At 43.9% G+C, this 140,241-nt stretch overlaps 1 protein-coding gene across 1 annotated transcript; it reads left to right on the forward strand.

Moving 5' to 3' along the window:
* Positions 1 to 10,858: 10,858 nt before the first annotated feature.
* On the forward strand, positions 10,859 to 120,882 carry LOC146042446 (IgGFc-binding protein-like). The gene is made up of 34 exons (XM_083162437.1): positions 10,859 to 10,976; positions 49,088 to 50,311; positions 51,181 to 51,530; positions 52,766 to 53,035; positions 55,468 to 55,765; positions 59,244 to 59,842; positions 61,209 to 61,800; positions 63,107 to 63,714; positions 65,938 to 66,508; positions 66,943 to 67,142; positions 72,456 to 72,597; positions 76,187 to 76,515; positions 77,710 to 78,280; positions 78,626 to 79,221; positions 79,806 to 80,370; positions 81,834 to 82,414; positions 83,415 to 83,979; positions 86,221 to 86,549; positions 88,053 to 88,623; positions 89,025 to 89,620; positions 91,679 to 92,243; positions 92,802 to 93,382; positions 94,823 to 95,387; positions 99,554 to 99,882; positions 101,175 to 101,745; positions 102,172 to 102,767; positions 105,214 to 105,778; positions 106,304 to 106,884; positions 108,238 to 108,802; positions 113,600 to 113,928; positions 116,387 to 116,957; positions 118,901 to 119,490; positions 120,443 to 120,736; positions 120,862 to 120,882. Exons 1-34 carry the CDS (start codon positions 10,859 to 10,861, stop codon positions 120,880 to 120,882), a joined length of 16,398 nt encoding a protein of 5,465 aa, XP_083018563.1.
* The last annotated feature ends 19,359 nt before the right edge of the window (positions 120,883 to 140,241 follow it).

Consider the following 140,241-nt stretch of genomic DNA (forward strand, 5'->3'; position numbering starts at 1 on the left):
AGGCAAAACTAAAAGAACTTTAAAGATTCGAATACAGGAACACCTACGGAATATTAAAAATAAGTTCCTTCTACATAGTTTGTCAAGACACTTCTCCGCCAAACATGACAGCAGGGTGGAGAAGAACAACTTCTCATTAACAGTATTGGAGCATGTGAAGGCCAACCCCAGAGGAGGTGATAGAGAACTCCAGTTGGCTAAGAGGGAGAGTTACTGGATTTACACCCTCAACACCCTGATCCCTGAAGGGTTAAATGAGAACATCGATATTGTCTCCTTTCTGTAGTTATGCAAAAGTATTAGAGAAAAAATATATTTTTTTACTTTTCCATTTATCCCAGACCTTCATATTTCGGATACACCGTCTCTAGGTCATACCTAAAACTGGGTGTCTTTATACTCTAGGTACGATTTATAAGTGTTTATATGCGAGCTTATGGCCCCTATATATATTAATGATGAGCATACCTCTTCATTAAGTCTTATTTAATACGGGATTCTTGTTTGTGAATGCTACCTAAGATGTCCACTATTCACATAACCACCTTTAGATACATCTTGCTCATGATATACTTAATACTAGAGGTTGTTGTTCTATTGGTATCCGTATACACGTTTATGGTCTACATATATACTATTGATTCGAACTATGTATAGTTGTTTGTATACGTGTGTATGGCCTTCTCTTTATATTATTGACCCTAACACCCCTTATTATGTTACATCTAATACGGTAAAGTTTTTGTAAATGTACACCCTAGATGTTCACCTATTATGGTCAAGTATTTGTAAATGTACACTCAAGATGCTCACCATTCACTTCATCTTCTTTAGCCTATACCCTTCTTATATTAGTTTTTATTAGAGGCTTTTGCCCGATCTGGGCCTATACCCCTCCCATTTTTTCACTATACCCCTCCCATTTTTTCACTTGTTTCACTTCAGAGGTTTTCATACCCCTATGGGCCTATAATATATTGATCCCCTATTAATTAATAAATAATTTAACCCCTTAGGTTTAATCATTAAGGCTTATCCGACCCTTACACTGCTCACCCCAATTTCACCGCTGAGATATAGTATATTTATCTTATTCCCAATATACCAGCAGAATGTGCATGGTTTCTTAACCTTAATTAGCACCTGGTATTCACCTTTCTATTTATAGTTTATTAGGGATGTAGCGCGGACTATGCTGTCTGCGCTCCACCGATCTATATGGAAGACACTTCCGGGTTTGGTTGGAACGCAGACAGCGGTAGTCTGCGTCCCACCGTCACCGGATATGACGTTGCCGGCACTTCCGGGTATCGGTAAGAGGATGGAGCGCTGACTGCGAAGGTCTGCGTCCCACCTCCTGTCCGGCTGATATGCTGGCACCTCCTGTCTGGCTGTTATATTTGCACTCATATTGGAACGCAGACAGTTGTGGTCTGCGTTCCATCGTTCACGTGTAAACACTATTTTTATGACGACACTTCCGCATCCGGTAACGCTAGGTGGAACGCATACAGGATCATTATGCGTTCCATACACGTATTCTATTTAATTACATCTGTATTTTCACATTATGGCCCCTTTTTCCTTATATTTATATTTACTGTATTTCTCTAAAGCCCCCATATCGATGGTAGGCTTATAGTGCCTTTATTCTTGCTACTAAGTCCCATTAGGAGAATTTACAAACCGGAAGTAGGGTTCTAACCCTCTCCCTATAAAAGGGCTGCATATGTCCACTCATTCTATCCTGGTCTGCAGTGGAGTAAGCATCCATATTCGCCTGCTGCGGTGAGTGCTAGCATTTTTGGGTGTACATGTTGATTTTTGATTCTGTATCTGATGTTTAGTCTTTTGCACAAATTCCTTAAGCTTTTAACTGATAATATGGCTCATAATGATGCTCTCATTATAACATTATGAGTTTAATGGATATGTATTATTGTATATTCTAATAGTCTAAATAATCTGAAGCTCTATTATAGGAGCCTATTGCTATATTTTTTGCTCCCATTATACATGTCTAAAGACAATTAGATGTACATTTATTTATATGGAGAAACCCTATTGTATGGATTTTTTTATGCATTGTCCTTTTTTGGATGACGTTTTACGTCTATGAATTTGCATGCTATCCCCTCTTAATTTTTTATCTTCTGTATGAATTTGTGGTGTGCCCTAAAGGTTACTGATATATTATTTTTGGATTATACTTTCATAGGATTCTATCATATTTGATTTTATTTTGCTGATTGTGAGAAAGGAAGTCCTTTCCCTCTAGTCTGTGGGTTAAACCCACACCTTGGATCCCATCCCTTTGGTATGTACCTTTACGCTTCATTGTCTCCAAGAGCTCATGTATAAACTGGGTCATTCATTTTGGGACTTACCCACTAATATTTATCACCTGTAGGTTATATATTTCCTCTGAAGGAGTTATATTTGGATTTATTACCCTTGGCGTTAAGTTCCCATACCCACCAACACTGGTATGTGTGTTTTTTCAGTTCTATCTTTCATTGCTTGCTCCTCCATTTTATTTTTATATTTATTTTTATTCTTTTTAAAACTTATTATTTAACCCAATTTTAAATCGTTCATCAATCTGATGTTTAAATACATTATTGCAGATTTTAACTGTACGTGTAAAGGGACACTCCCATTTTTTGCCTTTGTCTGGATTTCTGGCCATACCAGGCCATGGTATGTACAAATTATGTAAAATGAAGTCTATGTATTTAAATTCCATTTTGTATTGAATGTTTGCCAACATTCCCTTTTTCTGTACCACTTTTTAGCCTTTGCCCCTGATGAAGTCGTGTAGACGAAACGCGTTGGGCTTCTAATAAAGAACCACTTTTTACATTCGAAGTCTTCGGTGTTATTTTGAAGTTTATGAACACTCCGTCTGAATATAAGTGACTGCAGGATCACATCAATTTGGGACTTTATACCCTTCTTGGCTAGGTGGTACCACTAGAGCGCACTCTGGACAACCCCCCTTCCTTGCATATATATATATATATATATATATATATATATATATATAATTCATAAGTGGTCTATAAAGAGGACAAAGAGCAAAGTCCATAGACATGCAGGACCTGCAGGACATATACAGGATATTCAATAAAAATAGATGCCAAAATAGCATGAAATGATGTATAACGCTGTACTTAAGATGTAATAGTTAAGGTATATAACAAACAAGTGTCATACATTAGCATGACATAATAAAGCTGTTAGCATTTTCCTTTCTAGCCACCTGAGGTCACTGTTGTACTAAAACGTTACCTTCTTTCAAACATCCAATATCGCGACTGTTTGCTCCATCTTTACTGTTTGGCCATATAAATAGACCCTTCCCAATTGATGCCTTTGCTTCAATATTTTGGTTGCTCTGCTCCTGTTATTTTAATCTGTTTCCCATAGATAAATGTATTCACGTTTACCAAGCCGACTTACTACTGACTATGTGCTTGTGTACCTATTACTGTAGGTATGTTTACTATTGACAATTCTCTTGTACGGTATATTGTCCATGCTTACTACTTATGTTCAAGGCACTCCCGAGTTGCTTTTTTAATATGATGACTCTTTTTGAAAATGGCCAACAGTTTTAAGCAGAGGTTGCTCCTTCCTGGGAGGAGTAGGGAGCCTGCTGCTGGTACCTGCCACCCTCTCTACCAGGTCCCCAATGAGGGTGGGGTCCCGGCATTTACACAATGTAACTGACAGGTGCCAGGACAGGTGCATGCGCAGTAGTGGAAATGGCACTGCACATGTGCAACCCCCTGGCTTCTATGGTCTGTCTCGGCTGCAGCCTAGAGCAGCTGGCTATAGCAGATGTTAAGGCACGGAGTGGCTTCCTATAGGAAGCCAACTCTCTGCTAATTGAAGTCCCCTCTGGCAGACCCGGGATGACTTGCAGATAGGACTTCATATAGGAAGTTACTGCCAGTCACAGTGAGCCATTGCTGTCTCACAGACTTCATCTGGCTCACGGACATGAGGCTATACTTGTTATACCAGGGCTGGGCAATTGCGGCCCTCCAGATGTTGATGAACTACACATCCCAGAATGCTTTGCATTAGTTTTGCTATGTGACAGATGCTGAAACTGATGCAAGGCATGCTGGGATGTGTAGTTCATCAACATCTGGAGGGCCGCAATTGCCCATCCCTGTGTTATACGGTATTCTTTCCAACCAACCAACTAGTTTATTCGCCAGGAAGATTTTGTGGTTGATCTTGTGAAAGCTTTCGGGATTTTAGTTTGATCCAAATAAGGGTTCCTGGGTTGTGGATGTGGTATAGAAGGGTCCATGAGGTCCATTTTGGGTCTTTAGGCCTTCAGTCTGAAAGCAGGCTAATTAGGAGGCTGAAATAAGCGGTGTCAGGGCTTGGCTCAAGGTCTAAACTACATGGAAAAATTGGCATCAGGTCTGGTATCAGACAATGGCCCTTATTCTGGTTGGTGCGGCCAGAGCCGCACACGGGGCTCCGGCCGCACAAACCAATCCCCGCCCACCCTACGGATCGCCACGGCCGTCCGTACACGGACGGCTGGCGATCCGCATTAAAATGGTGGAGGCTACGCCTCCACCATGGTGGGAGCTGCCCCCTGCATTCGATGGTCGTCGACCATCGAAGGCAGGTCCGCACGCCGCGGCAGCTCCCGCAAGCTAAGACCACACGGACAATCGTCCGTGTGGTAGCTTGTATGGGGGCTGAAAGCTGACATCCGGCGACGTCAGCTTTCCGCCCCCATGAGTGGCGTCATGCCCTCATTACCATGCATACGCCCCGCGTTTGCATGGGAACGCCCATGAAACGCGGGGCGTACACATAGGGAAATGAGGGCATGATGCCTCTCACGCCCCTATCCGCCCCCTTTGCGGCGGACGAAATCCGTCTGCGGCGAAGGGGGCTGCACATGCGCAGATTCACCTCTGCGCATGTGCAGACCAAAAACATCGGCGGTACGGCCGCACGCGGGCCGTACCGTTCCGATCTGAATAAGGGCCTATGTGATTTACTGACTGTAAGTACTGTGCATATCCCTATGTTTTTTGGTATTGCCATTAGGCCCTACCACCCTGAGAGTTTTTTTTTTTTTTAGTTAGAGCCTAAACGGGTTTGGATTTTTAGTTTTGTTTCATTTTATGTACTGCACAATTAAAGTAGCCTCATCTAGATTGCACGAAACCCTGGATTGGTGTTCTGTTTTCGTGGTTGCTGTCTGTTTGGAGATGCCCATCTTCCCTTTGAGAGCACCCCCATTCTGATCCCCTCAGACACAAACTCATTTCTGTTTTTGACGGCATCAGGCACACTGAGCCGAAACTACATGTCATTGTGGTTGCAGCCAGTCAGAGATTTACTAAACTCAGGAAAAAGTAAGTAAGATGTTAAATCTTGAAGACACTGCCACACACTGGTAGCCGTTGTAGAACAGCCATACTTACAGTTGCATACAGTGGTCATGAATGAGAGCTTCTGTGGAGCAGGGTGGTTTACAGATCACCAACGAGTCACTGTATCCAGATAGTGGGTATCAGTGTGGTTCTGTGGCCATCTTGGGTAGGGAATGAAGCCTCCCTCTAGGAATCAATATGGATAATGTGCACTATAGCTCTACTACTTTAGATAATGTACATACAGTATATGAAATGAGATTGGGGTCAAAGTTAGGGTAGGTGGCAACTCATCGGTGGCACTAGCGCCACCTATAATTATATATTCACGTGAGCGGTGGTGTGGGCTTCTCTGTTGGAATTACTATGCAGGACTGTGGTGGAGGTGGAACTAGTACCAAACCACCCATAATTTACATTTACTTGGGTCTACATTGTAGACACACGGGAAGTAGCTAATGCACAGCTGTCTCCCTTCCCTACTGTATTTTTCTTGGGCTGCCTCCACTGATTAACAACTATGGGTGCAGTTTCGTGGGGAAACAGTGACATGGCCTTGTCTCTCCTGCTAGGTCATGGAGCTTATGTGTTCCTATCTTTCCATTGTGTGATAAGGCATCTTGTTCTGAACTGGTTGAGTCATTTGCAAAGTCAATAGAACGCAGGTGGGTGTTAGAGGAACAGTTAAGCATCACTTCAGTTCATGGTAGAGATTAACCAAGGATCAGGAGACAAGAGCAATCATCCATGTAACAGACTGGAGTAACCAGTCAGCGTTAGCTGCAGGCATCAGGAACCGGCAATAACACCCATTATTTATTTGGGTATGGATCATTGGGTCACCAGCAAGTAGGTTGACAAGCATAAGTTCGACATGCAGAAAGGTCAACATGTTTGACGGTCAACATGGGTTAGGTCGATCGTGAAAAGGTTGACATTGGGTTTTTCACTTTTTTTCACAGTTTTTTACCCAAATGTCGAGACAGTCAACTTACTTACATGCTTTGGGCATGGTGCCTAGCTCCGCTCCGCACACTATTTTATTCACCCACCATGCCCTAGTGCAGAGATGGGGAACCTCCGGCCCTCCAGCTGTTGTTGAACTACACATCCCAGCATGCCCTTCAACAGTTTTAGCATGGCTAAATTACAAAACTGTATCAGGGCATCCTGGGATGTGTAGTTCAACAACAGCTGGAGGGCCGAAGGTTCCACATCCCTGCCCTAGTGGGTGGTACGGTATAAAATACCACCTGTCGGCACACGTCGGCTCAAAAAACTGTAAAAAAGACATGTCAACCAGGGCCGGCGCCACCACTAGGCAAATCTAGGCATTTGCCTAGGGCGCCGGCCACTGGAGGGCGGCATTTTGCCCCCGTGCCGCGGGGTACCTGTCCTGCGGCGCTGTGTATTTAAAGCTGGCGGCGGAGGCAGCGGGGGTCCCTGCAGTCAATAAGAAATAACGAGCGCTATCCGCCGGGCTATGCGGAAGCGCTTCTGTTGTGAAAACACTGTCCGCACGCTGATTGGCTGAGATTCAGCCAATCAGCGTGCGCCGTGCGGCCAGTGTTTTCACAACAGAAGCGCTTCCGCATTGCCTGGCGGATAGCGCTCGTTGACTGCAGGGACCCCTCTCTGCCGCACCCACCCCGACTCGCCTGGGGCGCTCCGGTGCCTTGCACCGGCCCTGATGTCAACCTTTTGACTGTCGACCTTCCCCATGTTGGCCTAATGACCCTGTCAACCTAATGACCCTGTCGGCCTAATCCATGTCGACCTTAAGTCATGTCGGTGTTCCTGCATGTCGACGTAGTGGTGTTGACCTAATGCTTGTCGACCTAGTTGCTGGTGAATCAATGACTCTGTCCCATTTATTTGTGTATTATGGTGAGTGCTGAGCCCCCTGGTTCTTTATTTATGTGAGCATGTGCTCACAGGCCACTGCACCCCAACCTGGGAATGGCAAGGGCAGGTGTGCACCCCATCCCTAAGAATGGTGAGTGTGATAAATTCAGGGGCGGATTGGGACTGCATTCCGGCCAGGGAAAAAAAGCTCAGCAGCCAGCGGGGGGGGGGGGGGGGGGGGGGGGGGGGGGTGTCGGCTAGAGCCATATGTAATGTGGGGATGCAGGGGGGAGGGCGCTGATGTAATGCCGAGGGGAGCGGGGCGGCGGCAGTGTTTGTAATGTGGGGCGGGGGCTCATCTGCTCCTTTCTGCTGCCTCCAGACGGGGGTACGGGAGCTGCGATCCAGCTGTCACCACACATGAAGGCCAATGGGAGGTGCTGTGCACTATCGCACATGCGCAGCATCCCTCCCATGGCCATTTTGGATGTGGGCAAAGTGCCAAGACGGTCCAAAAGGGAGCGCGGCCGGCCCGTATTTACAGAGTTTTGGGCCGGCCTACCAGGAAATGGCACAGTTTCCTGGTGGGCCAATCATCCCCTGGGTAGAATCCTGTATATGTATATTTGGGTTTCTTTTATAATGAACCATTTTGTGATCACAGCTTTCTCATGCACCCCAGGTAAGCTCATTCGTCCTAAACCTGTGACAGCTGCTCCCTTAGTGCTAATTCAGGAGCTGAGCTGTGTTTCTGAGCTATAGACCAGCAAGCACATATTCTGTGTGACTATGATGGCACAGCAGTTGCCATGTTCTTAAGAGTCCAGGTATTAAAGTAGCATCTGCAGTGAAATGTGTTCCTTGGCGATGGGCTGCAGCTTAAATGCATTGATCAATCCATTAACGAAAACCCCATTATTTATATAATTATTTGTATATTAAGGTGAGTTAGTTTACTATAGTGAATGCTGAGCCCTGTGTTTTTTTTATTTATTTAAGCAATTTGGTCACAGGCCACTACAGTCCAACCTGGAATTGGTGAGTCATACCCCTCTTCCACTTACAAGCTGGGTGGCACCTGGGGTTTTTGTACCCTGCTTGCAAAGCCATTGCCACTGGTGCCCCGACACGGCTTAAAGCTGGGAGAGTGACGTCATCTCCCAGCGGCGGCTTCTTTATTGTAGTGAACGGGACCCAGGTTGCATCTACCCACATTACACTTTTCCACTGCCCCTGGACACGGGAGCATGTCGGGTCCAACCAAGGTAACAATCTTTGTTGGAGTCATTTTGCATTTTTCGCTAGCAAAAAATCTGGGTCGATGAGCATCCCCGCGGATCGTATCAGGTATACAGTATACTGTATGAACTAGTTAAATACCCGTTCTCCGCTACAGAATTACAAGTATTTCAAGGCGTGTAACTTTACTTTTGAAGGACTTCCTGTTAAACGACATTTATAGTCTTTCCTTCAGGCTAAGCACCGAACAATCCTCCAATTTAACAAGGAAACAAAAATTGTCAGTAAATACTCAGTAAAAAAATGTTTTGTGATAAGTCAGCGAGTCAACGAGCCGGTCCCTGGCTTTTATAGATGTAAATATAGAAGCATCAACAAGATTTAACTTTCTCCCGTGTTTAGTAAATGAATAATTGTCTGTAACCGCTTTGAGGTTTCCTCTTGGCTCAGCGAACCTGATGCTCCCATCATTTTTTTTAAATAGAAAAACATATAGGGCGAAATGTAATAGGGTGCGTTTTTTTAGGACTGAGCTATGCGTCTCCATGGAGACGCATACTGTAGCTCAGCCAATCACGCTCTCAGCCTCTGTAGCACTCGGACAGCGCTACAGAGGCTGTTAGAAGCAACGGAGACAGCCGCTTCTCCCCGCTGCCTGTCAGTGCGGGGGGAGCCGGCTGTGAAGCAGCCAGACCAGCGCTGGATCCAGGAATGGTAAGTATGCTGGTGTAAAATTGAGGTGTGTGTGTGTAATAAACTTGTACTTCTCTGTGTGTGTGTTTTTTATAAACATTCTTTTTACAGGTGGACTACAAGTCCCAGCGGGCCCATTAATGCCCTGCATGCTGGGACTTGTGGTTCTCCAAGTCCCAGCATGCGGGGGAGGTCTGCTGGCACTTGTAGTTCGCCGGTAAAAAGCAATGTAATGATATGTATGATGGATTTAACCCTATCAGGCCGGCGTCCACTGGCCACGGACGCCGGTGACAGCCCCGGGCTTCAGCCCTGGACGGGTGAAGCCTGGGGGGGGGGGACCCCTTTATTGGGGGGGTCCCCACTCCTCCAGGTACCCCGTCCAAGGCTGACCAGCCACGGTGCTCATGTTTTGGCCGGGGGACCTTGTATAAAAAGTGTCCCCCGGCTGTGGCATGACACCGCGGGCTGTTGGAGCCCGGTGCTGGTTTCAAAATACGGGGGACCCCCAGATTTTTTGTCCCCCGTATTTTTGGAACCAGGACCGGTCCAAGAGTCCGGGGCTGGTTTCAGAAATACGGGGGACCCCTATGCTTTTTGTCCCCCCGTATTTTTGGAACCAGGTCCGGCTCAATGAGCCCGGGGCTGGTTATGCTTAGGAGGGGGGACCCCACGCCATTTTTTTTTTTACTTTTTTTTTTTAGCACAAAATCGCATTTATGAAAATGCGCACATTTTCATGACTGAAAATGCGCACATTTTCATGACTAAAAATCGCGGCAAATCGCGGCAAATCGCATTTTTTGCCGCTAATTCGCATCTCATTACATATGCGAATTCGCGGCAAAAAACGCGATTTTTAAAGGTGCGATTTGGTGCGATTTTTTTTTAGTCTAAAAAAACGCACCCTATTACATTTCGCCCATAAGATTCAATTGTTTCAAAGTTTTTTTTTTTTTTATTGTTAGAGCTGTTAAAATAATTACTCAGTTTTTAATGAATGCAAATGACATAAGACAGGGAGTTTATATGCTGATTTTTATTATTCAGCTCTTCCAATTAAAGCAGAAAATACTGGGAGTGTAGACAATTAACGATTTATTAAGCCATTTATTATTAAATAGTCTTTAAAAAGTAATAATGAATCAATTATATCAGGAAAGACATATAAACCTAAAGCATAAATACAAAGATAAATAAACAATGGTTCGATATCACAGGATACACTAAAACCTAAATATAGTGATACGGGTCTTCATTCATATTTGTAGGTAGAGACAATAAAGTTGAGACAATAAACATTGCTGCAGAAAGACTGGATACATGGATGAAGAGAATCCGGACAATGGGGGTTATTTTGGTTCACTCTTTGTGACAAATTCCTTCTTAGATGGACAAAACCATGTGCAATGCAGGTGGGGCAGATGCAACACGTGCAGAGAGAATTAGATTTGGGTGAGTTATTTTGTTTCTGTGCAGGGAAAATACTGGCTACGCTTTTATTACACTGCAATATAGATCTCACTTTGAAGTTAAACCCCATCCAAATCTAATTCACTCTGCACAAGTAACATCTGCCCCACCTGCAGTGCACATGGTTTTGTCCATCTAAGAAGGAATTTGTCAGAAAGAGTGAACCAAAATAACCCCAAATATGCAGGAAGATGATGGTACTGGTAATGAAAGGAGGAGCCAAAGAAAGAGAGGGTTCAAGAATGCCCCACGGCTGGATTGCTGGAGACTACTGGGTAGTAGAACATGATGGGGTAATTGAGGAGGTCAGAGGTCAGGCTGAAGATCCGGCTAAGATTCCCAGGGAGCAGCAACTGAGGCAGGTTCAGCAGAGGAACAATAGATAAAAACAGGAATAGTCTCAAAGCGCTGAAAGTAATGTCCCAATGGAATAATCTTGATCCACGTAATCTCCAACTTTTTCTCCGGTTCAAGAGTTTGAATATGTGGAGAAAAGGAAAATAAACAATAGTGTAATACTGTAGGGATATAAGAAAGTCCTCCTTTTTTGGATTGCAGGGAAAATATGGAAAAAGGTGCTCCCAAGGTTCCCAAACGATCCAGGAATATTATAGGATCACGGCACTCGTGCAGGCATATGGAAATGCTTACATGTAGACTCCTTTAAAGGTATCTTTCAATGGAACATCTCACCACTTCAATCCGATAAAAATGGTTTTATTAAAACAAAAACAGTGTAGGACCAAAAACCTAACAGCGTCTGTACCGTACTAGATATGATTAGTAATGGCAACACGATACTGAGAAGAAAATGATCCAAACATCGCTGTATTACATTTTATTAACACAGCGGTGTTTGGATCATTTTCTTCTCAGTATCGTGTTGCCATTACTACACTGTTTTTGTTTTAATAAAACCATTTTTATCGGATTGAAGTGGTGAGACATCAGTTGGCTTGTGGTAGGGATAGAACGATTTCCACAGAGGGTGGATGACTTTCCATAGCAGGACGATACCAGCAGATGAGCGGCGGGGGTCAGCAATGATGTTGACTTTTGAGCTGAAAGCAGCTCAAATGGGAAAACTGAGCTGATTACAGCTCAAAATCGCCCAGTGTGTACGGGCCTTTACCGCAGCACTAGTTTCATTTTCCTGATACAGGAGCTGATATACTGCCGGGCTTGTCTGTACATGCAAAGCAACATTGCAGATTACCAACACAAAGACACCACGCTTCACCCGAACACATGGCTGGTTTATTGTGCAGGACATCTCTGACTTTTTTACGGTGTATTCTTTAGGCAGCTTTGAATTCCAACCAAAACCACAATTACAACTGATTTATTAAGCTCAATTTAGATTCATTGATCCATTAAATCAGCAACATAATCTTCCAGAAAGAAACTCGCTTTTGTTAAAGCTGGGTATGCACTATGCAATTATCTGGCAGACTGTCTGTCCAATCTGGACAATTGGAGTAAAACACCTAGTAATGTATAGGAGCCAATGACAACTAACCATATCCTCCCAAACACTGTAAACTGACAGAAATGGACAAACAAATTACATTAATTTTACCCATTTATCAGTCAAATTTTGACCACTTTCCGGCTTATGGGAGCAAAACGTTGGCCCCTCTCAGCTCTGGGCCCCATAGCAGCTGCACTCCCTGCACCTATGGTAGCTAGACCCCTGTATATAACACATGTAACTGTGACAGGGAAGGTGGCCCCTCTCAGCTCTGGGCCCCATAGCAGCTGCACTCCCTGCACCTATGGTAGCTATACCCTGTATATAACACATGTAACTGTGACAGGGAAGATGGCCCCTCTCAGCTCTGGGCCCCATAGCAGCTGCACTCCCTGCACCTATGGTAGCTATACTCTGTATATAACACATGTAACTGTGACAGGGAAGGTGGCCCCTCTCAGCTCTGGGCCCCATAGCAGCTGCACTCCCTGCACCTATGGTAGCTACACCCTGTATATAACGCATGTAACTGTGACAGGGAAGGTGGCCCCTCTCAGCTCTGGGCCCCATAGAAGCTACACTCCCTGCAGCTATGGTAGCTACACCCCTGTATATAACACATGTAACTGTGACAGGGAAGGTGGCCTCTCTCAGCTCTGGGCCCCATAGCAGCTGCACTCCCTGCAGCTATGGTAGCTACACCCCTGTATATAACACATGTAACTGTGACAGGGAAGGTGGCCCCTCTCAGCTCTGGCCCCATAGCAGCTGCACCCCCTGCACCTATGGTAGCTACACCCTGTATATAACACATGTAACTGTGACAGCGAAGGTGGCCCCTCTCAGCTCTGGGCCCATAGCAGCTGCACTCCCTGCAACTATGGTAGCTACACCCTGTATATAACACATGTAACTGTGACAGGGAAGGTGGCCCCTCTCAGCTCTGGCCCCATAGCAGCTGCACTCCCTGCACCTATGGTAGCTACACCCCTGTATATAACACATGTAACTGTGACAGGGAAGGTGGCCTCTCTCAGCTCTGGGCCCCATAGCAGCTGCACTCCCTGCAGCTATGGTAGCTACACCCCTGTATATAACACATGTAACTGTGACAGGGAAGGTGGCCCCTCTCAGCTCTGGCCCCATAGCAGCTGCACCCCCTGCACCTATGGTAGCTACACCCTGTATATAACACATGTAACTGTGACAGCGAAGGTGGCCCCTCTCAGCTCTGGGCCCATAGCAGCTGCACTCCCTGCAACTATGGTAGCTACACCCTGTATATAACACATGTAACTGTGACAGGGAAGGTGGCCCCTCTCAGCTCTGGCCCCATAGCAGCTGCACTCCCTGCACCTATGGCAGCTACACCCCTGTATATAACACATGTAACTGTGACAGGGGAGGTGGCCCCTCTCAGCTCTGGGCCCAATAGCAGCTGCACTCCCTGCAGCTATGGTAGCTACACCCCTGTATATAACACATGTAACTGTGACAGGGAAGGTGGCCCCTCTCAGCTCTGGACCCCATAGCAGCTGGACTCCCTGCTCCTATGGTAGCTACACCCCTGTATATAACACATGTAACTGTGACAGGGAAGGTGCCCCCTCTCAGCTTTGGGCCCCATAGCAGCTGCACTCCCTGCACCTATGGTAGCTACACCCCTGTATATAACACATGTAACTGTGACAGGGAAGGTGGCCCCTCTCAGCTCTGGGCCCATAGCAGCTGCACTCCCTGCAACTATGGTAGCTACACCCTGTATATAACACATGTAACTGTGACAGGGAAGGTGGCCCCTCTCAGCTCTGGCCCCATAGCAGCTGCACTCCCTGCACCTATGGTAGCTACACCCCTGTATATAACACATGTAACTGTGACAGGGAAGGTGGCCCCTCTCAGCTCTGGCCCCATAGCAGCTGCACTCCCTGCACCTATGGTAGCTGCACCCTGTATATAACACATGTAACTGTGACAGGGAAGGTGGCCCCTCTGAGCTCTGGGCCCCATAGCAGCTGCACTCCCTGCACCTATGGTAGCTGCACCCTGTATATAACACATGTAACTGTGACAGGGAAGGTGGCCCCTCTCAGCTCTGGGCCCCATAGCAGCTACACTCCCTGCACCTATGGTAGCTACACCCTGTATATAACACATGTAACTGTGACAGGGAAGGTGGCCCCTCTCAGCTCTGGGTCCCATAGCAGCTACATCTCCAGCACCTATGGTATCTACACCAGTGGCATAGCTTGGTTTGGGGTGCCCCCCCCGCCGTTAATGGGGGGGCGCCTCCCCCCCTCCCAAACCCCCCCCGGCCGCCCGTGCCCCCCCCCCCCCATTGCCGCTGGCTTACCTGTCTGTGCGTCCCGGCTCCCCTCCTGGGTTCAATTAATTCTATGCAGACGGACCGGAGACAGTTTCAGAGAACTGTCTGCTTTATGGGGCGGTCATTTTATCGTGGTCCGTCTCCATAGAATTGGTTGAAGCCAGGAGGGGAGCCGGGATGCGCAGACAGGTAAGCCTTCGGGGGATGGGGGGCGGGGGCATTACTATAGCACCGCAGCCCCCCCCACATGCACAGCGCCCCCCCCCCGCGCGACCACGGGGGCTGCGGTGCTATAGTTACGCCACTGATCTACACCCCTGTATATAACCCTTGTAACTGACAGGGAAGGTGGCCCCTCTCAGCTGTGGGCCCCATAGCAGCTGCACTCCCTGCACCTATGGTAGAGAGAGCGAAATAGAGATGGGGCAACAGAGGAGGCATCAGAAATGATACTCAATCAGGGATTTATAGCCACCGTAGAGGAATTACATCCACAACACTATGAATACTGCAGCTCTGCCCTAAATGAGTGCAGTTATATCCCATCCCATACATACTGTATGTTCCATTATCCTGCCCAAGTCTATGGTGCGGTTTCTGAGCTGCATTGCTGTTACTAATCCAGTATATCACCATGCACGCACTTTTAAATAACTTTATTAACACCCTGATATTGAATTTTCTGTTCTTTGCCAATGACTCCCACTTGTTTGTATCCGCTTATGGCTTATCTGATACATTTTTGGAAAACCGGTTCTCCCAGTTGCAACATATGTTGGCATGTTACTATATTTGTCAAAGTTTAGGGAGTACAGTAATGTGGAATAAGAACACAGTACAGTATGTTGCAATCCGTTTACACTCATTCTATTTATTTTGGAATGGGATAATTTGGTCTACAGCAAGTTCGTTGAAAATCTTTCGGTCGACACCATTAGGTCGACATGGTTTTAGGTCGACATGGTTTTAGGTCGACATTGGTCAATGTTGACATGGGTCAAGGTCGACATGGGTCAAGGTCAACATGTCTTTAGGTCGACAGGTCATTAGGTCGACATAAGCATTAGGTAGAACCGTGCCAACCTATCCCAATGTCGACCTAATGGTGTCGACCCAACGGTTGTCGACCAACTTGCTGTAGACCAACAGCACCATTAACATGGATTGTCGACCAACTTGCTGTAGACCAACAGCTACTGCACCATTAACATGGGAACGCCCAAGAAACACTGGGTGTTCCCATGGGCTGTGCCCCCTGCCACTGCCCCCCCGACCCCCCTCCCCACTCTGCTTGGCGAGAGCAGGACAGTGAATATGCAGTTCGCCATGCCCACTTGCACCAAGCATCTGCACATGTGTATAACTGCGCATGGGCAGACACTAAAAGTCAGTCCCCCGTGCAAATGTTCGGGGGACCGATTAAACCAGAATAACCTGTGTGCCCAGGTCCACAACTGAGTGCCTTATACCAGTTGCACCTCACAACATGTGATACTACTAAGTCAGGTCAAGGGGGTAGGGTTATTGGGACCAAAAATTAGGGGGACAGTGCAAGAGGAACTACAGCAGGAATGGTGCCTGCTCGGAGCCTCGTAAGGATGCTCCTGGAATCTCTGCCACAGTCAACAAGCTCCTGGGTGCCAATGCTTAGGCCTTGTGCCCTGTGTTGTGCTGAACAGATTACTTATCAATGTCAGTGGAGTATTCGCAAACAGACAATCATAAACAATTTCCAGATCAGATAATCATCATCCTCCTTTTTGTCTTTTGATCTCCCACCAATGACCTATCTGATCCAGGGTTATTTCTGCTTTTTTTCCAGGTCTGTGTGCATACAGAATTGTGTGAACCTGCCCTTACTGTACTTTTGCTTATAAAAGGATACCCCAGTGCCTCCCACAGCTGCCCATTTGTTGGGCCAACAAACCAAGTATCTCTGTGCCATGTGCATTCATACAGTTTTGAGCATGTTTAGAGTGAATTTGTACCATTTGCACTCCAAAAACAGCCAGAGAACCCATTGTGATTCAGCCCCATTATGTATAAATAATATGTTTTGTAAAAATAAAATGAAAGATAAGATAAACACAGGGAATATCCATGTAATAAACCACAAGCTAACTTCTTAATTATTATATGACTCCTAGGACTTCTGCTTATAACAATCACACATGGTTCCCATAGAGTACGATACATTCACCGGTACTCAGGATGTCGCCAGGTCTTAAACTCTGGACAGTAGCAACCAGCATAAACAACAGGGGATCACAAGTGATATCCTAAAGCAGGTAACAACAAAATATCTAAAACACAGATGTGTAGAACTAGCTCAGAATAACAACAATAAATGGTTAGAGCAACAATGCCGAATTAAGCTGGTTTCTGATATTGAACCAGAACAAAACACTGAGGACTGAAGGAATTACACATGAAAAAAGTCGACATGCATTCGGTCGACATGGTCAGATGGTCAACAAAAGCAAAAGGTCGACATGAAATAGGTCAACGTGAGTTTTTTAATGTTTTTTTGTGTGTCTATGTTGATGCGATTGGATTCATGGAAATGATGCAACTGATATACTGTAATATTTATGAGCCCTGCTCTGTTCTGACTCATTGCAATTTGCATATGAAGCCTGGTTCAGGCTTGATCGCTTCTGATGGTGGGGGTCTGTGCATGCGTTCGCATGGCAGGGGAGGTGGCAGACAGGGGAACAGTATACAAAAAAACAATATTCAATCCAATATATTGTGCGCTATCACAGCATCCTGGGGTTCCACTCCTAAAATGAATCACCACTTCAAAAATCCCATACAATGCCACCAAAACAATAGACGGCTCAGGGAGCCATCTATTGTTTCGGGGGTGCAGGGGATGCCCAGCGTTTTACGGTTGTGTCCCCATGAAAACACTTGGCGTTCCTCTGGGAATGCAGGTGAGTTGATGCTTGCTTGGGGTGGACGATGTAAGCTCCAGTTCCATCTATGGCGATCAGCGGCAGAAAGAGCTGAATCAAGCCCATAGTAGCACACAACAGATTCTCCTAACGTACATAGGTTAATATACCTTTAAAAAAGTTGTCCTGAAACAGCTGACCTGTGTGACCGTGAAACGCGTTAGTGGCTGAGAATCTGCCTGCCTACAACTGCCACTTTTGTACTTTGCACTTTATTGGAGATTGTGCCAACTGATGTGGCATGAATTGCCTTTCCTCCATCTTGCTCACACCTAAACGGCGGTATATATAGAAGCGGATCCTACCTTCCTTCTATACGAATGCAATTGGCAATCCTTTGGCAGTATTAATATTGTTTTTACTGTTTACTGTGTTTTATATATGCAAGTTTATGTGCACTATTAAATGTTTATTTTTAATTTCCAAACTCCTCATTGGTTGAGCGCTACATTTTTCTCCTCGTTTCCTTGTTAAATTAGGGATCTACTCAATCCCTTTAGTAGCCGCTTGTCAAGCCACCCCCTGTCAGCACCCAGTTGGCTACATTGGTACCGTCTGATTTTTACTTGTCAAATAAGTACCTGAAGCTTTTTCTCTGATACTCTACGAATTTCCAGGTTACACCTCACCACTGACAATGGTACATTATGTGCAGATGATACAGTTTAGAGTCTCACCGTACTTCTGATAGCGTAGGCATTGAAAATACGGCTTGTCAGGATTAATATACCCCATTGTTTATACAGTATATCCAAAACCTTTTTGTATTAGTAAGACATCTGGGCTTTGTTCCAGCATTGTCAGCTGAATTGTATGCTTTGTAATTGTGCGGGTAACACAAAACTCCTACAAGATATTTACCTACACTCATCCGCTGCCCACATAAACAGTTATACATGTACGGAGGATAATACATAACCGGGATTACAAGGAAGAACACCGGCCTATGGTTTACTGAATTATCCTTTGTTGGATTGCAAGAAATGTAAGAACTATTTCATGAAATTAGCCCGACATTGTATCGGCAAAAATTAACCCTTCAAGGTCGAACGTCTAGTTAGGCTCAACAGCAATAGCGCTAGTAGCAGATCCAGTGGTGAGCCACTTTCAAATAAGAAAATGAACATTCAATGTAGTCCGTTTTTGAATAAACAAAAAATACAATTAATCTAAACATTTAAACCAGACTGTTTGAATTGCAAAAAAAAAGGGTCTATGCTAGTGGATGAAGCATGGCCCTCACCCCCAGTCCATCGCTGCAGAGTGTCTACTCCAGACACCCCCAGGTCAATTCAATTCTTGTTTCGGTACTTGTGGATTATCACGGCTCCCATCCCATGCCATCGCATGCCATATATAGTGGCATGCGATGGCATGCGATGGCATGCGATGCGATGCGATTTTTACAGATTTTTGCAGTTTTTTGTCAAAATCGTATGCAATCGCATCGCATGCGATTTTGCACTGAAAAGCATCCAAATGCATTGGAATTTGTATTAAACATGTTCAATGGCCCCCAAATGGCATTTTTGAGGCTGTACCACCCCCACTATCAACGCAAACCCGAAGCGTGGTGAGCGGCGGCGGTACGCGTCCTACGACCTTTTCATACCCCCACTATCCACGTCGGCGTGGAGTTGAGAACAGAAAGTGTGGCAAGCGCAGCGAGCCACCGAGCCCGAAGCGTGGCGAGCGCAGCGCGCCCCGCGAGGGGACGCGGACACCTGTGAAGCCCGTGAGGGGACGCGGATACCTGTGAAGGTGTCCGCTGCGCTCGCCACGCTTCGGGCTCGGTGGCTTGCTGCGCTCGCCACACTTTCTATTCTCAACTCCGCGCCACATAGTGGGGGTATGAAAAGGTCGTAGGACGCATAGGACGCGTGGGGGTATGAGTGGGGGTATGAAAAGGTCGTAGGACGCGTACCAACGCCCCTCGCGGGCTCGCTACGCTCGCCACGCTTCGGGTTCGCGTTGATAGTGGGGGTGGTACAGCCTCAAAAATGCCATTTGGGGGCCATTGAACATGTTTCATACTAATTCCAATGCATTTGGATGCTTTTCAGTGAAAAATCGTATGCGATCGCATGCGATCAAATCGTATGCGATCGCATGCGATCAAATCGTATGCGATCGCATGCGATCAAATCGTATGCGATCGCATGCGATGCGATTTTTACGCATACGATGGCCATTGTGGGAGCCGTGATAATCCACAAGTACCCTTGTTTCTTGCAAACTATTATTATTTATTAACAGTTTTATTACATTTTCAAAAGTGACATACAAATGCCCATGTGTGATCCAGTGACCCCACAGAGCTGTCAATGGAGATCCAGCTGAGGTGTGTATCCGAAACCTGTTCCTTGAGCCTTACAGTTGCATGTACTCACCTTGTATGTACTGTATGAATGTTTTTGTTGTTATTATTATTAGTAGTAATATTACATTTTATTTATAAGGCACCACAAGTGGTTTCCATAGGGCACACATTAGTACAATACAGGGTGCACAGGACTAAACATTACAGTAACTGTAATACTACAACAGAGCACAGGTAACAGCAGCACAATGCTCAGTACATAAAACAGCTGGAATGTAGGGAAGAGAGGGTTCTGTGTACTACCAGGGGCAGCGCTGTACATAGGGCATACGTTAGTACAATACAGGGGACACAGAACATTACAGTGACTGAGACCCTACAACAGCACAGGTAACAGCAGCACAATGCTCAGTACACAATACAGCTGGGATGTAGGGGAGCAGAGGAGGTGTCCGTGTACTACCAGGGGCAGCGCTGTACATAGGGCACACATTAGTACAATACAGAGGACACAGAACATTACAGTGACTGAGACACTACAACAGCACAGGTAACAGCAGCACAATGCTCAGTACACTATACAGCTGGGATGTAGGGAAGCAGAGGAGGTGTCCGTGTACTACCAGGGGCAGCGCTGTACATAGGGCACACATTAGTACAATACAGGGGACACAGAACATTACAGTGACTGAGACACTACAACAGCACAGGTAACAGCAGCACAATGCTCAGTACACTATACAGCTGGGATGTAGGGAAGCAGAGGAGGTGTCCGTATACTACCAGGGGCAGCGCTGTACATAGGGCACACATTAGTACAATACAGGGGACACAGAACATTACAGTGACTGAGACACTACAACAGCACAGGTAACAGCAGCACAATGCTCAGTACACAATACAGCTGGAATGTAGGGAAGCAGAGGAGGTGTCCGTGTACTACCAGGGGCAGCGCTGTACATAGGGCACACATTAGTACAATACAGGGGACACAGAACATTACAGTGACTGAGACACTACAACAGCACAGGTAACAGCAGCACAATGCTCAGTACACAATACAGCTGGGATGTAGGGGAGCAGAGGAGGTGTCCGTGTACGACCAGGGGCAGCGCTGTACATAGGGCACACATTAGTACAATACAGGGGACACAGAACATTACAGTGACTGAGACACTACAACAGCACAGGTAACAGTAGCACAATGCTCAGTACATAATACAGCTGGAATGTAGGAAAGAGAGGAGGTGTCTGTGTACTACCAGGGGCAGCGCTGTACATAGGGCACACATTAGTACAATACAGGGGACACAGAACATTACAGTGACTGAGACACTACAACAGCACAGGTAACAGCAGCACAATGCTCAGTACACTATACAGCTGGGATGTAGGGAAGCAGAGGAGGTGTCCGTATACTACCAGGGGCAGCGCTGTACATAGGGCACACATTAGTACAATACAGGGGACACAGAACATTACAGTGACTGAGACACTACAACAGCACAGGTAACAGCAGCACAATGCTCAGTACACAATACAGCTGGAATGTAGGGAAGCAGAGGAGGTGTCCGTGTACTACCAGGGGCAGCGCTGTACATAGGGCACACATTAGTACAATACAGGGGACACAGAACATTACAGTGACTGAGACACTACAACAGCACAGGTAACAGCAGCACAATGCTCAGTACACAATACAGCTGGGATGTAGGGGAGCAGAGGAGGTGTCCGTGTACGACCAGGGGCAGCGCTGTACATAGGGCACACATTAGTACAATACAGGGGACACAGAACATTACAGTGACTGAGACACTACAACAGCACAGGTAACAGTAGCACAATGCTCAGTACATAATACAGCTGGAATGTAGGAAAGAGAGGAGGTGTCTGTGTACTACCAGGGGCAGCGCTGTACATAGGGCACACATTAGTACAATACAGGGGACACAGAACATTACAGTGACTGAGACACTACAACAGCACAGGTAACAGTAGCACAATGCTCAGTACATAATACAGCTGGAATGTAGGAAAGAGAGGAGGTGTCTGTGTACTACCAGGGGCAGCGCTGTACATAGGGCACACATTAGTACAATACAGGGGACACAGAACATTACAGTGACTGAGACACTACAACAGCACAGGTAACAGCAGCACAATGCTCAGTACACAATACAGCTGGGATGTAGGAAAGAGAGGAGGTGTCTGTGTACTACCAGGGGCAGCGCTGTACATAGGGCACACATTAGTACAATACAGGGGACACAGAACATTACAGTGACTGAGACACTACAACAAAGCACAGGTAACAGCAGCACAATGCTCAGTACACAATACAGCTGGGATGTAGGGAAGCAGAGGAGGTGTCCGTGTACTACCAGGGGCGGCGCTGTACATAGGGCACACATTAGTACAATACAGGGAACACAGAACATTACAGTGACTGAGACACTACAACAGCACAGGTAACAGCAGCACAATGCTCAGTACACAATACAGCTGGGATGTAGGGAAGCAGAGGAGGTGTCCGTGTACTACCAGGGGCAGCGCTGTACATAGGGCACACATTAGTACAATACAGGGGACACAGAACATTACAGTGACTGAGACACTACAACAGCACAGGTAACAGTAGCACAATGCTCAGTACATAATACAGCTGGAATGTAGGAAAGAGAGGAGGTGTCTGTGTACTACCAGGGGCAGCGCTGTACATAGGGCACACATTAGTACAATACAGGGGACACAGAACATTACAGTGACTGAGACACTACAACAGCACAGGTAACAGTAGCACAATGCTCAGTACATAATACAGCTGGAATGTAGGAAAGAGAGGAGGTGTCTGTGTACTACCAGGGGCAGCGCTGTACATAGGGCACACATTAGTACAATACAGGGGACACAGAACATTACAGTGACTGAGACACTACAACAGCACAGGTAACAGCAGCACAATGCTCAGTACACAATACAGCTGGGATGTAGGAAAGAGAGGAGGTGTCTGTGTACTACCAGGGGCAGCGCTGTACATAGGGCACACATTAGTACAATACAGGGGACACAGAACATTACAGTGACTGAGACACTACAACAGCACAGGTAACAGTAGCACAATGCTCAGTACATAATACAGCTGGAATGTAGGAAAGAGAGGAGGTGTCTGTGTACTACCAGGGGCAGCGCTGTACATAGGGCACACATTAGTACAATACAGGGGACACAGAACATTACAGTGACTGAGACACTACAACAGCACAGGTAACAGCAGCACAATGCTCAGTACACAATACAGCTGGGATGTAGGGAAGCAGAGGAGGTGTCCGTGTACTACCAGGGACAGCACTGTACATAGGGCACACATTAGTACAATACAGGGGACACAGAACATTACAGTGACTGAGACACTACAACAGCACAGGTAACAGCAGCACAATGCTCAGTACACAATACAGCTGGGATGTAGGGAAGCAGAGGAGGTGTCCGTGTACTACCAGGGGCAGCGCTGTACATAGGGCACACATTAGTACAATACAGGGGACACAGAACATTACAGTGACTGAGACACTACAGCAGCACAGGTAACAGCAGCACAATGCTCAGTACACAATACAGCTGGGATATAGGGAAGCAGAGGAGGTGTCCGTGTACTACCAGGGGCAGCGCTGTACATAGGGCACACATTAGTACAATACAGGGGACACAGAACATTACAGTGACTGAGACACTACAACAGCACAGGTAACAGCAGCACAATGCTCAGTACACAATACAGCTGGGATGTAGGGAAGCGGAGGAGGTGTCCGTGTACTACCAGGGGCAGTGCTGTACATAGGGCACAGATTAGTACAATACAGAGGACACCGAACATTACAGTGACTGAGACACTACAACAGCACAGGTAACAGCAGCACAATGCTCAGTACACAATACAGCTGGGATGTAGGGAAGCAGAGGAGGTGTCCGTGTACTACCAGGGGCAGCGCTGTACATAGGGCACACATTAGTACAATACAGGGGACACAGAACATTATAGTGACTGAGACACTACAGCAGCACAGGTAACAGCAGCACAATGCTCAGTACACAATACAGCTGGGATGTAGGGAAGCAGAGGAGGTGTCTGTGTACTACCAGGGGCAGCGCTGTACATAGGGCACACATTAGTACAATACAGGGGACACAGAACATTACAGTGACTGAGACACTACAACAGCACAGGTAACAGCAGCACAATGCTCAGTACACAATACAGCTGGGATGTAGGGAAGCGGAGGAGGTGTCCGTGTACTACCAGGGGCAGTGCTGTACATAGGGCACAGATTAGTACAATACAGAGGACACCGAACATTACAGTGACTGAGACACTACAACAGCACAGGTAACAGCAGCACAATGCTCAGTACACAATACAGCTGGGATGTAGGGAAGCAGAGGAGGTGTCCGTGTACTACCAGGGGCAGCGCTGTACATAGGGCACACATTAGTACAATACAGGGGACACAGAACATTACAGTGACTGAGACACTACAGCAGCACAGGTAACAGCAGCACAATGCTCAGTACACAATACAGGGAAGCAGAGGAGGTGTCTGTGTACTACCAGGGGCAGCGCCGTACATAGGGCACACATTAGTACAATACAGGGGACACGGAACATTACAGTGACTGAGACACTATAACAGCACAGGTAACAGCAGCACAATGCTCAGTACACAATACAGCTGGGATGTAGGGAAGCAGAGGAGGTGTCCGTGTACTAACAGGGGCAGCGCCGTACATAGGGCACACATTAGAACAATACAGGGGACACAGCACAGGTAACAGCAGCACAATGCTCAGTACACAATACAGCTGGGAAGCAGAGGAGCAGTCTGCATGTTACCAGGGGTATAAGAAGTCAGTGATAGAAATGGACGAACACAAGTGAGAAGAGATGCGGATATAGAGGGTAGGTGGGCAAGAGAGCTGTAATTGATGTGCCAGAGAAGAGCACTGGGAGAACTGGAGGAAAGTTGGCCCTGCTCCAAGGAGTTTACAGTCTGCAATAGAATGAATGTAACAATCAGAAATAAATTGTGATTTATACCATTTCTGAACAACAAATATCTTCTTCCTTATTAAAAACATTTTTGAAACTTTGTAACCCTTGATTTTTGGAAACACGGAGAAGAGTTTGAGCCCATTATCTACAGCAAATGTAAAATCAGACAAGTAAATGAGACAAAATTGAAATTTGTGTATGCAATGTGTGGACATTTTTAGCAATGCTGAGACTATTTTAAGTTACATCACAACACTAATTACCTCGGACTTGGCAAGAGGTTAACTCAAAGAACTCAGTGCCAAACAGAGCGCCCAATTTAAATCATAAAACAGGTTCTGCTGCTGGATATAAGTTTCTATTTGATATAATTGAATTTCACTCTCCTCTATTTAGCCTCATGACGAATACATTCTTGATCTTATGTAAAAGTTTAAAAGTAATTATCTCTTGGGCTCGGATCCACAAATCAATCGAACAAAAATGCATTGAGGTCAGAAGCAGGGAACTATTAGAGATTGATGACAGTGTCATACCTCTGAAATTATACCTTGTTCAGGGTCAATGTACTTTGAGTCTGTACTTTTGGGGTGTGGCCATGCCACAGGCAGGTGGGGCCATGCCTCAGTGGTTCTTTTTCCAGTAAAAAAATTATAATTCTATGCCAAACTCCGTGAAGCCTCTGGACTCCACAGTGTGCCACAGAGAAACACCTCCTAGCTACCATGCAAAGCAGGACATTAGCAGCCCATACACGCTGCTTTGTGGGCGTGCTGTACTAGCACGGATCACTTTACATTGCATTGCATGTGCATCCGTTTTGCATGCAATGCGATGCAATGCAGTGGCGTAAATTCATCCCAGTTGCCCGGAGGCAAGGTTAGCATTGGTGCCCCCCTAATAGCTCATTCAGTAAGGTGTCTGTCTCCAGTAAGGTCATGGAATCTAATACAGGGTGTGACACTTGCAAACATTATGGTAGAAGGGGGAGTAAGCCACATTAGCAATATCAATTGCTTTTAATTACCTAATTTAAATTAGAAGTGGAGTAGAGGTGCCCCCTTGGGAGCAGGAGCCCGGCGGCAGATGACTCCATTGCCTCCCAGAGTTCTGCCTCTGATGCAATGTGATGAAACCTAAGTACAAAAAGTATGTGCAAGCACATACTTTTTTTGTACTTAGGTTTCATCACACTGCATCGCATTGCATGCACAATGGATGCACATGCAATGCAATGCAATGTGATCTGTGCTAGTACAGCACGGAAAGCACGCCCTCATAGCAGCGTGTATGGGCTGCTTAAGAGGTCCAAAGTGAAGGAATGCGAGAAGTACTACAGAATTGGGATCGGCCAAAAGTCAGATGAGGTCCCCCTTGTTGTGTCTGACAGCATTATATTGAGCGGCACTTACAGGTATTCAGATCTCGTCTGTTAGAACTTTAAACTGTTGCAGGAAGAGCCCCAGTCAAACTTCCCACCCACCACTGATGAATGCCCCAGTTACCAGGGCAACTGTGCAATCAGCATGCGTTTGGCAACATCAAAGACACTATCACTGTATCAGAGGCAGCCCAGATGGAAAAACATCTAGAGTAGAGTTTCCCAACCTCATCCCTCATTAATAGTCCAGGTTTTAAGAATAGCCATGCATTAAAAAATTTACTTTACTCAACGTGGTCTGAAGTTTGTGCTCCTCAAGTTCCTGTAGAAGTAGTCATACTAGCTTGTGAAAAGGAATATTACTGTATCTCAAGCAAATGATGAAGAAGCCCTTTTGCGTGAGCTACTAGCCACATACCAGATGGTGACAGATTTTCAGTAGGTAATGTTGGTGAGAACTAACATCCAGTGGCTATGGCTTCCATCAGAAATGATGGGGATTGGGACTGACAAAATTGGTATGGCCCCTCCCATCTAATTGAACCGGCAATATGCCTGGTTAGACCCCCGGTATCTGCCACTCTGGACGGAATACTCTATCTTTTCATTGCTTCAAAGGAATGTGAACTTGTATGACACATTATACTCCGATCCTGGGCCTACTTTCTATCCCGGCATCGTGGAGCGGTGTTGCTGTCTTCCCGGTAATGACCTGGGTGAGCTAGTGCAGGGCTCAGGGAATCAGAAGCTAAGTTATTTTAGGTAATGATAATTCATATACAGGGATGCAAAGAAAAATTCTACGGGAGTCACAAAAATTTGGCATGACACAATTTATTTATTATTTATGGTACTTGTTTCCTAGCACGGCGCATATCGTGGGTCATCGCATACCTTAAGTTAAGGTATGCGATGGACGCGGCCGAGGCGATTTTAGGGATATTTTTAGCCTTTTTCCCGACAATTAAAAAATTGCGTCCATCGCGTTCATCGCATGCCATTATAATGGCATACGATGCGACCGACGCGACCAACGCGATTTAACATTGAATGCATTGTATTCAATGTTAAATTCCTATGTAAAATCGGATCCATTGTATGCCATTATAATGGCATACAATGCGACCGATGCGATGGACCCGATTTTACATAGGGAACAATGTTAAATGGCCCAATGGACCCGATTTTTGATTGTATACCCACCCTGATGGGTAATTTGTATGCGAAATGCCCCCCCATTATTAACGCCACCCCACGATGAATGCCAACCCGAAGTGTGGCGAGCGTAGCGAGCCCGCGGGGGTGGGGGTGTGGGTTTGGGGGGGCGGGGGGGGGGGGGGCGGTACGCGTCATCCGACCTTTTCATTCCCCCACTACCTTATTTATTAAAAGTTTCTTATTTAGGGCACACATATTCTGCAGCGCTTTATAGAGAATATTTGAACACTCACATCAGTCCCTGCCCCAGTGGAGCTTACAATCTATGTTTCCTACCACATGTACACGCACACACAGACATTCTAGGGTTCATTTTTGTTGGAAGCTAATTAACCTATCTGCATATTTTTGGATTGTGGGAGGAAACCGGAGTACCTGGAGTAAACCCACACAAGCACGGGGAGAATATACAAACTCCACACAGTTAGGGTCATGGTGGGAATCAAACCCATGACCTCAGTGCTGTGAAGCATTACACCGTTACACCGTCCGTACTGCCCCGTATATATAACACATGGTGGGGATAGAACCCATGACCTCAGTGCTGTGAGGCAGTAATGTAACCATTACACCATCCGTACTGCCCCGTATATATAACACATGGTGGGGATAGAACCCATGACCTCAGTGCTGTGAGGCAGTAATGCTAACCATTACACCATCTGTACTGCCCCGTATATATAACACATGGTGGGGATAGAACCCATGACCTCAGCGCTGTGAGGCAGTAATGCTAACCACTACACCATCCATGCTGCCCCACGGACACAAGGTAGAAGTCTAACCCGCCAGTGGTTTTCACCAGTGACCCCCCACAAAGGGATATGAACTTCACTGCACCTGACGGGCAGGTCGCGACCCTCTGCCCAGGTTTCTTTGTGGCAGGCTGGAATGGTGCTCAGGGGGATGCAGAGTGATGATGATGACAGTGGAGTACTTTAACCATCGATGGTGGGTCGATGACTGAATGCTGTATAGCAATGCAGGAGATAACTGAGACACACAGAGGAATAACTGAAGAGTGGAGACAATGATTGAGTGGATCTGGGTTCCAATGATGCAGCCTAGGAGCCTGTTGATGGTATTCCCTGATGCGACCTGGAACAAACCAATCAGATTCTGTTTATAATTTCTCTATTACTTCCTAGAAAATGATAGATAGAATCTGATTGGTTGCTAAGGGCAACATCCCCCTTTGTTTAGAATCTTTACTAAATTTACCCCGTATTGACTGTTGTAAAAGCAAACAAGATGGGAATATAAGTAAAGAAGTAAAATAAAACGTGATCATCTGTAGTGTAGGGGATGACCAAACAACCAGAGATAAAGAAAGTGAGGAGAATGATGGGGTAGATGTACGAAGCAGTGCTAAGGGAGGAGAAGTGAGCCGGGGAGCAGTGGCCCATGGCAACCAATCAGCACCGAAATAACATCTATAATTTGCATAATATAAAATTATATTAAGAGCAGCTGATTGGTTGTCATGCGCCACTTCTCCTCTGGGCCACTTCTTCCTTATCACTGCTTCATATACTGTATCTACCATATACTACCCTGCCTGCATATACCAAATATGTGGTGATGTTTTCCCTAGCTACAATAATTCTTCAGACACTAAAAAGAACTTCAACCAACTCTGAATAAAACCTATAAATTAAGTTTTATTGCATTTCCGTCATGTGATTATAACATTGTAAAACTGATGATTTAATATACAACCCTATACAATTACAAGACATGTACATATTTTAGGAGGAAATTCACAATGCACAAAGTTACATAACATATTACCCAGAAACGATTTATCATCGTAATTATCTTTATCATCATCATCAACAACTTTTATAAGTGAGGATCCAGCTGATAATTAGTAGAGCACATGTCTATTGTCTTTTTTTTTTATTGTCAAATTTTTATTACTATTATTTGTATAAACTAAGTATTGTTCTCTTTTTGTAAATAATAATTTTCTTAGTTATTATTTATTTATTAATACATGATGAGGCAAAAACCTCCCAGATTTTAAAGGTTAACCTAGAAAGAATGGTCAATGCTACTGAAAATATTACTACATAATGTAAAAGGGCATGACATACAGGTTATTTTTGATAGGTTGTGAATATGATATCGTCTAGATGGTGGCCTTAATTAGCGGTATACTTCTGCAGTCTATTCATGAATAGAGGAAAGAAGATTTTGGTACCTTACAGTCAGGGCAGCCAAACTATGGAACTCTCTTCCTGGTATGGTGGAGTCGGCAGACACAATAAATACATTTAAAATAAGGTTGGACAGATATATATTGGTTAAAAACATCCAGGGGTACAAACAAGAATCATAATCTCTCTTTAAAGATATCAGAATACAAGGGATGGAGCTAATAGATCATACTCACTAAAGGTTGAACTCGATGGACGCAAGTCTTTATTCAGCCTTAACTACTATGTAACTATTTATTTATTAACAGTTTCTTTTATAGCGCACACATATTCTGCAGCGCTTTACAGAGAATATTTGAACATTCTCATCAGTCCCTGCCCCAGTGGAGCTTACAATCTATATTCCCTTCCCTACACACGAACACACAGACGTTCTAGGGTTAATTTTTGGGAGCCAGATAACCTACCAGTATATTTTTGGATTGTGGGAGGAAACCGGAGTACCCGGAGGAAACCCACGCAAGCACAGGGAGAATATACAAACTCTGCACAGTTAGGGCCATGATGGGAATGGAACCCATGACCTCAGTGCGGTGAGGCAGTAATGTAACCATTACACCATCCGTACAGCCCCGTATATATAACACATGGTGGTAATAGAACCCATGACCTCAGCGCTGTGAGGCAGTAATGCTAACCATTACACTATCCGTACTGCCCCGTATATATATATAACACATGGTGGGGATAGAACCCATGACCACAGCGCTGTGAGGCAGTAATGCTAACCATTACACCGTCCATACTGCCCCGTATATATAACACATGGTGGGGATAGAACCCATGACCACAGCGCTGTGAGGCAGTAATGCTAACCATTATACCGTCCGTACTGCCCTGTATACAGTATATGACACATGGTGGGAATAGAACCCATGACCTCAGTGCTGGGACACAGTAATGCTAACCATTACACCGTCCGTACTGCCCCGTATATATAACACATGGTGGGGATAGAACCCATGACCACAGCGCTGTGAGGCAGTAATGCTAACCATTATACCGTCCGTACTGCCCTGTATACAGTATATGACACATGGTGGGAATAGAACCCATGACCTCAGTGCTGGGACACAGTAATGCTAACCATTACACCGTCCGTACTGCCCCGTATATATAACACATGGTGGGGATAGAACCCATGACCACAGCGCTGTGAGGCAGTAATGCTAACCATTATACCGTCCGTACTGCCCTGTATACAGTATATGACACATGGTGGGGATAGAACCCATGACCTCAGTGCTGTGAGGCAGTAATGCTAACCATTACACCGTCTGTACTGCCCCGTATATATAACACATGGTGGGAATAGAACCCATGACCTCAGTGCTGGGACACAGTAATGCTAACCATTACACCGTCCGTACTGCCCCGTATATATAACACATGGTGGGGATAGAACCCATGACCACAGCGCTGTGAGGCAGTAATGCTAACCATTATACCGTCCGTACTGCCCTGTATACAGTATATGACACATGGTGGGAATAGAACCCATGACCTCAGTGCTGGGACACAGTAATGCTAACCATTACACTATCCGTGCTGCCCCAACTATGAAGATAAATGGGGAAATTTACTAAATGAAATTTGTAAAAAAAATAGGTGTATTTGTATCCAGAAATACACTTATTTTTGACATTTACTATCCCGAAAATACGGCAATTCGTAGTCGTATTGACGTGCTATCAATACGAATACGAATTGCCGTATTTTCGGGATAGTAAATGTTAAAAAATAAGTGTATTTCTGGATACAAATACACCTATTTTTTTCACAAATTTCCTTTAGTAAATTCACTCAGCTCCTAGCTGTCAGGCTGCATATGAAATATGACAATTATAAGCTGATTGGCTGGTGCTTTATCACCTTCCACTTTATCACTTCAACAGAAATAATAAATCTGCCCCCAAGTTTTGAAATCCCTATTGATCACCTAACTTACCCTACAAATATAGATTTATTAGCAGCGGCCTCATATGTGTCAAGACTGTAACAAAGGGTCCTGCACAGCCACCATACTCAGAGGCTATTACATATTATTGCCCTCATACCTTCAGTCATCTGAGAAGAATCTTTCATCAGAGATGATGCTTAGAATCCATGGTACTAAGCAGACAAATACCCTTCTCAAAGCCTTAGCTGAAGCATAATCCTACACAGGGACGACCCTCTTCAAATACTGCATTTTTTTTACATACATAAACTGGATAACCAAGGTTACAATTTGAGCGCTTAGGGGGTTATTCTAGTTCACTCTTTCTGCCAAATTCCTTCTTAGATGGACAAAACCATGTGCACTGCAGGTGGGGGAGATGTAACATGTGCAGAAAGAGTTAAATTTTGGTGGGGTTTTACATCAAAGTGAGATCTATATTGCAGTGTAGAAATAAAGCAGTCAGTATTTTCCCTGCACAGAAACAAAATAACTCACCCGAATCTAATTCTCTCTGCACATGTTACATCTGCCCCACCTGCAGTGCACATGGTTTTGTCCATCTAAGAAGGAATTTGGCAGAAGGAGTGAACCAGAATAACCCCCTTAATATGTGGAGTCACCCAATAGCAGCTGCTTTAGTAATGGGGGTAATCAATCCTCACAAGAATCCAAAAACTATTTGTTTATGCAAATGTGGAGTACACATGAGCATAAAAAGCAGTCAATTTTAATACAAATATCCAATTTTTAATATATAAAAACAATTCAACACATTGATACACGCCATAATTATTACTGCCTATAGGTTGACATTTTTGAAAGCCACTGGTTCCGATATTGCCTGAGGGCAGATGGTTATGCAAGAATGTGGAGGTAAAGGCGGTCTCCAGATGTATTTATAATTACCAAACTGGTCGCCACAAGTTGGGAGAATGCGGGTACCCCTTGGATGATGCAGTCCAAAAATGCTTCTCCTTGTGGAATAATAGCTTACAGAGTCAATCAGAATGACCTCCTAAGTCATATAACAACATCCAGGACTTATCCAGGACTTACAGTACATAGTGCGCTACAGTATATCTGTACCAGGGACTCTGCTGTGATGTGACGTTGTGTTTTCCTCCTCTCATTACAGGTAATTACATTGGACGGTCAGGGCCGGCGCCACCACTAGACAAATCTAGGCATTTGCCTAGGGCGACAGCCACTGGAGGGCGGCACTTCTCCCCTCGCCTCTCGCATGGAGGCTGCAGGGGTGTCCGTGCCGGGTACCTGCGGCGCTGTGTGATCTGGCTCCGGGGTCCCTGCAGTGATGCACGCTATCCGGCAGCCAGGCGGCGGCGCGGGAAGCGCTGCTGGGTTTGAAAACATTCCGCATGCTGATTGGCTGCGATTCAGCCAATCAGCGTGCGGCGAGTTTTCAAACCCATCAGCGCTTCCCGCGCCGACGCCTGGCTGCCGGATAGCGCGCATCACTGCAGGGACCCCGCCGCCAGATCAGACAGCGCCGCAGGTACCCCCCCAGTAGGCACCGGGGCGCCCCCCCTCGCCTGGGGCACTCCGGTGCCTTGCACCGGCCCTGTGGACGGTTGCAATACTGGGCTGAATACTTGCTGCAATTTTGAATATATATATATATATTATATTGGGCAATTACATTGCTGATATCTATAGCAATAATTCAAATAATATCCCATTTACATATTATTTTAACTTCCTAAAGTATTATTGCCAATATACTGTCTCAAAGTTTGTCCTAATGGAGTTTTACTGACTGCCTTGTAATTGGGGAGGGGGGGGGATAAGTCATATAGTAGCAAAACAGATGGAAATTTTCACCTTTGTGGCTAAGTAACTTCCATAAAATTACCTGTCGTTCAATTATATTCACCTGAGTACAGTATCTAATCATATGTACATATTTCTCATTCCCTAATCCTCACACTGTCCGAGAACACCATGCAGCCAATTTGTATGTAAGCTACAAGTGCAGCATCATCATTTGCCAGCAATTTGTAAATACCTGTGTTTGTGATTTTAGTCAGTGATGCTTAGTTAATTGAAGGCATACCAGGATGGTGTTTCTCCAGCATTAAGCTGATGCTGCTTTCGCACTGCCAAGCCGTTTAAGGAACCGGTATTTTGAAACGGTATTTAAAACGGTATTAGCTTTCACATTGCCGTAGATTACCGTTTAAGTACCATTCACATTGCAGTAATACCGTTTAAACCCCTCTTGTCCCCTGGTACCTGTCTTGCCCCCCCCTCCCCCCCGTACCTGCCAGCTGGTACCCTCACTTCCCCCCCGGCCCTGGTACCCCCCTCCCCCCCTGCCCTGGTACCTTGCTCCCCCCCTCCCATGGTACCTTGCAGCTGGTACCTTGCATCCGGGCAGCATGGTAGGCAGGGTAGGCAGCGGGCATTGAAGGGCTCCTAGTCGTCAGCTCCCAGACTGATTGCTGAAAGCATCATGCAGGAGGAGGCTGGTGCATAGACAGTGGGGGCACTGGGGGCACCGGGCAGCGCGGTCCGTGCTCAGGAGGAGGACGTGGAGGAAGGTCCATTAGGAGATTGTCATTTCATCGGCGGAGCCGTTCATTAAATATGCGCATATTTATTTAATTTATTTTCGGGCCCGCTATTTCCCATGAAAGTCTGGGACCTGCCGACTGTAAATCAACTCTGGCGCTTTCCCACTGCAGCCTTAAACGTTTAGAAAGGGGGAAACAAACGGCAATATACCGTTTAAGACCTGCAGTGAGAAAGGGGCATGAAATAACTCTAATACAACATGTACCACAAATGACTCCTCTGTATTCTATCTAAATCAATCACATATTTTACTCTCCCTGTAACTCAGCCTCTTTACACATTGCAGCCTCACTTATCCACTCCCCTTTTATTACCACTCGTGACATTTTTGCTTACAGTATATCTCTACGTTGGCAATAACATCCACAACCTGTTGCCATAAAGAAACTCACATGCCTACAAGAGCTATGTTTATCTCTCTCTTCTGCTTCTAATAGCTGGTAGAGATGGGCAAAACGGGTCACTAACGAGAGCTGGGATCCAGCAGATCAGTCCGTGAAAAGATCCAGATCTTTTAAACGGCTCATCGGTTCGCTTTGAAAGAAGGGGTAATTTGATAATAACGAAGCATACTTTGTTTTACAATCATTTATTGCCATTTTTTTTAACTTAAAAAAAAAACATTGAGCTGAACAAATAAGAACATACATGACCGAGTAAAACACTGATCGATGGCTGAGTGCAGGATCGCCATCGATGGTAACCATCGATGGCGTCTGCACCGATGGCCATCCCTAGCAGCAGCAGCCTTGTTATTCTTTCTTTCACTTGCAGTCGCAGCACTGAACTCAGTCTCCGGAGTCAGTACATCTCAGCTGCCACAGGTGGCAGTGCTGAGATCAGGCAAATGCATTGTAATGGAAAACGAATCTGAAAGTAAAAGAACGACAGGTCACCTTTTTGGGATCAGCCGCTCATTCAGTCTTTTATGGGACCCATCCAAAAGACCTGCTTCGTTCGCAAATGACATATCTCTAATAGCCGGTGACATTTCACCAACTCCAGGACTCAAATCCAGCAGCCACCAGCTACTATCAGTGCACAAGATCTTGCTTCCTACTTCAAGGACAGGGTTCCTAAGAGCCAAGATGAAATGGTACGTTCCTCAATTACCTGCTCAATTCTTATTTCTTCTCATAGTAACAACACAATCCCTAGGTCTTCAGGACACTCCCTTGCCTAGATGGATCAAAGGAGACTGAGACATGCACTGAGACATGAGGCAGTGCATCAATGTGAAGGAGACTGAGCACAACAGCAGAGCACACCTCTCGTGGCTGGGGATGCAGGAGGACATGGACCTAATGTTAGCCTACTATCATATAGAGAGAGAGGACCGAGGCGAAGCAAGGAGAGAATCTGCATAACGCGTCTATAGTTCCATACACATTAGAGCAGTGGTTCTCAAAGTCGGTCCTCAGGACCGCACATAGTTCACGTTTCCCAGGTCACCCAGCAGGTGCACATGTGCGTTAATTACTCACTGACACATTTTAAAATATCCACAGTTGGAACTAATTATTTTACTTGATGCTGTGTTGATACTTGGAATACATGCACTGTGGAGGGAGTTTGAGAACCTGTGCACTAGAGGATATTGAGGAAAGGGCTTCTGAGTGATATAGTTCACAATATTGTCTAGTGTGTACACTCAATATTGTTAACGATTGATGTCTTCTGAACCTGCAGGTCAATCTGGCTATATAGCCAAAAGAGTGGGTCCTGGTGGCGTCACTGAAAGATATCGGCTGCCGATATCGTTCAGTAGGTACACGCAATATCAGGACACGCAGCCTGTGGCCCCTGTCATTTGGTGTGTATGGAACTTAAGAGTTTAAGCTACAGATTGTCTGCCAATGCTCCACAGGATCTGGGATTGCCAAAGCTTGGTCCTGACAGATAAATTCTTTATGTGCAGTCAGAAACAAGGATATTTCCATCGTCTTCAGTATACTAACGTCCAGCAGCAAACCCAATACAAATAATAAAGTTACAATAATATGAGAATTTATTATTCATTAAAAGGAGTTCTGCTTTTACTGGGCCACATTCAAGGTTTTAATATGGACAGAGCAGAATATTGTACTGATCTTTTCATGCGCGGCTGCGATTGGTTAATACTGTTGTTTAATGCGTTTGGTGGGGGGGGGGGGGGGGGGGGGGGGGGGAATTCCCGGTACAAAGAATGAGGAAATTGCTGTAACTAAATAAACAAACAGCGCTGCTAGCTGCCAGCCAGTCTGGGCAATGGCGAGAGGTAGAGTAGCCAAGCAATTCCAACTAAGCCGGGCAGAACAATAGCTACCAGATTACATCGCCCATTACTACCTCATTACATAGAACACAGCACCATGGGACTTTATTCATAACACAGTCGCATGCAGGGATTTCACTAATAAGATCTTCAATAGAACTCCATAGAGTGTAGGACTAAGACCTCCTGGGGGAAATTTACCAAGATGGGACTTGTATTTCACATGGGATGTTGCTCTGGGCAACCAATCAGAATCTACTTATCTATTTAGTACCTTCTATAAGATAACAGTTAGTGGGCCAGATGCACTAAGATTCAAAAGGGATAAAATGGAGAGTGATAAACAGCCAGCCAATCAGCTCCTACCTGCCATGTCACAGACTGTGTTTGAAAAATGTCAGACAGGAGCTGATTGGCTGGCTGTTTATCACTCTCCATTTTATCACTTTTCTAGCTTAGTGCATCTGGCCCAGTTAGGGTCACCACCTAGTCCCTTTAATTCCGGACACATATTAATTACACAGGTTCTGTGGCTGGCTGACTTCAAGACTCCACTTCACCTGATTTTAAACTGCCACAGAACCTGTGTAATTAACATGTGTCTGGAATTAAAGGGACTAGGTGGTAACCCTAGGCCCAGTATCTGATTGGTTGCCCATAGCAACATCCCATGTAAAGTAGAAGTCCCATCATAGAACATCCCCCTCCGTGTCTATAGCCGGCGTTCCTGGGTGCAGTCTTGTCTTACGTTGCTTCTGCTGGGAAGCACCATCCTTGGAAATGTTTCATCCACAAATAGCAGACAGAAACCACAGTCTGACATCCGTCAGTTAGAATCCTCCTTTCTGCTATAACACTTTAACAACATGACGCAGCTCCTGCAATGATTTCTAATTCTCTGGACCTTTGGGTACTTGTTTATTATCTGGGCGCCCGATTTTATCATTGCATGCCACTACTTAAGGCATGCGATGCGATGCGATTTTTCATTGTAAAGACCAGATTTTTAATTGTATAGTCACCCATGGGTGATTTCATACCCCCACTATCCAACTACGCATGGAGTTGATTTTATATAGTGTGGCGAGTGCAGCGAGTCACCGAGCCCGAAGTGTGGCGAGCGCAGCGAGCCCCACGAGGGTACGCGGGTTACTTTACATGTATTCTGCGTGCGCTCGGCACACTTCGGGGCTCGGTGGCTCGCTGCGCTCGCCACACTATATAAAGTCAACTCCATGCGTAGTTGGATAGTGGGGGTATGAAATCACCCATGGGTGACTATACAATTAAAAATTGGGTCTTTACAATGAAAAATCGCATTGCATGAATTGTATGCCACTATATTGCATGCGATGCGATGCAATGAAAAAATCGGGCGCCCAGATATTACACAAGTACCGACCTCTGTAACAAATTACTACTTGGAATTCACTGGGCAGGATGCTCTAAACCAGAAATGCGGTAAAAACCCAGTTATCAGGGGATTTACAGCATTTCTGTATTCGCTAACCCCCCTCCACAGCGCTGCAGAGGGAATCGACCAGCAAAAGCTGGTGATTTACCTGCAGAAACCTATGGGCTTCTTACCGCATTGTTGTGTGAGCATAGGCGAATCTAAGGGGTGGTCCGGGGGTGCACCGGACCACCCATTAGACCGCCGGCCGCCACCGCAGCACAATTTAAAGAAATGACAGCCAGGCAGCAAGAGCTGTGCGCTGCCCGGCTGTATAGTCACTGTCCCGCTGGACCGCAGCAGCCAATCAGGAGCGGCCACCAATACTACCAATGCCCGTTGGAAAGCCCTGGTTCTCAACTACAAAATGAAATGATAGGGGGGACACGTGTCCGGGTGCCCCCCCCTCCTGAATCCGCCACTGGATAAGGGTAATAGCTGGGGTGCCTTACTGGTAATGGAGATAATATAGACAAGTATTCCACAGGCAGCAGAAGAAGAGTCGGCACTCCACAGTCTGATCCAATAGGTGTATTGAATATCAAAGGAAATACATTACATGCGGTACAGTGACATCAAAGTTTCATGGCCCCCCGGCCATTTCGTCAGGATGTGGTGCTGCATGTGCATAAAGTGTAAGGTGCAGGGCCGGCGCCACCACTAGGCAGGTGTAGGCATTTGCCTAGGGCACCGGCCACTGGAGGGCGGTACTGAGCCACCGAGGAGAGGTACCATAGAAAGCAGGGAGCGGGGAGCAGGTGAGACAGTGAGCTTCCCGCTCCCCCCCATCCCACCCTGGCCACGGAGGGTGCGGGCGCCCGCCGCAGTATCGCCCACACGCCCCCCCCCTGTAGCGCAGTATCATCCGCACCCCGCGGGCGGCGCGCGTGGGGGGCATCGGGCGGCGGATTCTCTGGGGCGGGGGGGAGGCCTGCACCGGCCCTGGTAAGGTGCAAGGATGTGGACCTATATACACACACACACACACATACATACATACATACATACATACCACATGAAAAGCCTGTGTTTGTCCCAATGTTGCCTCTAATTAAAAACCCTCCCATGACTAGGCTGCTGCTGCTGTTCTCCAGGGGCCTGAGAAGCATGTAATGAGCTCCACCAATCAGAGTTCAGCACAAACGTCTCAGCCTCTGCCCTCTGGTGCAAAGTGTCATGGGACTTAGTCAACTCCCAGTAATGCACTGCACACTTGTGCAATCAGTGTGCCTTGGCTCCCGATGCTCAGCACCATTAATCATTGTCACATTGGAAGATAGGTGAAACTGCAGCACTACCCCACTCCCATGCACAAAACCTTTAGCTAAAAAAAATAAAAAAAATACATGCCAACCACAGGGGGGCCCTAGCTACAGGGGAGCCCAGGGGCACTGACCCCTTGTGCCCCCATTATAATCCGGCCCTGAATACACCATTATAATAAGAGGTAACAAAGAGGAGCAGTAACAGCTAAATATCACCTTTAGGTGTCTGCGGTGAGTATGGTGTGGCACTCCCAGGGAGGTTTTTGGGTCAAGAAAATATAGTGAGTGATTAATGTCACAGGCATCTGAATAAAACGCAGTAACAGACTAGAGGCAGCCAGCAGCTGAACCTGGAGAAAGACAAATCCCCTGCAGGGATACAGATGTGTCTGCATGCATTACGGACACATTCACTAAAGGTTTGCTTTGGGTGTTTGGTGGTTTACATTACTAATGTTAAAACCGACGACAAAACACTCAAACACATGTCGCCTGTAATAACCAATATTATTATTACCCTGGTGAGGGAAGTCACCTTTTTTTGAGGGGTCCCAACATTCCAGTGGACACTGAACTGACAAATATAATGCATCACCGTTGTGCTCTGGAAATGTGGCAGTTATCAAACTCTCCTTATGCAGCTGCTGGGTGACCTGGACAGAGGCAGATATTCCACAATGCAACTTAGGCAACTGCCTAGGGCCCCACAGATCCTAAGGGGCCCCATAATAAATAAAGATTCCTTCTTAAAAAAAAAAAAAAACTTGTTGTGACTAGAACTTAACTTATACCTTTACCTATTCAATATCGCACACTATTCATGCTTTAAAATACCTATCTCAACAGTGTTTTACATGATTATTCCTACTTTGTACTAGATATAATTTATAGGGACATTATTTGTAAAATAATCCTCCTGAGAATCTGATAGGAACTCAGGTGAGTTGGCTCTTAGCTAAGGAACACATAATTAAATTACCCAACGTTGGGCTATAATTAGGTAGGCATGACCACCTGAGCAGGGAAGCCTGGACACAATGGGTGGCTTATTATTTATATTGAATTGCGTGCAACTGAGACCTCTGCATTCTATTACTGTGTACTGTGCATTACTTATTGTTGGTCCTTTGCAGAGTACTGGGGGGTTTGTGTCCCATTTCTTTGCTTTATATGAGTAAAACATTTCTAAGTGTCACCCGCTGTACATATGGCGTCCTATCTCCAGAAACCTCCAGCACTCTTTGGTCCCACACCCACCTTATCTCAACCTTTGGTTTCACCCCTGCCCTCCTTGGTCACGACCCGCTTTTAACCACTTTCTGTCAGCTGCAATTTTCAGTTTCATCCATTTGCTCTGCCCTGCCCCCGTCCCCCGTCATCACACAATACTAACTCCACACAGTAGCATGATCATATACACATTACACCGCATGTAGTGCCCTTGATTCATATTAAATCACACAGTAGTGCTCCTTATACACATAATGTCCACAGTGGTGCTGCTTATACACATCGGTCTCTGTCACTCCAGCAGCTCACTGTCCATGTCCCTCAGCAGTTACATGCCCTGTGTCCCTCCAGCAGCTTCCCCACCTCTGAGTCCCTCCAGCCCTATCTCACCCTGTCTTCAGCAAGCACAGAGCCTGTTCCACTTAGTGGCCCTTCTTCACTTCAGCCACAGTGATGGCATGACATCACATACGCTGTGCCAGAAGAAGAATCTGGTGGGACAGGCGCTTCTGTTGGAATTACTGTTCCGGGCTGTGATAGAGGTGGAACTCAGTTCCCCCTACCATTAGAGGTGGTGGAACTCAATTTGACCCCATTCCCCTTACTTTAAATTCTGAACTTAGCCACACCCTGTGGTTCCTCCTCCTCCTCTCGGGCCCTATCTCTCCGGCAGATAGAGCAATTGAAGGGATGGCAAACACCCAGCTCCCACTGCACATGCATGTAGGAGACGGGACAGACCTTAGAATATTACAGTTTTCTTTTGCATTTCAATTAGAACTAATCAACATATTTCACAGTAAAGAACACGGGGTGTGAAGCCACTCTAACGCCATTGATATGCACACTTCTAGCCATGTCACATCATTTTATCTTTTGATCATCCTCTCCATGTCACCTGTTGTGAAGGTGGCTCGAGTTGTTCTGCCAGTCTGGGTTCAGTCAAAGACTGGGTTAAATTTACCTTGTGTAATTTATGAAGGGCGGTTCACTGATTGCGGTTTCTTTTTTTTTAATTATGCAAATTTCCCAATGTGCGGTGCCAGTTGTACACTGGTAGCCCTTATAAAGGGTGCCCAGTGCCAATGAAGCCAGATCCGGGCAGTAGGGCAGCAGGTAAGTACCTCCAGTGTGTGTGTGTGTGTGTGTGCCAGGGCAGCAATGTACTTGCAATAAGAGTAATTGTATTAACTAGAGCAATGATAATGTATTCTGCAATGCATACAGAAAGTACAATAAAACAATTACATTAATTAAATTCAATAACTTTTGATAATAAAAGTCTTTTTTAACTTCTAATAAATATCTATTTATCTAAACAGGAAATAGTTAATACAAATACCAAATATTGTAAATCTATGCAACATTTATCTTTCTAGAGAAACTTGCGAATACCTTGTAATACTCTGATCATATTATGCGTCCCAGAGTATTATAATGTGTAAGATGCAGCTACGAGGATCCCAGGAAGAGTGTCAGTGGGGGAAGCCGGAGTGGCATTAGGGGGGCACAGCCTGGAAAAAGCAGGTGTGTCCAGACCATTTTAGGAGTGCAATTGAATTGCATTTCTGCAATGTGATCGCAATTGGTTTGTGATCGAATTTTAGGGAGATGCTTTACATTCTGGGAGACCACAGCATGAGAGTAGCTGCAAAACTGCAACTGCTACTGTATCAGGCCCATCTTGCATAGTGTTATACACCTGGTTAGGATGTGTTATTTCTCATACATCTAATGTTTCCTCTCTGTGACTGACACCTGTTTATCTAGCTGTGGCTGTGAGTGATACATAGTAGCAGGCGTACATGTACAGCAGTGGCGGATCCAGAACTGTTCAAATAGGGGAGGCACGGCAACTGCCACCAACTGCCATTTCAAACTGACCCTCTCACAGTTGATGTTGCACCTCTATTTGAATTTTGAATTGTGCTGCAGCCCCCCCCCCCCCCTCACCTCTGGATCCGCCACTGCTGTACACTATATACATTACAGTAGGTGGCAACTGCCCCAAATATCTAGGAACAGTGCCAGAAAATGTGTAATACAGGAGACAGATCCAGAATTTAAATTTTTTCACCTGATGTGCAAATCACATTCCCTCTTCTATGTCTATGACATGGAATTCTTTCCATGTTCCTTTTATCCTGAGTATTATAAGATGCTAATTATTACAACATGAAAATGTAATATGCAAACAAGAGAATGTGACAAGATGACGTTTGTAGTTCTTCTAGATCAGGCACTGTCTCTGGTAGCGGAGGAGTAGTGTGCGGTCAGGAATCAGGTCCCCCTGTGTCTGGCGCTGGCTGTGTACTGTCTCTCGTAGCGGAGTAGTGTTCGGTCAGGAATCGGGTCCCTCTGTGTCTGGCCGCTGGCTGTGTATTGTCTCCGGTAGCGGAGGAGTAGTGTTCGGTCAGGAATCGGGTCCCTCTGTGTCTGGCCGCTGGCTGTGTATTGTCTCCGGTAGCGGAGGAGTAGTGTGCGGTCAGGAATCGGGTCCCTCTGTGTCTGGCCGCTGGCTGTGTATTGTCTCCGGTAGCGGAGGAGTAGTGTGCGGTCAGGAATCGGGTCCCTCTGTGTCTGGCCGCTGGCTGTGTACTGTCTCCGGTAGCGGAGGAGTAGTGTGCGGTCAGGAATCGGGTCCCTCTGTGTCTGGCCGCTGGCTGTGTACTGTCTCCGGTAGCGGAGGAGTAGTGTGCGGTCAGGAATCGGGTCCCCCTGTGTCTGGCCGCTGGCTGTGTACTGTCTCTGGTAGCGGAGTAGTGTTCGGTCAGGAATCGGGTCTCTCTGTGTCTGGCCGCTGGTTGTGTACTGTCTCCGGTAGCGGAGGAGTAGTGTGCGGTCAGGAATCGGGTCCCGCTGTGTCTGGCTGCTGGCTGTGTGCTGTCTCTGGTAGTGGAGGAGTAGTGTGCGGTCAGGAACCGGGTCCCTCTGTCTCTGGCCACTGGCTGTGTGCTGTCTCCGGGAGTGAAGGAGTAGTGTGAGGTCAGGAATCGGGCCCCTCGGCATCTGGCCGCTGGCTGTGTACTGTCTCCGGTAGCGGAGGAGTAGTGTGCGGTCAGGAATCGGGTCCCTCTGTGTCTGGCCGCTGGCTGTGTGCTGTCTCCGGTAGCGGAGGAGTAGTGTGCGGTCAGGAATCGGGTCCCTCTGTGTCTGGCCGCTGGCTGTGTATTGTCTCCGGTAGCGGAGGAGTAGTGTTCGGTCAGGAATCGGGTCCCTCTTTGTCTGGCCGCTGGCTGTGTGCTGTCTCCGGGGTTCCTGCTAATGGCTATACGACTAATGCTGCTGCTTCCTCCACCCATGTCAGCACGGGGCAGATGATCGCTGATGTCTACGGGCAGTACAAGTAGCCCTTAGTGAATTGCAGGTCAAGAAAAAGCATGAGGAGATTCTGAAGATGGAACTGGAAGTGATGCAACGTGGTTTATCTTAACTTCTTCCACCAATTGACAAATCTCTTCCTCCTTTTCCCCCATTACCAGCGGCATCTCTTACCTCTGCAGAGGAGGGAGCTGCCATGATGTGGGCCCCCCTCCACTCCACCGCCACTGCTGTGCTCATGGTCCCCACTGACAATCCTCGTCCCAGCCGCAGGTCCCCGTTGTGGGGCCGGCACATGCGCAGTAGCTTCTTCGGTATTGCGCATGGTCTGGCCTTTCGTAGCAGCCCACAGAGGCATATTCACAGCCACAGGTCAGGCGCATGCACAGTATCGTCCTTGTGCTGCGTATGCCCAGCAGCCCATGTAGAGGCATCCTGGAGGGAGGGAACACCTCCCAATGGGACTGCCATGGAAGTCACTGCCAGTCACAGTGAAGCCAGAGCAACCTCACAGACTGCATCTGGCTTCAAAGAAAGAGAACAGTGGTGGATTTTACCTGGGGGGGGGGGCTGCAGCCCTGAAACCGTAGGTAAAAACCACCACTGGCCATTACCAATGTTATTTACAAGTCCAGCGGCGTAGCTACATTTTGGGCGCCCCCCCCCCCCCCCGCGCCGTTAGGGGGGGCGCCCCCCGCCGCCCATGCAAACCCCCCAATCCCCCGCAGCCTTACCTTTCGCGCTGGTCCTGGCGGCTCCGTTCTTCTGCTGAGGACCACCACAAAATGGCCGCCCCCATACAGCAGACAGTTTCTGTCTGCTGTATGGGGGCGGCCATTTTGTGGTGGTCCTCAGCAGAAGAACGGAGCCGCCGGGACCAGCGAAATAGGTAAGCCTGCGGGGGATTGGGGGGGGAGGTGTAACTATAGCACCGCAGCCCCCCGCGCCCCCATATGCACAGCGCCCCCCCGCGCGGTGGCGGGGGCTGCGGTGCTATAGTTACGCCACTGTACAAGTCCCCCACCCATTTTCCTAGTGGTTCGAGTACCCCAGATTGGGAACAAGTGGTGTGGGGTCTACTCATTAGGCAGTGAAAAGAGTGAAGTCGGGCAGTTGAGAATTTGCCAATGGCAACCCATTTTTTAAGTAACATTTATCAGGTGCATTCTACAGAATGATACATCGCAGCAGATTGGTTGCTTCATGACTAGACCTGTAAGTGATTTAATGTGCACCCAGCTCATACATAAATCCCTATGGTAATTAGTGTACATGCGGGAAGAGATCCAGTACTGCCGCTGCCGCAGGCAGGAGAACGTCTGCATAATCCCGTACATGAAAATAAATCACTCAGATATAATTAGGAGATTGTCACTGAGCACTGTATTATTGGTGGCTCAGATGTGGGGTTAGCACCGGGTAATACAGGAGTTTCATGTGTACGCTTGGTTCGTTGCCAGATTACAGGAGGAGGTGATGAATTATCGGAACGGTCCCGTATCTAAAAATAGATTAGCGAGAGGTCATAAATCACTGTCATTATTTGTGCGCTGTGCAAACTATGGGGTAGATTTATTAAGCTCGGAGAAGTGATAAAGTGTCTGGTTTTTATTACCGGCCAATCAGCTCCTACCTATCATTTTTCAAACCAAGCCTGTAACTTCACAGTTAGGAGCTGATTGGCCGGTGATAAAAACCAGACACTTTATCACTTCACCAAGCTTAATAAATTTGCCCCTATGTTACTGCTGCTCATTGTATGGGAATAGAATCTGTCTGCTCAGGGGTTCAGTCCATCACGTCGACAGTAAGACTGAGCAGTGTACTTATTCAGGATGCAGTCACCATGTCAACAATCAAAAATGTCAAAATGTATTACGTTAACCCTAGAAGATACAGATACCGTGTGATGTTGACACTGTTCCACTGTTAATGTGGGCACAGTGACATCTGCAGAATGCTGACTTTAAGGTGTTGATGTGTGAAATGCCTACATGTAAAATTACGATATTCTTCAGAATGTTGACATTGACAGGTTCATCAACTGCCATCTCCAGCGTCAGAAGAAGACGACATCTCTGCCCTGTGATGGAATGGCCGCCGTTTTTTCTGTGTCCGACTGTTTTGTCAACATACTAAACATGTCAACAGTACATCACTGTTAACATGCATAGTGTTCACATAGTCTTTGTCAACAGGCAAAACCTGTCTACAGTACCTGCAGCACGTTAAGGAAATGTCAACATGATCAATGTCTACAATACATACCAAGACCCATGTTGACAGGTTTAGGCTGCGGGGAGGGTGGGTTAGGTTTAGGCTGTGGGGTAGCTAAGTTAGGGTTAGGCTCCGAGGAGAGTAGTATTTAGTTAGTAGTATAATATACAGTAGTAGTATATTGTATGTGTGAAAATCGCGCCACGTGTATGTTAACCCTTTGTGTGCCAAAATCTCTGTGAAAGTTGAGCAATATATCAGCTAAAAATGCCAGCATCGCACACATTTGTTATATAAATAAAAAAAAAAAAAATATGTTTCTTTGCCAAATTTGACACCAATTTTGACAAACTCACTTGGCACTCAAAGGGTTAATACGCTTCCAGCTGACATCATCCCAATTGCTGTTAGCCTACACCAGTTAAAACGAAGCATAACAAATATACAATATATGAAAAAAATAAAAAAGTGAAAAAATATAACGGATTTAACATGACTAATTCAATGCACTGCTGAGAATATCCCGTCATCCATAAGAAAGTACCATTTGCTTTTTTAATCTAGAAATCAAGCTTTTTTTTAACAAAGTTTTGTGATGCTGTCAAGTCCCAAAATCTTTTTTTTTTTTTTTTTTACTTTGATTCCCAGACGTCTTGTTCTTTCCCATTCATTAATATTCATGATTGAATAACTTCTCTTTGACTTTCGTGGCCTCAATTGTAATGTCAGTATTTATTGACAGAAGATAAATGACTTATTGAGAAACAAATTACCTGTAAATAACCTTAATTATTTTGGTACGTGTGTTATTAAGACCTATTACTCCAATGTCACACCTACTGTACTGTAACAGCTGAACAACTGGTTCTGGAAATGACCAGACTACTCCCTGGTGGGAGATTTCCTCATTGCACTTTAATCAGACATTCTTTATAGATGACTGTTCTGGTATGCTCTGGATGTAAACGATATTAAATATTCTGGTCCTATATATAAATAATTATTAATTAATAGGCGTTATTATATAAGGGCATTTATAGAAATTAATCACTGAAAATATCATCTGCATATCTTTTGATTCAAATAGAAAGTGCAAATGATAGGATTGTCATCGGAAGCCTGGTGAGCAGACTATGTAATCTTTATGTCGACATTCACAATGTGGCCCTTCTGAACGTCAGCACCAGTATATAGATATAATCTGTAGGTCGACATTCCGAATTTAAAGTGTCTACGTAGTGAAAATGTCAACCTGAAAAATATCAACTCAGATTTAATGAAGACATGGTCATTATTAGGGACACGTGGAGGGGATCAAACAGCATTCTGTGGAATGAAACAGAATGATGCTCTACCAAAACAAGTTGGGACGAAGGGATGAAGTAATACAAAGTCCAATTGCATTTGGAATTTATTGCATAGGCATTGCATTAATCATGTATCAACTATTTATCTAAATATATATATATGTATATATATATATATATATATATATATATATATATATATATATATATATATTAGTGTCTGATTGTGAGTCTCTGAAACACTGCCATCTGTTGGCAGCAATTGAAACTACATCTCTTTCTCTCTCACACATGCACAAACACAAAGGCAATCACAAGGTAGCAGACTACCTTTCAAAGCAAAACTTCCTAAAACATATAACGTTATGCCCCCTTTTCGGCAAACAACAACAAGCATTTAAGCATAGACACACCCACATGTGGAGCTGGAGCTGACTCAAAGGGCTGCGCTCGCCACACTTTATAAAGTCAACTCCACGCCGACGTGGATAGTGGGGGTATGAACAGGTAGAGAGGAAGTGTACCGCGTCCCCTCGCGGGACTCGCTGCACTCGCCGGGGACATTCTGGCGAGCCCCTTCGCTGGCTGAGAGGTGCGCCATCTGTATAAGAGGCTAACTACAGAACTCATCACCTCTAATGAGGTGAAGTACCACCAATGACCACTAGAGGCCACTCAATGAGCCAAATAATTCCTTTGTGCTAAAAGATGTCATAACAGAAAGTGAAAGCAATTTTTGAAGGGACGCTGATCTGTTTTAAACTTGCTGGCTATAAAGAGAGGGAGCTGTGAAGACAGAGATTGGAGGCAGGAGTAGATAGGGACTAGGGGTGGGGTGCAGAGTTTGTGGGGAAAAAACTGTCACAGCTCAAAGTGAAACAAAAGACTGTCACCTTAAATTGAAATTACATAGCATGAGCCGTCATTTTGGTGAGCTTTGAACTAGTAGTACATACGTAACTATGCACATGTTTAAATCGAAATTAGAAACCTAAGTTAAGTAAACGCAAACTATTAATGCATCTCACTGTCCAATAAGACTGGTCTTAACTTCTTTTTGTTTGATTTCTTTTTCAGAGATGGGGGCCCATCGGATTGTGCACTTATGTGCATGGATCGCATTGCTTTGTGGTAAGACCTAAATTATGGTCTCAGTATTTCGGGGGTTATTCAGACCTGATCACAGGGTGGCCAATTATCGAATGACTGCTCATAAGTACGGATCGTACCGTGCATGCGCAAGGCCGCCAACTGATAAAATCCACCGTCTTTTCTAATGGATGGCCATTCGCAAGTTGATTGACAGGAAGCCGCAGCTTGTGTGTGTGTCGTCTGACCGTTTTCTGGGAGTGTCAGGGGAAATGCAGGCGTGCCCAGGTGTTTTATAAGCTTTTGGCCTAGCAGAGAAGTGGTTCTGAATTTGGTTTGGAAGGAAAGCAAAAAAGCAAGCAACTGGGCAAAACCATGCTGCGCTGCAGGTGGGGGAGATGTCAAATGTGGAAAAGCATGTTAGATCTGGGAGGGGCGTGTACAAACTGAAATCTAAACTGCAGTGTAAAAATAAAGTTCTCTAATGTCTGCGGACTACATGCAAATGCAACCAGTATTTACCCTGCACAGAAAACACATAAATGTATATGCTCCCCTCGCAACATGGTTTCTTCTAGATATAAAGTTACTTGCTTCTTTTGCTTTACTTCCACATCAGCATCAGACCCCAATATCAGCTACCCAACCACACTCCAAGAAAGGTTCCTACTTGGATCCCGGTCCATGTATCAGACAAAATCGTTATTTGGTGCACCAAGTGCTGAACTCAACCCAGATAGGTCAACATGCTTGCAATGTCTAAGTTATTAGCTCGACTGAGAGTCCCATTAACAAAGTCTCTTTTTATTTTCAGAACTTGGATGGGCAGGTCCAGCGGGGACTGAATTCATCACAACCCTAATGCAGAATTCAAGGCCCACCTCCAGTGAGCAGAGATATGAGCTTCGTATAACTGCCCTTCACGATAATACAGTTGTGGTGGTCACAGTTTTTGGGGGAGCTTACAACAGAAGCTTAACTCTAAAAGGTGGAGTTACAGTCTCTGTGCAACTGCCGGCATCTGTGGAGATCAGGGGAAGCGTGACTTTCCTCAACACCGTCTACGTCAGATCCAACCATCCCATCACCGTCCTTTCCCTTAACTACAAGTATCAAAGTGCCGAGACATCAGTGGTGTACCCACTGGAGACCTTGGGAACAGACTATTATTTAGTAACCCCCAAAACTGGCTATTCTGATTCCGCCAAGGTCTTCTCAATCTTGGCCTCCAACGAAAAGACTTCTGTTAAAATTCACACAAAGGGTGTTGTCCTGTTCAACGGAATAAGATATTTAGCAGGCAGCGTGATCGATGTGGAACTGCTTCCGTTCCATGGGGTCCAGATGACCAGTGCTGATGATCTCTCAGGCTCTCTAGTGACTTCTTCGCACCCAGTGGCTGTGTTGAGTGGACACACTTGTGCCCTGAAGAACACTAAGTGCAACCATGTTTATGAACAAATGCTTCCTGTCAATAATTGGGGAACTAAATATTTCGTCGTCCCATTATCTTTTCAACAAAACACCGACCTTGTATATATTATATCGGCAGGCACAACTGAAGTGACCTTCACAATCAATAACACTCCGATGAAAGAAAACATGGTAGCTGGCCAGGTTCTAGAGGTAGAGGTATCGAAGTTACCTATAGAAATCGAAGCAAGCGATGTTATACAAGTCACCTATTTCAACACTGGTGGGAAGGGAAGGCGGTACATGTATAACCCATTCCTGATGAACATCTTAGACATGGGCAGTTATTGTGATTCCTACTACATATACGGGCAACGGGGCATTGACAACTATGCAATCATAATAGCTGAGCACTCTACAACTGACGGAATCACATTTGATGGAAGACCCCTTATTAAGCCGAAGTGGACTGCAATAGGAACAACAGGCTACAGTTGGCTTGAGTACAATTTTGGAAACAGTTTCACTTCTCACAAGGTGGTGCATCCGACGAAGGCATTCGGGCTGCAGAGTGTTGGTATCAGCGCTCTCTTCAGCTACGGCTCGCCGGGGACATGCGCAAAAGGTACATTTTGGGAATTGTATTATGACCTCTTCAATAAAGACTTTCTTGGGACTATGGGATCTGTTTAAAAAGAGTGGTGAAGTGATTCAGCGGAGAAGTTGCTCACGGCAACCAATCAGCTTTGAAGTCCTATTTATCAAGTGCATTCCATAAAATTATACGTAGAGGCTGGTCGCCACCTCTCCACTCTTTTCACTGTTTCCTAACTAGAGTGTTTCACTCCTTCTGGCAAATTCCTTCTCAAATGGACAAAACCATGTGCACTGCAGGTGGGGTAGATGTTACTTGTGCAGAGAGAGTTATGTTAGTTAAGTGAGATTTATATTGCAGTGTAAAAATAAAGTAGTCAGTATTAACCCTGAACAGAACCAAAATAACTCACCCAAATCTAATTCTCTCTGCACTTGTTACATCTGTCCCCTGCGGTGCAGCATGCACTTTTTAAAAGATGCAAAATAACTTGCTCATAATTATCTTCGTACCGAACTCAATCAGTCCCAGAGTTAGTACCAACTTCTTTTATCTTTAACTTTCTTTTCCTCCTATTATCAAACATGTTTGTTTCTGTAACTGAGCGCTAACTGTAAAATAAAATGCTAGGGGTTAAATTGACAGCTCCGCCCTCCTTCGCCTCCCATTGCATACATAATTATCGCATATACTCTAACATATGTGATAATTATGTCAAAGGACAGCTCTTGCATTAAGAGCTGTCCTTTGCGATGAGAGTCAGCGGGTCCCACTGCCAGCACCTGTCTTCATTTTTAGAAGCTTTAGTAAATTTACCTCTAGGAACAGTAGGAACAGTATAAACTGGTTGGCACATTGCCACAGACATACATATTTATTTAACCTTTTGTCTTATCTAGAGCCGGTACCTCCGCCCCCAACTTGCAGGACTATTCGCTGCCCTTACCGTGAAGTGTGCGTCTTGGAGAGCGGGAAGCCAAAATGTGTCAGACCGCAGGTGGACCAGTGCTCAGCATCCGGAGATCCCCACTTAATTACTTTTGATAAAAAATATTATGACTTCATGGGCACCTGCACCTACAATTTCACAAGTATCTGTAGACCTGTTGAAGAAGATCTTCCTATATTTAATGTTCTAATAAAGAATGACAATCGCGGGAATGTTCGCGTTTCCTACGTCGCTGAGGTCACTGTGAAGATAGGGATGCACACTATCGTAATAAAGAAGGGAGAGGTCGGCTACGTAAGGGTAAGTACTGATCCTTGAGTTGAAAGAAAGAAGTAATAATGCGACTGTATAGGTCAATGGTACAACCTCATTAAGAATACCAAGGTCCAGTTCTACAGTATATAGGTCATTGGTATGGCCTCATCTAGAATACGGGGTCCAGTTTTGTATAGGTCACTTGTGCGGCTATATCTAGAATACTGTGCCCAGTTCTGTATAGGTCATTGGTATGTCCTTATCTAGAATAAGGTGCCCAGTTCTGGAGGCCATATATCCAGATTGATATACATACATTAGAGATGGTACAAAGAAGGGCAACTAAAATGGTGCATGGCCTACATCACAAAATGTACCAGGAAAGAGTAAAAGATCTTAATATGTATAGTTTGGAGAAGAGAAGGGAAAGGGGGGACATGATAGAGGCTGTCACATATACCAAGGATTTACATGAGGGAGAAATTTCTCACAGGAAGAGAACTTTTAGAACACGAGGACATGCACTGACATTGGGGGAGGAAGATTCAGGGGACATCCGAGGAAAAATGACTTCACATAAAGGTTAGAAGATAGGTGGAATAGCCTCCAATCAGAAGTGGTAGAGGCTAAGAGAGTAGAAAAATTTGACCATGCTTGGGATAGACATAATGATATCCTTACAAAGAAATAAGGATCCTATAGGGTTTGGAGGTAACAATATGGTTAAAAAAGGAGCAGACTAGATGGGCCAGTGGTTCCTATTCGCTGTCACATTCTGTATAAACTGTAAGGTTACATATTAAGAACTTTGACACCATAATATGGCAAGATATGAAGTGGAGCACTATAGAACTGTATATTATTATTATTATTATTATTATTATTATTATTATTATTACTTTTCATTTTTGAATGTACCACACTTGGTTCATAGTGCTGCATATATAGCCGTACATAATATGAACTGGGGGCCCTGGACAGTGGCATAATATGAAGAGGAGACCCTGTACATTATAATACTGTGTTGCATAGTGTGTACTGAAACATCGGTCTATTGTGACCACCTCTGAATAAGGTCCTACAGTATATCAGAAGTCATGGGACAGGTGGTTGATGGGGGCCTTCAGTACTGCACATATACACTCAGGGCAGGACGGAGGTGTTACGGTAAAATAGAGGGTGGTAGTGAAAAAAAAGACCTTATGCAAATATCTGTGTCATTTGTTTATTTTTTTAATCTCTGATTTGATATGTATTCAACCAATGACACTTCTTTCCAGGTGGACAATAACCTAAAACAACTTCCTCTGTCACTGTTAAACGGGATCCTGAAGATATTCCAGAGCGGGAAATCAGCAGTCGCACAACTCGGGAAAGATGCACTGGTGGCATATGACTGGAATCAGGTTTTGCGGGTGCAGCTCACCCGGCGCTATGCTGGTAAAATGTGCGGCATGTGCGGGAATTATAACCAAAATCCAGATGATGATTTCCTAACGCCAGCTGCAGCCAAGGCTCCTGATGCCATAGCCTTTGGTGCAAGCTGGAAGGTAAGATACGATCTATCTAAGTACTTGACAAAACCAATTGGGGTTTTATGAGTTCAAAGGTATCCGGATGATAAATCTACAGTAAATAGGTCTAACCCACAAATGCAAAAGGTCGATTGGGTCAAAAAAATTAAAAGGGTCGAAACAGGTACAAGATAGATAGTGCTTAAGGTCAACAGGTTCAAAAGTCGATGTATCGCAGCAGAGCCATCCGACCCACCTAAGCTGGCCGGGTCCTTCCCAGACAGCAGGATCGCATGTGATACTTTGCAACGCTCCTTTCACAAGCAATGTATCGGATGCGACCCCGCTCCATGCCACCATGAGGGTAGGCCAAGACGGCGGTCAGAAAGGCAGCAGGTTCAATCTCCATCTCAGGTCTGATGTGGATGGGGCCGCAAATCAGACCTGAGGGGGAGATCAAATGCATACAATTTGGGCCGATTTCTTGGCACAAACCATCGGAGTGTTTTTAAGGGTATTGACCAGGTCTGTATAATTATTATTATTATTATAAAAACAGAAAGTTAGTGGTCCCTCCCTTGATATGTCCAATGAAGCTATTAGAATGATTGTCTAAGATTGCCTAAATAAGAACCTTAAGTGGCAGACATTTTGACCGTTGGTGTAGATACTGTACATACTGTATCTGCTGTAATACCACCCTGCCCAAATTTGGAATACCTGAAGCTGATGGCCACATTTGAAAATCATGTGGTGCATCATCAGAAGGACACTATCAGTCTGTAAGCCATGGAGAGGATGGCATGGTTCTTAGGAGATCTGAGACCAAAAGTTAAAGACTCTAGCTACCTTTGAAGGTGCATATTGATATACTGTATTCTTCAGAGCATCTCATCATTTAAACCAAGTACAATTTTAGACAGTGGATGTGATCTCCCAACTCCAAACCCTGTTCTAATTGCTGATATGAATCATCAAAACATAGGCCACTCTCTTTTACTTCCATTGTATTATTCTTTATCATACTGGTGTGTGATAGATATTGATCTATTGAGTACACTGCACCAGCTCCTACTGTACATGTTGGGGATCATTTATGCAAAGATCTAGAGTATAATAGCTTGTTAGAAGTCCATGATCAGTGAATCATAAAAGGTCACCAACATAAGATTGCTTACTTATAAGCAACTTTGCAGCAAAATAGCATTACCTTAAAGGAAACAGCAATACCCAAACACATCCATTCAAGGCACTACCTCGCTCATTGTACTCTCTTCAACCAGTGATGAGTCAGTTACTGTAGACTTTCTCTTCATGGATTAGCAAACAAATTACTTTTTTCTCTGAAACCTCTTCTTTGCTCCTCTAGGGCCTTTTCCTCTGCTCCTCACTGAGCTTTCTTTACTCCTTGAAAAACCTTCTCCTCAGCCATTCTTTGAACCATCTCCTTAGTTCCTCTTGGGCCCTTTCCTCTGCTTCTCACTGAGCCTTCTTTGCTCCTTGCCTAACCTTCTCCTCAGCCATTCTTTGAACCATCTCCTTAGTTCCTCTTGGGCCCTTTCCTCTGCTTCTCACTGAGCCTTCTTTGCTCCTTGCCTAACCTTCTCCTCAGCCATTCTTTGAACCATCTCTTTAGTTCCTCTTGGTCCTTTTCCTCTGCTCCTCGCTGAGCCTCCCTTCTTCTCTTCACTGAGCCCTCTCCTCAGTTTCTCCCTGAGTTTTTTTTATATTCTTGTTGAGCCTTTGCCTCTGCTCCTCACTGAGCCTTTACCTCTGCTCCTCATTGGGGGGTAGATTTATGAAGCAGTGATAAGGGAGGAGAAGTGATACAGTGCCTGGCAATTTATCACCGGCCAATCAGCTCCTATTTAAACCCAGCCTGTAACTTAACAGTCAGAAGCTGATTGGCCAGTGATAAAGTACCAGGCACTGTATCACTTCTCCTCCCTTATCACTGCTTCAAAATTTACCCCTGAGCATTTTCCTCTGCTTCTCACTGAGCCTTCTCCTCTGCTCCTTGCTGAGGCTTCTCCTCTGCTCCTCGCTGAGGCTTTTCCTCTGGTACTCGCTAAGACTTCTCCTCTGCTCCTCGTTGAGGTTTCTCCTTTGCTCATCTATTATCCTTCTTCTCTGCTCCTTCTTAAAATTTTACTAAGTTCCTCACTGAACCTTCTTATCAGCCCTTTGCTGAACCTTCTACTCAGATCCTTGCTGAGCCTTCCCTTATTCTTCTGAGTCCTTTACTCAGCTACTGACTGAGCCAAACCTGAGACCTCTCCTAAGCTTGTCTTTGAAAAACCCAAGCTATCTGCAGAGCTGCAGATGAGTGTAGTTTGGCACATTTGTAATTTTGTGAGAATACTTTAAATATTACATTTCATGGCATGACCAGTTTGCAACCGTCTTTTTACTTAGTGTTAAACATTTATCATTATATATGCTCTGCCTGTGTCTCTTTATACTTATAGGTGCAAGATAACACATTTTGCTGGAATGATTGCCATGGACCTTGTCTGAGTTGTCCTTCAACCGAAGCAAAAAAATACACAATGGATAACTATTGTGGACTCATCAGCAAAAAGGATGGCCCCTTTAGTAAATGCCATGCCACTACAGACCCAAAGATTTATATGGAAAATTGTGTGTTTGATGTATGTGTGAACGGAGGCTATAAGAAGATTTCATGTGACGCTGTCCAAGCTTATGCTGAAACATGCCAGCAAGCAGGCGTGAACATCGCACAGTGGAGAGAGGCCACCGGATGCCGTAAGTTCATGTAGCATATAATGGATATGGATATTTTATTCCAGTCTGGTTACTCAGGAAATCCCAGACAGTACTGTCAGTCCTAGCAATGATTTCATTAATTGGCCTTCATAATCCTTTTCTAAACTCAAGGGCATAACTAGGGTTTTTGCCTCACAGGGCAAGAGGAACACCCTCACACCTCCCCTAATCCCACCTGTATTACTCACACTGGTACACCCTCACACCTCCCCTACTCCCACCTGTACTACTCACTCCGGTACACCCTCACACCTCCCCTAATCCCACCTGTACTACTCACACTGGTACACCCTCACACCTCCTCTACTGAAACCTGTACTACTCACACTGGTACACCCTCACACCTCCCCTACTCCCACCTGTACTACTCACACTGGTACACCCTCACACCTGCCCTACTCCCACCTGTACTACTCACACTAATACACCCTCACACCTCCCCTACTCCCACCTGTACTACTCACACTAATACACCCTCACACCTCCCCTACTCCCACCTGTACTACTGACACTGGTACACCCTCACACCTCCCCTACTCCCACCTGTACTACTGATACTGGTACACCCTCACACCTCCCCTACTCCCACCTGTATTACTCACACTCATACACCGTCACACCTCCCCTACTCGCACATGTACTACTCACACTGGTACACCCTCACACCTCCCCTACTGACACCTGTACTACTCACACTGGTACACCCTCACACCTCCCCTACTGACACCTGTACTACTCACACTGGTACACCCTCACACCTCCCCTACTCCCACCTGTACTACTCACACTGGTACACCCTCACACCTCCCCTACTCCCACCTGTACTACCCACACTGGTACATCCTCACACCTCCCCTACTCCCACCTGTACTACCCACACTGGTACACCCTCACACCTCCCCTACTCCCACCTGTACCACTCACACTGGTACACCCTCACACCTCCCCTACTCCCACCTGTACTACTCACACCGGTACACCATCACACCTCCCCTACTCCCACCTGTACTACTCACACTGGTACACCCTCACACCTCCCCTACTGACACCTGTACTACTCACACTGGTACACCCTCACACCTCCCCTACTGACACCTGTACTACTCACACTAGTACACCCTCACACCTCCACTACTGACACCTGTACTACTAACACTGGTACACCCTCAGACCTCCCCTACTCCCACCTGTACCACTCACACTGGTACACCCTCACAACTCCCTTACTCCCACCTGTACTACTCACACTGGTACACCCTCACACCTCCCTACTCCCACCTGTACTACTCACACTGGTACACCCTCACACCTCCCCTAATCCCACCTGTACTACTCACACTGGTACACCTCACACCTCCCCTACTCCCACCTGTACTGCTCACACTGGTACACCCTCACACCTCCCCTACTCCTACCTGTACTACTCACACTGGTACACTCTCACACCTCCCCTACTGCTACCTGTACTACTCACACTGGTACACCCTCACACCTCCCCTACTCCCACCTGTACTACTCACACTGGTACACCCCCACACCTCCCCTACTCCTACCTGTACTACTCACACTGGTACACCCTCACACCTCCCCTACTCCCACCTGTACTGCTCACACTGGTACACCCTCACACCTCCCCTACTCCCACCTGTACTACTCACACTGGTACACCCTCACACCTCCCCTACTCACACCTGTACTACTCACACTGGTACACCCTCACACCTCCCCTACTACCACCTGTACTACTCACACTGGTTCACCCTCACACCTCCCCTACTGACACCTGTACTACTCACACTGATACACCCTCACACCTTCCCCTACTCCCACCTGTACTACTTACACTGAAACACCCTCACACCTTCCCCTACTCCCACCTGTACTACTCACACTGGTACAGCCTCACACCTCCCCTACTCCTACCTGTACTACTCACACTGGTACACCCTCACACCTCCCCTACTCCCACCTGTACTACTCACACTGGTACACCCTCACATCTACCCTACTCCCACCTATACTACCCACACTAATACACCCTCACACCTCCCCTACTCCCACCTGTACTACTCACACTGGTACACCCTCACACCTCCCCTACTCCCACCTGTACTACTCACACTGGTACACCCTCACACCTCCCCTACTCCCACCTGTACTACTCACACTGGTACACCCTCACGCCTACCCTACTCCTACCTGTACTACTCACACTGGTGCACCCTCACACCTCCCCTACTCCTACCTGTACTACTCACACTGGTACACCCTCACACATCTCCTACTCCCACCTGTACTACTCACACTGGTGCACCCTCACACCTCCCCTACTCCCACCTGTACTACTCACAGTGATACACCCTCACACCTCCCCTACTCCCACCTGTACTACTCACACTGGTGCACCCTAAACCTACCCTACTCCCACCTGTACTACCTACACTGGTACACCCTCACACCTACCCCTAATGCCACCTGTACTACTCACACTGGTGCACCCTAAACCTACCCTACTCCCACCTGTACTACTCACACTGGTACACCCTCACACCTCCCCTTACTCCCACCTGTACTACTCACACTGGTACACCCTCACGCCTACCCTACTCCTACCTGTACTACTCACACTGGTACACCCTCACACCTCCCCTACTGCCACCTGTACTACTCACACTGGTACATCCTCACACCTCCCCTACTCCCACCTGTACTGCTCACACTGGTGCACCCTTACACCTACCCTACTGACACCTGTACTACCCACACTGGTACACCCTCACACCTCCCCTACTCCCACCTGTACTACTCACACTGGTACACCCTCACACCTCCCCTACTCCCACCTGTACTAACACTGGTACACCCTCACACCTCCCCTACTCCTACCTGTACTACTCACACTGGTACACCCTCATACCTCCCCTACTCCCACCTGTACTACTCACACTGGTACATCCTCACACCTCCCCTACTCCCACCTGTACTGCTCACACTGGTGCACCCTTACACCAACCCTACTGACACCTGTACTACCCACACTGGTACACCCTCACACCTCCCCCACTGTCACCTGTACTACTCACACTGGTACACCCCACTACTCCCACCTGTACTACTCACACTGGTGCACCCTGACACCTCTCCTACTCCCACCTGTACTACCCACACTGGTATACCCTCCCACCTCCCCCACTGACACCTGTACTACTCACACTGGTGCACCCCACTACTCCCACCTGAACTACTCACACTGGTGCACCTCACTACTCCCACCTGTACTACTCACACTGGTGCACCATCAAGCCTACCATATTCAAATTAAAATGCTCACACTGAGTTACTGTTTTTATGTTTAACAGGAGAAGTTAGTTAAACGGTTAGTTATTATGGTTAAATACAGTAAAGTGATGGGCTGCATAGTGTTTTTGTATCCTCACTCTACTCTCCTATTTTCCAGCCCTCTCTTGCAATGGAAACAGCACCTACAAGTTATGTGGAAGGGCTTGTCCGGCGACATGCCAAGATCCAGACGGCTCAGCCCCCTGCACAGATCCATGTGTGGAGAGTTGTGAGTGTGATCCAGGCTTTGTTCTGAGCGAGGGGATGTGTATTCCCAGAGGAAGCTGCGGCTGCTCTTATAATGGATTCTCCTATGCCCCCAATGAATTGTTTTGGAATGACACACAATGCCGGCAGAGATGCCTCTGCAATGGAAAAACCCAAAAGATTGAATGCAAAGACATTCCTTGTCATGCCGAGGAAGAATGCGTGGTGAAGAATGGAATTTTAGATTGTTACCCAAAATCCTTTGGGGTGTGCTCTGCAGCAGGCAACCTGCATTACATGACCTTTGATGGAACAAAGTTTGACTTTCAGGGTACTTGTATCTATCAGCTCACCGCCCTTTGTGACCACAACCGTGGACTTACCAACTTCAGTGTCTGGGTTCAGAACCAAAACCGTGGGAACATCAAAGTCTCATATGCAACAGTAGTTTCTATCAGCGTCTATGGCCTTGAGATTCAACTCAGCAGACAGATCTCTAATAAAGTCATGGTAAGTATTGCCATATTTTAAAGTGGTGGGCTGTGGAGGTTTGGCAATATCAGGGAAGGTTAGAGTCAGGCTCTGGTGGTGTGGATGAGGTTAGAAATAGGGTTTGGCTACAGGTATGGAGGGGTGAGGGGGCCAGGGGAGAGTAAGTATATTCAGGGGAAATGCGAGGAAGAATTTTTTCACAGAAAGAGTAGTAGATAAGTGGAATAGCCTCCCAACAGAGGTGGTAGACGCAAATACAGTAGTACAATTTAAACATGCTTGGGATAAGCATATTGATATCCTTACAAAAAAATAAGGATCAAATATGGTTTGAGGTAACATGTTTAAAAAAAGGGGCAGACTAGATGGGCCAAGTGGTTCTTATCTGCCGTCAAATTCTATGTTTCTATGTTTCTATCTGACCCCTGTTGGGATCCCAGCGTCGGTATGCTGACCGCCAGTCATCCATATGTATCCCTTTACAATTACCTGCCTGAAAATTAAATATTCATCACACAATGAGTATCCAATATTTGGTACTTGTGTATTATCACGGTGCCCAAGATTTTGATCGCAGGGCATCTGATCGCATCGCATGCGATCGCATGCAATGCGATGCTTAATTGTATGACATGCAATTTTTAATTGAACAAGCACCCTGATGGGTGCTTAATATGTTAAATGCGCCCCCGTTGTCAATGCCACCCCCACTATCAACGCCAACCCGAAGCGTGCCCACGAGGGGCGGCGGTACACGTCCTCCGACCTTTTCATACCCCCACTATGCATGTCGGCGTGGAGTTGATTTTAAATAGTGTGGCAAGCACAGCGAGCCACCGAGCCCGAAGCGTGGTGAGCACAGCGAGCCCCGCGAGGGGATGCGGATTACTTGACATGTATTCCGCGTCGTCTCACCATGCTGCGGGCTTGGTGGCTCGCTGCGCTCGCCACACTATCTAAAATCAACTCCACTCCGTGGGGGTGGCATTGACAATGGGGGTGCATTTAACATAGTAAGCACCCATCAGGGTGCTTGTACAATTAAAAATTGCATCGCATGCCATTTTGCTGGCATGCGATGAGATATTTTATTGTACATTGCGGGTCTTTTCACTCGAATATCGCATCGCATAACATACCACTAATTAAGGTATGCGATGCGATGCCTTGGGCGCCGTGATAATACACAAATCCCAAATATTTTAGCAAAAACACCAACAATTTCATAACTGGACAAGGGACTATTAATGATGGAGTCTTTGGAAGCCATGATGCTTATCCAATGTCAGCGTCATGAAACCACCACATACTGTATTTCTATTTTCACTTTGTACTTCATTCTAACAGCTGCTGATTGACAGTTGTGTTTCCTCTCTTTATATAGATTAACAACATGCTGATCAATCTGCCATATAGAACCCCCGACGGCCGAGTGTCCATCTACCGCACCCCCTCCTCTGCTGTCATCAGTGTTGACTTTGGTCTCAAAGTGGCCTATGACTTTAACAGTGTTGCCAGAGTCAGCATTCCAGGGACCTACGCAGGAGCTATCTGCGGGCTCTGCGGCAACTTTAACGGCAAGCCCGGTGATGATTTAACACCCAAAGGAGGAAAAAGCATCATGGATGCTGCTACGTTTGGCAAGAGCTGGAAAGTGGGGGTATCACCTAAGTGTAGAGATGATGGTGGTCCAGTTTGTGCTACATTATCAACTGATGAAAAAAAACAACGGGATGCAGCCACTGATTGTGGCATCTTACTTAGTCGCCAGGGACCGTTCCGGGACTGCCACAGTCTTGTAGATGCAGAATCTTATTTCCAGAACTGTGTCTACGATTATTGCATTCTCCTGAAGCGACAGACGGTCTTCTGCTCAGATATATCGTCCTATGTCATGGCATGCCAGGCTGCCGGAGGAAAGGTCTACCCTTGGCGGAGTCAAAATTTCTGCCGTAAGTCACTTTTTGAAGACGGAGGTAGAGTCTCTAAGACCGTGTTTCTCAAGTGCTGTCCTCATGGAACCCTAACAGGACATGTTTTCTGTATCTTTTTCCTGAAACACAGGTGTATTCATTACCAATGACACATTTTAAAAGATCCACAGTACTGTAGACAGTAATTATTTCACTTGTGATCCTGTGAAGAGAGATGGAAAACATGCTCTGCTAGGATTGCCCGAGTACTGGAGTTGGGAATTACTGTTTTAAGAGCATTTTTGAGTTTGAAACGGTTCATATTATAAGTTTAATCTCTTTATTAACACTTTACAACTCCCAAAACTTTTCATTTAATTTAAATGTTAAAGTAGTTCAGACTGATGCTATTGAATTTGTAGGTTTTTAATTACCCTTAGCATAGTTATATAATAGACAGAAAGATAGATAGATAGATAGATAGATAGATAGATAGATAGATTGATTTGATATAATAATAATAATAATAATAATAATAATAATAATAATAATAATAATAATAATAATAATAACAACAACAACACTAATAATTAGCTTATGTGGAAAAAGTGCACAGTGGCTGCAAATAACTGTCACAGTTTCCTGACCACTCAGCAGGTTGAAGGTTTGCTGGGTGGCAGCCATAGGTGCCGATTCTGTGGGTGCTTGAGGGCCCGAGCACCCACGGAAATTGATGAGCACCCACCCGCTCAGCAGCGGCCCACTCGCCCGTGTCACACTGCACTCCCCTCCCTCGTCGCTGGCACAGGTACTGTGTGGGCATTTATGTACCTGCACTGTGGGGGCATATATGTACCTGCACTGTGGGGGCATTTATGTATTTGGCACTGTGGGGGCATTTATGTATTTGACAATGTTGCCATAATTTGTATATTGGAGACAACTGTGCTGCGTAATATAAATCAGTATTATTTTGTGGCCACGCCCCTTTCCCATGAAGCCACTCCCCTATATTTTTGGCTTGAGCACCCACCAGCAAAAACATAAATCGGCACCTGTGGTGGCAGCAAATAACTGTCAAAGTTTCCAGACCACCCAGCTGATCACATGTTCCAGGCAGAGTTTCCAGAGCACAATGTGGATGCATTGTAAATGACAGGTGGACGTTTCGCCACATAACTCTGAACTGAAGCAACCACCCACTATGCAAATATGTTCTGCAAATCTATGAACAGAGGCATTTGCTTTGGTATGTTACTGTATGTGCCCTGCCAAGACAAATGCATCATCCTTCTGCAATTAATATATAGATAATAATGTGTATTCATTATTTATTCTAAAATACATTCTTTTCTTTATTATCCTCCAGCATTATCCTGCCCTGCTCATAGCAGCTACGAGATCTGCGCTGACCCTTGTCCCGCAACCTGCAGCGGTCTCTCCTCCCCAAAAGGCTGTGATGGGAAATGCGTAGAAGGCTGCGTGTGCAACAATGGATTCCTCTGGAGTGGAGGAGAATGTGTCCCAATCTCAGAGTGCGGTTGCACCTACAATGGTGCCTACTACTCTGTTGGACAGAGCATGTACGCCGGAGACAGGTGTACCCAGAGATGCACTTGCACCGAGGGGGGATTCATGCAGTGCGTGGCATCATCCTGTTCCTCCAATGAGGCGTGTCATGTGGAGAAGGGGGTGGTTGGCTGCCATCCATTAGGATCGGCCACTTGCACAGCTGCTGGGTTTTCTCATTATCGGACTTTTGACAACCGAGATTACAACTTCCATGGGTCGTGCTCCTATGTGCTTGCTGAAAGCTGCAAAGTCAATGCAGTTCAGAGTGGTGAAGATTTTGATGGGTTCAAGGTGACGGTCCAAAACGAGAGGCGCGGTCCTGGCGCTGGAGTGATCGAAAGTGTAACAGTTGAAGTACATCAACTAAAACTGACCCTCTCCAACAAGCAGAGAGGTGTTGTCCAGGTGATGATCCTTTCACATCCAAATTGCATAAGGAATAGTGGGCCCGATTCAGCTTGGCTCACAAAAAGCGGAATTCGCAGCTGGTCCGATATTGCGGATCTGCACATGCGTATTGACGAAAATATACATATGCAGACCCACAGCGCAAATGCCAATGACGAGTAATAGACTAGCCCCAACGTTCGCACACAGTGTGGACAGGGGGTGTGCAGGGGGATGCTCAGTGTTTCCTGGGAGTTCCCACAAAAAATGGTGCGTGTCCACATGCAAATGCAGGCATGCCGAAGCCTGCATGGGGTGTGGGTGGCTGATGTTACAGGACGTCAGCCACCCCACCTGCATCCAGGTGCTCACAAATAGAAGTAAGTCAAGGCTGATTTGTATTTCCGATCAGGTGACGCAATCATTCGATGGTCGCCGACCACCGAAAGATTTTCCACCCATATATTCATACATACATGCAAATTAAGTGTACACATCCATTTGTATGCAAATGTGGCTGCTCACACGGGTGAAGGAGGCGTAGGTTTGCATGGCCGGCGGGCGGTGTCAGACCAATCAATGGGCAGTGTTTCCAAGGCAACATACAGTAATGTGTCTAAAAATGTCTGTTTAACAGTCAGTTTACTGAGCAGAGGCAAAATGATGAGAATTCACTTTATTCTTGTAGACCAGTGTTTTTAACCCGCTGTGTCGTGGCACACTAGTGGGCCTTGAGCTGTTCTCAAGTGTTGCACAAGAGCTAGTGATGCCCAAACCAGTTTACAGCCACCACCACCAGTTCAACTGTTATTCACTGGTCTCTTCCTGTTCCAATCCCGTCTATGTATCCCGGGCATATGGGATCACCCCTTTATGATGTCAGTGGGTCCAGATCTGGTTACTGGCTCCTCCTCTTGTCATCCACCAATAATCATTAGTTGATTTTTTTATTAGTATGTGGCCCTATGGGTTTGATTTTTCCTCTGGAAGCCAATGTGTTTTTTCATGTGGAGGTGAAGGGCACTTTTTAAATCTTGTTGTTGTGGTGCAAGTTGAATAAAAGGTTGAAAATCACTTAGGGCTGTAGACTTAGGAGATGATTCTCAGTCACAGACATCATAGTTTGGCCCTTATTCTGATTGAGTCGGATGGCTCAGAGTGCGGTCGGACAGCCGATGGTTGGTGTTTGCGCATGTGCAGAGGCGTATCTGCGCATGTGCGAACGCCTCACACGTATGAACGCGGCGTGAGTGCAGAAAATGATCGTATGGAACTATCCGAGCAGGGGGGTGGAGAGGGGCGTGAAGGGCTTTTTGTGCTCATTACCATATGCATACTCCCCGCTTTTCATGGGCGTTCCCATGAAAACGCTGGGCGTACGTATGTTAATGCGGCCGTGACGCATGTGTGAGGGGCGGACATATGACATAGCCAGATGCCAGCTGCCCGCCCATATCCCTGCTTTCATACGGAGAAATGTCTGAGCTGTCTGAACACTCGGTCCATCATTCGATGGTCAGCAACCATCGGAGGATGGGGGAGGTTCCCACAGATGGAGGAGGTATACACATGAAACATCTACTTGCGGTCCGTTCGCTCAGCATCTTACCGCATTCGGACAGTGTGAGCGATCCGTACGACACTCGGTTCCTGTCCGAAATATGCATCCGTCTGATTCAACTAGAATGAGGGCCATTATGCCAATGCTAGTTATAAAGGGTCAGATGTATCAAGCTTCAAAAAGTGATAAACCAGTCAGCCAATCAGCTCCTACGTGTCATTTTTCATAGCCAGCCTTTAACATGGTAGTCATGGTGAATGGCTGGCTGTTTATCATTCTCCATTTTACCACTTTGGTGTACAGCTCTGCACCTGACTGTGCAAGGACTGGAAAGCCATTTTTATCCATCTTTTGATGAAACAATTCAGCGCAATCTTAGGGCATAATTGAGAGAGAGATGGGTCAATTTCTAAGTTATTGAGTAATAAGTGAAGCACTATTTGGTGTAGTGTTGTTTATGGCCTGGCATTTTAGATTTGTTTTGGTACATACGTGTATATAAGATAAATACTGATTATAACCTAAATATGGGTACATAACAACAAAAGTGCAACTCGTATATGATTGTCTGTTATTGGTTTCAAATTATTTTACTATTTTCACCATTTTATTTAATTTTCTTGTCCTCATATTTTTTTCATTTACATTTTTAAAATAATAAACATAATTTTTTTTGGTAGGTTAATGGAGAGGACTTTAGGCTTCCAGCCACTTTAATGGCTGGTCTAGTACGAGTTGAGTGTTACGGTCAAGGCAAGATCCTCAAGACTTCTTTTGGCCTATCGGTGACCTATGACCTCCAGAACCATGTCTCGGTCACTGTTCCGAGCAACTACAGGAACCACACATGTGGTCTTTGTGGCAACTACAATGAGGTCGCTGCGGACGATGTAGGTGCAATGCCTAACGAGATCCATGAGTTTGGATCTAAGTGGAAAGTACCTGGCACTGCAGAAAAGGGATGTGATGGATGTGGTGGCACTGGTAACCCCTGCCCTTCCTGCCAGGGGCCAAAGGAGAAAGTTTTTTCAGAAAAGCATTACTGTGGCATTATTAGTGATCCCTCTGGCCCATTTGCAAAATGTCATGCCCTTGTCAGCCCCACTTCCTTCCTGCAAGACTGTGTCTCGGACTTGTGCCAGACCAATGGTGAGGACACTAACATCTTGTGCACTAGTCTTGCTGTCTACGCTTCCGCCTGCAAGCAAGCCGGAATGAAGGACCTCACCTGGAGGACTGATGCGCTCTGTCGTAAGTAAAGAGTGGGATCCAGAGATTTTAAAACTATCTAAGAAGAGTATTTAGAAATTGCATATTACTGACTCCAAACAAATTGTCAGACTGTAACTCTTGAACTCACAGAATAAACGAGAGCAGGTGCACCATACAACTATTTAAATTATAATTTAATAATTCTACATCACATATAAGGTTCTTAGTATAAAATTGGTAATATTATGAGCGTACTGACTAAACGTCAAGGTAACGTCATCAGGTTGGTCCCTAACATTATAGTGGTTCACATCAGGGGAACAGGGCACCCCATAACCACCCCATCTAAACCAACACCCGATTAGCTGAGGAATATGTCTATTTGCTGTTTAGAACAACAGTATTATGCATAGCTATTCCTTGTTGAGTTGCATTTGCGTCTATGTAACATTGTCTCACTTTTTAACCTGCAGCCATGATGTGTTGGCCGCACAGTCACCACGTGACCTGTGCAGACATGTGTTCCACCACCTGCGCCTCCCTAGCAGACAGGTACAAGTGTTCGGACCTGTGTGAAGAAGGCTGTGAGTGCGACGACGGCTACGTATTTGATGGAGAAGGTTGTATACCTTTAAGCCAGTGTGGATGCTTTGACAATGGACGTTACTACCAGGTATGGCTCAATATGCATTGCAATTTGTATACTAACAAGATGTTATCGTTGCATCTAGAACTGCGGCCCTCCAGCTGTTGTGAAACTACACATCCCAGCATGCCTTGCCATAGTTTTAGCATTCCCTAATAGCAAAACTGTGGCAATGCGTGATGGGACTTGTAGTTTCACAACAGCTGGAGGGCCACAGTTTGGACATGCCTGATCTAGAGTAACATTCTGGGGAACACTGAGACATCGGTTTTCGATAATCATAGTTATAAGGACAGTGCACATGGCTGGCGTGTAATCTTTCAGCTATAGGTTAAAGCAGGGCTGGGCAACACTGGCCCTCCAGATGTTAATGAACTACACATCCCAGGATGCTTTGCATTAGTTTTGCTATGTGGCCATGCTGAAACTGATGCAAGGCATGCTGGGATGTGTAGTTCATCAACATCTGAAGGGCCGGTGTTGCCCAGCCCTGGGTTAAAGGAACATTCGCTGAAGTGCCCTCGTTCAAAGGATAGCTACTGTAGGTGGCTGCAAACAACTGCCAGTTTCCAGACCACAAGCGGGTCACATGTTAGAGGTTATCCAGTGGGTGCACAGGGAGAGTTCACCAACTGTCAGATTTTCAAAGAGCAGAGTCGTGATGGATTCTGATTGGCTGTCAGACATTTTGCTCATAATGCCCAAGTGAAGCAGCCTATTACAACTCCAAAAGCTTTAATTTGGTTTATAATGTCAAAGTTGTCCTTCTGCTGTTATTATATAGATTGCATTTGAAAGCAAGACTAGACCGATGCGGAAAGTTATATCCGTAATTCTCCCTATTACTGCCTCACCCTACTCCCGCCACTTAACCCTCTCCCCTTAGTGCCTAATCATAACTTACCCCCATTTAACCACCATGGCCTAACACTTATAGCCCCAGCATAATCAGCATTGGGATGCGGCTGTCTGTCGCCGGAATTTCCAGTGACAACGGGATTCTGGAGCTGTCAGTTGTGATTCTGGTGCTGGGATTGTAACTGTCAGCTGCCGGCAGGCAAAACTTATCCATATAGATAGATAGATAGATAGATAGATAGATAGATAGATAGATAGATAGATAGATAGATATCTTTAGAACTTGGTAAATGTTTTTACATAAACCGTTATTGGCAATATTTGTCAATTTAATGGAACTTATGGGTAAATGTTTTATGAGACATCTTTAGTGTTTTCACTGTCTTTGGATTTAATGGCGCCATTATACTCAATACAACGCCTCCCTGGTATCGTTCAATTTTAAATATAATTAACTTGTGAAATCCGGCTTGTTAAAGTTCTGAAAACACAGCGGCTTTGTAAAGGGGCTCATAGTAAATCAGCCCTTGGAGTTAAGCTCAGTAGCGCACGCAGGGGGGTTTCTGAGTACCCAGAAACCCCCCAGGAGTCTCAGGTCCCTAGACTGAAAGCTGAGGGTCCCCTCTTTCCATAGGTACAAGAATTTTAAAAATCGGCCCTTGGGAACCGGAGATATCTGACGTCAAAGCAGTGGTCCCCATCCAAGCCTGTTAATTGCTATTCCGAGTCAGATATTTCAGGTTCTGTCTAACTTAGAGTTTTTCTGAGGGTATATTCCAAAAGCTGGGACTCTACTCCTTTGATGGACATTAGTAGCTTGTCTCTACTGAACCAGAGATATCAGCCTTCAAGCAGCTGGTTACTGCTCCAGCTCCACACACCTGGTATGTAGTTTTATATGCTCGTTGGCAGATTGCTCTGCCTACTGAACTCTTATCCCCAAGTCCTCAATAACATTTGGTAGGTGGAGTTCTCTAGTTTTTAATTCCATTAAAATCTAAGAAATCTATTATCGGGAACTGGAGATATCTGCAGTCAAGCAAACTGTCCTCCCATCAGAAAATTATGAATAATGAGTCCACTCCACTATACACCCCTTCACTGCATATTAAACATCCTGTATAACCCTGGAAGTTATGTATCAGGGCCCCTTCATTCAGCCCAATGCCCCCTTCTCCCACTCCATCTCCCACCATCTGTGCAGTAAAGGGGTAATTAGTGGAAATTACTAATCCAGGCCCTACATGCTGAGCGGTTGATATAATACCCCCTACCACCCGCGGGACATCAAAGCTTCCCCCACCCCTACCGCTGGAGGATCGGTAGGGGCCCCAATACATTGTTAGGCCCAGGGGCCTACACTACTGTTGATGCCCCTGTATGTATGTATGTATGTATGTATGTATGTATGTATGTATGTATATATATAATATATATATATATATATATTTCCATTATTTTTATTATTATTTATATACATTTGGTCTATCTATAATACTTTAACTGACCCGGCATATACTGGGTCACCTAAGTGTCCATTCCGTGCTTTGCTCCGCCCCTCTGGAAACCCCCTTCTGAAAATCCTGCGTTTGCCACTGAAGCTGATGACCATGCCTGATAATAATGCATTAATACAGTCATTTCTACATGCTCATTATCTAGAATCATAAACATTACAGGTACAGCTGCACCTAGTCACAAATGTCCAGTCATCTGCCCGATATCAGCTGCAATATCGCCTCTCGAGGGCATGGGATCTGTAAAGCGCTGATTGCACCTGTGCACTCTGTACATATGGATTTTGAGGCTGATGAAGTGTTAGAATCATCCTGTGCCACACACACACCCAGAAGTATAATCTGTTCACAACTCTGCAAGGGCAGAGACTACGCCACCTTGTGGGCCAAGTGGTCCTTATCTGCCGTCAAATTATTTGTTTCTATGTTTGTGGTGGCACATTACAATATTTATTTAGCAATTTATTAACATTATTATATTTTCTACTAATATTACACTTTCTGGCATTTTACGTAGTTTTCACATGTGTTAAACTGGACACGCACTATAAGATTATCTTTCCAATCTGTCTGGGTGGAACAAAAATCTGGTAATGTCTGGGACCAAATTACAATCAACCATTTGTTCCCAAGAGCTGGAAAATGGACAAAAAATTACAGTTAGATAAATTGATTGAACTAATTTGTCTGAGGGTGGGATGGATTAATATACATCGCCGCCCTTCGCTGCCCGCCGCGAAGCCAGCACATACAGATAGCGCAGGGCTTGTCTTTGCTGGGGATGGCGGAGGACTCGCCACCCGCCATCCCCCGCCCCGCGCCATCTGTATGTCGGAAGGGGACGCGCGTGCACGAGGTGCACGCGCGTCCCGTTCCGACGGAGCTTTTGCCCGGGTCCCCGCCGGCTTCCCCGGGTCCCCGCCGGTCCACACCGCCCCCCCGCAGCCCCCCGCAGCCCTGCCCGTCTCCCTGAAGCTGGAGACGGGCAGGACTGCACCCGCCGCGCCGCCTCGCCGCCCGGCTATTGAGACGCTCGTGCGTGGGAGACGCACGAGCGTCTCATTCAGCCAGAGCGCCAGATTGCTGGCGGATCGCCAGGGACACGGTCCTGGCGCTCCGCCAGCAATAATAAGCCCTGCTCCATCTGTATGTACTAACATATGCGGCTGTCATCGCAGTGCGATAATGGAGACCCCCCGCGATACCTGTACTGTGGTCTGCGGGGGGGTTTCCATCTCCTCCCTGCCGCCTGAACTGCCTTCACGCTCAGGACAGCTAAGCAGGCTGTCCCCGGCGCCTCCTCCTCCCCCCTGCAGACCGGAGGGACGTCCAGCTGGTTTGCTAGGGGGAAGAAGGGCTTACCTTTCGGGGTCCAGAAGGTAAGCCCAAGGGAGGAGGAAAGGGGGAGTCAGCGAGGTTATGGGGTTGTGGCGAGGCAGCGGGCAGCAAAAAGAGGCCCATAGGCTTCTATAGGGTATCGCCACCCAAATGTGGCCGGCGAAATTGGTGCGGCCGGGTAATAGTACATATGAAAATGCGGTAAAACAGGGGTTTTACCGCATTTTCATTTTGATACATCTCGCCCTGAGTGACCTCTTTTTATCTGTTTTCCATGTTTGAAAGCAAACGGTCAATTGTCATTGGCTCCCAGAAATTACCAGATTTTCATTCCAACCAGCCAGATTGGAAAGATAATCTCATAGGGGTTAATTAACTAAAATGGGAGTTCTATTGAATATGAGACGTTGCCAATAGCAACCAATACGATTATATTTTGTATTTAGATAGATAGATAGATAGATAGATAGATAGATAGATAGATAGATAGATAGATAGAATCTGATTGCTTGCTATTGGTTGATAGAATCTGCTTGGTTGCTATTGGTTGCGATTGGTTGCCAATAGCAACCAATCTAATTGGTTGCTAATGGCAATATCCCATCTGCAAAAGATCTCCTATCTTAGTAAATGTACCCTGTTTTACACCTTTTAACCCCTACAGTAGCTTTTGCTTTTTTCTTATTAACTCATTAACACTTTAGCATCTCACTAGTGTTCTGCCCTGGGGTGAATGGCTGTCGGCATCTTTTTGGGGTCCCGCTCCTAAGATTCAAGTTTAGTATTAGGAACCCACATGACATAGAATTTGGTGGCAGATAAGAACCATTTGGCCCATTCAGGTCACCAGGGCTAATATTTCTTGGCCAATAAATATATCAGGAACTTTGATATTTGATGGCTGAGTTTATTGTAATTATTATGGAGTGTCACTCAGCAATATATATGATTCTTTCTGTGTGGGTGCCAGACAGTTTCCAGACAGTAGGGATCCCGACAGTCAAAACCCCAACACTCGGTGTCCCGACAGCCACCGGCTATTCTCCCTCGTAGGGGTCCACGACCAGCATAGAGGGAGAATAGAATAGGTGGCGAGCATAGCCAGCCACAGTGCCCGCAGCATGGCGAGTGCAGGGAGCCCGCATGGGGCTTTGTTGCGCACGCCCCGATGTCTGAGTCCGGCCAGTAGGGATTCCGACGTCGGGCTAATGACTGTCGGGATTCCGACAGTCGGGACCATATACCACACCCTTCTGTGTATACCGTAGCTCCTTTGAGATTCACTCTGTGTAATGCCTACACCATAGCATTTAACCTTGCTAAGGCTGCCTGTCGCAGGGCAGCTTGTGAGGCCAAGGAAACTGCCATTGCGTTGAATTGCAAACATTCACCGCCTTTCTCGATATAAAATGAGAATTTATGTTTGTGTATTATCTAATAAATAATGCAAATTGCAACAACCACATTGGAAGGATATTCATTTCAATGAGAGGGAACAAGCCAATCAAAAGTCACCATTACCAGTGCAATTTGTGCTCAACAGTGCTTAGACGAGGAGCTGGATTAACACGTAAACAATGTAACCTTGAACAGAAGCTTCAAAGACCATCTCTTGTAATTTCCGTAGGCTGATGAAACCGTTCTGACTGATGGCTGCAGTCAGGAATGTAACTGCAACCCTATAAGCGGGCTCAGCTGCAAGAACAAGACCTGTGCGGTGGGTGAGAAGTGCCAAATTGTGGACGGAGTGCGGTCTTGCGTCAACACTGGTGAGTGCAGCCCCTCAATGCTGAAAGGCTGAGAGAACAATGTCTTGGAATATGTTGCAGCCAAGCAGTGAGGTTTGTCTCGGCGGATTTCCGGAATGACTTTAAAACCATGGTAAATCACACTGACAGTATGCTGTATACACATTCGTGGCACCACAATATCGTTAACAAAATCTGCGGTGCCAAGGGTGACCGATATTGAGCATCAAAGATATCATTCAGTGATGTCACCAGGACCTCCACTCCGTACATGCAATGTTGATGTTACTGTATAGTCAACATCGAGCTGCATGTATATACAGATGATGGGGGGGTTGTCGATAACGATGCGTGGAAGCACACATCGTTAATGATATTGAGCATACACAGTAGACGATATGTGACGTATCTTTATCAATATCATGAGAACAATACTTTTTTTGTGGCCCTAGGGTCACCTAGGAGCGCTGGTTGGACTGGAGGAAAGATACACAGTACATAGTTATTACTGAACACAGTTGCTGCTCCTTTCACGAGGTTGTGTGCCTCAGTCGAAAGCCAATATTGTAGCCTAGGCTGTCGTGCACTTCAAAGAAGCGCAGCTGTGTTCTGTATACAAATTAAAAGGATACAATTTCCTTAATATACAGATTTATTATAAAAAACACATATAAAAGATATCATAAAGATTTTCATAGATCACAAGAACATAGACATGACAATCACAGACAACATATAACACATAAAAATGCTTGCCATATATATAGTGGTAAAATGGCCATAATGGCTCAATTGATGGACTTAGACATATTCAGCATGGCAAGTATAATAGTTACCAGTCCCGCTCCATATAAACTTCAGAGCTGTTTTGTGGTCTTTCAGTCGTCCGTTCAATAGGTGTTCATACCAGAGTCCGCCCTCCTCAACCAGCAAGCTGTTGTATTCACTGGGGAGGGGTAAAGACAGCAACCACCCAGCGATTGTAATCCCAGCTTAGAGATGTAAGCAGTGGTGGGTACACTTGTAGAGAGAGCGGTGACCAGTTCCATACAGCTACAAAAACGCGTTTCTCCGCCTCCAGGTGGGTCAGCAGCTTCCTCAAACTGAGGAAGCCGCTGACCCACCTGGAGGCGGAGAAACGCGTTTCAAATTTGTTTGGAAAATGGCCAAAACCATGCTGTGCTGCAGGTGGGGCAGATGTAACATGTATAGAGAGAGTATATAGAGAGAGATTTGTGTGAGTTATTTTTTTTCTGTGCAGGGTTAATACTGGCTGCATTATTTTTACACTGCAAATTTAGATTTCCGTTTCAGCACACCTCACCCAAATTTAACTCTCTCTGCACAGGTTGCATCTGCTCCACCTGCAGTGCACATGGTTTTGCCCATTTTCCAAACAAATTTGTACTGCGCTCAGATCTGAATAACCCCCTAAACGCTTTTTCAGTATTACTATCATAGGAATATGAATAACGAAATGCATTGAGTAATATCATAGTTTCCCTTGCACCATGTCAGGGGACTTATTTCGATTCTATGGTAAAGGTACCATAATCTTGTTGCACTACATATTATTTTATTTTTTTGGGAAAAAAAGGAAATATATCAATATACAGTAGCTTAATTCCCATTTCTTCCAATTAAATGTAGATGCACTTGTTCGTGTTTGGATAATCTGCAGTTATTTTACTTCTTGGCGGTATGCTTTCTACATGCACAAATTGAATATACACATTTGTGAGAATGCTACCCAAAGTGTTTATATAGAAGAAGTTCTTTACATGCAGTATATGCATTGCAGTATATTACAGAAATCAAGGATCAGCCTATGGTCTGGCACACCTCCCAACTGTCCCGCTTACTGCAGGAACGTCCCGGTATTCAGGGATGTTCCCCTGTCCCATCCGGGGCCGCCATTTTCCCGTGGTGGAAGGGCAGTTGGGAGTCCCCCCAACATTGCAAGAATAGATGCTGTGCACATGCGCACGGCGTCTATTCAGCGAAAACGGGGGCGCGGTCAGAGGACGTCATCCCACGAGGCCACTCCCCCCTGTTAAAGGCCACATCCCTTTTTCAGGAGCGCGGGAGTCCCGATCTCCCCTTTCAAAAGGTTGGCAGGTATGGTCTAGTCAAGATAATCCAAATTTTTTACATTAAGAACTCTTTACCCCTAATGTTATGTAATCTCCCCCAAAATATCTGTCTCCAGGATTCACTTGAAAAACTACCAAGGAACGGCACAGTAGATTTTCAAAATATTTGTTGTGCAAAAAGTTGTTTATTTGGGGCATGTGAATTGTTACCCTACTCCAGGAAAAAGTTATCCGTCATTTGCGCAACAGTACAGCTAGATGGCCCATGCGAACATTTCACATGCGAATGGGCCAAAAGTCAAATTTGAACTTCGATTTTTAAACACACAATACACTTTGTAATTCTAAATTAACTATTCATGAGAAGCGGAGAACTTAATCTTTAAAATGGTACTGTCCTCATTTATCAATTTTGGTTTATTATGAAGAAAGAAAAAAGAGATCGGCACCAGGTGCACCCACTCTGTTCTGCCGCTAGGGGGAGTGCTTGTCACAACATTGCAAACTTTCCCTTAATAAAGTCAATGTGCATTCTTTCATTTGAGATGTAAACAAAAGTTACCAAATTCTTCAGGAAAAATCAGAAAACTGAGCATGTTTGATTTTTTTTTAATTATTATTATTTCACTAAAACCTATAAAATAGTAACTTTTAAACTACTTTCCTAAAGTGTTAATTATGTAACTTTTTGAATTAAATGATTCATTGACACCAGCTTTATTTCTCAATGACTAAAAACAAACTGAAATTAGAAGACAATGAAAAATTGACTAAAACAAAGCAAAATTAATACTGGAAGTGGGGTTTTAAAATGTTTATAGAACAATTATTAGTTCTAGATATTTGCAGTAAATAAATATGACCTGCTGTGAAGGATATACGATTGTGTGTTTTAAAAAAAACTTAAGGTACTCATTTTTATATGATACATGGTATTACCACCATAAGAAACGCTCAGTATATAAGACATTCTTACACTTCTGAGCCTACAAGTTACAGCTATGCAAATTTCTCAAGGGAATTTTAGAGAAATATTATTCAGCATTTATTTTAGTATCATTAAACTGTTTCCAAAAGTGACGAATGAAACATTGACTAAAAATAAGACTAAAATAAAAAGTGTGATCCACTGAATAATGTTGACTAAAACCAAAATACAAAAATGTGAATATAAATCAACTAAAATTTGAAGAAAATTTTAAATCTTATCAAAATTAACACTGTTTCCCAATTCTCTTTCAAACCCGAAAAAAAGTCTTGCAATGACAAAGAATGCACAGAACCAAGGTGATCTGAGACCAAAAGACGAATGCTATCTTCAATAAATGGACATTGGTTGCCTTCCTACACATTTTATTGTTTAGATTCAACATTGTTGGCAATAATGCAGATTTAACACGATAACAGGTTGAACTCGATGGACTAATGTCTGTTTTCAACTTTAATTACTATGTTACTATGTTACTATGTAACATATTTAAAATGACAAAAAAAGTAATACCTTTGTTGCATTTCAGATCCCTGCAAATCCAAAAACTGCCGTTTGAAGGAACAATGCCAGATCAAGGGTAACACTGCGGTTTGTGTGCCAGAATACTCAAGCACTTGTTGGGCATGGGGTGACCCCCATATGCAGACCCTGGATGGGTATGACTATGACTTCCAAGGCACATGCACCTACATTTTGGCTAAGTACACAGGAAAAGATCCCACCCTGGAACCGTTCCAGATTACCATAAAAAATAATAACAGAGGAAACCCAGCGGTGTCATACGTCAGGACCATGGAAATTAAAATGTTTTCTACCACAATCACCATTAATGTTGGAGAATTTACTCAAATACAAGTAAGTTGCTCTAACTTGATGCATGTAAGTGACCCATTAATATAAATGTATATGATACCTATGAGGAATTCTATTAAAGATGATGTGCTGCTGGGCATCACCACAATTCATAGCTGCACACATATCTGCCATATACAGTAGGTACAACATTGCAAGTTTTCTCTTACAACTTTTTGAGGTACAAGGGAAAAATTGTGATGTCGATGGATGTAATGTGCCATTCTGGAACAACAAATAACATCTATAGTGTTAAATTTAATTGCCCCTTAAATTGCCATTAGCAAGACTTCTTTGTATTTTTGTGCATAGTTTGGGCTGGGATTAGAACCCAGTAATGCTATTCTGAGAGGGTATGGGAGATGTAACTAGAAGTAGAGATTTGCCAGTATTACAGTAGTTACCTCTGATTATACAGTAACTTCTTGAAAGTAAGAAACTAAAAAAAATGTAGAGATGACCGAGAAGTGTGAGAAGCAATGTAGAATCAAGAGTCAAAAAAAGTATTCATAGAGAATGCACAAAGCACAATATAATTATTGCAAATCCTAGTATTCAAGCACTGTATAGAACTCATGTTATTCTCATTTCTGACCTTGAAGACATTTCCAGGTCTGCATCTGAGGGTTGGTCCAACAACTAAGACTTAGGTAGAGGCACTGAAAACCAAGAAATAAAGCACAGTATAAACACATATTTTCTACTGAGATAAACAAAAAACTGAGAGTGTTCACTTTGACTCATCTAGTATTACCCCAGATTATGTTTTGGAGGCACTGCTGAGACCCAGATGACTCTTGCTCTCCAATTTTGCAACCTCTCCTGTATTGGCATTCCCCTTGACTACAGTTTATGTAATACATAATTACACTATGTTCCTAACGTTATTGAAGGGACCTCCCCTCATGGCTAAAACACCGATTTACATTTATACATAAACAAACAATATTTTATAAAGCTTTGCAACCATCATATGGGGGAAATTTACTAAGATCTGAGTTGTATTTCATGAGATGTTGCTATGGGCAACCATTCTAGAAGAAAATGGATAGTATCTGATCAGTTGACCATAGCAACATTCCATCTAAACTAGAACTACCATCTTAGTAAATGTACCCCATATTATTTTTACATTATAGGGAATCACCACTCTAAAATGGGGTAACACTAAAACTGTATTTGTTTCTGTTTGCATAGGTCAATGGCGAGTTAACAAATCTTCCAGTCAGTCTAGCCGGTGGGAAACTGAAAGTGAGTCAAAGTGGTTTTACAGCCACTGTGGAGGCTGAAGGCGGTTTGGTAGCCACTTTTGATTGGAATTGGTTCAGCACTGTAACCGTACCCAGCAGCTACTATAACTCACTGTCTGGCCTGTGTGGTAATTTCAACCAAGATCCTAATGATGATCAGAAAGAACCTAATGGAAATCTGGTGAACTCTACTTTAGCCTGGGCAAGATCATGGAAATTGGATGACCGAGATCCATTCTGTTTTGACATTTGCCCCGGAGATTGTCCGACCTGTGATGAACAAAAGAAGATTCAGTATAAGGGTGACAACAGCTGTGGCCTCATCTTGAAAAAAGATGGCCCGTTTAGGGAATGTGTCCCAAAAGTCAGTCCCAACAAGTTCTTTGACTCCTGTCTCTTTGATGTCTGTATGAATGATGGTGCTAAACTCATACTTTGCCAATCACTTGAGACATACGCAAGCACATGCTTAGGAAAAGGAGTTAAACTTTATGACTGGAGGACACCTTCTGGCTGCCGTGAGTCCAATATTTTATTTACTCTACACACAGTATAATTATAGCACAGCAGGAACATAGCCATGTAAAATGTTCCCGACCTTTTAAAAGACATGATCACAGAAATTGATTTCAACCTGTATGGTTTCCAATGTAAACAATTGTTATAGAACTCATCCATTTATATGACACACATGTAAGTTTCCAATAACACACCAATAACAATTTGTAAAATTATGTTGGAGGACCTTCTATAAGTATCATATAAGGGGATGATTATATATATAATAAAGTAATAGAACCAACAATAAGATAAGTTATTTACATAAACCAGTTAGGTGTCTAAAGTCTTTGTATTTATTTCAGCCAAAATTTGTGAAGATAAGAACAGTCACTATAATGCATGTGGAAATGCCTGTCCAGCCTGCTGCTCTGACAGAGATGCCCCAGCCAAATGCAAAAAGCCCTGTGTGGAGACGTGTGAGTGCAATGGCAACATGGTCCTCAGTGGTGGCAAGTGTGTTCCCACCTCAAGTTGTGGTTGTCAATACAATGGACGGTATTATGAGCCTGACCAGTCCTTTTACAATGAGAAGTGTACTACGCTCTGCAAATGTGACCCACATATGGGAATTGTGGTTTGTCAACAAATCAAATGCAAAGACAGTGAGACGTGCATGGTGGTCAATGGGATCAGAGGGTGCTACCCTACTTATTATTCCACATGCATCGCCTCTGGGGATAATTACAAGACCTTTGATAATAAGAGGTTCCCATATGTGGGGACCTGTATCTACCAGATGGTGAACACTATACCAAATAACTCATCTCTGACACCCTTCGCAATCAACATACAGAATGACCAGCGGGGAAACCATGCCGTACCCTCAACCAAAGATGTGATGTTGAAAGTGTACAACCAAACAATAACCATAAGCAGAGACTTCCCCCAACAGATCAAGGTACATAAATACTGTGGAAATGTCTTTGTTGTGTGACATACAGAAAATATATTGTATTTTAGGACCATTTTTAAGCTCTAAGGATGAGTTTGATGTATAACTGATTATTGTTTGCTATTATCACGATACTATGGAAAATCGTGCCACTTCCTTCATCTCAGAACATGTTACAAAAATACTCTGCTTGATTTGTGTTTCAAAGTACAGTATTCTATACTTCTATATAGAACCATGTACCTCTCCTATTTGGTCCACTCTACAGTATCCATCCCATAGCCCTCTATACAGGTTTTGTCATCTAATGAATTCCCTATGCAACAGTTGGAGATGAGTCAGAGGCTTGGATCTATCCAGAAAGAGTGCCACAGCAGGGAGTTAAAACCATTGATTAAAAAACTGGATAAAGTTTTAAATAATGTTTAGCAAATTTATTTATACAGTATTGAAACCCTATGCTTATATTGAAAAATACTGTACTAGTTAGCGGTAATAGTGCATTTTCTTATTGGTTATTGTTTTGTAACTATTTCAGAAATTAACACACAACTTTACCTACATTAGTAATATACACTTCTTCTTTCCAGGTTGATGATGTATTGACAAACTTGCCTTTTTATCATGAGGCAAAAAAGATTGCCGTTTTCCTGTCAGGAAATAATGTGATTCTCAAGGCAGATTTTGGTCTATCAGTGAGTTTTGATGGAAGGAACTATGTACGAGTGGTAATGCCAAGTACTTACAAGGGACACGTCAATGGTTTGTGTGGCAACAATAATGGAAATCCCTCTGATGACTTCACCATGGGTGGAGGAGTAACAGCTAAAACTCCAGAAGAATTTGGAGACCACTGGAAGGTGGGAGGGGCAGAGGGATGCGTGAATAAATGTTCTGACTGTAGAAAGTGCACCGAAAAAGAAATGGAGCCTTACAAAAAGGAGCAATATTGTGGACTTCTCTCCAAACCTGATGGTCCATTCAGCAAATGCTATGCTTCCATTGACCCAACGCCGTACTTTGACAAATGTGTATCTGACGCCTGTTCATCCAAGGGCCACCAGTCTGTTTTCTGTGCCAGCATTGATTCCTATGTCTCTGAATGCCAAAGAAACGGCTCTGTGATCAAACAATGGAGAACACAATCTTTCTGTGGTAAGATGCTTTATATTATTAGATTAGGTACTTGTTTCCTAGCACGGCGCCCGTCGGGGTTGATCGCATGCCTTAAGTTAAGGTACTTAAGGCATGAGATCGACGCGATCGACGCAATTTTTTGTCAATTAGCAGATTGAATTGCCGGCATTGAGAAAATCACGTTGATCGCGTCCATCGCATCCCATTATAATGGCATGCGATGCGACCGACGTGATCAACGCGATTTTCCCTAGAGATCAATGTTAAATGAGTTTTTAAAGTTAAAGTCGCGTTGATCGCGTCGATCGCATGCCATTATAATGGCATGCGATGCGATCGACGCGATCAACGCGATTTTGCATAGGGAACAATGTAAAAATAGCTTATGTGCCCTTTTTTGATTCAATATGGCCCCTCATGGGTGTTAATGGTCCCCCATTGTTAACGCCACCCCACTATTGACGCCAACCCGAAGCGCGGCGAGCGCAGTTAATCAGGATAATTATAATGGACTCTGCAATCTAGATAAAAATCGAGATACTTTGCTTACCTTTTGGCCAAAGAATAATGGCCCACCAACCAGCGTACAGCGAACCTAATTTCTGATGGGTCCCTAACACTAAGGCTCAATTCTTGAGTGCGGGATCCCACCAAGCCAGCAGAGGCCAGTTACTCCAAGGCATCACAGCTACCCCAAGGCTTCACACTAGTGAGAGGTTAGAGTGCCAGTGAGTATTAAATAAGAAAAAAAAAATAAGCAATGTGTTAAGGAGTGTTACATAAGTGAGAAGCATAAATTAGTATACAATAATTGGTACAAATAATTGTTACATTGGTATAAGTAATATGGGCAAAAAAAAAGTGCCAAATTGATCGTGGCAAAGTTATGTCCCAGAGAAGCCAGGCCACCTCACCTCAGGGGGGCTGCACCCCAAACTTATTCTGATAAGTTGTGCAGGATAAATCTATTCAGGCCTTACCATTGAGACGCCTTTTACAATATGTAGTCTGCGAGTGCTAATGACCCAGTTTAATCAAAATCACCTTTGAACAGTGCACTGAATGGTGAGGTCACAATGCAGCAAACATCACCTACCATTTCAGAGGAGTCAACATTTTGGTGCCACCACCTGGAAGGTGGCAACCCTGGTGAGGCTGGTACTCCCATACGATGCTTCTGGGATAACCTAACAGTGGGGAAAAGGGGGTAACAGGTACTCACACTTAGGATATTTGTTCTGAATGTCCATGCAGCACTGCAAAATACAACCTAGCTAAATGGGGTTACACATGTGCAGTAACACTCCGGCAGCCATTTTGGTGAAGGATGTCCTTCACCTACAGGACATACTGTAAGAGACAGAGATGAGTGCACAGCTCTCCAACATATTTATGGTCAAAAAATGAATACAATTTGTTATTGCTCACTTATAAGAGTCTATGATAAATCCATATTCAATATTATTGTTTTGTGCTCACAGAAAAGGTCTGCCCCATCAAAAACCACTATGAACTCCATGGTGATGGATGTCCGGCTACCTGTTATGGTCGCACAACACCACAAACCTGTGCCAAATCCCACACTGAAGGGTGCTACTGTGATAATGGCTTCATTCTCAGTGGTCAGGACTGCGTGCCTCTTTCCGAATGTGGCTGTGTTTATGACAATGCCTATTACAAGTTGGGGCAGGAATTCTACACCAACAACCTGTGTCGGATGAAATGTACATGCGGACACAATGGCATCACCACCTGCAAGAGCAGTCCGTGTGGCACACATGAAGAATGCAAAGTGGTAGAAGGTGTCCTAGGCTGCCATGCCAAAGAGTTTTCCCAATGTGTAGCATGGGATGACCACCACATCACCTCATTTGATAATGTATACTATGACCTACAGAGCTCCTGTCCTTCTACCCTTGTTAAGGTTAAGGGACACTATGGAAATTATCTAGTGACAGCAAATAAAATACCAAATGAAAAATCTGCTGTCACCAAATCAGTCGTCGTCACCATTGGAGACCATGTCATACACTTGGAGAGAGGGAAAACCTGGAGCGTACTGGTGAGTTGTTGGCCAGCCTTTATATTTGTCTATAACAATGATTCTCAAACTCGGTTCTTAGGACCCAACACAGGTAACATTTTCCAGGTGCACAGTGTGCCACCAACTGTCAGATTTTATTTAAAAAAAAAAGATGGCATGGAAAACATGAACTGTGTGGGGTCCTGAGGACTGAATTTGAAAAACAGACATTGGTAAATATAGAATAATGGGGCTGATTGATCAACAGGTTTTACCATGTGGAACAAGTTTTAAAACTCGATGTTTGTGATAAATGGTGCTACAGCCAATTAGCTCCAAACTGTCATGTGTTTGAAAAAAGACAGTTAGGGGCTATTGGTCATGAGCACCAATTATCAAAATCTTGTTGCGTATGATACAATTCATTGATAAATCAGACCCAAAGATTACTACAAGAAAAATGACATATTTTGTATTACTTTACTCAGATAATTTAAATAAAGTAAATAAACATATACCTGTAGTACAGTACATTGTAAATTGTAACATGATACATAAAAGCATAGCAGTAATACTGTAAATACAATCATTTTGTCACCATTAGTCTATTTTCTCAGGGCTACTTATGGGCACACATTTACTGTACGTATCAGTGGTGCTCTGCCATATGTTTCAGTATACATTTATATAGAAGTGTACTTAGCATATGCTTTTCTTGTTATATGTAGAAATAAATTATATCTAGAAAATAATTTGTACAATATGGGTGGTTCTAGAAATCCTTGGAATCTTAAGTCAAGGTTTGATTAGAAAAACAATAGCTGTGATCAGTCATTTATCTTCCATTAAATATCTGAGATTTAGGTCTCCAGGCTGTGGGCATCATTGGCGCAGTGACCTGCCACTTTTATTTCAGGAAGTTACAAATAACATTGGGTTGAATTTCTTAGAATTATCTATAACTATCATTGATTATTATGTTAGTTAGGGTGATGTACTGTATAATAGGTTTTCTGATTTTGTTTTTTTCCAATCTCAGGTGAACGAAGAAAGATACAACCTTCCATATCAGTCCCAAGGTCATCAATTTTGGATAAACGAAGAAGGGAATAATGTTATCATTCAGGCTAAGGATGGTTTTAGGGTGATGTATGACCGGCAGTACGGTGTCTCAGTCTGGGTACCCAGCTCATACGCTGGAACCACTGAAGGGCTCTGTGGAAATTACAATAAGGACAAGAAAGATGACTTCCGACTTCCTAATGGCACCATTGTCACCGACCCGGCGGTATTTGCTGGCTCCTGGGCAGTAGCTGGTTCGAGCTGCCAAAGATGTGCTGGAGATGAGTGTCCAACCTGTGACAAAGCTGCATCTGCTGAGGCTATATCATCTACCAAATGTGGAATGATAAAAGACCCACGGGGTCCATTCAAGGACTGCCATGCCCTGGTGCCTCCAGAGGCATATGCCAATAGCTGCGTGTCTGATGTTTGTGGTGGAAGTGATGGGCATGGCACTCTGTGTGCCAGCCTACAGGCTTATACTGCATTGTGTCAAGAGAAAGGAGTCAAGATTGGATCCTGGAGAGATATCGCCAAGTGCCGTAAGATATTCATTTACAGTTATGGTTTATGAGAATTGCAAATTATCCAAACAATTTGGATGCTTCAACTTGATTCTTATAGACTTTCACATGATGTGTATGATGTGTATCCAACATATTTCACACAACATTACGGGGCTTACATTTAAATCATTTACAATGTCTAATCAGGTTTTGAAATGATTGCCGCTTTAAAAATAAGGGCATTTTCGGTCGGCAACCCTGACTTCCAGCAATGTCAGACCCTATTACATATACACCATAGGGTGGCATGTATAAAAAGTTGTTGTCATTACTCTGAAAACCACAAGAGATCTAGATTCCCATATGTATTTAAAAGGTGTCTAACACATATCAGAGATTTCGGCTTCACTCCTCAGACATAGCAGTCTTCGTAGGGTCCTCTGTCCCTGCCATGTCCCCACATGCAGCAGGCACCAAAAAGCATTATAGTCCATAGATTGTTGCTCAGAACAAGAGAAGGCAATGGTAACAATTATCTGGAGAGGGATCTGAATGACCTCACTCCATTCCTTGTGGCTTTATTTAATTTGACTACTGGTCAATAAACCTGGAAGCCTATGCGTTGCAAGGACAGCTCTGTAACAGTGACCATGGGCTGCATTCTGAGTCGGGAACCATGCACTGACACAAATAGCAAGTCACAATCCTCACTTTATGTTTCCCTGCAGCACTGGCGTGTCAGGCCCACAGTCATTACTCGCTGTGTACACGGACCTGTCAGGAAACCTGTAACGGTCTCGTCGCACCGAGCTCTTGCAGCAGCAGATGTTTTGAAGGCTGTGAGTGTGACACTGGTTACATATACGATGGGGACAAGTGTGTAACAATGGATAAATGTGGATGTGATTATAATGGGAGGTACTTAATGGTAAGTTCATAAATGTAATAATATGTATCACTTGATGACAATTACATGCATTATACACAGTTATTTTAGCATCCCTATTAGATTTTGTTTTGTGTTTTGTTTATGAATCATAAATCCATTAATTCTACGTTTATAAGTCATTTATTGAGTCTTTTATTTTGTGATCCTTTTATATGTAGAATATTTCTAAATCATGTTTTAATCCGAAATTGAGGGCATTACTGTATTAACTTCCTTTTTAATAATTAACTGTGAGCTTCAGTATATAACATGCATTGTGGGTTATCCAATGGTAAAATCCAACTTATGGTACAACTGTCATCTGATTCTACTAGAAACACTAAAGGCAGTTTACAACCAAGTGCAACTTCATGGGTTACTGCTGTCTTGCTGTTTGCTGTAGTGGTGAACGGCAGATGAGTGAACCGTGTGTTGGCTGTGTGGTTGGATAAACAAATAGAGTTCACTTCTGCTGTCTGCTTATCAATCCAGCCCTTGTGTATATCTGTTTATATTTAATATAGTTATTTGTGAACCTAATAGTAATTAGTGCTGTAAAGCTTATACAACAATGGTATTATGCATTTAAAACGTGTTGGTCATATTTTGCAGAATAATGAATCTGTGCTGAGTGCTGACTGCAGTCAGGAGTGCACTTGTGGTCCTGGCCCCAGGGTGAGCTGCCGTAACACCAGATGTGCCCAGGACGAGAGATGCCAGCTTCAGGATGGTGTGAGGATGTGCATCAACAAGAGTGAGTACAGAAAATTGGGTTGACAATGGTAATACATATGTGCCTTCATACACCTATCCTTTAATTGTGCCAAGTACATCTAGCACATTACAGACTTCGCAACTAAGCTGTGTAACTACCTTAAACCCAATGGTAGATTTATTTTGTGGGGGCCGAGCAAACCAAGCACTTCAGCCACAAAATTGAAACAGTCTGTCAGAGGAGTCTATATGATTCTAAGACAATTTTACAGTTCAATCTCTGAAGGTGTAATACTGTAGGTGAAACCATATCACTATGGGTTATGCTTGTTGTAATGGTGAAAACTTTCCCGTCGTATACAAATGTGTATTATTGCACATGTAAAAAACTTAATAGGGATGAGCAGAGATGATCTGAGTGTGGCTCTGAATCAACCTGCTGCTGGCTCCATACCCCTAATGTCAACCAATAGACAAATGTTATCTGCATTAAATATACATTGGTTGCTCTTACAGTATATGCATCTTATAGTGAAGATAATGTACAAGATTGTTGCCAATAATGCGGATTTAGCACAAGATAGCAGATTTATATGGGCAAAATAAAAAGTGAAAATAATTTTGTCCAATTTTAGATCCCTGCAAATATAAAAACTGCCGTTTGAAGGAACAATGCCAGATCCAGGGTAGCACTGCGGTTTGTGTGCCAGAATACTCAAGTACCTGTTGGGCATGGGGTGATCCCCATTTCCACACCCTGGATGGGCATGACTATGACTTCCAAGGCACTTGCACATACATTCTGGCTAAGTACACGGGCAAGGATCCCACCCTGGAACCGTTCCAGATTACCATACAAAATGATGACAGAGGAAATGAGGCTGTGTCATGCATCAGGACCATGGAAATTAAAATGTTTTCTACCACAATCACCATTAATGTTGGAGAATTCACTCAAATACAAGTAAGTTGCTCTCATTTATTACATGCAAGTGAACCATAAATATAAGGGCGGAAAACATTAATTAGATTGACGAAATGCAGGTATTGCTGCAATTCCCATCTGTGCACATGTTGGCCATACACAGTAGGGACAAGATAGCAAGTTTTCCCATGCAACTTTTATGGGATGTGAGGAAAAATATGTGATGCTGACAGTTGAATTGGTCTGTTCTGGCACAGAAAATCTCTTCTATAGCACCAAATTGAATTCCCTCTTAAAATTGTTACATCTTTTTGTTGGACTTAACCAAGAGTTACAAATAAGTGTAGTAAAGGCTAAACTAAATATCCTTAAATCCACAATTTTATTGTACAAGTAGCCATAAAAAGCCATCCACATTGTTTCAGTGTTCTGAATACAAAACCGTACATGAGTAGACAAATCACCAAGAAGATGGAAATTACATCTGTGGTGCCAGGATCACTATTCAAGTTGGAGAAAATTTAATTGTACAAGGTTTTATTTTACTACCTAAACTGTGAAGCTCAAATGATCTAGATTCAATGAACCAAACATCAGTTGAGTTTAAGGAAGATTTAGCTGTTATTACGGGTGAATTTGTCTTTTGGTGATTTTTTTTCCGAAAACGGCCAAAATCCATATTTTTTAGAAAATCGCACATTTTATAGGATGCGATTTGCGGGGAAAAAAGTTACGTTTTTTGCCACAAATTTGCACATTCTGACCTGGCGATTTTAAATAACACATTAATTCGCATCTAGATGTTTTCCCATTATAAAGTATACTATTCGCAAATTTAATGGGATGCAATTTTCTGAAACCAGCCCCGGAATCTTGTCCCCGTATTTCTGAAACCAGCCCTGGAATCTTGTCCCTGTATTTCTGAAACCAGCCACGGAATCTTGTCCCCGTATTTCTGAAACCAGCCCTGGAATCTTGAAACAGACCTGGTACCAAAAATATGGGGGACAAAAAAAACATCACAGGGTTCCAACATCCCACGATGTCATGCCACAGACTCTTTTTACATAAGGTCTCTCCGCCGTGGCATGCTCACCGTAGCTGGTCATCCCTGGATGGGGTACCAGGGGGAGCGGGGACCCCCCCAATAAAGTTTTCCCCCTACAGGCTTCATCCATCCAAGGCTGAATCCTGGGGCTGTCCCCAGCATCCATGGGCGGTGGACGCCGGGGTGATACGTTTTAAAGTGTAAAAAAAAACACATTTGCTTTTTACAAGTGAACAACAAGTCCCAACAGGTCTCCCCCGCATGCTAGGATTTGGCGAACCACAAGTCCCAGTATGCGGGGCATTAATGGGCCCCCTTGGACATGTGGTCCACCTGTAAAAAGAATGTTAAAAAAACACAGACACAGAGAAAAGTAAAACTTTATTTTACACATACTCTTTATAGATTTTAGGTTACCATCATTCTAACAGGTTGTTACACTATGCTGTAAATATTGTGTTTTAAATTGTATTTGTTTCTGATTATTTGCACAGGTCAATGGCGAGTTAACAAATCTGCCAGTCAGCCTAGCTGGTGGGAAACTGAAAGTGAGTCAAAGTGGTTTTACAGCCACTGTGGAGGCTGAAGGTGGTTTAGTAGCCACTTTTGATTGGAATTGGTTCAGCACTGTAACCGTACCCAGCAGCTACTATAACTCACTGTCTGGTCTATGTGGCAACTTCAACCAAGATCCTAATGATGATCAGAAAGAACCTAATGGAAATCTAGTGAACTCTACTTTAGCCTGGGCAAGATCATGGAAAGTGTACAATGGAGATCCATTCTGTTTTGACGTTTGCCCCGGAAAATGTCCGACCTGTGAAGAAAAGAAGAAGATTCAATACAGGGGTGACAACAGCTGTGGCCTCATCTGGAAAAAAGATGGCCCGTTTAGGGAATGTGTCCCAAAAGTCAGTCCCAACAAGTTCTTCGACTCCTGTCTCTTTGATGTCTGTATGAATGATGGCGCTAAACTCATTCTTTGCCAATCACTTGAGACATACGCAAGCACATGCTTAGGAAAAGGAGTTAAACTTTATGACTGGAGGACACCTTCTGGCTGCCGTGAGTCTAATATTTTATTTACTGTACACACAGTGTTGTTATAGCACAGCAGGAACTTAGCCATGTCAAATGTTCCAGACCTTTTGAAAGAAGTTATCATTGTAACAGGAATTGATTTCCACCAGTGTGTAGTTTCCAATTGCTATAGATCACATCCATTTATGTGACATACATGCAACTTTCCAGTAACACACAATAACAGTTTTAAAACAGTGATTGTTGATTATATAATTGATAAGAGCTATCCACAAATGTGTAATATGAGCGTAGGAAAGACTAGTTTCATAATGTGAAATTAATAAAACCAACAGTAAGATGAGTTATTTGCACAGACCGATCAGGTGTATATAGTCTCCGAGATGTGTTTGATTAACAGAATCTCTTCTTTGTATTTATTTCAGCCAAGGTATGCGAGGATAAGAACAGCCACTATAACGCCTGTGGAAATGCCTGTCCTGCATACTGCTCTGACAGAGATGCCCCAGCCAAATGCAAAAAGCCCTGTGTGGAGACGTGTGAGTGCAATGGCAACATGGTCCTCAGTGGTGGCAAGTGTGTTCCCATCTCAAATTGCGGCTGTCAATATAATGGGCGGTATTATGAGCCTGACCAGACCTTTTACAATGAGAAGTGTACTAAGATCTGCAAATGTGACCCACATCTTGGAACTGTGGTTTGCCAACAAGCCAAATGCAAAGACAGTGAGATGTGCATGGTGGTCAATGGGGTCCGAGGGTGTCATCCTACTGAGTATTCCACTTGCATCGCCTCTGGAGATAATTACAAGACCTTTGATAATAAGAGGTTCCCATATATGGGGACCTGTATCTACCAGATGGTGAACACCATACCAAATAACTCATCTCTGACGCCCTTCACAATCAACATACAGAATGACCAGCGGGGAAACCATGCCGTATCCTCAACCAAAGATGTGATGTTGAAAGTGTACAACCAAACAATAACCATAAGCAGAGACTTCCCCCAGCAGATCAAGGTACAGAAATACTCTGGAAATTACCTTGTTATGTGACATTAGAGGAAATGTGTCAAACGTTCGCGAGATATAAAGTGAAATAGTTATTTGCCCAATCAATCATTTTATTTATCTAGTAGAATCTATAATATGTCAGTATCTGATTGGTTGCTATGGTCACCGTATCCGCAGTGTTTCTCTCAAAGAGTTAATAAGTCATTATATAATAAGATCTTGACATACTGTATGTACTGTAGCATATGAACATACATGATGAAATTACCAATAAATGTGTTAGCTTTAATATGTCAAGAATATACTGTAACACCAGCTTATTGGAAATGGTTGGGTCCCTTTGCACCCACTCTTCCTATAACTACAGTAGACACAAACTTAGAACTAATTGGCATTTTGCTTTTTTTGCCACTGGCACAAAACTTGCCACAATCATGTCATTTCCTTCATCTCAGAACCTGTTACATGTACTAAGCTCTGTATAGAGTGGAGTAAGCCAGTGCAAAAGGTCAACCAATCAGCTGCTCTATATCATTTTAAAGTATGCGAATTATAATTGTTACTTTATTGTTGATTGGTGTCCATGGTACCTGTCCACTAGATCACTTCTCTGCTCTTCACTATCCCATGATCCCCTACATGATATTGGAAAATGCATTTTGTTTCACTGTACAGTATTCTATATTTCGATATACAATAGATCTAAGCCCAGGACATTACCCATTTTTCCATCAATAGTTTTTGTTATATTTGTGTTCCATTGGTCATGGAAAAGGGGGATAGATAAAACAGAGAGGAAAAGGGAATAAGGAGTCACCTGGCACAGTCACAGAAAATATTTAAAAAGCAAACCAAGTAATTGTCCACATAATTAAAGCGAATAAGACAATTCAAAAATATATACGGTGAAACCAATGAGATTAATAGCAACTTGACCTCTAATAACAAATCAATAATCAGTTTCAAGCATGGTCCTGACACCCTCTCCCAAAGATAAGTACTCGTACCAACTGAACTACTTAATTAAAGAGCATTTTGCTGTAAACTCATATGGTAAACCCTGAGTTCCGTCCCAAAGGCATGGTGAACTTGACAAATAATTTTGAATAGAGATGGAGGGGATTTTTCAAGTTTAGGGTTATTGGAGCCCTAGTGGCTAGGGAAATCTGGTCTAGTACATAGTAATCGGCATGGAAAAATATGAAAAAGAGCTTTAGAAGGAGATTCTGGGATTCTCGTATTTGTCCCACTACACCTGCACCATTCCATAATCTCACTCTAAAAGGTTTGGTCATCTAATGCCTCAGCTATAGCATGCAACAGTTGAGATGAGAGTTAGGAGATTATTCTGGTTCACACACAGTGCTGTGAATTTTGCAATGTTGTGTGCGATTTTAACAATGCCCAACGCTCATCCAGACACCTGTCCACCTCTCTCTCATCGTGTTCCCCGCATGACTGCAAATGGATGTTTTGTATAAACATCCATTCGCAGCCTTGGGTGCATGGACCAAAGCCTTGGATGGTCGCCTACCATCAAATCATTTGGTGCGTACAGGCAAAACTAAGGCCCTCTCTGGTGCCTTAGCTTTGTGTGTTCCCTGTACAGGAACAAGGTGGGCAGCTGACATCCGGTGATGTCATCTGCCTGGCCCGGTCATTGCTTTTTTATTCATGGGAACAATCATAATTTTCATGGGAACACCCATAAAACACTGGGAATTCCCATGGGGGCGTCCCCTAGCCGCAGCCCCACGCCCACCACCCACTGATGGGTGCTAATGGGATGGCAAACTAGGAGATCGCAATGCCAGCTTACACTCAACATACAGTTTGCACATTCGCAGAAATTTGCATGCGCACAGCGAAAACAGACTAAAAAAAAACCTCACTGCTATAGCTGAGATACATCCCAAAATTCCTGGAAACAACCTTGATAAAACACAATAGTGGGCTACAATGCATTTTCTGATTGTTAGTTGTTTTGTCACTATTTAATTAGACCAATACAAATGAGCGCTCAACATTTTGGCTATATTAATAATATACATTTCTTCTTACCAGGTTGATGAGGTTTTGACAAACTTGCCCTATTATCATGAGCTAACAAGGATCATAGTTTACCAGTCAGGAAATAATGTGATTATCAAGACAGATTTTGGTCTATCAATGAGTTTTGAAGGAAGGAACTATGTACGAGTGGTAATGCCAAGTACTTACAAGGGACATGTCAATGGTTTGTGTGGCAACAATAATGGAAATCCCTCTGATGACTTCACCATGGGCGGTGGAGTAACAGCCAAAACTCCAGATGAATTTGGAGACCACTGGAAGGTGGGAGGGGCAGAGGGATGCGTGGATAAATGTTCCGACTGTAGAAAGTGCACCGAAAAAGAAATGGAGCCTTACAAAAAGGAGCAATATTGTGGACTTCTCTCCAAACCTGATGGTCCATTCAGTAAATGCTATGCTTCCATTGACCCAACTCCGTACTTTGACAAATGTGTATCTGATGCCTGTTCATCCAAGGGCCACCAGTCTGTTGTCTGTGCCAGCATTGATTCCTATGTCTCTGAATGCCAAAGAAACGGCTCTGTGATCAAACAATGGAGGACACCATCTTTCTGTGGTAAGATTCTTTGTATTATTAGTCATTAATGGGCCAGTTCTTTAATGACTAATGTTTTCTCCTCATAGTGCAGACAAAAACAATTTGCTTACTGTAAATATGAAACTATATGATCTTTTTTATTCATAAAGTATGTCCTATTGGAGTACAACTTAAAAGTTTAATAATAGGCACCAGGAGAATTAGAAAATGGACTTTAGGCCAAAGCAGTGATTCTTAAGCAGAATTGCAGGTGTATTGTTTGTAGGACCACCCAACAGTGGTATACAACAGGTAACGTTTTCATACTGAGGATCTAGGTGTTGAAAGTCAATGCAGCACTGTAATACAACAACACTAATATGGAAGCGGGTGCATATTCGTAGTGACTTTTCAGCAGCGATTTTGGTAAAAAAGTCCTGGCTGATTCAAATAAACAAGATATACGGTACTGTACGAGACAGCACAGGAGCACATGGCTCTAATACATTTATGGTAAAAATCATATAATTTATTGTTTGCTCATTTATAAGAAACTATGATAAATCCATCGACAATATTCTCTTTTTGTGTTCACAGAAAAGGTCTGCCCCATCCACAGCCACTATGAACTCCTTGGCCATGGATGCCCGGCTACCTGTTTTGGTCGCACCGCTCCAAAAACCTGTGCCAAATCCCAAACTGAAGGGTGCTACTGTGATAATGGCTTCATCCTCAGTGGTCAGGACTGCATGCCTCTTTCCGAATGTGGCTGTGTTCATGACAATGCATATTACAAGTTGGGGCAGGAATTCTACACCGACAACCTATGCCGGATGAAATGTACATGCGGGCACAACGGCATCACCACCTGCAAGAGCAGTCCGTGTGGCACACATGAAGAATGCAAAGTGGTAGATGGTGTCCTGGGCTGCCATGCCAAAGAGTTTGCTCAATGTGTAGAATGGGATGACCACCACATCACCTCATTTGATAATGTATACTATGACCTACAGAGCTCCTGTCCTTCTACCCTTGTTAAGGTTAAGGGCCACTATGGAAATTATCTGGTGACAGCAAATAAAATACCGAATGGAAATTCTGATGTCACCAAATCAGTTGTTGTCACCATTGGAGACCATGTCATACACTTGCAGAGAGGGAGAACTTGGAGCATACTGGTAAGTGATTGGCCAGCCTATATAATGCTCCATAGATGTTTAAAAGGTGCATCAAAATCCATCCAAAATTAAGGTCTAATTCTGACTTGATCGCTGGGCTGCTTATTTTTGAGCAGCCCAGGTGAAATCAGGTATATCAGGTAATCTGCAATCAGGAATACGCCGCCTCACCAAAGAGAAGTCCCACCCTGTGCAGTGCTGCAAATTGCTTAGTGCGACTTACGAAAATATTGTCAGAGCTGACGTCACACAACTTCCTATAAAACACCAGGGCACGCCGGCATTTTCTATGATGCTCCCAGAAAACAGAAAGTTACAACCCCCAAACAACGGCATCTTTTCAATCAACTTGTGTATGGCCAGCGATAAAAAAAAATGGCAGGATATTTTCGCAGGATGAACTCTCGCAGGCATAAAACCAGGCCTGCTAGTTCTGAATTAGGCCCTTAGACTGAGACTTTATTGTATATTATGTAAAGACAACACCTTGCTAAATCTAGAATAATCATTACTGATATAACTAAGGAAAATACTTTTTTTACTTCACTTGTTTCATTTAAATAAATGAACATACATTGCTAAATATTGCAGGAGGTATATATGTAAAGAAGCAAATGCTTAATAAAGGCAATGATTTTTGTCAGTATGGCTCCCTTATCTCATGTTTGCTGATGCCCCTTTCAGACCGCACTCTTTACCCATACTTGCCTACTTTTGAAAACTAGTTTGAGGGAGATTATTGTTGGAAATAGAATTTTACACAGTGCCCCATTGAGGGGGTGTGTCATGTGCCACCCAAAGGGCGTGATTGTGAAAAGAGGTTGTGAACGTGGCACCTAGAAGCGTGGGTGTGTACTGCTACATCTGAGAGGAATCTTGTAAAATGATTTGTATTCAAATGTAGATGAGCCCCAAAGCAGTTAGTAAGAGCAACTATACTTGGTAAAGTGCTGGGAAATGGTGCTGGTGATTCAATGTAAATGTATCTGTCTCTTATTCCTGTTTTCCCCAAAAATGTGAGAGTGTAATGTGGACTAGGTGACATGAGGGAGATTACTAGACTAATGAGGGAGAGAGGGAGATTGCTGCTATTTCAGGGAGTCTCCTGCAGAATGCAGGAGGGGAGGTAACTATGTCTCTAGTCAAGGTTTACATTTACATAGAGGTGTATTGTATTGTAAAATGTAGAAAAAAAATGGATGGGTGGATCTAGAAATGGTTGTTCTAGAATCAGACTTTGATTAGGAAAAGAGTAACTTTAATCATTTATTGATCTCCTATTATATTATCTGAATCTGAGCTCATAGAACTACAGGCGTTGTGCATTGTGCAGTAACATGCTACTTTTAGGAAAATGTATCTATAACTGTCATTGATTATGTTGGTAATGTTGATTTACTCTATTCTATGTTTTGTGCTTTCATATTTTTCCAATCTAAGGTGAACGAAGAAAGATACAACCTTCCATATCAGTCCCAAGATCATGAATTTTGGATAAACGAAGAAGGGAATAATGTTATCATTCAGGCTAAGGATGGTTTTAGGGTGATGTATGACCGGCAGTACGGTGTCTCAGTCTGGGTACCCAGCTCATACGCTGGAACCACTGAGGGGCTCTGTGGAAATTACAATAAGGACAAGAAAGATGACTTCCGACTTCCTAATGGCACCATTGTCACTGACCCGGCGGTATTTGCTGGCTCCTGGGCAGTAGCTGGTTCGAGCTGCCAAAGATGTACTGGAGATGAGTGTCCAACCTGTGACAAAGCTGCATCTGCTGAGGCTAAATCATCTACCAAATGTGGAATGATAAATGACCCGCGGGGTCCATTCAAGGACTGCCATGCCCTGGTGCCGCCAGAGGCATATGCCAACAGCTGTGTGTCTGATGTTTGTGGTGGAAGTGATGGGCATGGCACTCTGTGTGCCAGCCTACAGGCTTATACTGCGTTGTGTCAAGAGAAAGGTGTCAAGATTGGATCCTGGAGAGATATCGCCAAGTGCCGTAAGATATTAATTTACAGTCATGGTTTATGAGAATTGCAAATTATCCTAACTGACCTTGACTCAAATGTTCCACTGTAGCCAACATATTTTAAGCACAATGTTAAGAGTCTTTGTAACAGAAATCGGCATACTGTATGTGGGACAGTTTGCTTCAATGTAATGTTTGGGGGGACACTTTATTTTGTAAACCTACACTAATAAGATGTGATTTATTTGTGATGTGGAGTTGACACATTGGGTTATATGTAATAGGATTTAAGTTCCCAGAGGTGCGGGGTGTTGATTTAGCAATATAAATGATTGGCGCTATAAAGATATGGCCGAACCTCAGGCACACTCGGTCACTATTACATATATCCCATAGGGTGGGTTGTCTAAAATGTAAACATGTGTTAAATACTCTTAAAACCACAACACATATGGGAATCTCTTATTTTATATATAAGTTGTGCAGCACATATTAGAGATATCAGCTTCAGTCCGGTGGCATAGCAGTCCCTGTAGGGTCCGCCGTGGCTGCCACAGACCTACATGCAGCAAGTACCAACAAGAATTAGATTACATAGCATGTACCCCCAACAATAGAAAGCAATGGCAAAAATTCCCTGGTGAGGGATCTGAATGATCCCACTCCATTGCTTGTGACTTGTACATTTGGACAGCTCTATAAATAGACTAGATGTAATCCATAAACAATTCATTTGTCAATAATCAAATCTCCTTAGTGATAATGGGCTGCATTCTGAGTCGGGAACCATACACTGGCGCAAATAGAAAGTCACAACTCACTTTATGTTTCCCTGCAGCACTGGCGTGTCAGGCCCACAGTCATTACTCGCTGTGTACACGGACCTGCCAGGAAACCTGTAGTGGTCTCATCACACCGAGCTCTTGCAGCAGCAGATGTTTTGAAGGCTGTGAGTGTGACACTGGTTACATATTCGATGGGGACAAGTGTGTAACAATGGATAAATGTGGATGTGAATACAATGGAAGATACTTAAGGGTAAGGTCATAATAATATTTATCTATAGATGACAATTTCTTGTATAATACACATGCTTACAGTTATTTTAACTGCAACCCAATTAGATTTTTTTATGTTTTGTTTATGATTCTTAATGGGTTTATTATTAATTATTAACAGTTTCTTATATAGCGCACACATATTGTTTGGGACATGGATTAAAGATAATCCCACTTTCAGCCTATACTAAAACTCCGAGTGCCGCTTTACTCTGCGTGGCTATATATACATATATATACAGTATATATATATATATATATATATATACATATCACCCTACAATAGTGTTATATGGCGCCCTTACATAAATTAAGAGTTGAACTAAATTCTGTTTTTCCCAATCCTTATTTGTCCAATTTGTACACACTAAGATTTTTCTTTCATGTAAAATACATTTATTGACACAAACATAAAAACATTAAAACCAAACTTTTTTTAAGTTAATTCTTGTCTTTGGTATTATCCTTTGATTATGGATGATATCAAAATCCCGACGCGTTTTGTCTCCTTCAAGAGACTTCATCAGGGGTGTGCAAAATATTTTGAAATAATCTGGAATAGTCTTTAAAGTGATATAAACTGGATATGTCTTCTCAGTTTATTTGTAAACTCTCTGGTGTCTTTTTAGTATTTATTTTATTGGAAGCTCCTTAACGCCTTCCTAAAATCTAGTAGCTTGGATGTGAATCCTTATATGTAAATTTTGTTTCAAAACCGTTTTGACAGGATTTTGACAGGATTTTGTGGTTATTCATTTATGCTCACATAAATGATTCCATAAGCATCTATATCACCCAGTTTGGAATAAAAATCCTTTTAAAATCCTCTAATAGTGGATATGTATTCCCACATTTTAGAGTTCAAATTGATAGACAATCAGAAGGAGACCACTCCTTCTAGTTCTAAGTGCATTTGTACTCCTCAAGGTCCAAATGGCAAGTCAATATATATATATATATTGGTCATATCTTGCAGTATAATGAATCTGTGCTGAGTGCTGACTGCAGCCAGGAGTGCACTTGTGGTCCTGGACCCAGGGTGAGCTGCCAGAACACCAGATGTGCCCAAGATGAGAGATGCCAGCTGCGGGATGGCGTGAGGATGTGCATCAACAAGGGTGAGTGCAAAATATTGAATTGACAATGGGAATACAGATGTGACCACATACAACTGTCCTCTAATTGTGCCAAATATCCCTGGAACAACACATATTTTGCCACAGAGCTGCATCATGTGTCCTGGAGAAAACAATTTCACAAAATATACATCACTTTCGCATTACTTATGCAACAAAGGTGCATTTCCCCTCCCTGTTCACTGGTATTTCATGTATTTATTGCTTGTGACTCATGTAGCTCTTGTTGAACAGTACTATCTTGACTAATAAAGCCAAAAAACTGGGGTCTGATGAAAGTCAGCAGTTTCATCTGAACGAAAAGTTTTACTGAGAGTCCTGTCCCCCACTACATTAGTTCACTGCTCCATGCAGTGTCAGTTGAGCCGTGAATTGAAAAAGTAGCATAAAAAATTTTGTTTTTATTGTTTCAACTTCTTCTGTGTGTTCAGTGATGTGGACATCAATCAATTGGGAAAAGAGCAGGAGCAGCAACCAAATACTAGCTTCTGCCAATAGTCATGACAAATCTGATACCAGTCTTACTTTAAAGTCATCTACTAATGCTGATACCCAAGGGCATACAGGGTTATGTCATGGCAAAAAACACCTCTTATAAAGGGAAAGTTTAATGCAGGAAACCATAAAATTTTAATTTTGCCATTCAACACATTCAGTGGCATTGAAAGTCCAGGACTATGGCCTTTTTCATGTGTGATGGTTCTGCTACTGTCAGTGAGGTATCTTCTTCAACATCTCATGTTAGCAATGCAAGTTCTCCTCACTCGGAGCATAGAAGAGGTGTCAAAAACATGAGAATTGAATTATCAGTGATAAATAAAAGTAAAACCACCAAGGCAGTAGCACAAACTGTATGTTCAGAAGCAAAAATGTCACAAAACCTTGATAAGAGTCTAAGGGCCAGATGTATCAAGCTTCACAAGTGATAAAATGGAGAGTGATAAACAGCCAGCCAATCAGCTCCTACATGTCATGTTACAGGCTGGGTTTGAAAAATAACAGGTAGGAGCTAATTGGCTGGTTGTTTATAACTCTCTTATTTATTACTTTTGAAGCTTGATACATCTGGCCGTAAGTGTGTCCATGAGTGCTTTGCACAAACCTATCTGATACTAGAGAAGCCTCCTTCCACCATTTCAGCTCCCTCTCCAAATGTAAGGCTGAGCAGCAGAACTGGTAACATAGAAACTACACTTCCCACTGTGGATATACAAGATAGTAAGAGGTATATTTGTGAGCTGACACCAACGCTAAAGAGAATGTTGATTATATGAATGAGGATGCAGTGTGTGTGTGTGTGTGTGTGTGTGTGTGTGTGTGTGTGTGTGTGTGTGTGTGTTAGTCAGGCACCACTGGAAGCAGTCATTGTCCATGATAAGAATAAGATCACTATAATGCCTAGGCATAGGACAAAACAAAATCCACCTTTAACTGTATATGGGGAATTATTTTTAGCCAAATCTTGACAACATATGTCTAGGCATTTATAGCATTTGTAAAGCCACAGTTAGTAGAATTAGAGGCTATTTATTTAAAGGACCTTAACAAGAACTTAACTTTATAGGAACCTCATACATGTTATGTTATGTGCAGTGATTTCATGGAACGTTTTGGGGGAAATCAGAAACTTGTACTTATAAATAGTAACAATAAGTCCAGCATCAGTTACAGTATCTCCATTCTCAGCTAGCTGCGAACCTTTGCAATCACCGCTACCAACATCTTCATCATCAATATCCTCACCAATTATTATAAGTAGTCCTGCATCTAATTTGATAAGAATAGATAACTCCTCCCCTATCCAGTATTCCTCATAAGAATCTTTGAGACCTTGTAAAGTTGACCACTAGATGAATGTTATCTACCTTAAATGTACATTGGTTTCTGTTATGTGCATTTTATTGTATATATACAACATTGTAGACAATAAGGCAGATTTAGGGCATTATAACAGGTTTATATGGAAACAATGAAAAGTGGAATTTACTGTGTTGCATTTCAGATCCCTGCAAATCCAAAAACTGCAGAATGAAGGAACAATGCCAGATTCAGGGTAGCACTGCAGTTTGTGTGCCAGAATACTCAAGTACCTGTTGGGCATGGGGTGATCCCCATTTCCACACCCTGGATGGGCATGACTATGACTTCCAAGGCACCTGCACCTACATTCTGGCTAAGTACACGGGCAAGGATCCCACCCTGGAACCGTTCCAGATCACCATACAAAATGATAATAGAGGAAATCAGTCTGTCTCTTACGTCAAGACCATGGAAATTAAAATGTTTTCTACCACAATCACCATTAATGTTGGAGAATTTACTCAAATACAAGTAAGTTGCTCTCATTTATTGCATGCAAGTGAGGCATAAATATAAATGTTGAAACCATTCATTTGATTACTAATGGCAACTAAATTAAACATGATGTGCTGCCAGCATTGCCGCAATGCCCAACTATACACATATTGCCCATATCGCACCCCATGCATATTTTTGGAGTGCAAAAAAAAAATTGCGATGCCGATAGATGCAATCGTCCCTCATGCAACCTCAAATCTTTTTTATATTGCCATACTGAATTCTTTTCTCTTCACTTCAAATTGTTATATTTTTCTTTGTTGGACTTAACCAATTTCATATTCACGCCTTGTCTTTGCAATACTGTCCTGCAATTTTGCATCTTTTTTGGGGGTGGTATTTTTCAAGTTAGTCTCAAATGCTAAATTAATTTTTCTTAAATCCACAATTTTATAATACAAGAAGCCATCTTAATGAATAGAAAACTGCAAATGTAATAAACATTGAGTAGAAAAATCAACAAGAAGATGGTGCCAGCATCACCATTGAAGTTGGAGAATAACTTGGAGAAAATTGAATTAATCAAGGTTATGTTTGGCTAGAAAGCAAGCAGGGAAAATGGAGCTAGAGAAACAAAACACAGAAAAGAGAGAGACATACAGTATATAGAAATATAGAAACAAAGCACAATATAACTTTTGCCAACCTTGCCATTCAAGCACTGCATAAGAACTCCTATTTTTCTAATCACTTACCTTGAAAATATTCCTAGGTCTCATTCAGGTGGTTAGTCCAACAATAAAGACTTAGATGGAGGCACTTTAAAGAAAGACATAGGGGTTTTAATTTTGAAGTACTAGTGTCCCCCCCCCCAGGTTACATTTTGGAGGCACTGCTGAGACCCAGATGGCTCCCCTCTAAGCTCGTGCCACCTCTCCTGCAAGCCCACAGTAGTGGGGCTACCGAGGAGCATGAGAAAGCTGACAGTTACTGTACTTCTAGTTATGTGTAGTTACATTTTCAAACCCCCTTCAGCTACAACTTTAGTAATAAATGTTTCAACTCAGACCCAATCTCAACACAATTGATGTAGTGATCTATACTCGTAGCTAAATCTCCACATAACATTTACATATACAATTTATATTTTATAAAACTTTTAAACATTATACCCTTTATACAGTAGATTGTAGGGTACCATCACTCTAACAGAAATGTACTTTATACATGTATTAAAAAAACAAATAAACAAATTTTCAAAAAAAACTACTTTAAGCTGTAAATATTGTGTTATAAACTGTATTTTCATCTGTTTATTTGCACAGGTCAATGGTGAATTAACAAATCTGCCAGTCAGCCTAGCTGGTGGGAAACTGAAAGTAAGTCAAAGTGGTTTTACAGCCACTGTGGAGGCTGAAGGTGGTTTAGTAGCCACTTTTGATTGGAATTGGTTCAGCACTGTAACCGTACCCAGCAGCTACTATAACTCTCTGTCTGGTCTATGTGGCAACTTCAACCAAGATCCTAATGATGATCAGAAAGAACCTAATGGAAATCTAGTGAACTCTACTTTAGCCTGGGCAAGATCATGGAAAGTGTACAATGGAGATCCATTCTGTTTTGACGTTTGCCCCGGAGAATGTCCGACCTGTGATGAACAGAAGAAGAATCAGTATAAGGGTGACAACAGCTGTGGCCTCATCTTGAAAAAAGATGGCCCGTTTAGGGAATGTGTCCCAAAAGTCAGTCCCAACAAGTTCTTTGACTCCTGTCTCTTTGATGTCTGTATGAATGATGGTGCTAAACTCATTCTTTGCCAATCACTTGAGACGTACGCAAGCACATGTTTAGGAAAAGGAGTTAAACTTTATGACTGGAGGACACCTTCTGGCTGTCGTGAGTCTAATATTTTTATTTACTGTACACACAGTGTTGTTATAGCACAGCAGGAATTTAGCCATGTAAAATGTTCCAGACCTTTTAAAAGAAATTGTATTCCACCAGAGAATATTTTCCAATGTAAACAATTGTCATAGATCACATCCATTTATACAACACACATGAAAATTTGCAATAACACACAAATAACAGTTGTAAATCAATGTTGGGAGGACCTTCTATGCTCTGTATGAAATAGGGGGATGATTATATAAATGAGAAGAGCTATCCAAAAATGTATAATATGAGGGTAGGAAAGACTAGTTTAATAATGTTAAATGGATAAAACCAACATTAAGATAAGTTATTTGCACAGATCGGTCATTTGTCTATAGTCCACATTTAGATTTTTTTAACAGTATTTATACTTTGTATTTATTTCAGCTAAAATATGTGAGGATAAGAACAGCCACTATAACGCCTGTGGAAATGCCTGTCCTGCATACTGCTCTGACAGAGATGCCCCAGTCAAATGTACAAAGCACTGTGTGGAGACGTGTGAGTGCAATGGCAACATGGTCCTCAGTGGTGGCAAGTGTGTCCCCATCTCAAATTGCGGATGTCAATATAATGGACGGTATTATGAGCCTAGCCAGTCATTTTACAATGAGAAGTGTACTAAGATCTGCAAATGTGACCCACGTCTTGGAACTGTGGTTTGCCAACAAGCCAAATGCAAAGACAGTGAGAAGTGCACGATGGTCAATGGGGTCCGAGGGTGTCATCCTACTGAGTATTCCACTTGCATCGCCTCTGGGGATAATTACAAGACCTTTGATAATAAGAGGTTTCCATATGTGGGGACCTGTATCTACCAGATGGTGAACACTATGCCTAATAACTCCTCTCTGACGCCCTTCACTATCAACATACAGAATGACCAGCGGGGAAACCATGCCGTATCCTCAACCAAAGATGTGATGTTGAAAGTGTACAACCAAACAATAACCATGAGCAGAGACTTCCCCCAGCAGATCAAGGTACAGAAATATTCTGGAAATTACCATAGTGTGTGACATTTGGGGAAACGTGTCAAACCTTTCAAAGAGATAGAGTGGAAAATTTGCTTGCCAACCGATCATTTTCTGTCATTCACATTAGCATCTGATTGGTTGCTATGGTCAAATTATCCACATTATCTGTCTCAATGGATCAGCTGCTCAATAAAATGTTATAATATTCAATTTATAAATGATAATTCTTTGCCGATTGGTGTACATTGCAACCTCTCCACAAGCTCACTTCCCAGTCTTTTCAGTACCCCAGGATCCCCTACATGATTTTGAAAAAATGCTCTTTGTTTCAATGTACATTATTCTATATTTCTATATACAATAGACCTAAGCCCTTCCTCCATTTGTCCCACTCGGTCACAGTCACAGACAAGAAGGACCCACCTGGGAATGACATGGAAAGGGACTTTGTTTATGGGTGTTGCTAATCTCCAAAGGGGGTTTGAGCAGCTGCCACAGAGGTTTGGTTAATCATTAGAGAGTGAAATATCAATGAATGTGCTGTACTATGTGATTCATCGCGCCCTATGGGTGCTCTTCACACCGGTGTTAGGGGCTGCACCCCCTTAACCTGTGAACGCAGGGTGAGGGTAGTGTGATATGGAGGGGGGGAGTAGGTGCTTGGGTGTGGGGGAGTGTCAGGGCTGGGGGGTGCAGGTGGAGATGCTGGCATAGTGCCGTATCATTTATCCATTAAAAAAAACTACAGTGTATTTGTCGGAAATAAAGGGGATGACAGGGGGGAGTGTCAGGCACACAGAGAGAGGGGGATTGGGCAGAGAAAGAGGGTGGTCAGGCAGAGAGAAAAATGAGGGTGATAGAGAGAGGGGTTCGAGTAGAGGGAGAGGGGGTCAGGCACAGAGAGAGAGAGGTAGGGAGGAGAGAAAAGGTGGAACAAGCACAAAGAGAGGGGTCAGACAGAGACAGAGAGGGGCGAGAAAGAAGGGAGGTTAGACAAAGAGAGAGGGGGGGGAGGGGTGAGAGAGAGGAGTGAAGGGGTGGTTCAGGAACAGGGAGAGAGAGAGGGATGAGAGAGGGGGTAGGCTGAGAGAGGGGGGTAAAAGAGAGTGTGGCACAGAGATGTGAGAAGGAGGGGTTAAGCAGACAGAGACAGATGAGAGAGAATGGGAATGAGCAAAGAGTGTAGGTCAGTGAAGTGGCAGGCACAGAGTGAAGTGGCAGGGGTTAGATGTAAGTAGGTAACGTTGCCCAGCCCTGCTTCTCACCCCTCTTTGAGCACCAGTCGCACCCGCATTACCTCATAGCTGGCACAGCTGCTGTAGTCCTGCTCCCTTTAAGGAGAGCAGTTTTAGGGCAAGCAGAGGAGCCAGGTGTTAGAGCAGACAGCAGGCGGGAGGGCATGGATGCTGGTGGGATATGTTGCGGGCTTGCCGGTGCGAGATGGGGGGGGGCACGGATGCTGGCGGGAGCTTGTGGGCAGGGATTCTGCCTGTTGATCGTGGGGTGTATGTGAGGATATCACTGGAAGTTGCTGTCAGGGATGCTGGCGGAGATTGTGGAGGCGCTGTGGACAGTGGAAGGACAGTTGCTGTTGGGAGTTGTGACGGGGGTGTACGGAGGGGGTGGGACAATGGACAATACTGCCAGGCGGGTGCGGGCAGAGATGGCATGGGGGGGGCGTGATGATGGCGGAGGAGTGACGATGGGGGGTCAGGAAGGGAAGGGGGGACTTAGAGTGCAGTAGGATGGTGTGGGCGGAGATGCTGCGTGGGGGTTCACTTTTGGCTATGGGGGATATGTTGGGTGTGTATAACGCTGGCCGGGGCGCAGTGTGTATATCACTGGGCTAGGGGCCATAACTTTGTGTGTATAACGCTGGCCAGGAGTGCCTGTCAATCACCCGTGTAACTCCACCCAGCGTTATACACAACTCTGCCCAGCGTTATACACACAGGGGATGATTGACAGATGTGGCTAAATATATAAGAGATATGATATACTTTTAGTTTATGCATGATAATGTACCAGATCAATAATGGCAATACACTGTAAAAAATGCACCATTGCCCCAAGAGGAGGTAGGGCCCCAGGCATTGGGGCCCACTGGGGGCTTCCCGTTTGCCCCTTTGGGCCAGTCCAACCCTGGTCACTACACATACATCATTCCATAGTCTCACTCTAAAAGGTTTGGTGAACTAATGACTCAGCTACAGTATGCAACAGGTGAGATGAGAGTCACTGCTATAGATGGGGGACATCCCAAAATCACTGGCAACAACCTTCATTAAACAGACATCCTGACACTATTGTAATTAATGTTATTAAAATCTTTCTATCAAATCTGCTACGCTCTTTCTGATTGGTAGTTGTTTTGTCACTATTTTATTTGACCAATACAAATGAGAGCTCACAATTTTGGCTATTTTGATGATATACATTTTTTTCTTACCAGGTTGATGAGGTTTTGACAAACTTGCCTTATTATCATGAGCTAACAAGGATCATAGTTTACCAATCAGGAAATAATGTGATTATCAAGACAGATTTTGGTCTATCAATGAGTTTTGAAGGAAGGAACTACGTACGAGTGGTAATGCCAAGTACTTACAAGGGACACGTCAATGGTTTGTGTGGCAACAATAATGGAAATCCCACTGATGACTTCACCATGGGCGGAGGAGTAACAGCCAAAACTCCAGATGAATTTGGAGACCACTGGAAGGTGGGAGGGGCAGAGGGATGCATGGATAAATGTTCCGACTGTAGAAAGTGCACCGAAAAAGAAATGGAGCCTTACAAAAAGGAGCAATATTGTGGACTTCTCTCCAAACCTGATGGTCCATTCAGCAAATGCTATGCTTCCATTGACCCAACTCCATACTTTGACAAATGTGTATCTGATGCCTGTTCATCCAAGGGCCACCAGTCTGTTGTCTGTGCCAGCATTGATTCCTATGTCTCTGAATGCCAAAGAAACGGCTCTGTGATCAAACAATGGAGAACACCATCTTTCTGTGGTAAGATGCTTCAAAATATTAGTCATTGAGAACACAATCTCTACACAGATGCTTTGATTTGCACAGATTTGCTTACTTAAATAATAAACTTTATGATATTTTTTCATATGTCCTATTGGTGTTAAACCTATGAGATTAATAATAGGCACCAGGAGGAATTGAATATGGACTTTAGGCCACACAGTGATCCTTAACCAGACTTGCATGTGTATTGCTGATAGGACCACCCAACAGTGGTTTACAGCAGGTAATAGGTTCTCATATGGAGGATCTAGGCGCTGAATGTCCATGCAGCACTGTAACACAACTACACTAACATGGATGTGAATGTAAATTCCTAGCAGCCATTTTGGTAAAGAGGTCCTGGGCGATTTTTATAAACAAAAGATACTGAAGGAGACAGCATATGAGCACACATCTCTAATACATTTTTGGTTAAAAAACAAACACATAGAATTTGTTGTTTGCTCACTTATAAGAAACTATGATTAATCCATATACAATATTCTCTGTTTGTGCTCACAGAAAAGGTCTGCCCCATGCACAGCCACTATGAACTCCTTGGCCATGGATGCCCGGCTACCTGCGTTGGTCGCACCGCTCCAAAAACATGTGCCAAATCCCAAACTGAAGGCTGCTACTGTGATAATGGCTTCATCCTCAGTGTTCAGGACTGCGTGCCTCTTTCCGAATGTGGCTGTGTTCATGACAATGCATATTACAAGTTGGGGCAGGAATTCTACACCGACATCCTGTGTCAGATGAAATGTACTTGCGGACACAACGGCATCACCACCTGCAAGAGCAGTCCATGTGGAGCACATGAAGAATGCAAAGTGGTAGATGGTGTCCTGGGCTGCAATGCCAAAGAGTTTGCTCAATGTGTAGCATGGGATGACCAACACATCACCTCATTTGATAATGTTTACTATGACCTACAGAGTTCCTGTCCTTCTACCCTTGTTAAGGTTAAGGGCCACTATGGAAATTATCTGGTGACAGTAAATAAAATACTGAATGATAATTCTGATGTCACCAAATCAGTCGCTGTCACCATTGGAGACCATGTCATACAGTTGGAGAGAGGGAGAACTTGGAGCGTACTGGTGAGTGATTGGCCAGCCTTTATATCAGGGTGGTCTACCTGACCCTCTCCTTCAGGGAGAAAATGATCTGTTCCTGGACTTCCCTGGTAATGTATGATTGCCATCTCCTGTGGCGAGCTAGGTAATTGGTGAAAAAAGGTGTTTCACCACAGGTGCTGGCAATCCTACATTACCAGGAAAGTCCAGGAGCAGAGCATTTTCTCCCTCATGGAGAGGGTCAGGTAGGCAACCCTGTTTATATTGATCTACAAGTAGCAACCACCCTAGTTTTTAATGGAACTAATGTTTTTTATTAGTGTAGCTTTCTCCTCTTGACTTCTAATCCTACTAACTTTAGGTGAAATGTAGATAAATGTAGAACACATAAGAACACATAGAAAAATAAACATTTTAAATGATTGCTGCTTTGAGGGAAAAGAAGAATTTCTCACATAAATGAAATAGGAAAGTGGAAAAAAAGGCAATTAAAGAGAAAAAAAAGTAAACAAGGTGTAAAATATTTTTTTTTCTTGAAAAATAAGATAATATGGTTTAATCTCTACAAAAGAGCCTTATTTTTTATATTTAGTGGTTTAGGCAGAGTACGTCAGGAAACTGCTCTGACGGATATTTTTTTGACTTGCTGCACTAAAATAATCATCACTGCTCGGCTCACTTTTGTCATAGATTAATGTTTCATTCACAAAACTTTTTTAGACAAAGGCTCTTCCTGTGAAATGTAGAAGTAGCTGATATTTATTAAATAATGTATACAATGTGGGTGGATGTAGAAAGGATAGTTCTAGAAACCTTAATCATGGTTTTATTACGAAAATAATAATTTGAGCAGTCATTGGTTCTCCCATTGCATGTGTACTGTAAGTCTCCCATCCAGCAATCGCAGAATGGATGGTGTAATGTTTACCATTCTTGCCTCACACAATGGGTTCTGTTCCCACTGTGGCCCTAACTGTGCAGAGTTTGTATATTCTCCCTGTGATTGCATGAATTTCTTCTGGGTACTCCGGTTTCCTCCCACAATCCAAAAATATACTGGTAGGTTATTTGGCTCCCAACAAAAGTGAACTCTAGTATTAATGTGTGTGTACCTGGAATATAGATTGTAAGCTCAACATGGGCAGGGACTGATGTGAATGTACAAAAATTCCCTGTAAAGTGCTGCGGAATACGTCTGCACTATATAAATAACTGGTAATAAATAGGTCTACAGGCTGCAACTTTTATTTCAGGAATTTATAAATTACATTGGGTTGAATTTCTCAAAACTTTCTATAACTGTCATTGATTATTATGTTAGTAATGGTGATATACTGAATAATGTATAATTTTTTTATTACATTTTTACAATCTTAGGTGAACGAAGAAAGATACAACCTTCCATATCAGTCCCAAGATCATCAATTTTGGATAAACGAAGAAGGGAATAATGTTATCATTCAGGTTAAGGATGGTTTTAGGGTGATGTCTGACTGGCAGTATGGTGTCTCAGTCTGGGTACCCAGCTCATACGCTGGAACCACTGAGGGGCTCTGTGGAAATTACAATAAGGACAAGAAAGATGACTTCCGTCTTCCTAATGGCACCATTGTCACTGACCCGGCGGTATTTGCTGGCTCCTGGGCAGTAGCTGGTTCAAACTGCCAAAGATGTACTGGAGATGAGTGTCCAACCTGTGACAAAGCTGCATCTGCTGAGGCTAAATCATCTACCAAATGTGGAATGATAAATGACCCGCGGGGTCCATTCAAGGACTGCCATGCCCTGGTGCCCCCAGAGGCATATGCCAACAGCTGTGTGTCTGATGTTTGTGCTGGAAGTGATGGGCAGAACACTGTGTGTGCCAGCCTAAAAGCCTATACTGCATTGTGTCAAGAGAAAGGTGTCAAGATTGGATCCTGGAGAGATATCGCCAAGTGCCGTAAGATTTTTTTTTATACAGTAGTTGTGGTTTTTGAGAATTGAAAATTATCCAAACAATGTTCCTGCTTAACATTTGTAAACATAGTGTGTAGTTACGTTATGTGGTTTTGACGGATTCATCAGAGCACACAAACTGTTAGTTACTACAAAATACACAGCTGACAAGAGAGATCACATCACTGTTGCTGGGATCACATTGCTCATGTGTGCTATACAATTCTGCTCTCAGAAACGATGATGTTGCTGCAGAAATAAGCATTGATTTTTGATGGGGTGTTGTGCATACAGGGCCTGATTCAGACCTGATTGCTGCTGTTCGAAGTTGTAGAGCCACCACCCAGAAAGAGTGAAATGAATGACTTGCGAATGGATCGCTGTTCTGCAATTCCTTTCGCAACTCAGTCACCGTCAAATGATTTTCCCGGTCTGTGCAAGTGTGCATAACGAGGACCCTTCCACAACGACAGATACCGGCTGGTCGAGGCAGGAACTGATGTCACACACCCTCCCTTAAAATGCCTTGTTATGCCTTACTGACACTCCCAGAAAATGGCCGGTTACCACCTCTGCCCAGACTGCTCATTTCTCCCAACACATCAACGCTCATCTCCTCTCCTCTGCCCACTGCCTCATTAAAACCTCCTGCAGTAGCATAACTACAAAATATGCCCCCCCACCAGAAAGTTTTGACACTGCCCCCCTAGAAACGTTGACGCCTTCTCTAGCACCTGCAGAGGAGAAGCCCCCGCAATATCCCATTTCCAGCCTGCTGTGTGAACAGGTTTATAGCTGCTGTATGTGGCTTTAAACCTGTATTCAGTGACCTGGGCTTGGCTAGGAGGTTTGATTTCAAAGGGTTGATTACAGTTTGACTGTTCAGTTGCTAAATGCATGAATTCTAAGACATGAATTCATGTGAGAAGGAGACCAGTCTGTATACAGAATCTTACATACATCATATGAAAAACAGCCGTCACAATATCCTTATGTTTCCCTGCAGCACTGGCGTGTCAGGCCCACAGTCATTACTCGCTGTGTACACGGACCTGCCAGGAAACCTGTAGTGGTCTCATCACACCGAGCTCTTGCAGCAGCAGATGTTTTGAAGGCTGTGAGTGTGACACTGGTTACGTGTTCGATGGGGACAAGTGTGTAACAATGGATAAATGTGGATGTGAATACAATGGGAGATATTTAAGGGTAAGTTCCTTATACAGTCCATGGTACTGTGTATGTTATACATAAAAATAAATATAATAAGATTTATATCAAGTTAACAAGTTTTAAGTTAATTATATACTTTAAAGTTAGCTTAAAGATATCCCCAAATCAAACGTGTTTTACTTTTTAATTATGAATCAAAAACCCATTGTTAATGGGTTTACGATTCATTAATTTTTGAGGCTTTAATATGGAGAATATTTGTACATTATGTTGTAATGCTATTTAGGAATGCATTAACTGTACTAGATTTTATTTTATTTTAATTAGTGACTGTTAGCTTATGTACATAATTTGCACTGTGGGTTATCCGATGCTGAAATACAATTTATGCTATAACTGTGACCATTTTCGACTAGAGAGGGTAAACGCAGATTAGAACCATGTGTACCATCATGGGGGACTGCTGTCTTGCCATTTGCTGTAACAGTGAATGGCAGATGAGTGATCCCTATGGCCACTCTGTGTTAGATTGTGTCTGCATATGTGCTACTCTGTCATTGGATGAGTCCTGTTTTCAGGTGTGCATTAGATATAGTTATTTGTGAACCTAAGTATCAATGTATTGTCTCCATGGAGCAAATGGGTAATCTTGGTTTGATGGAGACAATATGTTGATGATGTATTATTCATAAAACAGGGGATGAGACATCCTCAACACAGTTTTTTGCATACAATAATTCCAATGATATTGACTTACGGTTCACATCTAACTATAGCAGCGGCATTATATATTTTCTGTATTAGTGAATGCATCAGAGATGCAATCATAAGAGCAAAGTACACTACAAGAAATTAGATGTACGGTATTTTATTATGTTACACAGATAGAGCCGCCCTCAGCCTTGCTGAGCACTTGCCAGGTCCCCCTAGCTGGCTGGCAGAGGGCGGCAATGTGTGGGCCAGAGGACAGGGATATGTGAGCGGCTCACTCGCTTGTGCGTCCCTTTCATTAATGCGGCGTGGAGCGGGTACAGATGGCTTCCCTGTCCATCTCCTCTTCAGGGAGATGGGCAGGGAGAGGGGGAAGGCGGAGGCAGACCGGGCAGAGAGCCGGGAGACGTACGAATGGCTTCAGGGCTTCCAGGAGAATGGGGCACGTGAGTGTCTTGTGGGTGTGCGCCCCATTCTGTGGGACTGTGGCGGCTGGCAGGGGATGGTGAATGGCGATAGAATCCCTAGGAGCCGCTCGAATGAAGGCAAATCCATCTGTTCTTTGGCCACTAGTACTCACCACCTAAGCTGCATAGTAAATATGCCACAAAATCAGTCTCCTAGTAACAGATGACATTTAAGATGACTTCTAGGAAGACCCTGTAGTAGGCTTGGCTGAAGTGATACTGCATTAACTCCACCAGTGGGGTTGGAGTTGCTATCATTGTTGGTGACATGGAAGCATTAATAGGTCAATAAAGCAGTCGGGTGTTAAAGATATAATGTACACATCACGCATTGCTGGTTTAATCTGCATCCAATGATGCAGTATTGGATACATTGCAACTCCATCATCCAGATTTACTATCACACAAGCCCGGGGGCAAATGCAGGATTACTGGAAGTAGTTTCCAAATGTTTGGTTGTTGAGTGACTGTTGCCAACCCATGAAGAATGCCTAATTAGCATGTACAGTAATAAGCTATAGTCTGCCCCAGACAAAGATTATATATGTGTGGCAACATTTCAAACGGAATCCATAGAGATGACTGGCGGATGGGATGTTGGCAGTCAGAACACCGACGTTGGCATCCCAATGAGGGAATCTCAAGAAAGGTCCGGTATGTATACTTACATCCCCTGCTTGGCATGTTGCTGCAAGTCAGGAGGCCGATGTTGGTATTTTGAATGATGGCATACCATTCACTGGGATATTAGATAGATAGTAGACAAATAGATAGATAGTAACGATATATTATTATTTATTTACAGTTTCTTATATAGCGCAGCATATTCCATTGCGCTTTACAATTGGAATATATATATATATATATATATATATATACTGTATATACAGTATACACACCAATAAGCCTGCTCGAAGCAAAAGCTGTGAAAGCTAGTCTGTGCTGCCTTTTGTGTTTGTGCATGATGGCGGTGTTTCAGAGAAAAACGGATGCTAGACATATATATATATATATATATATGATGCCTGATGACGATTTGTAAATAAATCGAAACGTTGCAGATATTTGTTGGAGTTCTTTGCATTACGACTGTGTGCCGCCTTCACTGCCCTGACGGTGTGGATACGTATATATATATATATATATATATATAAATATACATATATATATATATATATATATATTTATAACCCTTTGGTCCTATCTTGCAGTATAATGAATCTGTGCTGAGTGCTGACTGCAGCCAGGAGTGCACTTGTGGTCCTGGACCCAGGGTGAGCTGCCGTCACACCAAATGTGCCCAGGATGAGAAATGTCAGATGCGGGATGGCGTGAGGATGTGCGTCAACAAAGGTGAGTGCAGAAACCTGACTTGACAATGGGCATGCTGATGAGTCCCCAACCACCTTTCCTCAAATTGTGCTAAACAGTCCTGGTGCACCACAGACCTCACCACTGAACTGAACCCTGTGTCTCACCATAAACTATTTCACAAAATAGGAATCTTTCCTTTAGGTTGAAAGCTTTCACGAGCAGGGCCCTGGTCCCTCATGTGCTTTTCCTTCTCTTACTTAAACCCTCTTTGATGGCACCAAATCCTGCGGTTCTCTGTCCCTTTGATACTTATATCAGTGTTCTCTGCTGATGCAGCTATGGTTATGTCACTTTGTGCCCTGTACTTGTCCTCTGTTGTATTCAGGTGTAAGTCACTGTTTCCTGTTTTGCTTCTTCGTGTTCATGCTCAGGGCCGGTGTAAGGCGTCTCAGCACCCTAGGCAAAACTTCAACTTACCCCCCCCCCCGAGAAGGTGGGCAAGTCCCCTGCTTTCCCTTGAGGTCCTCTGCACCCTCCCCTTTGCCACCCACAACAGAGTACAAGGATGAGGGGGCAGCAATGTAGGAAGTATGACTCAAGGGAAAATATAGAGGTCTTAGAAGTTCCACAGCCACCACCTGCATTAAGGACAACAATAGACATCCTTGATTTTTTGATTTGTAGACTTGATGGCGCCCCCCAAGATCCTGGCGCCCTAGGCAGCTGCCTAAAGCTGCCTAGTGGTAGAGCCGGCCCTGTTCATGCTCTGTAATTGGATGCTGGCAACAAATGTCTGGGATAGTACACAAACTTTGTGTTATGTTTTAAAACCTTGTTTCATGCACAAATAAAATATATTAGTGTGTATTTCATGTGCTTGATGTGTTTATACAGCATATATGCAAAATACCTCAAAATACCTCATTCAAATATAAAAATATTCCAAAATATGGAATAACTGTTTATCCAAAATTCTTCTGGTCCCGAGCATTTTGGAAAAGGTTATTATTATTATTATTATTATTATTATTATTATTATTATTTTGTTATTCATTTATTTATTTTATATTTTAGGTATTGCTCTTTGCTTCTCAGAGATGTTTATTGTAGTGTACATTTTTTTTTCTTTTGAATTTCAGATCCCTGTACGTACAAGACCTGCCGCACAAAGGAGAGCTGCAAAGTTCAAGGTGGCAAAGCGGTTTGTGTGCCAAACTTTAACGGCCTTTGCTGGGCATGGGGAGACCCCCATTTCCACACCTTTGATGGTCTTGACTTTGACTTTGAAGGCACATGCAGCTACATCCTTGCTAAATACACTGGAAATGATCCCACTCTGGAACCATTCCGGATCACCATAAAAAATGATAACAGGGGATCCCAGTCATCCTCGTTTGTCAAGAGCACAGAAATTGATATGTATTCCTACAATGTCAAAATAAGTGTTGGAGAATTTTCCCAAATACGAGTAAGTTGCGTTTAATGCGTTCCATGTAAATGACCCAAAGAAGTTTCTAGAAATTAGGAATAGATTGACTAAGTTCAGCACCATCGTGAAAAAAATTAGTTTTGGTTGTATTCAAATATCTTGAAATTCTGTAGATTTAGCTAAATGTGGACATGTTTAAAACGTTTTCAACTTTGCAATATAATGTACTGTATGAAATGTATTAGGCAATAATATGTTGTGGGTAACATATGTTTCATGTTTTTCCTTGCATATTTTCTATCAGAGCCAAAATGTTGATATTTATTTTTTGTTTTTGTAGTAAAATACATACTTTTCGTATTGTAAATGTGCACCAACATTTTTAACAAAGATGGACATTTGGATATTTGGCTCACATGAGGGTGCTTAACGTCTAGTGATAATTATACACTTATGAAAATGATAATTGACAGGTAGCCACTGTGTAGGTTGGTACATACCGTATATACTCGAGTATAAGTCGACCCGAATATAAGCCGAGGCACCTAATTTTGCCACAAAAAAAATGGGAAAACTTATTGACTCGAGTATAAGCCTAAGGTGGAAAATGCACAGGGTCTAGGGCAGTCATTCCCAACCACGGCCCTTAAGGCACGCCAACAGTGCAGGTTTTAGTGATATACAGGCTTCAGCACAGATGGTTTAATCAGAATCCCTCAGATACTAATTAAGTCACCTGTGCTGAAGCCTGGATATCTACAAAACCTGCACTGTTGGCGTGCCTTGAGGACCGTGGTTGGGAATGCCTGATCTAGGGGCACACTGAGACACACTGTACAGGGTCTAGGGCATAGGTCTTCAACCTGTGGCTCTCCAGCTGTTGTGAAACTACATGTTCCAACATGCATTGCCACATTTTCTCCTATAAGAGCATGCCAAAACTGTCAGGGCATGCTGGGACATGTAGTTCTACAACATCTGGAGGGGCACACTGACACACACACTGACACTAAGGGGAGGTTTAAGTTGTGGGACCCATGGTAGAGGGGTTAACAGTGAGGAGAAAGTGATTAATCAAAAGATGGCTGCTGTCACTGTGAAGGAAGAAAGTCCTCCACAATGCCTCTTACCTCTCTCCAGTGCCCAGCAGTGTGTACAGGGATCCAGGCACAAGGTAAACCTTAGAAGGGTAGTCAGACCCTCAAGGTGCAGGGTCAGTAGGTGCAGCTCCGGCTGTAAAAGTCCGCGATTTCGTCATGGAGCCTGATTCCTGGCCTGGCTCTGAAATTTAGGCTCCAGCTTACCAGTCATGGTAGGCCGCAACCCGAAAAACTGTCCACCGGGTCTGCAATGAACAGCGCTATGCTCAGGGGACATCTGGCTATCAGATGGAGCCCAAACTGAGCAGGTACAGCGCAGTTAGAGGGGAATAGGGCTGTGGGAAGGAGCATTAGGCCTGGATCCACTTCCTCACAGTGTAAACTACAGTTACCGTATTCACCCTAGTATAAGCCGAGGAGGTGCTTTTTCAGCATAAATAATGTGCTGAAAAAGTCGGCTTATACTCGAGTATATACGGTAGATAGATCTGTTAAATCCGAGTAAACACCAGAATGGCTGATGGCCTGATGGACCAGTCCAATAGTTTGAAAGTTTGTCTGAGCACCTCCATCAGCTCTGGTTGACCAGCTTGCATAGATGAGGTATTCACAAGGCTAGGTGCCTTCCCCCAATACTCCTGTAATGGTCCTTTATCTTCTGACCTCGTCCATGTGCAACCTGGCCATGCCTCCTTTTCCATGGAATGCAACCAGAAATGAGGTGGCCAAAGTTTAGTCTATCAAAGTCCTTTGTTCATCAACTTGGTCAACTTAATGGACATCAGTTATCAGTTGTTTATAAAGATGACCCCACATTGAGGAGACAAGGTGTCACAGTGGCCTTGCAGTAATAGGGCTATTTTCCTAATTCCATATAAGGGGTGTATGTACTAAGCCTTAGAGAGATAAAGTGGATGGACATAAAGTATCAGCCAATCAGATTCTTGGCTACCATGTCAAAGGCTGTGTTTTAAATTTAGCTGATCTGTTGTTAGGAGCTGATTGGTTGGTACCTTTAGTTGTACCTTTAGTTGTATCAGTCTCTGCTGTCATGTGAGTTCATATGGTGGAGAATGTAGACAGTACAGAAATAAAGGTTCATTAGGTTAATACAAGTATTATTCCTATATATAAAGGTAAAATAAAATCCTCTTACAATAGTGAAAAACAAAACTTTGGGGTATATGTAATGGGGTGCTGGATGCTGGCTAATTGTGGGTGTTTTCTGTAAAGCGTCAATCATTTACAAGCCAGCATCAGCACCTCCAGCAAATACCCACCCTAATACAAATGCTACCTTATCTTTATAATAATAATAGGTGCCATTTATTTCAGGAATATAACAGTTTTGCCTGTGCTTATATATAAATAAACACGTACCTTATGTTTTTGTACAGGTCAATGATGAATTAACAAATTTGCCAGTCAGTCTTGCTGACGGCAAACTCAAAGTGAGTCAAAGTGGTCTGACAGCCAACGTAGAGGCTGAAAATGGTTTGGTAGCCACTTTTGACTGGAATTGGTTCAGTACGGTCACCGTGCCCAGCAGCTACTATAACTTGATATCTGGACTCTGTGGGAACTTCAACCAGGATCCTAAGGATGATCAAAAATCACCAAATGGGACTCTAGTCAACTCCACCATAGACTGGGCAGGATCCTGGAAAGTGTATGACCGAGACCCATTCTGTTTTGACAATTGTTCAGGCCAATGTCCAACCTGCAAAGAAAGCAAGATGCAACGCTTTGGAAACAATGATAACTGTGGTCTGATTTTTAAGAAGGATGGACCTTTCAAAGAGTGTACCACAAAAGTTGACCCTAGAAAATTCTTTGATGCTTGTCTCTTCGATGTCTGTATGAATGATGGAGCTAAAAATATTCTATGTGAAGTACTTCAGACATATGCAATAACTTGTCTGGGACAAGGAGTTAAAGTTTATGATTGGAGGACACCATCAAATTGCCGTAAGATTTAATGCAGTGACATACTGAACCTAAATGTATATTTTCATGGACATTATATTGATCAAAGTGATACTACTACCTTAAGAGAAAAGTCTACTGCAGTATACAATCAGTATTGATGGCTTTTAGGGAACAAACAAGTTACACAAATTAGGCTGATTTCAAAGATCAAGAAATCAACTATTTGTTCTTCACTGAAGTAACCATAAATAGCACAAATTGGGGCAGATGTATTAAGCCTTCAAAAGAGATAAATGCAAGCATGATAAAGAGAGATAAACGTCAGCTTGTACTGACGTTTTTTAAACCCAGCCTGTAACATGGCAGTTAGGAGGTGATGGGCTGGACATTTATCTCTCCTTATCACTCTCGCATTTATCTCTTTTGAAGGTAATACATCTGCCCCAATGTTAGAGAAAAAATTAAATATAATGAATATAAAGTAAATTTGAGACAGTTATATAATATGCATGTATAATATAAAAAAAAATATAAAAAAAGCAATTTTATCTATAACATGTTTCTTAAAAAAGAAAAAAATATATATATATTATAATATAATATAAATAATTAATAAACCCCTTTCAAGATTAAATAATTACAACACATGATCATTTTATGTCAATATTAAGTAACAAAGTCTTAAACCAATCAGTATAAATCTCTTAGAGCGAGATGTACTAAAGGGAAAATGCGGTAAAACCCCTGTTTTATCGCATTTTCCTATGTACTATTACCCGGCCGCCACATCACCACAGTGTGTTGTATCGCCACCTTTGGGTGGCGATACCCTATAGAAGTTTATGGGCTTCTTTTCGCCGCCCGACGCCTCCCCCGTAAAACCCGCCGACCCCCCTCTCACCCTCCCTCTCTTACCTGGTCCAGGTCCTCCTGAACCCAGAAGGTAACACCTTCCTCCCCCTAGTGATGCAGCCGGACATCCTTCCGGCTGCAGGGGGGAGGCGCCGGGGACAACTTGCTTAGCTGTCCCCGGCGTGAGGGATGCAGGAGGGGGCAGAGAGGTGACAGAGATCCCCCGCACACCACATTCCAGGTATCGCGGGGGGGCTCCGTCACCTCATCGCGATGCCAGCCACATACGTTAGTACATATGCGGCGGCATCGCGGCGGGGGGCCGCGAAGGGAGGCAATGTATTTTAATACATTCCGCCCTTAGTAGGGAAGGAATTCCAAATATGGACTGCAGAGATGAAAGAGAATATTTTTAAGCTCCAATCTTAGGACCCCTTATTCCAAATTACGGGGCTTATTCTGGTTCACTCGCAAAGTCAAATTCCTTCTCAAATGGACAAAACCATGTGCACTGCAGGGGGACAGATTTGATGAGTTATTTTGTTTCTGTGCAGGGAAAATATTGACTGCTTTATTTTTAAACTGCAATATAGATCTCACTTTGAAGTAAAACCCCACCCAAATCTGATTCTCTCTGCACATGTTACATCTGCCCCACCTGCAGTGCACATGGTTTTGCCTTTGCGAGTGAACCAGAATAAGGGCCTATATTGTAAATATTATATAAATATTTTCCAGTAAATTCAATAAAGTAACCATAGACAAGGCCATACTGTTTATTCTCTTGCAAGCAGACAAATAATTCAATATTAATCATATTAATTTAAGAAACACTAAAAAAGTATTTAATAAAAAAATAAAATAAATTAGATAGATAATTATGTAGTCTCCTGAAGATAAGCACAAAAAAGAGAAAATAAATACATTTTATGTAAATATTTTTAGTAAACATCAGCTATAACTCGGGTGAAAGGCGTGAGGTGGCCCAAGTAGACCTGAAATGGGATAAAATAAAATGTAAATCATAGAAGAAGAAGAAAGAAAATTAGGAATATAACATATTTTTTGTTGTTGTACTGTACGTCATTTTATAGTAGTTGCTTTATATTCATTTATTGTACTCATTTCAGCCAAGATATGTGAGGATAAGAACAGCCACTATAACGCCTGTGGAAATGCCTGTCCAGCCTCCTGCTCTGACAGAGATGCCCCAGCCAAATGCAAAAAGCCCTGTGTGGAGACGTGTGAGTGCAATGGCAACATGGTCCTCAGTGGTGGCAAGTGTGTCTCCATCTCAAACTGCGGCTGTCAACATAACAAACGGTATTATGAACCTAACCAGTCTTGGTATAATAAGGACTGTTCTAAGGTCTGCAAATGTGACCCACTTCTGGGAAAAGTGACCTGCCAATCAGCAAGATGCCAAGACAGTGAGACGTGCAAGGTGGTCCATGGGTTCCGTGGCTGCCATCCTACTGGGTATTCAACTTGTATCGCCTCTGGGGATCATTACAAGACATTTGACAACAAGTGGTTTTCATATGTGGGCACCTGTAGCTACCAGATGGCGGTGGCTTTAAATAAATCTCTAACGCCCTTCTCAGTCAGTATACAGAAAGACTGGCGTGGAAACAAGGCCATATCCTTCACCAAAGATGTGACATTGAAGGTGTACAACACCACCATAACCATGAGCAGAGACTACCCCCAGCAGATCAAGGTACAGGTATACAATATAAGTGACACTTTCATGTGACCATGGGGTAGCAGGGATGAGTATGATGTATCAGATATAGCCAGTGGTTGCACCAGAGGTGAGGCTGCAGCACAGTTCAAAATTCAAAAACTTGCAGAACACCAACTGCTGTGAGTCAATTTGGAATGGCAGTTGGTGACAATTGGTATTTCTCCACCATTTGAATTTTGGAATGTGCTGCAGCCCCAGCTCTGGAACCTCCTCTGGTTATATCAAACGGCCAGAGAGTACATACTATTATGTAAGATGCACCGGATCTTGCGAATCAGCAGCTGCCACAACCAGGGACACCACTTCTCTGGGTCTGCTGTGGTGTATGGACAATGACATCTTCAGTTGTCAAAATCAAGAGCTGTCAGTGCCGAAACTGTCAAAGCAACTGATTTTTCATATATTGGCCAGCATATCGGTATGCTATCATAGTACACAGGTCATGAAGTACATACCCCACATGAGGGAAAAGCACTATCAGTGCACATAACTAACGCTACTTCTCTCTCCATATTGGCGTTTAAAATATCTACCCCTCAGTTATCAGGACATCACACAGTTCATGTTTTGTAAGTCATCTGTAGATTTTTTAAATGTAACCGTTTGTTGATACACCGTGCCAATGCTGTGTGACCTGGAAAATGTGATGTGTGCTTTCTTCATATGAAGTCAAGCCAACCTCCTGACAAAATCAAGGTCTAGAAATTAGAAATGCACCTCATACAAAATGTACTCCATGTTATGGATTATTGAATTAGGTGAATCATTTTTTATCACAAAAGATAATAATTTTACTGCTTGTATTACATATGTGTTTTTATTGTGCTTTGAAATATGTTATTTATGGATTGGAATATATTATATACGCTATGTACCCCTGCTTTATTTTTCTCTATCTGATTTCATATGCATTTCTTTTTATCAGATTGATGGTGTATTGACAAGCTTGCCCTTTTATCGTGAGCCAACTTATCCATCAGTAAATAACGTCAACTTGATCACAGTTTATCTGTCAGGAAATAATGTGATTATCAAGACAGAGTTTGGTCTAATGGTGAGTTTCGATGGCTGGAACAAAGTACGAGTGGTACTGCCAAGTAGCTACAAGGGACTCATCAATGGTTTATGTGGCAACAATAATGGAGATATCTCTGATGACTTCACCATGGGTGGAGGAGTAACAGCCAAAACTCCAGAAGCATTTGGAGACCACTGGAAGGTGGGAGGAGAGGAAGGATGTATGGATACGTGCTCAGACTGTCAAAAGTGCAATGAGAAAGAATTGGAATCTTACAAAAAAAACCAGTTTTGTGGACTTCTCACCAAACCTGATGGTCCATTCAGCAAATGCTATGCTTCCATTGACCCAACTCCATACTTTAACAACTGTTTATCTGACGCATGTGCATCCAAGGGCCACAAGTCTGTTGTCTGTGCCAGCATTGATTCCTATGTCTCCGAATGCCAAATAAACGGCTCTGTGATCAAAAATTGGAGGAAGCCATCTTTCTGTGGTAAGATGATTTTTGCTTAAATTAATTACATTTTTTAAAATTAGTTCTCCTGGAAAAAGGGGTAAGAAGTAAAATAAGAAAATATATAGACTTCTTTTTATAGTCTATATTGTGTTGGTTTCTCACTTGTAAGACTCTGTCATGTATTCAACTCCAATATTCTTGTTTTGGCTTACAGAAAAGGTCTGCCCCAGCAACAGCCACTATGAACGCTTTGGCAATGGATGTCCGGCTACCTGCTTTGGTCGCAAAGCTCCACCAACCTGTGTCAAATCCCATACGGAAGGCTGCTACTGTGACAACGGCTTCATGCTCAGTGGTCAGGACTGCATGCGTATTTCCGAATGTGGCTGTGTTATGAACAATACATATTACAAGTTGGGGCAGGAATTCTACACCGACAACCTGTGCCGGATGAAATGCACATGTGGCCAGAATGGCATCACCAGCTGCAAGAGCAGTCCCTGTGGAGCACATGAGGAATGCAAAGTGGTGGAGGGTGTCCTAGGCTGCCATGCTAAAGAGTTTGGCCAATGTGTGGCATGGGGTGACCCCCACCACATCTCCTTTGATAATGTATACTATGACCTCCAGGGCTCCTGCTCATATAACTTCATTAAGGTTGAGAGAAACCATGTCAATTTTATGGTGAGGGTAGACTATGAACCATTTGGGAATTCTGTTGTCATTAAATCAGTCACCATCACCATTGGAGATCAGGTCATCCACTTGGATAAGGAGAGAACCTGGAGCATATTGGTAAGTGATTTATTTGTATTTTTCTAACTTTTTTATATTTTTCTGTGTTAATAACTCTTTGGTAAATGTGATAAAGATATGTGTTTAATGTATATTAATTTTTGTTGGTCTCAATATGTCATTTCACAGCTACCTACAGGCAGTTATAGATTAAAGGGTCTACAGTGTCTAGAAGAACAGTCCATAGGTCACGATTGACTAAAGGTCAAAATGAACAGTCAATAGGTCAACAATGACTAAAGGTCAAAATGCACAAGGTCTTCATCGGTAAAGGTCTTCATTGGCAAAGGTCTTCATTGGCAAACGGTCAACACAAGCAAAGGCAATGGCCGACATGTGATAAGGTCAACATGAGTTTTCCGTCAATGTGTAAGCAAGTGGACCCCCAATCAGTGCTGCACTCGGCACACTTTAATTGTGTAAAACTCCTGTCGACATTTTAATGTGGTGACCATTCTCGTGTACACCTTTTGATTGTGTTGACCTTTTGTAAATGTCTTCCTAGTGCACGTTGACCTTTTGGTGTCAACCAAATGACTGTCAACCTAGACATTGTCGACCTATCATAGAAGGTTACCCTACAGGCAATGCAGCAACATGATGGAAGGTGTACAAGTTGGGTGGCAAGTCTTGCAGATGCAACCAGTCAGGGCCCTGTTTATTCTTTTAATGACATGTGCCTGTTCCTTAGTCTCAGTAGGCCTGAATTACTAATTAGACAGGGAAGATTAGAGCACCATGTGGTCTAAAGTTCCACTAAAGCAATGTGATCAATGCTGGAAGGAGATGGTGATTCCAGCCTACGGAAGCCCAGCTGACTCAATATAGTGGAGGAAAGCAATGTGCAGTCTTCATACATATAGAGAAAGATCACCAGATGCATTGTGTAACCAGGAGCTTAGCATAGGCAGCACCTAACTGATAAGTATAAAGGCTTTCGATACCTGTCTACATCATGAAAGACAAAGGTGGTTCTCATATTTGGCCACAAATTATACATTTCCTGGATACGTAGCATAAACATAAATCCCAACTTTTAAACAAAGGTAGGGATGGCCATCATACATTGATGATATATAATCCTTGATGGTTTATGGTCGATGTTGAATGATTTTGCCATTGATGGCGGAGAAACCAGAGGGTTTCCAAATAGGTTGATACCTGAAAAGTCGCTTCTTGCACTCTTTTTTGTGTGCAGCCTTTCTTTTTTTTTATAAATTAAAAATCCAGATTTGATTTGGAATTCTTAGGATATTCTATGATTCCCCATTGGTGCATGTGTGGCCAAATACAGCATTGTGGTCAAGTTCTGTCCCCAAAGACCCCTAATAGGTTCTATTTTCCATATGTCCTACCTAGTACACAGGTGTGTTCATTAATAGCTGACAAATGTAAAAGTTCCACCGGTGGGGCATTCAGTTAAGTACTGACACATTTTAGAAGATCTACAAGTTATCTGGAAAACATGGACCGCCGGAGTTGCTTGGGGTCCTGACTTGACCAACCTTGAAGCACAGTACAGCATAATTATTTTCATAAAATATTAATAATATTTTTTCAAGTCTGTGACACCCACCTATGGCTGGGTGTGGATCGTATTGTTGACCAGACTTAGGTCGACACTGTTGGGTCGACAGGCAACTAGGTCGACAGGGTTCTAGGTCGACCTAATGACTGTCGACCTAAGTCGGGTCGACAATACGGCCATATCCCCTATGGCTGTCGCTATGAATTATTGTTGCAACAATTGTATATTTCTGTTAACGTAACACCAACCAATCTGTTGTCTAATAAACATTGTTTTGTTCTTTTTCATCTCAGTTGGACAATGAGAGATATAACCTTCCCTGCCAGCTACGCAATCATCAATTTTGGATAAACGAAGAAGGAAATAACGTCATCATTCAGACTAAGGCCGGCTTTAAGGTGATGTTTGACCGGCAGTACTCTGTCTCAGTCTGGGTACCAAGCTCCTATGCTGGCATCACTGAGGGGCTCTGTGGAAATTACAATAAGGACAAGAGAGATGACTTCCGTCTTCCTAATGGCACCATTGTCACCGACCCGGCGGTGTTTGGTGGCTCCTGGGCAGTAGCTGGAGATGGCTCGGATTGTCGTGGCTGTAGAGGAGACCAATGTCCAATCTGTACTCAAGCTGCATCCGCTGGGGCTAATTCACCCACCAAATGTGGGTTGTTAACAGACCCCCGGGGTCCTTTCAAGGCCTGCCACGCCTTGGTGCCCCCAGAGAGATATGCCAACAGCTGTATAGCTGATGCCTGCCCGAAGCGCGGTGGCAGAGCTGCCCTGTGTGCCAGTTTACAAGCTTATATGGCAATATGCCAGGAGAAAGGAGCCAAGGTCGAAGCGTGGAGGGGTAACGCCAGCTGCCGTAAGTCATGGAATTCTAATTCATATATTTATAATAAATCCATCATCATTATCTTTTCAAACATGTTTGGCTGAGTTTCAGGAAATTATTTATTTATGTCACTCACATTTATTATATAAATTCAAATAAAAAATGTTGTGTATGCACATGAAATTACCCTGCGCACGCGCATACGTCCACCATTGTTCCCCGTACGAATGTTCTGGTCCGTGCTAATGGACCAGAATAACCCCCATTGACTCGCCAGTCATACTGGCCATGTGCATGTAATGGAGGTTATACAACTGGCACATGGGAACTATTGGTGGTGAGTGAAGGAGACATTGTCTTTCGTCTGCCCGGCTGGCGCTCTAGCAAAATGTACATTAAGTAAAGGTTTCATCAGTAAGTTACATTGGCACAGCCATCTGGCAGTCACCTTAAAAACTTTACCCCCCACCATAGGTGCCGATTTATGTTTTTGCTGGTGGGTGCTCAAGCCAAAAATATAGAGGAGTGGCTTCATGGGGAAGGGGTGTGGCCACAAAATAATACCAATTTATATTACGGAGCACAGTTGTCTCCAATTTTCAAATTACGGCAACAGGGTTCCACATACATAAATGCCCCCACAGTGCAGGTACATAAATGCCCCCACAGTGCAGGTACATAAATGCCCCCACAGTGCAGGTACATAAATGCCCCCACAGTGCAGGAACATAAATGCCCCAGCAGTACAGGTACTCCGCGGACAGAATGCACTCTTCCCGGCATACTGTTTCCCAGGTGGCGGGTCCGACAATGTGTGTGCTGCAGCCGCAAATTAGCAAGTTAATATGGTGGCCCAGCAGCGGGACTCGGGCCCGTGGGTGCGCATCAATTTCTGTTGGTGCTCGGGCCCTTGAGTACCCACAGAATCGGCACCTATTCCCCCCACAGTACATCCGGACGGGTGACAGCTAACAAGCATGGAATAAATTAGACCTTAATCTTATTTCTTCCCCCCCCCCCCCCAGTCCTGGCGCCCTAGGCTGCAGCCTAATATGCCTATTAGTAAATCGGGCACTGGGTCTGGAGCTCAGTTACCCACTTGCTAATACTGTATTTGTATGTTACATACAGTGGTACAAACTCCTATGTCACACCACGGTCCCTGCAACTCATTGGAAAGACTGAGTTTGCCTCCCTATCTGCCCCACATCCTTTGAACCACAGTGCAAATCCCAATTCTGGCTCCCCATAGTCTCAAACATCCAAAAGCAAATTATTTTTGCACATCTATAAAGTCTTTTATAAGACCCCTTTATCTGAGAATCAAATTGTGGTACCTCATGCCTTCTAGAACTGACTGATTTGCATCTAGTCTGTTGTTTGATAGTGTTTTGCTATTGTGTGTGAGAATTCCTCTGTGCCATTAAACATTCCTGTCAGAGCTGCCCCTGGAGACTCTGATTGTGCTACAGGCTCCTCCTCAGTAACAGGAGTCAGGCGCTGCATGATAATGTCACAGTGCAGAACCCAGCTCCTGTTACTGTGGAAGAGCCTGTAGTACAATCAGAGTCTCCAGGGACCGCAGCCCTGCATCTCTTTCAGGGATACTGGAAATACCCCTCAGAGTGATGTAATGGGGGTTTCCTGCAAGGTCGTTCCCCAGATTGTATTAAATTCATGTTTCTCATGACACCAGACCCCTCCCCATGAAGCCACACCCATTGTTGGCTTGCACACCTAAGAGAAATGTTTTCCGCATTGGGTGTCTCTATCTATGAAATCATATCATATCATCTTTATTGAATTGATGCAAATTTCTTATGTCTGCATTTAGTTATTACATATCAATAAATCTAATAATAATAATCATAACAATCTATTTATTTTGAACAGCACTCGCATGTCCACCCAAGAGCCACTACTCGCTGTGTACCCGGACATGTGACTTCACCTGTAGCAGTCTCCTCGCCCCGAGCTCTTGTAGCAACAGATGTTTTGAAGGCTGTGAGTGTGATCCCGGTTATATATACGATGGAGATAAGTGTGTAACAATGAATCACTGTGGATGTAACCTCAACGGGAGATACTTGAAGGTAAGTCCAAAAATGGCTTCACTCTTATTATTGGCTAGTGGTCACTGTTGTAAATAGATCTTTGGTTTTCATGTTTATTTCAAAACATTGTCTTAGAAATTCAGGTTTTTATCTGCTGATACAGTGTAAGTTTTTTATTGTCAGGCGAATGAAGTTGTGGTCTCCGAGGACTGCAGGCAGCGTTGTACCTGTCGATCTGGAGTTGTGTCCTGTGTCAGTATGAGTTGTGCCGCCAGCGAGGTATGCCAACTCCGGGAAGGCTTACGCAGTTGCCAGCCACGGGAATCTCAATGCACTCTAAGAGCTGACGATCACTTCACCACATTTGATGGGGCGTCTGGAACGTTTCCAAGTGAAGGGTCTTATGTGATGTCGTCATCTTGCAAAGCAAGCGCGAAAGACCGTTTTATGGTTGTCGCCGATGTAAGAAAATGCAGCGGAAAGACAAAAAGGGGAATCACGCTGCAAGTCCTCACGTCACAAGGGCTGATATCCGTGAACAAACAGCGCGAAGTCTGGGTGAGATTTTCAGGTTTATGTTTGTATCGCCAATATTTAGTAGCACACACATATAGGCCCTCATTATGATTTGTTCGCTCCCCTGCTGTACAGGGCTGTGCTGGAGGTGGAGCTAATTCGCCTTAAAATTACAACTGGTGGAACTTAGGAGGTCATTTTGGTTAGATAGATAGATAAAAAGATAAACAGACAGACAGATTTGAGCAGTACGGATGGTGTAATGGTTACATTACTGCCTCACAGCTCTGAGGTCATTGATTCTATCCCCACCATGTGTTATATATACGGGGCAGTACGGATGGTGTAATGGTTACATTACTGCCTCACAGCACTGAGGTCATGGGTTCTATCCCCACCATGTGTTATATATACGGGGCAGTACGGATGGTGTAATGGTTAGCATTACTGCCTCACAGCACTGAGGTCATGGGTTCTATTCCCACCATGTGTTATATATACGGGGCAGTACGGACGGTGTAATGGTTAGCATTACTGCCTCACAGCGCTGAGGTCATGGGTTCTATCCCCACCATGTGTTATATATACGGGGCAGTATGGACGGTGTAATGGTTAGCATTACTGCCTCACAGCACTGAGGTCATGGGTTCTATCCCCACCATGTGTTATATATACGGGGCAGTACGGACGGTGTAATGGTTACATTACTGCCTCACAGCGCTGAGGTCATGGGTACTATCCCCACCATGTGTTATATATACGGGGCAGTACGAATGGTGTAATGGTTAGCATTACTGCCTCACAGCACTGAGGTCATGGGTTCTATCCCCACCATGTGTTATATATACGGGGCAGTACGGATGGTGTAATGGTTACATTACTGCCTCACAGCACAGATGTCATGGGTTCTATCCCCACCATGTGTTATATATACGGGGCAGTACGGACGGTGTAATGGTTAGCATTACTGCCTAACAGCACTGAGGTCATGGGTTCTATCCCCACCATGAGTTATATATACGGGGCAGTACGGATAGTGTAATGGTTAGCATTACTGCCTCACAGCGCTGAGGTCATGGGTTCTATCCCCACCATGGCTCTAACTGTGCGGAGTTTGTATATTCTTCCCGTACTTGCGTGGGTTTCCCCCGGGCACTCCGGTTTCCTCCCACAATCCAAAAATATACTGGTAGGTTAATTGACTCCCATCAAAATTAACGCTATAATATCTGTGTGTGCGTGTACATGTGGTAGGGAATATAGATTGTACGCTCCACTGGGGCAGGGACTGATGTGAATGTTCAAATATCCTGTAAAGCGCTGTGTGTGCTATAATGAAATAGTTAGATAATGAGATAGATAGATAGATAGATAGATAGATAGATAGATAGATAGATAATGAAATGGATGGATGGATAGATAGATAGATAGATAGATAGATAGATAGATAGATAGATAGATAGATAGATAGATAGATAGATAGATAGATAGATAGATAGATAATGAAATGGATAGATAGATAGATAGATAGATAGATAGATAGATAGATAGATAGATAGATAATGAAATGGATAGATGGATAGATAGATCGATAGATCGATAGATAGATAATGAAATGGATGGATGGATAGATGGATAGATAGATAGACAGACAGACATATAATGAAAAAGATGGATGGATAGATATCTGCTGAGTCCAGAGTATTCACAGGACCCTATGCCATGGACAATGACTGTGCACATTATTTTGTATATGTATCTATATGATTCATTATTTGATCTGTTTCCTGCAGTTAAACGGATGGGAGCTGCAGGCCCCAAGTGTTCTTGGAGGTGGCTCTGTGCAGGTCGAGGTGTCCCCAGATACAGTTACTATTGCCCTGCGGGATCAGATCACGGTGACGATGAACGCTAATGGGGAGATCAGACTGATCGGCAAAAAACAAATAGCCGGAGATATATGTGGGCCTTGTGGAAACTTCAATGGGGAGGCCAATGATGACCTCCGACTACGGAATGGAGGCCCCTCCATGGACCTCGCCTTTACAGTACGCTCCTGGTCTGCTAAGCACCTGAGCACATGGTAAGAGCTGGTGCTTTCTGTCTCATACAACCTAACTGTAAGGGCAGCTGCCCGTACATTCAGTAATTCCAGTGCATCCAGTACATCCCTGATCTCAGCTGTCCTCCAGTGACAAACCATGTGTTGGAGAGGACAGGGCTGCATGTGACAGGGGCAGTGACATGATGAGAGGAGGGGAATGGAGGCAGCAGAAAGCCACAGACTGAGAGTTATATAGTGGGAGGAGCAGGTTCCCCAGCAGCACAGAATATATCAGGAGATGAGTGATGTGTCAGTGAGGACAGGGCTGCATGTGACAGGGCAGTGACATGATGTGAGGAGGGGAATGGAGGCAGCAGGAAGCCAGAGACTGAGAGTTATATAGTGGGTGGAGCAGGGTCCCCAGCAGCACAGAGTATATCAGGAGAGGAGTGATGTGTCAGTGAGGACAGGGCTGCATGTGACAGGGGCAGTGACATGATGTGAGGAGGGCAATGGGGGCAGCAGGAAGCCACAGACTGAAAGTTATATAGTGGGAGGAGCAGGGTCCCCAGCAGCACAGAGTATATCAGGAGATGAGTGATGTGTCAGTGAGGACAGGGCTGCATGTGACAGGGGCAGGGACATGATGTGAGGAAGGGAATGGGGGCAGCAGGAAGCCACAGTCTGAGAGTTATATAGTGGGAGGAGCAGGGTCCCCAGCAGCACAGAATTTATCAGGAGATAAGTGATGTGTCAGTAAGGACAGGGCTGTATGTGACAGTTGAAGTGACATGGGACCTTATTTTAGATCACTCTTTCTGACAAAATCCTTCTTTGATGGACAAAGCCATGTGCACTGCAGGGGGGCAGATGTTACTTGTGCAGAGAGTTCGATTTGGGTGAGTTATTTTGTTTTTGTGCAGGGCAAATACTGACTGCATTATTTTTACACTGCAATATAGATCTTTGAAGTAAAACCCCACCCAAATCTAATTCTCTCTGCACAAGTTACATCTGCCCCACCTGCAGTGCACATGGTTTTGAACATCTAAGAAGGATTTTGTCAGAAAGAGTGAACTAGAATAAGGCCCTTGATGCGAGGAGGGGAATGATGGAAGTAGCAGGAAGCCACAGACTGAGCGTTATATAGTGGGAGGAGCAGGGTTCCCAGCTGCACAGAATATAATTAGCAATTATTATATCCTTATTATCACCCTTTTTTTTTCAAAAACATTAATTAGCAGAAAAAAATATTCAAAACTTTGAACAACCTTTATTTATTTTTTTCCCCTTTAGTCCGGAATGAGAAGACTCATCTGCACCATTCCTCCCAATATACTGTAGAACAATCCTGTCTTCTGCAAGAGACCCCTGTTACTCTAATATGTAGTATGCCCTGAGCATACATTTGCTTCAATCACAGGTGTTTCTACAGTACTGTAGCTAAGAACCATGTATACTGTACTGTATCTCATTATTATGTCCTGTCTTTTTGTTGTAAAAAATATATATATATTATTCTTGGTGAAATGGAACTAAATGTAAAATAATAAAAAAATAAAAAAACATTCAACATGAATGTAATCTTATCTTTCATGTCTAAGAGTTATCAGTTTTAATCTGGTGCTCGCGCTACCGCTACTGCCGGGAGGGGGGGGGGCTGTTCCCGGGCCGGGGGTGCTCGCGCTACTGCCGGGGGTGGGACGGGCAGATGTTACTCACCTTATTTCCTTGTCCCGGGCAGCTCCGGCCAGCTCCAGGTCCCCTCTAATGCAGGAGTCGTGTGACCTCATCCTATGCGGCCGCAGCATAGCCGCATAGGATGACGCCAGCACCTGCCCTGATAGCAGGGTCGGTGGCCCGGCCAGGTGGCAATCTGGACCGGCCCACAGGGAAATGGCCTGGCCAATCTGCCCCTGGCACTAATTAGTATATAGGACCTTATTCTGGTCCACATGCAATGCTGCGAATTTCACGGCGTTGCGTGTGGACCAAATGCCGCCCACAGTGCCGCCCCCCCCCCAACCCTCGCATGGGGCGATCCCCTGCATGGCTGTGAATGGATGATTTACATGATCCCCATCATTCGCAGCTGGGGAGAAATATTTTTTTTGTTCGGCGACCATCAAATGATTTTCCCATCGCTCGCAGATCAGAGACCTCTATGGTGTCTTTGATCTGATAGCGCCCTGTGCAGGAAGCAGGCGGGTAGCTGGCATCCGCTGATGTCAGCAGCCCGCCCCCTGCACCCGTGTCACCGGCTGATTACCATGGAAACACCCATTCTTTTCATGCGCGTTCCCATGCAGTTTGCCGTGCCTGCTTGCACCCTGTGTCTGCACACATTGATTCCCCCGACTGAATTAGTATAAGGTCCATAGAGTGTAAATAAACCATTGTGGTAACTAAGAGAAACCAAAACCTGAATGAAGAACAACTGACGCATTATACAGTAAATGTAGCGACCAAATGATCAAAATATCTGTCTTTAATGTCAAAATATTGCAATCACTTGGAGTTTGGTTCTGTAACAACTGAATCGTTATCCACAGTAAATAAAACTTGCAACATTTATCGAAATACAACACATCAGAGATATCGGGGGTAAGTTACTAAGATGGGAGTTGGATTTCACATGAGATGTTGCTAAGGGCAACCAATCAGAAGTCGCTTATGTCTCTGTTCTACATTGCAACTGGGGGAGGCCAGAGAGACAAACCTTAATGCAAATACATCAAATATTCTGATTTATTTTATGTACAGTAAATAAAGTGATTAAAAACAATGGTGTTGTCAAATTACTTGGCACTTACGTTGTGATGAGACTTGCCTAACACCCAGTCACAGTAGATGGACTTTCTGAACACCATGTACATTTTCCTGTGTATGACACAAATGTATGATATAAAACACACACATTGCCACAATTCAATTGGAATACTGGAGGGAGTCAAGGATACCCTTATTAGCCCTGACCCCTGTCTGCAGCTACTGTGGGATGGAGAGACGGGATATGGTCATTTGGTCTACAGCATAATGGATGACAAGCATTGGGTCGACACCGATAGGTCAACATGGTTCTAGGCAGTGCTCGAAGTGGGCCGGTATACAACGGTATGACATACCGGCACTTTTTTCTGCGCTCTCTGCAGCAGAGATTCTGCGGCCATTCACTGCAGCACACAGGAGACTGCGTAGCTGCGGTAACCCGGCGATAGTGAAAGGTGGGGAGATGACAGGCTGGGCCAGGGGTCAGGGTGCATTGTGCCCCCCGCTGTCATTTATTTATTTATTTAAGCTCCATCGTGGCTGCCCACCCACTGAGAGAATGGCATAGAGGTGACAGCAAGGTGACAGCCGGCATAGAGCAGCGAACTGCCAGTGCTGCCCGGCTGTCTTCAGAGCAGAGAGTGCAGAGCGGTGAATTGCCTGTGCCTGGCGTGGGTTGCGGCTATTTGAAATCTCATGCCGGGTTGTAAAACCACTGATTGGCTGACATTGTTCCTGTGCTAGATTTCCATAATACTCTGAAGCCACTCCTCTATCTTTATGTGACCACGCCCCTTTTGCGTGGCCACACCTCCTTTTTGGAGCACGCGCTAAACAATATTCTTAGCTTTTCCATACCCCCACTTCAAAATTTCCACTTCGACCACTGGTTCTAGGTCAACATTGGTCAAGGTCGACATGGGTTTAGGTTGACAGGTCATTAGGTCGACACAAGCATTAGGTTGACAGTGTCTAGGTCGATAGTCAAAAGGTTGACATGGGGTTTTTCACTGTTTTTTGAGCCGACATGTGCCGACAGGCGGTATTTCATGCCCTACCATCCACTAGGGTATGGTGGGAGAATAAAATAACTTGCCGGCGCAGCGAGGCACCGTGCCCGAAGCACCACGAGCAAAGCGAACGATGCAAGGGGATGCGGGGCACTGGAAACTGTGTCCATGTCGATATTCGGGTAAAAAAAAAAGTGAAAAACCCCATGTCGACCTTTTGACTGTCGACCTAGACACTGTCGACCTAAACCCATATCGACCTAGAATCATGTCTTGTCCCATGTCAACCTAATGGTGTCGACCAACATGATGTAGACAAAAAGATTCCAACCAGGAGAGACTAACTAGTATGTTAGCCTGAGTTTCTGGGTCCTAAGAACCCCACCCCAGGTGCCAGTGACAGTAACCTGGCCAATCACTGGGGAGGATGTACAAAAACCGTTGTATAGCAGGGTAAAAGGGTGTGTCAGGACCACCCACTGTTATTGGCAGCTGGGCTAATCTTATGCTGTGTACACACGGGGGCTATAGGGGCTGAAATCGCTGGAAATATGGTCGCAGGCGACCATATTGCCAGTGATTGGGAGTGTGCCCCGGTGATAAATCGCTGAGTGTGCGCTCCCGTTTTCAGCCCCTTTCTAATCGCTGGTCGCAGGAGCTTGCTCCTGTGACCAGCTGATTACCTATGCGGCACCGCTGACAGAGGTTCCCTTTCATCAGCGACCATCTCTGGTCGCTGATGAAAAGGAGACACTGGGCAATATATCTCCCCCCGTGTGTTTACGGGGCTTAAGTGTAGTTTTCTAGCCTCTAGAGTAGTGGGTGGGGCCCACAGGCAGTGGCTACTTCCAGGGATTTCCCCTTTTCACCAACCATCCAGTCCAACCCTTTGTGATATCAATAATAATCAGTAAAGACTAAATAAGAAATATATACTGCAACATCACACATTAAGATCAATGCAGATCATTTTATAGTCCTGTACTACGGTATCTATCTATCTATCTATCTATCTATCTATCTATCTATCTATCTATCTATCTATCTATCTATCTATCTACCCATGTATCTATCTTATATCAATCTATCTATCTAGCTATGTATCACATATCTAACATTCTATTGATATATCTAATTATCTATCTATCTATCTATCTATCTATCTATCTATCTATCTATCTATCTATCTATCTATTGCTGTGTACACACGGGGGCGATAGGGGCTGAAATCGCTGGGAATATGGTCGCTGAGCGACCATATTGCCAGTGATTGGAGTGTGCACCAGCGATAAATCGCCTGGTGCGCGCTCCCGTTTTCAGCCCCTGAATGGTCGCTGGTCGGAGGAACATGCTCCTCCGACCAGCGACATCCCCTGCCTCTTCACCCAGCAGTGTTTAAATTTTCATCTGCGACCATCTCTGGTCGCAGATGAAAACGGGACACAGGGCAATATGATTGATGAGCAATATATTGCTAGCAATATATGGCCAGCGATCATATTGCCCCGTGTGTACGCACCTTAACAATCTATATGATATCTATTTTCTATCTATAAATCTATTTATATATCTATCCATCCCATATCTATCTATCTATCTATCTATCTATCTATCTATCTATCCATCCATCCATCCATCCATCTATCCCATATCTATCATTTTATCTATATATCTAATTATCTATGTACAGTATCTATCTCTCCTATGCTGTATTGCGCTATCCCTCTACATATGAGTAGAAGCTACAGTCAGTTCAGCACCGGAGTCAGTGGACAGCTCCACTAAAGCTGTCACCAAGGCGCCCTCCCGGCAGGAGGAAGAAAATGGGGAGTTGCTGCTTATCGCACCTTCTACCCTCCTCCAGGACCAGGGGTACCAGGGAACAGGCAGGTGTTGTCTCTGGGCAGTGCCCTCCGTCCATCTCCAGATTCCCCCCTATGCCGAGGCCCAAGGACAGGGAGGGAGGACTCACTGCATTCAGCTTCCTCAGACTCTATGCACTTCGTCTTCTAACTTTCCAAAGACAATGAGAGCTGCGTCCTGTTCAGAATCAGGCCCTAATCCTCTTACTTATATCCTGAGGGCAGGTAAGCAGTCCACATAAAATAATGACACGGAGAAGAATGACACGCCCGCCAGAATGTTCCCCCTTGGAGAGCACCGGCGGACGGGGACTCCATTAAACTGGGATGCGCATGTGTCTCATGCACACGCGCGTCCCAGTCTCTCAGTGGCTGGGCAGCGGATCCCTGCCCGTCTCCGCTTCGGGGAGATAGGCAGGGTTAGAGGGAGAGTCGGGGCGGCGATGGAGACCGGTGGGGGAGGAATGTGGGGAGCTTCGTTGCCACAGGGTGTGCAAGCATCTCGTGCGCACGCTCCCTGCTGGGAGCTGGCGGCTGAAGGGGGCTGGCGATCGTTTTGTCAGCCCCTGCAGAGAAGAGGCCGGCTACATCTGTATACTGGAACCAGGGTGACTATAAGAGAACCTACTGGTCTCTTTTTGTGCTCTGTAAGGTATGCCCCTATAGATCAGCGGTTCTCAAACTGTGGGTCGCTACTATCTCAGCATTGGACAATCAGACTGATGACTTCTCGAATCTCTCATTCAGTAATCTTCCATTCTCTCTGTCTAGCCACCCCCTGCTTCTCACTGCCACCCTCTGGATCTCACTGCTAACCACTGCCTCAAACTCCCTGCCTCTTCCTGTCACCCACTACTTCTCCCTCTCATTGACTGCCTTCCCAGTCTCCAACGGCCTCTTCTGCTACCTTCTTCCTCCCCATCACCTACTTTCACCTACTGCCTACCCCCTGTCACTCACTGTGTCTGCCCTGTCACTCACCAACTCCCCCTATCACGCACTGCCTCCATGCCATCCCCAAAACCTTCCCAGCAGGTGTAAACTTGGACATGTGCATGCATGTATTAAAAAACCCACACAGGGCAGGAACTGTAAAAGGAGATCATCCCTGCTATTGTGTAAGAAATGAAGTGATTGCATTACCGGCCATTTGTCCTCTGTCTTACTCCTCCTCAATGCTGCCATGCATGTGCTGTCTGCTGACCACACGTGTACTTGTGGCCATTCTGTGGTAACTTGCTGGGGTCCTGTAATAATAATAATAATAATAATAATAATAATAATAATAATAATAATAAGTTATTGTGTGACAAGGTACCAGAGCATAATAGTTTGAGGACCTGTGCTATAGATACATACACGATGATAATTGCAAATTGAATGCAACAATAAAGTAACTTTGTATAGTTTTATACCAGGAGTTGCACATTCCCACAATCACCCCTAACATAAAGTGAGCCAACTTCTGCTTAGCAAATGCCTAACTTGATCTTCCTGGCAACATCCCCTTATTGCACTGAAAGCGGTCAAAAGAACCATCACTTAGCCTCGGGCTGCTCGGAAAGAATACATCATTTATTAAAGAGCTGAGCGCCTTTCATCATTATTAACTAACCTTATAGATTTAGTGAGACAGCTAGATGAGCGCAAACAATTAAAACTAATCTCGTTACAAGTCAATATTTAATCAAAACAAGAAGAGAAAGGGCAATTTCTGGGATTTCATGATACATATTAAGAACCGATGTACTGTGAAGAAGCAACTCAAATACAATGTATAAGAAAAGTTAGAACCGTAGTTATGATATACCATATATACTCGAGTATAAGCCTACTTTTCAGAACATTTTTTTATGCAGAAAATGCCCCCCTCGGCTTATACTCGAATGATGGTCCCACTTGAGTCAATAAGTTTTCCCAGTTTTTTGTTGTAAAATTAGGTGCCTCGGCTTATATTCGGGTCGACTTATACTCGAGTATATACGGTACTAATGCAGTTCACTGAATATAAGCCATTTCTTATAACTGACCGATAGTGAGGAGGACAATAATAATACATTTTGAATTAGATAAAGTGGAGAGAGGTAAGGTGCCAGCCATCAGCTCCTATTTTTCAAACCCAGCCCGTTAGGAGCAGATTGCCTGGTACTTTATCTCTCTTAATCTGTCCCACGGCCTGTTTTATTTATTTGTTATTTATTTTCATGTATTTATGAATGCATTTGTTCATTTATTTACTTATTTACATATTTATTAATTGATTTATTAATTAATACATCAATTAATAAATATGTAAAAAAGTAAATAAATGAATAAATGCGTTATCCATATTTGTGACATATATTTATTTTATTTATGAATGTATGTGTATTTATATATTTATTTATTTATATTTGGTAATAATCCCAACTCTTGCAAATGGTTAATGATATCTGATTACTCGTTTGCCATCAGTTTCTAATTGCCGTTTTGTTCAGTCGCCCCCAGTTTAACTTTATGAGAATTCCATTCTCATTACCGACCGCTCTCCTGGCTTCATAAATATTGAATCCGTTTTGAGCAAATCTAGTTTGTGGGGATAACGGGGATGGGTTAGTGGGGGATAATAGAAGAATATTGCTTTTTAAATTCTACAATATACAGCGTAACGGTAAACTCTTGAAATGTATTAATGATTAACACTTTATGTTCTTTCAAATTTATACGCAATTATAAAATCCTTTTGCAATTTTCTTTCCACTTTAATAAACAATTCTTCAGTGTTCACTAAGTCATATTTATTATTAAAATCTCAATTATTATTTTTTTATTTTTTTATTAAACACAGAAATCATATTACTACATCTGTAGTCTTCTATTGTACTAGCACAATAAATAGTGTGGCCAATATCTGCATCAAATAGTAATCAGTGTTACATAGAATATTCATAAATAATGTCCATTCAGGGCCAGGTTATGGCTTGGGGGATCAAGGGCATTTAAGACAGGTCATCCCCCACCCCACAACAACCGTAAAAGTTTCAAGGAAGCTCCGCTGCGCCCCCTCATACCTGTTCATTGTAGGGGTTCCCCTATTCAATACCTCCTGCCAGGGCTGCCACTAGGAATTTTGGGGCCTGGTTTCCAGTCTGGGTCCCTCCGCCCCCCCCCCCCCCTTCCTTCACTCTTTAATGCAGGACGCCTATGGCCAATCAAAATGCAGCACTGGCTGGTGAGCCGATCAGTGCTCGTGTACCGGCAGTCGTTCTGATTGACTAACGGTACACGAGGTCTGATTGACTCAAAAGCTAGTGCAGCATTTTAATTGGCTGTCTGCTTCCTGCATTGAAGAAGACTGTGCTTCGTTCAGTGCACCAAGCACAGTGCAGGCAGCAGAGTGAAGGGTAGTCCGGGGGGTTGCAGAGGGAAAATTGAGCTGCCCGGCACTCCCAGAGGCCCGGACCCGAGACAGCTGTACCCACAGCACCCCCCTATGAGCGGCCCTGCCTCCTGCTGCCGGCCACCTGTGTCTGTCAGGTTTGTTCTGTTAGTAATGTCATTCCCAAAATGGCTGCCGCCTCATCAGAGACTATTATAATGGGTGCTAGAGGAGTAGCACCCATTTTTAGAGTGACTCGTTAATGAAACAGACCTGACAAATCCCGACGTCCGTCTGGAAGTAGGTAATGGGCGGGGGGGGGGGGGGGGGGAGGGAGGCAATGGAGTAGCCTAAGACTTTTTCTGGGGCAGCTACAAAGGTCCAGGCAGTGAGAGTGGTAGCCCCAGCAGACCCCCAGTACCCCAACTCCACCCGCACCTCCAAGACATTGCAGGTTCTGCAGGTGCTATTGTTAGGCCACTGCTCTTAATATATGATTGTCGTCACCTGTGTTGAACTATTTAATTTATAATAATGCAATTTACACCACCGGAGTATATTAGATTTACACTTGTAGCGTTAGAAGTGATGTACGCCACCTTGCCGTAAGTGTGGCTAGTGAAGCATGGCGATTGAAGAGAGACCGCACGGGTCCACATTAATGGTTGAGCATATAGGTAATAACCTTCCATGATATAACAGTCAGATAAGTGAATGTGAGGGTCTAATTTTGTTTGCTCACCTTGGTTTAGTGCTCTTTTATACTGTATTTTTCCATGGACCCAGCACTTCCTCTGGATAGAATTTCTGGAACGGCTCAGTCCTGTTGTTGCCACCACCAATACTGCTGGGTCAGGTGACTTCTTCGCCCTTCTCCTTGTAGCTGAGTGGTCCTCAGAGCGAAGATCAATACAAACTGTAGTTTCAAATTTTTTGAACCTAGTCAAGACGGCCAATCAAGTCAACGAGCCTAATATGTGATCGATGTCCCCATGATGAGCACATGTTCCCAGAATCACTCATTTCATTTTTATTTAATTAATTTAGCTTCAAGCCCCGATAAATTTCAGGTCAGAAAACAATGAACAATGTCCCAATAAGTCATGCGGCGCCTTCTGAAATAACATTAGCGTTCAAGTAAGGAAAACATCTGTAAAAGTCATGGCGCATAAAATGTAAATGACACCAGGAAACCAAACCTTGTTCCGATTGGCTGAGCCAGTCTATATATTTTAGATACACAGTGGAAAAGTATCTGGTGGGTGCAGCTGGTGCTTGGTAAGGTTGGAAATATCATGTTATTATAGTACAAAGTGCTTATGGGATAAGGTAAGAATAATGTAATGATACATCCAGCCATATAATATTCTGTCTATCTATCTATCTATCTATCTATCTATCTATCTATCTATCTATCTATCTATCTATCTAATATTCTAACTATCCATCTCATATCTATCTATCTATCTATCTATCTATCTATCTATCTATCTATCTATCTATCTATCTATCTAATATTCTAACTATCCATATCTATCTATCTATCTATATATCTATCTATCTATCTATCTATCTATCTATCTATCCATCCATCCATCCATCCATCCATCCATCCATCCATCCATCCATCCATTTATTTTCTCCATACATCTACTATTCTATCCATTTCATAATCCCACCAAATACTTGCCTTAGGTGTAGTTTATGCTGTACCTGGGTATTTCCTCATTTTTACATTTATATCCAGTTTATTGTGTTTGGCTGTAATACGTATGTAATCCCCCGTTACTGTATAGATTATACACATACTGTAGTACACCTTTCTGACAGCAAGCTTTGCTCATTCCGATATCAGGTGTTATCTACACAATGACCCCCAGTGCGCTGACTCCCCTCCTGATCTGTGCGGCTTACATGGCAGGTAAGTCATTTTTATCATTTCATTATAATGGTGACACGTGTGCTTATTGTGAGTACAGTACATTGCGGAAGACAAAGTCTCCTTGTCGTCCCTTACACAGTGGTCATATTTACCTGCCCATGCTTAGCAAAGGATTTGGTTTATTTCCTTGCACACACATACTGTATTTAATTGACACTTTATATCTTTTGCGTTTCTAGTTTAATAATAGGGACTTTTATAATAGAGGCAATCAACCCTCATCTCTCTGCAAAGCAGAAAAAATCCTCAAGATGGCGCCGATACGCTATATATCAGTACTTCCCAAACGTTCTTCACTTATGACGCACTACAGCATCAGCATTTTCGTAAATAATTTGGTTTGGTCCTGAACCACCAACCCGGGGAACTTGCGGCAAACCTTAGACACCCAGTATATAAGCCACTAGGACAAATATTAATACCCCTATATAATATCTAATATAAGTTCCATATGTAATAAGTAGAAGGAAAAACCCAGTGCTAATAGATATAATGGGGGAAATTTACTAAGCTGGGAGTGCTATTTCAGATGAC

Source organism: Crinia signifera, chromosome 19, assembly GCF_055691185.1.
Source record: "Crinia signifera chromosome 19, ASM5569118v1, whole genome shotgun sequence".
NCBI classification, from domain to species: domain Eukaryota; kingdom Metazoa; phylum Chordata; class Amphibia; order Anura; family Myobatrachidae; genus Crinia; species Crinia signifera.

Bases quoted from the DNA above. Each gene is read 5' to 3' on its own strand.
- LOC146042446 (XM_083162437.1), top strand. From the start codon at position 10,859: ATGGTACTGGTAATGAAAGGAGGAGCCAAAGAAAGAGAGGGTTCAAGA. The intron at 10,977-49,087 runs GTCAGGCTGAAG...TTTTATTTTCAG, and splicing joins GGTAATTGAGGAGGTCAGAG to AACTTGGATGGGCAGGTCCA. The intron at 120,737-120,861 runs GTGGGAGGAGAG...TGGTCCATTCAG, and splicing joins CATTTGGAGACCACTGGAAG to CAAATGCTATGCTTCCATTG.